Source organism: Pituophis catenifer, unplaced genomic scaffold (assembly GCF_029215685.1).
Source record: "Pituophis catenifer annectens isolate HBS135680 unplaced genomic scaffold, rPitCat1.0.hap2 SCAF_12, whole genome shotgun sequence".
NCBI lineage: Eukaryota > Metazoa > Chordata > Lepidosauria > Squamata > Colubridae > Pituophis > Pituophis catenifer.
The window spans coordinates 14,395,090-14,499,059 of record NW_027256892.1 but is presented as its reverse complement, the minus strand read 5'-3'; the positions used below and the strand labels follow the sequence as shown (position 1 = coordinate 14,499,059).

General features: G+C 42.5%; 1 protein-coding gene across 5 annotated transcripts; it reads right to left on the bottom strand.

Annotated features, from left to right (window-relative positions):
• Positions 1 to 4,393: 4,393 nt before the first annotated feature.
• ST3GAL4 (ST3 beta-galactoside alpha-2,3-sialyltransferase 4) lies at positions 4,394 to 84,920 on the bottom strand. 5 transcript variants are annotated; one of them, XM_070952609.1, is made up of 12 exons: positions 74,804 to 74,823; positions 72,043 to 72,138; positions 35,817 to 35,895; positions 26,758 to 26,827; positions 24,842 to 24,922; positions 24,095 to 24,192; positions 20,404 to 20,464; positions 16,599 to 16,694; positions 14,466 to 14,655; positions 11,724 to 11,867; positions 7,193 to 7,336; positions 4,394 to 6,431 (listed from the first exon to the last, which is right to left on the bottom strand). In XM_070952609.1, exons 2-12 carry the CDS (start codon positions 72,076 to 72,078, stop codon positions 6,345 to 6,347), a joined length of 1,086 nt encoding a protein of 361 aa, XP_070808710.1. In that variant the 5' UTR covers positions 72,079 to 72,138; positions 74,804 to 74,823; the 3' UTR covers positions 4,394 to 6,344. The 5 variants fall into 5 exon arrangements, with proteins under 5 accessions (XP_070808710.1, XP_070808711.1, XP_070808712.1 ...); XM_070952610.1 differs by lacking the exon at positions 74,804 to 74,823 and adding an exon at positions 74,422 to 74,601; XM_070952611.1 differs by lacking the exon at positions 74,804 to 74,823 and adding an exon at positions 73,724 to 73,764.
• Positions 84,921 to 103,970: the final 19,050 nt, after the last annotated feature.

Genomic DNA, 103,970 nt, shown 5'->3' with positions numbered 1-103,970 from the left:
AACAGATCTTGGAGCATGACTGTCCAACTGTGTCAACTCAGTTGTCAACCTGTGGACTTCAACTCCCAGAATTCCTCAGCCAGCCATGCTCCCAGAATTCCTCGATCAGAATGCTGGCTGGGGAATTCTGGGAGTTGAAGTCCACAGGGCTTAAAGTTGACATGGTTGAAAAACACTGCCGAGGGGTTTTATTTTTGTTGGCTGTGTAGTGGGTATCCAGGCTCTATTGACCAGGAATACTAACCATAGGTATCAACGATGCAAAGTGCTTCCAGCAGAACCAAAGTTACTCAGCCACAAGGCCCTTGAGAAACAGCTGTTTAAGCTTCGTCCCAAGATCTTTTAAAAATGCATTTTATGGTATTTATCCTTTAGTAGAAACCAGCAGTCTTTAATTAGGGGTGCCGGCTCATCACTAGTTGTTTTTTTTAAACAGTGAAGCAATATCATAAAAGTAATTGAAATAATCACCACCTCTGCTGAGTTTCAATTAAAAAAAAAACCTATTTGCGGATTAATTGAACCCACCCTCCATTTACAAGCAAAAGAACAAAAATGGAGAAAGGGGAAAAATCATGCTTTATAGCACCAAAAACCTCTTTTAAAAAGAGCATCAGTACCCTTGACTTAAATCTCCACAGCTCAGCTCCTGATATGCCATCAGCAATAATCACCTTTGCCTTCATCTGTTTTTTCTGTGTGAGTTTAAACCAGTGGTGGGATTCAGCCGGTTCGGGAGAAATTAGTTAAATTTCTGGCTGGCCCTGCTCCTTCCTGCCCCGCCCCTTGCAGGAGTCCCCACTTGCCCCATTTTGGCTCCCAGGTAAGTGCAGAGAGGCCACCTAGATCCAAAACAGGGCATGGGGGAGTAGAACATCTCCCCCCGTGGCATGGTTTTGCTCCCAGGGGGGTGCAGGAGGCCAAGTGCTGCCTGCCACACTCTCTGGCCATGCTCACCAAGCCACGCCCACAGAACCTTTTCTCAACATTCGCATTTATTTATTGGTTCGATTTATATGCTGCCCTTCTCCGGAGGCCAGGGCAGCTTACAATGCATTAAGCAATAGCCTTCACACTTTTGTATATACCTCTTAGTAGGGCTTTTGGTCCCCCCCTAAGCAGTGTTCTTTTTTATACAAAGTCAGCTTATTTCCCCCACAATCCAGGTCCTCATTTTACCTACCTCAGAAGGATGGAAGGCTGAGTCAACCTTGAGCCTGGTGAGATCTGAACTCGCAGTAATTGCAGGCAGCTGGCAGCTAAGTGCTACTTTAACAGCACTTTAGTCCACTGTGCCACCAAGGCCCCTTCCAAGGAATCTTTAAGATGGGTGGATTTCAAATCCTAGAATTGCCCAGCAACAAAGCTAGCTGGGGAATTCTGGGAGTTGAAGTCCACTTAGAGCTGGCAGGGGAAATTTGGGAATTGAAGTGCACCCATCTTAAATTTATGGAGGCTGAGAAATACTGGCTTTGCCTTTCTAAAAATGGATCCCATCCAAAAAGAGCAGCTTCGGAAGACACAAGAGAACAGACTGGCTATACGCCACGATGCTTTTCCCAAGAAGACTGAAAAGATATGAAGGAAGACACCGAACAACAACATCACAAGGACAGAATGTTTAAAAATGTGAATTGGCTTCAAGCAGCAAACAGTTTATAACTTTTTAGGCTGCAGTTATATGTAAAGTTGTCAAGTGAATATTCTAACAGATTCTCTGCATATTCAGCTTGTCTTGGCCAGTTGCTTACATGGCTCTCCCAAACTAGAGGCCAGGAAGTTTTTCAGCTGATCTCTTCGAAAGCTTCAAATGGATCCAATGAAGAATTTCCCTGTTTTAGTATCATAATGAGCAGATGTTGCTCCAGATGTTCTCCTTGCTTCTCTACAACTTTAACAAAGAAAAAAAATTGCTTCTTCCCTTGCTGGGATCTGAGTAAAATTTTCAGCCCCTCTAACCCAGGGGTCTCCAACCTTGGCAACTTTAAGACTTGTGGACTTCAGCTCCCAGAGCTCCTCAGCTGAGGAGCTCTGGGAGCTGAAGTCCACAAGTCTTAAAGTTGCCAAGGTTGGAGACCCCTGCTCTAACCGATGATCCAACTTCTCCATTAAACAGAGTGACACTGTCACAACTGAGCTGAGCCACAAGGAAAATTTCATAGGGCGATAAATATCTTATTTTGCATATATAAATAAATTAGAGAATTATTGTCAGCCCTTCAAGATAGACCAGGCTGGGAAACCATCTGCTAATACTACTTTTATTATAAGGTTATAGTAACAGAATCTTTCAAATCCAAATGTGCTTATCTTGTCAGATCTAGGGAGGGTCTTATCTGAGGCTTTTTCAGGTTAGGTTCCGATTCAAATTCAGTTTATCTGATTATCGTCTTCCTCCTGTTCATCCAGGCTATTCCTGTTGTCCATTACAACTGTATGCACGCTACCTTTTTCTCCTGAAGGAAAGACACAATAACAGTATTAACAGAGTTGGAATGGACATTGGAAGTCTTCTAGTCCAACCACTGCTCAAGCAGGAGACACTATACAGTAATAGCCAAAATTGTGGAAACCTTTTGGGAAAAGTGTATTTTTGAAGTTTGATGGCTAATAACACTTTTTTTTTTTTTTTTGAGTTTCAAGATAATCCTATTCCACTGCTGGAATGGCCTGGGAATAGCCCAGATCTTAACCCAATTGAAAATCTATGGAGCCAACTAAAGAAACTTGTTAGTCAGAAGCCACCCAGCAATAAAACCCAGTTAATAGAAGCCATCCTTCAATCTTGGCTTCACATTAGAACAGCTGCAGAACTAAAAGACTTGGTTCACTCCATGGGAAGACATTGTAACGCTGTAATTCATGCTAAAGTCTTGCTCTCATTATTTCTCGGTTGGATTAGTTTAGTTTAGTTTAGTTTAGTTGATTTGTATACCGCCCTACTCCCTAAGGACTCGGGGCGGTGAACAGCCAAACAATAAAATACATAGATACAAAAAATTTAAAAACCAGATAAAATCAAATTAAATCATTTTGGCCCAGACAGATTAAAACACCCCAATAATTTAAAAACAGATTAAAATTTACATATTAAAAAGAGGGAAGAGATTAGGCCAAGCCCGCCTGGTGGAATAAAAAGGTCTTCACAGCGCGGCGGAAGGTGCGCAGATCCGGGATCCTCCATATCTCCGGGGGGAGCTCATTCCAGATGGTAGGTGCCCCACAGAGAAGGCTCTCCCCCTAGGGGCCGCCAGTCGACACTGTTTGGCTGACGGTACCCAGAGGAGTCCCTCTCTATGAGAGCGTACTGGCCGGTGGGAGGCTATTGGTGGTAGTAGGCGTAGATAACCAGGTCCTAAGCCATGCAATGCCCTCTACATGGGGCTGCCCTTGGGGTGCACCCGGAGGCTCCAGCTGGTCCAGAATGCGGCCGCACAGGTTGTTACGGGAGCTTCCCGTTACTCCTGTGTAACACCTCTCCTGCGCAAGCTGCACTGGCTGCCGGTTGCCCTTCGGATCCGCTTCAAGATGCTGGTTCTTACCTATAAAGCCCTACATGGCATGGGCCCGGGGTACTTGCAGGACCACCTCCTACCGGCCTGTGCGGTCACATAGGGCTGCCCTCCTCCGGGTGCCATTGGCCAGACAATGTCGGCTGGTGGCCCCCAGGATGAGGGTGTTCTCAGTGGCCGCACCGACCCTCTGGAATGGGTTACTCATCAGGCTTCGGACGGCCCCCGACCTCCGGACAGCCTCCGCACTTTCCGCACCGACCTGAAGACATGGCTGTTTCAGCCATTTCCCTGATCTGCTACGAGATTTTATTCTGTTTGGGTTTTTATATTGGCTGTTTTTAGGATTTCTTATTGTTACATGTTTTTATTCTGTGCGCCACCCTGAGTCCTATGGGAGAAGGACGGCATATAAATTTAATAAAATAAATAAATAAATAAAGATTACTCAACTAAGTATTAACTGACATGGTAATCGTTTTTTTATATCTCGTTTTTTCTACATGATTCACTTTTCTTCTTTAAACTGTAACTGCTTTCCTAATAGCAAATCCTTCATAAAAGTTATTGTATTACATTCTTGATGAAATTATCTTTCCATTGATATATAATTTTACGGTACTGCTCAAAAAAAAAAAAAGTGCTGTTATTAGCTAGTTTTAGAAAATACACTTTTCCCAAAAGGTTTCCACAATTTTGGCCACTACTTTTCCGGGAAAAATGGCTGTCCAATCTCTTCTTTAAATCTTCCAATGATGGAGCACCCACAACTTCAGGAGACAAGCCATTGCAATGATTGATTGTTCTATCAGGAAATTTCTCCTGGAGAAATTTATCTCTAAGTTGGATCTCTTTGATAAGCTTCCATCCATTACCTCTTGTCCTGTCTTCAGGTGCTTTGGAGAATAGGTTAACCCCGTCGTCTCTGTGGTAACCCCTCAAATATTGGAAGACTGCTATCATGTCACCCCTAGTCCTATATAATATAAATGTAACAAATGAACACACTTCATAAAGGGCTGTTTTAAATTAAATTTATTAAATTACTTAACACTGCTGTATCACTTGGCCAGGAAAGACACTTCCAACACTCCCTTGCGGGATTCAACCCCTCCCCTTCCCCAGAATCGCCATTTAATAAGCAACCCTTCCTTCCTCCCGATTTTCAAGGAGGCATCTGGAAATCGATCTCAGCTATCAAGTCCACGGGCAGTCCTTCGGAGCAATCCATCTTCTTAACAATGGATCGGATGGCCTCAGCCGCTGGAGTTTGCATCGCCAGCAGGCCCCCTCAAAAGCCGGGCACTTGCGAAGATGGCTAAGGCACATTTGGCTGCACAAGTACACGGAGGTGGTATACGGCGAGTTGGTCTCGTGGTCTTGTACGTTTACATGGTCGGTTCCCTCTCGAGGGAGAAACAGAAGATTGCCAGGTTTCCAATATTCAATCGGACAAGTGCACTTAATATATCAGCTGTAAATAATACACTTTGACCCCACGTTGGAGATTTAAAGGGGAAGAAGAGAATACACCCAAATCCTAAGCAGACTGGCACATCTGAAATGCCTGGACCCCCTTGCCCTCCCCTGCCTCTATGAAAAGGCAAACTTACTTCAAAACGACCCTTTTAGGCCCCTGAGATTAGCCTTTGTCCTGAATGACAACTTTGTCCCCCTTCCTAACCATGGGACAGACAGGCAAAAGTGCTGTGCAGCTTCGGGTTTGTGCCCATTTCCTTTTCCGTACGGAAATACGGATCTTTTCTTCTCCTCTTACCTTTCTTGCCCTTCCTTTCCTGCTTAACTTTGGCCAGGATAGCTCTTTTTTTTTTTTTTTTTTTTTTTTTTGCCTTATCGGTCGATTCTGCTTGTCATCCCCACTTGATGGGAAGGAAATATATCTACTCCATACATTTAAGATCGGAGATGCGCTACTCGGGCACACGCGCATCCTTCACAGAAGGATTTCTTTTTCCACACTTTGCCCAGAAAAAAAATAAAAAATAAACATCCATTCAACTCTACTGTTTTAGGTATAAAAACTATCAGCAAATACTGTTGGGTATTCTCCTTTCCATCATAGTCTCTAAAACCAACCAATCAGATGGGAGAGGAATAAACTTCATTATCTCCTCTACCATCCTTAATCGTGTTCTCCTGGGCATCCTTAAAACAGGTGAATTGCCCAGGGACTTGAACCAACATACTTTGTCTCGTCTTCATCTAAACGGGGAAAATAGGGTGGCAGACAGCTAATAATCCTTCATTCAGTTGCCTCTTGCCCATTAGGTAACATCCAATACGATAAATAAAATAACAAATAGCCACCCATCTACTGGTTTGCAGGGGACAGGGAGAAATGATTAATGAAACCACTTTATGGGACGATTACTTTATCACCGTGGGAAACTGTGTTGGTATCTTCTTTGAGGCCCAACAACAGCAATCTTGCTTTGAACTTCCAAAGGTGCCTCTGGTGAACGCAGGAACCTCTCGGTTGGATGCCAAAGGAAATTCTGCAACCGCCCAAGCGAAGAAGATTCTGTAGAGGGCTGTGCCCCCATAAGGAAGAAAGACTCCTGCTTCCAACTGGTGGTGTCACACCCAGGTTCTCTACAGGACTGCTTCTACCCTTAGCTGCCAACATATTTAGAAGCGATACACTTCCATCCAGCCTGATCTCCATTTGCAGGGAACTGCGAAGGCCTCTGCACCAGTCAGCATTGGAATGGAAGAGCCGGTTATATGTTAGAAAGGGCCAGCCACCAAGGGCTTTGTCCTGCTGGCAAGAAGCCCAGCTCGACGTGAACATAAAGGCTGTCCCATCTTACATCAGAAGTAAGTGAGGTTCTTGACGAGTCCCAATTCAAGCATCTGTTTTATTGCTAATGCCTCGTGGGAGACATTGTGCCCTGAAGACTGTGGAGCAAGATAAGAGAAAACCTATTAGTAGAAGCAGCAGGCTGGGATGTTTCCCCCACTCCCCATGTGTCATGCTAACATATAAACCAGCACATCATCAATTAACTCTTTGAAATCCTATGGTTAACAAATTTCAAAAAAAGGCAGCCCACTGGATTGGTTTTTTTTTAAAAAAAATGGATTTACAATATTGGTACATTCTAAAGCTGCTACCTATAGTTTCTCTAATAGGGATATGGTGGCTCAGCAGCTAAGATGCTGAGCTTGTCAATCGAAAGGTCGGCAGTTCAGCAGTTCAAATCCCTAGTGCTGCTGCGTAACGGGGTGAGCTCCCATTACTTGTCCCAGCTTCTGCCAATCTAGCAGTTCGAAAGCCCGTAAAAAAAAAATGCAAGTAGAAAAATAGGGGCCAACTTTGGTGGGAAGGTAACAGCATTCCGTGCGCCTTTGGCATTGAGTCATGCCGGCAACATGACCACGGAGACGTCTTCGGACAGCACTGGCTCTTCAACTTTGAAATGGAGATGAGCACCACCCCCTAGAGTTGGGAACGACTAGCACATATGTGCGAGGGGAACCTTTACCTTTATAGTTTCTCTGTTCAGTTAAACTGGGATTGACACTGAGATGTTGATCATCTCAGGGAAAGGAGCTATGTATGTAGACTAATTGGCCCCCTGACCTATTAAACAGAGATATGAGACCTGAACTGTTTCGGTATGAATAGTTCCCTATCTTCATTTGATTTCATTACTCACAGCCATAGATTTCACCGTAATATGCTCGTAGTAGTGAATACTCTGCTTCTTGTCGTCTGAGCTGGGGTATCCAAAGCCGGCAATATCTACCACATCGCAAAAGTGCAAGGCAAGGGTGATAGCCACTAATCCTGTCGTTGGTTTCTAGAGTAAAAGACGTGTGATAATTGAGACTTCCATACATGGCAGTCTGGCTTCACTTAAGACTTTAGAACAAATGATCCACAGGTAGTCCTTGACTTACAACAGTTCATTTAGTTCAAAGTTACAATGGCACTGAAATAAGTGACTTACGTCTGTTTTTCACATTTATGACCAACTGTTGCAGCATTCCCATGGGCAAATGATCAAAATTCAGACGCTTGGCAACTGACTCATATTTATGACAGTTGCAGTGTCCCGGGGTCACGGGATCCTCTTTTACGACCTTCTGACAAGCAAAGCCCAATTCACCATGTTACTAACTTAACCACTGCAGTGATTCACTTAAGAACTGTACAACAAGAAATGTTATAGAATGGGGCAAAGCTCATTTAACAAATGTTCCACTTAGCAACAGAAATTTTAGACTCAATTATGGCTGTAAGTTGAGGAGTACCTGTATTAGCTCCACATGGTTCTATCAACAGATAGCAATAGCAATAGCACTTAGTCTTATATACCGCTTCACAGTGCTTTTATAGCCCTCTCTAAGCGGTTTACAGAGTCAACCTATTGCCCCCAACAATCTGGGTCCTCATTGTACCCACCTTGGAAGGATGGAAGGCTGAGTCAACCTTGAGCCTGGTGGGATTCGATCTGCCAAATTGCAGGCAGCCGGCAGTCAGCAGAAGTAGCCTGCAATACTGCACTCTAACCACTGCGCCACCATGGCTCATATAAGGCTCAGGTAGAAGCTTAGGTCAACAAGATTCATAAAAGAAAAATTCCACCTTGATCCAAAATTTACATTTTGTCTACAAAGATATGAATAATGCTACTGGAATGGAGTAGTTGTGGTAGTAACCCCAGTCAAATTGTCCAGCGAAGGGCAAAATTGAATATTTTTATTAGAAACATGCATAAAGCAGCCTTCAATTCATTAATTGTCCTTTTTCAAAGGGCAATGGTCAATATTTATAACAATATCTGGCTTTTTATTTTCAGATCAATCTTAGGAAGTAGCGTGAGAGACGGTGACTAATACAAGTTTGTCCAGTAAATATTGTGGCTAAGCAGAGACGTTAATCTCCCTGAATCTCTTTGGATAAAGAAAATCTGATCCTAGCAACCTAACCCAAATTAATTATTTGCTTAAGTTTAATATCATTTTGCTTCTGTTATTTATAGGAGAAATGACTAAGCATGGCATGAAAAGTCTACATTTCGGCCTTGAAATGTTTTTCTTAAGGCTTACTTTATTCTCAAAGAGATATTTCTCATTTTTAACCAGGAGTTCAAGAAGTAACTTCTATAGAAACATTACAGATGATTCATTTGTTTAAAAAAAATGAAATGAATAGATGGATTATCAAGATCTCTTTTCACAGCCTAGTTACAAAATCTTGAAGACAATGTACAGTAGTTATGTAACATCTGGCAGAAGAGCTCCTCGTAAACCTTTAAGCTTCAGTCATGGAAATTATCTGACAGGGGGTCACGTTCATGAAAAAATAAAAAATGACAAAGTGAGAGGAGGGAGCAATCGTAAGATTTTCAAGCAAGTGATAAAAGGGGAATAACCACAGCTTGGCAAACCTATCCGGAATAAAAGCCTTTGCAATCTAGAAGAAAAGAAAGAAAAAAACCAAAAACATTGTGCCCAAAAAGCCAAGGTTTTCTTTTCAAATAAGGATGAATCAAATCTGAAATTCTTTTTTTTAGGGAACGTGTGATGGTTATAAACTCCATGACCGACCTGGTTTCACAATCTTTTTTACAGCATCTGTTAAGCGAACGCTGCAGTCATTAAACAAAACACTTGTACGTTATTGGGCCGGTTTTGATGAAAACTGGAAGCAAATGCTGGTTTTTGGCAAAAACTTCATAAAATGCAGTCATTTGCTTCGAGAAACAGATGGGGACTTCCACAAATGAAAGCTTCTCTACAAAACAGCTCTTCATATCGAAGTACCAGCGATGAAGAACCCAAAGATGCTTTTTCAAAAGGTGATGGGACTTTGTTCTTTCCTTGAAGATGTTTCGCTCCTCATCCAAAAAGCTTCTTCAGTTCTACTGAAGAAGCTTCTTGGATGAGAAGCTAAACGTCTTCAAGGAAAAATAAAGTCCCATCGCCTTTTGAAAAACGGAGTTTCTCAGTCATCCAAGACATGAAAAGTGCTTTTTTCAAAAGGCAGAGGGACTTTGTTTTTCCTTGAAGATGTTTCCCTTCTCATCCAAGAAGCTTCCTCAGATCATTATTCAAAATACTGAGAACCTCCATAAACTTGGATGACTGAGAATCTCCATAGACATTAAACCAAAAGACTTCTTTGGCCAGCCAACTGTGTACACAGGTATCTGGTGGACTTTTCCTCCTCCTCAAAGCTTCTGTGGAGATGTAAAGTCTAGATATATGATGCACAGAGATAACCAAGGAGAATGAGCAGTTTATGGAAGAGAGTTCAATCCAAGCTAGCCACATACGTGTGGAAGGATTGCACATATACAGGGTGCTATTGCTATCTTGGTATCAATATCAGGGTGCCATTGCTATCTTGGGCTCCAAGATCACCGCAGATGGGGACTGCAGCCAAGAAATTAAAAGACACTTGCTCCTGGGGAGGAAAGCTATGGCAAATATAGACAGCAAACTAAAAAGCAGAGACATCACCCTGCCAACAAAAGTGTGTATAGTCAAGGCTATGGTTTTCCCAGTTGCAATGTATGGCTGTGAAAGTTGGACCACAAGAAAGGATGAGCGCCGAAGAATTGAGGCCTTTGAACTCTGGTGCTGGAGAAGCCTCCTGCGAGTCCCTTGGACTGCAAGACGATCAAACCGGTCAGTCCTAAAGGAGATCAACCCTGACTGCTCTTTAGAAGGCCAGATCCTGAAGATGAAACTCACCTAATGAGAAGGAAGGAAGGACTCACTGGAGAAGAGTCTAATGCTGGGAAAGATTGAGGGCAAAAGAAGAAAGGGATGACAGAGAACGAGGTGGCTGGATGGAGTCACTGAAGCAGTCGGCATCAGTTTAAATGGATTCCAGAGGATGGCAGAGGACAGGAAGGCCTAGAGGAACGTTGTCCATGGGGTCGCGATGGGTCGGACATGACTTTGCAACTAACAACAACAAATTGCTATCCTGAACTAATCTGCTCCTCCTTTTTACTACCAGTGTAAAGTTGTGAAGATCCTTGAAATTCAATCAAAAGTCATCCACGTCAGGAAGATATGTGAACCCAAGCTATCCAGATGATTTAAAAAATGCAATACAGGTCGTCCTTGCCTTACGCCTGGCTTCTTAATTGTTAATTGTTCAAAGTTACAACAGTCCGCCCCAGAGCTATTTACGACCTATTTTTAAAGTTATGTCAGTTGCACACACCCACACCGTGGTTGTGTGATTGGCAACTGGCTCATCTTTACAGCCATTTACAGTGTGCTAATCAAAATTTGCAATTAGTTCTTGTTACGATTACGGTGTTTACTTTTGGTTTCTGGCAAAAAAAAAAAACAACCCACACCCATCAGGGAAAATGGGTTCACTTAACCATAAAATTTGCTTTATGACTGCCACGTTTCCTTTAGCAGCAACAACAAAAATCCCTTGCTTTAACAACGGCCCCATAAAGAGAAATCTGGTTCCCGTTACATGATCACTCAATTTAGAACTGCCATGACTTATGACTATAAATCAGGGCTCAATTATGGTCATAAATCAAGGATTATCTGTAATTCCACAACTTTGATTTGAAGTGTCTATGGGGAAAAAAACAAAGTCTAGTTGCCCTTTGGGGGGAAAAAAGCACTTTTGGGATCCCAATTTTAAGAATATCCAAAAGCGAGAAAAAGACTGTTGGCTTCAAACCATCCCTTCGTTGCATACACAGTCTCTCTCTCTCTCTCTCTCTCTCTCTCTCTCTCTCTCTCTCCCTCCCTCTCTCTCTCTCCCTCCATCTCTCTCCCTCCCTCTCTCTCTCTCTCCCTCCCTCTCTCTCCCTCCCAATCTCCCCCTCCCTCTCTCTCCCTCCTTCCCTCTCTCTGCCTCCCTCTCTTCCTCCCTCCCTCTCCCTCCTTCCCCCTCCCTCTCTCTTCCTCCCTCTCTCCCTCCCTCTCTCTCTCTCCCTCCCTCTCTCTCCCTCCTTCCCTCTCTGCCTCCCTCTCTTCCTCCCTCCCTCCTTCTCCCTCCCTCTCTCCCTCTCCCTCTTTCCCCCTCCCTCTCTCTCCCCCCTCTCCCCCTCCCTCTCTCTGCCTCCCTCTCTTCCTCCTTCCCTCTCCCTCCCTCCTTCTCCCTCCCCCTCCCTCTCTCCCTCTCTTCCTCCCTCCCTCTCTCTCCCTCCCCCTTTTCTCTCTCCTACCCACACACGTACATATGCTTATCTCTCTTACCTCTCTAAGCTTCCACAAGTGTTTCATTGGAAGCTTAAGCACTTTAGCAGCTGCAACCTCCATAAAATACGGATTCAGAATTCGTACTTGCTTGGGATTTGCATTCCAAATTAAGGGAGGCTGTTTCCAGAAACCCTTCCGAATCTGGAGACAAAGCAGACACAGAGAAATTAGTCACACACACTTTATTTTCAAATGCAACATCAAAGCATAAAGAGTCTAACCTGGTTAAATAGAGAGAAAAAAGAAAAGACTGCAGGGAGTCCTCAATTTACGACCCCAATGGAGCTCAAAATTTATGTTGCTAAGTGAGACTCATTTGTTAAGCGAGTTTTGTCCTGTTTTACGACTTTTTTTGCCGCGTTGGTTAAGTGAATCACTGCAGCTCTTAAGTTAGTAACATGGTTGTTAAGTGAATCTGGCTTCCCCATTGACTTTGCTTGTCAGAAGGCTGCCAAAGGGGATCGCCTGGGCACACAGCTGTCATAAACGTGAGTCAGTTGCCAAGCATCCAAATGCAAATCACGTGACCATGGGTCGCTGCAACCGTCATAAATATGAACCAGTTGCCAAGCAACCTAATGTAAATCATGTGACCGGGGGGATGTTCTACTGACTGGTATTGTGATGTTGTGTTAACCAGGGGTGGGTTCTACTTACCTTTACTACCGGTTCGCAACGGGGCTGCACGCACGTTCGCTCGCGTGTGTGCTCTTCTGCGCATGCACAGAAGCGTTCTGATGACATCGGGGTCTGTGGGCGGAGCCTCCCGCCAGTTTTACGACTGGTTCTATAGAACTGGTGCGAACCAGGGGCAATCTACCACTGGTGTTAACCCTCCAAGGTGGACCAAACAAGAAACCCAAAAACACGCAAGCTAAAATTACTTGTATTATAAGTAAGGGGTGAAATGCTCCCGGTTCGAACCGAATCGCCTGATCTGGTAGCAATGGAGGCAGGTGGTTCGGAGAACCAGTAGCAAAAATCCCTGCCTCCCCCCCATTGCCCAGCTGAGCCACACAATCATCAGAGGCTTTTTTTTTAATTTTTAAAAGCATTTTTTCTACAACCTCTTTGGCCGAAAAAATGCTTTTAAAAGTTAAAAAAAAAAAAAGCCTCTGATGTTTGTGCGGCTCAGCTGGGATCATCAGAGGCTTTTAAAAGCATTTTTTCTCCAACCTCTTCAGCTGAAGAGGTTATAGAAAAAAGGTTTTTAAAAGGAAAAAAAGCCTCTGGCAATCAGACAAGTCAGCTGGGATCGTCAAAGGCTTAAAAAAAAAAAAGCTTCTGCCGATCAGGCAAGTCAGCTGGGATTGTCAGAGGCTTTAAAAGCATTTTAAAAAGCATTTTAGCATTTCAGCCGAAGAGGTTGTAGAAAAAATGGTTTTAAAAGTTAAAAAAAAAAAGTTGGCCACGCCCACTCAGTCATATTAATCCCACCACCACCAAGCCACGCCCACAGAAACAACAGTAACAAATTTTACATTTCACCACTGTTATAAGGTGATATAGCAACAGGATTTGCAACTTTGAATATACCTCTCTCCTACTTCTCTTTACTGGTAGTTCTCGACAAAGTCTGTCCATCACAGTCATAAATTGTGACGGTTATAAAACAGGTCATCCCATGGCCGACCTGGTTTTACCACCTTTCTTACAGCATCTGTTAAGTGAACATCGCAGTCATTAAGTGAGCCACTGGTTCGCTATGGGCAGAGGCAGGTTTCTCATAATTTTACCACTGGTTCGCCGCACACCGAAAATTGAGCGCACGTGCAAACCGGCTGAATACTACCTCTGGCTATGGGCCAGTTTTGCTGAAAATTGGAAGAAAATGCTAGTTATTTTTTTTTTTTTGACAAAAACTTCATAAAATGCAGTCATGTGACCGGAAGGCCCTGCAAAAAAGCAGTAAATATGGGCCAGCCTACAAGCGTCTGACATTCAGTCATGTAACCGTGAAGGGAGGGGCAGCTGCCGAAACTTCAGAACCAGGATGTAAGGAGCTCCAGGGAGCTCTCTTGTAACTTCAAATGGTCACTAAGCAACCAGTCGTAAATTGAGGACAACCTCTATCTTGATGAAAAGCAGGGTAGGTCTTAACTGAAAGCATTCTCTAATTTCCTTTCTGTCTTGGATTCGGATTTCTTTTATTTGACAATTATCTTTATTTGGCAGCTCTTCTTCCTATTCCTCGAGGTTATTCCTTCTGCCTTCTCCAATCGCACAAGGGCTTGGTGAAGCAATGTTGTTTCTACCATTCTAACAATGGATGGAGACTAACCAAGGAGAGAAGCAACCTGGAATTCAGGAGTCACTTCCTAACAGTGAGGACAATTAACCAGTGGAATAGAAGTTGCCTTCAGAGATTTTGGGTGCTTCATTACTGGAGGTTTTGAAGAAGAGGCTGGATAGTCACTTGTCTGAAATGGTATAGGGTCTCCAGCTTGAGCAGGGGGCTGGACTAGAAGACCTCCAAGGTCCCTTCCAGATTCTGATTCTGATCGATGAGCAAGGAAATTAGATAAAGAAAATAGATCTCGTCCACATCTAGCAAATTTGAGCTTGGTTACGCAAGACCAAAATCGGGGGTCCCACGTTCAACCCCACAAACAAATCAGTATTTGTAACATATCACTCTGCTTCAGTGGTTGGAAGAAAAGAGCTTCTGAATCAGCGTTTTCTTAGGCAAGTGGATCCTTTCCCACAATTAAACACAACAAAGAAAAGCTAACTGCTTACCCTCTTCTTGTCATGGAGAATTGTCTCCATCCACATAAAATCCATGGGTTTGAATGCCACTAACACCAGCAACGTGTTCGGATTGTTGTCGGTCTGTGGATTGAAGTGTGCTGATTCGGGGTAGAAAAGACGCATGGTGGTTTTGGTGCCCACGTCCCGCTCGTAACCGTGGACTGGCGCATTGTTCAGCCTGGAGAGAGAAAGAGAAAATGAGACACGTGATGACAGGGAAGCCACCATATGGGCATGGATTCATTTATGAGGGCACAGATTGTTGGGGGCAAGAGGCTGACTCTGTAAACCGCTTAGAGAATGATGTAAAGGGGTATATAAATCTAAGTGCTATTGCTATTGCTATTCCTTCCTTCCTTCCTTCCATCCATCCATCCATCCATTAATGGTGCACAGTGGATAGAATGCAGTATTGCAGGCTAACTCTGCTGACTGCCAGGAGTTCGATCCTGACTAGCTCAAGATTATTCAGCCTTCCATCCTTCTGAGGTGGGTAAAATGAGGGCCCAGATTGTTGGTGGAAAGAGGCTGCCTCTGTAAACCACTTAGAGAGGGCTGTAAAGCACTGTGAAGCAGTATATAAGCTTCAGTGCTATTGCTATTCCTTCCTTCCTTCCTTCCTTCCTTCCTTCCTTCCTTCCTTCCTTCCATCCATCCATCCATCCATCCATCCATGGTGCACAGTTGTTAGAATGCAGAATGCAGGCTAACTCTGCTGACTGGATCAAGATTATTCAGCCTTCCATCCTTCCAAGGTCAATAAAATGAGGGCCCAGATTGTTGAGGGCAAGAGGCTGACTCTGTAAACTGCTTAGAGAATGCTGTAAAGCACCGTAAAGTGGTATATAAGTCTAAGTGCTATTGCTACTAGGAAATATTCCAGCTATAGGAAACTGATGGCAGAACAGTGGCCACTGGTCAGCTGGGCGGGGCACATGGAACATGAGAACAGACCAAGTTTTTTCTTCAAGAACTGGTTCAGTAATATATTTTTTTAAAAAAAAATACAGTTAGCTCTCGACTTATGACCACAACTGAGCCCCAAGTTTCCACTGCTAAGCGAAACAGTTGTTAAATGAGTTTTGCCCCATTTTACGACCTTTCTTGACACAGTTATTAAGTGAGTCACTGCAGTTGATAAGTTAGTAACCCGGTTGTTAAGTGAATCTGGCTTCCCCATTGACATTCCTTGTCAGAAGGTCGCAAAAGGGGATCCCATGACCTTGGGACCCAGCAATGGTCATAAATGTGAAGCAATTGCCAAGCAGCCAAATTTTGATCACATGACAGGGATGGCTGCAACGGTTGTAAGTGTGAAAAACAGCCAAAAGTCACTTTTTTCAGTGCCGTTGTAACTTTGAACAGTCACTAAATGAACTGTTGTAAATCAAGAACTATCTGTACATGCCAATTGCCAAGGTCTGAATGTGGACCAAGTGACCCTGGGGATGCTGTAAGTCAAGGACTACCTGAATGTTGGCAGAAACAGCATCCCAGCATCAGGTATACCAACGTGGAAACCAAAGATATGCCCTAATATGGTCTGGCCTAAGTTTTTCCCCTGATGACTATTTTTTTTTTTTTTTGCTTTAATTTATATGTTGCCCTTCTCCGGAGACTCAGGGCGGCTTATAATGCGTTAAGCAATGGCCTTCATACTTTTGTATATTTATACAAAGTCAGCTTACTGCCCCCACAATCTGGGTCCTCATTTTACCCACCTTAGAAAGGATGGAAGGCTGAGTCAACCTTGAGCCTGGTGAGATTTGAACTTGCAGTAATTGCAAGCAGCAGATGTTAATCTATCAATAACAGTGCTTTAGTCCACTGTACTACAGGCTTGTAGCCCACTCTGATATACATGGAAATCATCTTCTTTTAATGACCCCATAATCCCTTGCAGGGTGGAGTTTGGGCAACTGAATGGAGCTGAGTGTTTACTGGCCGGATGCCCTTCCTGTTGCTAATGAGAAGTTATATTCAGCAGATATATTCTCATTGTGCTCAGAGAGAGAAATATCTGCCTCTACCTAGGATCGAACTCATCTAGGTCACCACCGCACCACTCTGATATACATGGAAATGTCCCAGACTGATTTCAGTCCCTCTGCTTCTCAGTACCTGATCACAATATCGTATTTGTTGATGACTTCTCCGATGGAGCTGTTTCTCAACCGATAACCGTTCCCAACTACTGCACACCGCCGGCACTTCAATCTGCAAGACAGGCAAAGAGGACTTTTAAGGCACCGCACAAAGACATCACGCTGTTACAACTCACAGCCTTCACTGCCCAGGGCTCTTCCACGCAGCGATGCAATCCTCTCAGAGAATATGGCTCTAGATACATAGTCCTCGGGTTATGACAGCAATTGGGACTGGGATGGCTGTCACTAAGCAGCGCAATCATAAAAAAACAATGTCACAGGTTCTTTTAGGCAGCCAGAGCTCCAGAGGGCCAAACATATCCTCTTGGCCCAGGGGTGAAATCCAGCAGGTTGTGACAGGTTCTGGAGAACCGGTAGCGGAAATTTTGAGCAGTTCGGAGAACCGGTAGCGGAAATTTTGAGCAGTTTGGAGAACCGGTAGCGGAAATTTTGAGCAGTTTGGAGAACTGGCAAATACTACCTCTGGCTGGCCTCAGAGTGGGGTGGGAATGGAGATTTTGCAATAGCTTTCCCCTAGGAGTGGGGTGGGAATGGGGATTTTGCAGTATTCTTTCCCCAGGAGTGGGGTGGGAATGGGGATTTTGCAGTATCCTTTCCCCAGGAGTGGGGTGGGAATGGGGATTTTGCAGTATCCTTCCCCCAGGAGTGGGGTGGGAATGGGGATTTTGCAGTATCCTTCCCCCAGGAGTGGGGTGGGAATGGGGATTTTGCAGTATTCTTTCCCCAGGAGTGGGGTGGGAATGGGGATTTTGCAGTATCCTTTCCTCAGGAGTGAGGTGGGAATGGGGATTTTGCAGTATCCTTCCCCCAGGAGTGGGGTGGGAATGGGGATTTTGCAGTATCCTTTCCTCATGAGTGGGGTGGGAATGGAGATTTTGCAGTATCCTTCCCCTGCCACACCCACAAGCCATGCCCACCAAGCCATGCCCACAGGACCAGTAGTGAAAAAAAATTGGATTTCACTACTGCCTTGGCCTTTAGGCAACCCACACCCAAGAACACAATGGGTGGTAGTCACAGTTCCTACACTCACACACACACACACACGATCCCCATAACTGCTATTATTTACTAGGTTACCACAATGTGTGAGCCCTACAGTTAAAGAACAGTATTTCTGTCTATTAGCCCTAGGCTGCTCTATTTCCACAAAGTAACGGAAGGCATCTCCTCTCTTACTCCTTGAACATCTTCAACACACCTTCAACACACCCCACACCCAAGTATCCCAAAGGTGCTTTTTTTTTTCAAGAGGCAACCGGACTTTCTGGTTTTTCTTCCCTTCCCAAGGTTTCGCTTCCCATCCAAGAAGCTTCTTCAGCTCTGACTGGATGGTGGGGAATGGAAGGCCCATCCAAGTCAGAGCTGAAGAAGCTTCTTGGATGAGAAGCGAAACCTCTTCAAAGAAAAACCAGAAAGTCCAATTGCCTCTTGAAAAAAATCACCTTTGGGAATATCGTGACCTGGATGATTGTGAATCTCCATAGACGCCACACCAAGTGTTTTTCTGCTCAGCTTTTTGTTGCTGCTGGTTGCTGGGCAGCTGGGACGGCCAGGGAGAGGTCTTAAATGGGGCAGGGCACTGTCAGCCCAGAACCTAATTAACTTTCAAGCAGCCTATCCTATTTTGTGCACGACCATATTGCTTAGCAATGATGACCCAAGCCATTGTCCTAATCTGAAGATGTGCAAATGGGGAAGTATTGAGAATTAATTAGTACTTTCTTTGGCTAAGTGTGATTAAACACACAAGAAGTTTTGTCCCCAGTGCAGAAACTCTACAGCGTACATGCAAAGCAACAGAATAACAGTAGTCATAATAATAACATGGAGCAAAGGATAATGGAGTGGAATGTGGTATAATATAATAATACAAGGAACACAATAAAGATAAAACTACATAACATAAGATAAGATAGGATAGGATAAATAGAAGGGCAAATAATAGTACTACAGCCATACTAAATGGGTTAAAGGCACATAGAGGTTTGACAGCATTGTGCAAATCCCAGGTGAGGAGCAAACAGGTGCCACGGGGAGGGGCAGCGGGAGGAAAGAGAATGGAGCTACAGGTTTCTTACAGGCAAACTCAGAGCCATGAGAAGCTCTTTTAACAAGTGGGTGAAGCCCAGCCATGCAAAAAGCAGAAGTGGCTGAAGAAAAACAGCAGAGAGGGGAAATTAAGCAAGAAGTAGAAGGGAATGGATAGAGGTAGTCCTCGAACTTACAACCATTCGTTTAGCGACCGATGTTTCCACGGCACCAAAAGAAGTGACTTAAAACTGGTCATCGCACCTAAGAACCCGCATGTGATCTGCACGTTCACATGATCAAAAATTCAGGCACTTGGCAACAGAAACGTATTTATAACGGCTGCAGCATCACGTGATTGCATGATTCCCAGGATCACATGATTCCCGGGATCACATGATCATGATTTGCAACCTTCCAGATTTGCTTCTGACAAGCAAACTCAACGGGGGAAGCCAGATTTGCTTAACGACCATGTGATGCACTTAACAACTGCAGTGGTTCGCTGAACCACCGTGGCGGAAAAGGGTCGTAAAATCCGGCGTGGCTCACTTAACAACCATGGTGCTTACTAACAGAATCTCTGCTCCCAGTTGTGGTTGTAAGTTGAGGACTACCTTCTTCTACCAAGCTGTAATTGAGAAGCCCTCTCGGAGGTCTTCTATGAAAATCAAATTTACCGATCCATTAAGGCTATTAGAATAGTTCATGTATTTGGGTCTGGCTAGTCTAGAGAAAGGAAGAATCAGGGGGGGACATGATAGCAGTATTCCAGTATTTGAGGGGCTCCCACAAAGAAGAGGGGCTCAAATTATTCTCCAAAGCACCAGAGGGTAGGACAAGAAACAATGGTTGGAAACTGATCAAAGAGAGAAGCAACCTGGAATTAAGGAGAAACTTCCTAACAGTGAGGACGATTTACCAGTGGAACAGAAGTTGCCTTACAGAAATTGCGGGCACATTGCTCCATCACTGGAGGTTCTAAGAAGAGACTAGACAGTCACTTGTCTGAAATGGTACAAGGCAGTGATGGCGAACCTTTCCAGCACCGAGTGCCCAAACCGGAACGTGCTTACGTGCATTCATGCGTGCATGCACTGGAGCCCCGGAAACTCGAATACCAGCTTGGTGTCTGTGCGCATGCGAGCCAGCTGGTCTTCACGTACGCCACAGCTCTGGAAACCTGAAGACCAGGTGGCCTGCACACACATGCTCACCAGCCAGCTGATCTTCAGGTTTCCGGGGCTGCGGCACATGCAAAGATCAGCTGGCTGGTGAACATGCGCGCACTGGAAACCAGAGCAGCTGGCGACGGTGTGCGTGCACAAAGAGAAGGCTCTGCATGCCACCTCTGGTGGCACGCGTGCCATAGGTTCGCCATCCCGGGTATAGGGTCTACTGCTTGAACAGGGGGCTGGACTAGAAGACCTCCAACGTCCTCCCAGCTCATTGTATTATTCTAAATTCTGAATTTTCAAAATGAAATTGGAAATTTCCAAAGTGCTTAAAACCTAAGAAAGAGAAAAATGGATGAACTGCAGTGGAGGGTTGCCCCCGGTTCCCACTGGTTCTATAGAACCGATAGTAAAACCGGCAGGACCGGTTTTACCGACCCCGACGTTATCAAAACGCTTCTGCGCTTGCGCAGAAGAGGGTGCGTGCGCGTGGCCTGACTGCGAACCAGTAGTAAAGGTAAGTAGAACCCACCCCTGGTGAACTGGTATTACCTTTGAAAGTTTTCGGGGAGAGAGTAACTTGTGATTGCTAGGAGACGAAGGAGAACATCCTCTGCAGACCAAACAAGAAAGGCAATCAAGAAAGCCATTTAAGTTAATGTTCACATTAGCAATAACAGAAAAGAACGGGGCAACTTGCCACAGGCCAAATCACTGCTGCCAATTCACCATGGCCAACTCGTCACGGGACAATTCGCCGTGGAAAAATTCAACCACTTTATTTAATTATTTAAAATACAGGTAGTCCTCGACCTTCAACAGTTCATTTAGTGACCGTTCAAAGTTACAACGGTACCAGAAAAAGTGAGTTATGACCGTTTTTCAGTCTTACAGCTTTTGCAGCATCCCCATGGTCACGTGATCCAAATTCAGACACTTGGCAACTCACTCATATTTATGACGGTTGCAGTGTCCCCGGGGTGTGGCAGGGTGCGTGAAAACCTTTTGTGACTTTCTCACAAGCAAAATCAATGGGGAAGCCAGACTCACTTAACAGCCTTTAAATTACTGACTGACTGTTAAGTGAACAGTGGTTCACTTAACCACGGTGGCAAGATAGGTCGCAAAATGGGACAAAACTCACTCAACGAAGGTCTCACGTTGCAACAGAAATGTTGGGCTCAATTTGGTTGTAAGTCGAGGACAATTTGTAATTAAAGTTTTATTTTAATTTTTGTCATTCACATTTCATTTTGTCCCTCCTTTTGAATCCTTTCTTTAATGATTTTATTTCACCATTTTTTTGATGTTATGTAACTTTGGTCCTGTGGCGAGTTGGCCGTGGCAAGTTAGCTGTGGTGAATTGGCCGTGATGAGTTGGCCTAGAAACAAAATAACTGAATTCACAAAGAGACAGCCTAAAAGAGCCAGAAAGTTCATAGACAGAGTTCATTGATCTAATTCCTTATCCCTGTCAGGATGCTGCCTCTGGATCTATTTTTATCGTGAAAGTACTTAAATTAATTAATCTGATAAGATTTATTGTCCAGAAACCTAATCTGCCTCTTTGTGAATAAAGTTATTTCTCCCACTAAATGTTCATACTCTAACGGCTCAACAATCGAGTCCAGATACACACAACATCAAGGTGGCTGGTTATTTAGATTTTAGATTTTCTTTTTTTCTCTTTTTGGAAGACGGAAAACACTTTTCTCTGTCCTGGTTTTGCAACTCTTGCCAATTTTCCCCAATTCTTTTCAAGAAATTTATTTGAACGCTGGTAAATTCATAGCCTTGGTGCTTTCATTGCAACAATATCTTCTTCTTTTGTAATCAATCTTCACACAGCTTATTTAAAACATATTTCCTATACATTTTCCTTCTCAAACTGAGTTCACCAAAAATAGATTTTGTAATGCAGCTATGTATTATTATTTTTAGATGCTTCTCATTTTCTTTACTTGTTTAATTATGTATTCATGGTTCTTTCAATGTAGGTTTATATAGGGTCTCCAATATAGCATTTCCTGCTTGAACAGGGGGTTGGACTAGAAGACGTCTAAGGTCCCTTACAACTTTGTTATTCTGTTATTCAATGTTTCCCTTCACCAAAATGCCCGTCAAACTGGAACTTCTTAAATATTTCTACTGAGAAAACAGTAATGAATATCTCCTTAAACACGTTGTAGTCGACTTTGCTAAAATACAAGTTGAATGTCTGAACATGCTTAGTTTCCCCTTTCTCTGAGTGGCATAAATCTCAAGGTATCCTTATCACTTCTGGTCAAAGGTTTGCATTTTACAATTAGGTTTTTCCTGGTAATCAAGCAGCCCAGGATAGCTGCTTCTATATTGTTCCTTTTCTTTAACTTCTGGAAAATGAAAATGCCATCAAGGTAATAAGAATAAATTACATGTCTTTTCTTAACATTTTTTTTTCTTTCCAAAGGTCTGGTATTTAATTCATTTAAAAAGAGATCTGTGCTACTAAATAATTTAATAAAACATTTTTAAAAGTTCAGCTTTTCAAAACACATTATGTGCAGTATTATTGTGAGAAAAATGCTATTTGCCTGTCATTAACAATTGCACTGGAAATTTAAGAGAAACACCAGATAATCCATAAAGCAATAAAGGTAAGACTCCACTGATTAATAAGTAGAATCCAACACATTTTGTAACACAATAGACCAGTGTTTCTCAACCTTGGTAGCTTGAAGATGGGTGGACTTCAACTCCCAGAATCCCCCAGCCAGCAGCGCTGGCTGGGGGATTCTGGGAGTTGAAGTCCACCCATCTTCAAGCTACCAAGCTTAAGAAACACTGCAATAGACTTTCCATTAAGTGGCTTTTGTATACAATGGCAGTACTGTCTTACACAAAGAGAAACAAAGATTAGGAAATATATACTGTTCCTCTTTTGTATACAAATCCTTGAACTATGTTTAGGTTTTCGAGTTCCTCTTCCTGGACAAATAATTAATTTAATGAATATCTGTCACTTTTGAGTAACCAACTCAGTGATGTAGCTTATATCTCAGACTGGGGAAGCTAGAGATAAAATAATTTCCTTTGTTTTGTTATCATGGTTGACATCCTAACCAAGAGCAACTTTATAATGGATCCATTCATGTGCAGCAAAAGTTTTATCTCGTGCATTACTATCAAGAGAGCCTTTTGTCTGTTGGAGCAAAAACCAATGACGTTAAAAGGGTCAGACAGTTGAAATAATTAATATGGAGATTTCTTTTAAATGGATGAACGTGATTGCACTGTAGATAAAAATGGAATCGTTAACACAATCATACAGTGGCAAATCACCAAGTTGTATAATTACTTGATTTCACTGAGGGCTGCATCAGGGTTGTTTTTAACCTGATTTTGGGGGGGGGGGGGGCAGCTTGATGTCACTCATATCAGGGTGCCTATGACAGCCCGAGCATTCTGCCAGCAAAAACGGGCTCCCGAGCTCCGTTTTTGGCTGCAATGGCCTCCTGCAAACCTCTGCCAGCGAAAACAGAGCTTGGGAGCCCGTTTTTGCTGGCAGAGGCACCACGGACCAGTCCTTTGCTGTTTCCAGGGTGACCCCATGGGCCAGATCTAAGCACCCCATAGGCCGGATCCGTCCCATGGGCCTTGAGTTTGGTACGCCTGCCCTACAGTGTTCTTGGTAAACTGTTGAAAGTGATTTGCCATTTCCTCCTTCCTAGGGTTGAGAGAGAGTGACTGGCCAAGGTCACCCAATGAGAGACACAGCACAAAGGACCGTAACTATCTTTTTCTTCCTCCACTTTTACCCTTCTTTTTCAACGCATAGCAAGTCTAATCTGATTGCAGTAACTGCTAATACCAAACGAACTTAGCTAGAGTAGGCAGTGGAGATGCCACTAAGTGATTTGATGAATGTCTTGAGTGTGCCATCTGAAAAGAAAGACGTCAAATGCAACTCCGTGGGGGGAAGCTGCATAATTCTGGATCTGCCTGGAGATCATCTGGAGATGATAGAGTGGATCGTGGAGAAATGTAGAGGAGGATAAAATTGCTAAAAAAATAACACATATTCTGCATCGGTTTCAGGCATGTCGGGCAAATGAAATTTAATAGGTTGGGCCATGATCCCAACAAAGCCATTAAGAAAGGAGGATGAAAATTGTCCGTCGAAACCAGACTCAAGATTCAATGAAAATAGAAGCTTTATGATAAGAAGGAGGGAGGAAGAGAAGGAAATATGTAGGTTGCTTACCTGTTCCTTTCGTGCCATAAGGTAGTTCATAAAGGGAGGGGGTCTTCACCCAGAAATAATCCTTCAGGTGTAAAAACAGTGGAGGTTCCCGTGTATAACTGAAGTTAAGGAAGAAAAGATGATGATATGAGTTAAGAGGCTATTGGTAGCTTCTCTACTTTATCTTTCCTTTCTTATTGAGCAATGCTTTCTTGCCCCACCACATTCCTCTCCCCTCTGAAGTCAAAGAAAATTAAATAGAAAAGACCTGCAGTCATCTCATTCTTCTACCAAACAATCAGCCCAGTGGTGGAATTCAAATTTTTTTTACTGCTGGTTCTGTGGGCATGACAGGGGAAGGATATTGCAAAATCCCCATTCCCTCCCCACTCCTAAAAGAAGAATATTGCAAAATCTCCATTCCCACCCCACTCTGGGACCAGCCAGAGGTGGTATTTGCCATTTTTTTTAATTATTATTATTATTATTTGATTTATATGCCGCCCTTCTCCGGAGACTCAGGGCGACTTACAATGCGTTAAGCAATAGCCTTCATACTTTTGTATATTTATACAAAGTCAGCTCATTGCCCCCACAAACTGGGTCCTCAATTTATCTACCTTAGAAAGGATGGAAGGCTGAGTCAACCTTGAGCCTTGAGTTTGGAGAACCTTGAGGTTCTCCGAACTACTCAAAATTTCTGCTACTGATTCTCCAGAACCTATCAGAACCTGCTGGATTCACCCCTGAATCAGTCCCGTTACTCACTTTGGTATCAATTGTGCAGCTTTCTTTTCTACTTCTTTGAAAGGACAAGTCATCTTTTCATCTTGGAAGTGGAAATCAAAACTGAAGACAAATGGCAAGGAGGAGGAAAGTAATATTATTGTTGTTGTTGTTGTTCTTAATCAGGAGTGCCAAACTCAAGGCCCGCGGGTCACATCCGGCCCACAGGACCACCCTGGAAACAGCGAAGGATTGGCCCATGGTGCTTCTGCCAGCAAAAACGAGCTGCCAATCTCTGTTTTCAGATGGGACAGCCTCCTGCAACCCTCTGCCAGTGAAAACAGACACTGGCCCCTGACACCAGTGACGTCAATCTGACCATGCCCACGAAGACACCCCCCCCTTGAGGTCAAACACAACCTTGATGCGGCCCTCAATGAAATCGAGTTTGACACCCCTGTTGTTAATGATCTGCAGTTAGATTCCCAGATTAAGGCTGGGGGAAATTTAATAATTCAAGTCTTATTATTATTAGCAGTACTAATAGTACTAATAATATTAATCTACACTCTAGTTTCATAATCTTAAAATTGGGGAAAACTAAATAATCCAAATCCTAACTGAGGACCTAAGAAGTATCAAGATAGTGCCTAACGATATAGGCCAGTGATGGCGAACCTTTTCGGCACCAAGTGCTGAAAATGGAGCGTGTGTGTGCGTGTCTGGGCCGCAACCCAGAAGAGGAACTGCCCAGGGCGCATGTGCACACTCGAAAATGAACTTCCGGTTTCAGCTACTGAACTTCCGGTTTCAGCTAGCAACTCTTCTGAGTTTCTGGCGCGCATGTGCACGTGATGATCAGCTGGCCGGCGCACATGTTCACACAGGAAAATGGAAGACCAGCTCTTCCAGTTTCCAGCACTGCCACATGCAAAAAGGCCAGCTGATCATCGCACGCGCCTGCACACCAGGAACCCGGAAGAGGAACAGGCGATGCCATGTGTACCAGGCAACATGGCTCCGCGCGCCACTTTGGGCGCGGGTGCCATAGGTTCGCCATCACGGATATAGGTAGTTCCAAACAAGGTTTTGGTAAAATTGATTTTTTAAAAAAATAGGGCATTCACTTATGACTATTTTCCTGCTTCAGTTAATAAGAAGCAATTACATGGCGCCAGTCCTCCAAGATAGATCAGCCTAGGAAAGCAAAGTCATGCAAGCTAGAATAACTTTTATCACAGAGTTACAGAACAAAATCCATAATGGGCTGTGTCCGATAAATAAAATATGATTCTACAGCAGGTATGTGAATAAGGATCTCAGAGTTAACCCTTTGTGGTTGTCTGGAACAAAGGCAGGGAGGGGCAAAGCACATTAAGACTTGCAAGTTTCTGTTATTGTAACCTCACAATAAATGTAGTATTAGTGTTGTAGTTCCCTGATTTAGACTTCTTCCAAGGCTGATATTTATTTTGCAAGTCTGAACACCATCAGCCTTGGAAGCTTCCTGGGTATGAATCTCCATGCTGGGCCAGCCACCTTCTCCCAGCCCAATCTACCTCATAGTGTCATTATTGGGGCATAGTAGAGGGAATGCTATATATTTTGCCTTGAGCCAATAAGTATTGTATATACAGATATAGTCCCCACTTTCATGCTGTATTAAAAATGGACCAATAAACAAGAGGAATTCAGAACAGAAATCTTGTTATACATCTCTCTCTTTCCCTCCCTCTCATTTCTCTCATTCTCTCTCTCCCTTCCTCCCTCCCTCCCTCCCTCCCTCTCTCTCTCTCTGTATGTATGTCTCAAATGGGCTCAAAAACTCTGAAAAGTGACTTCTAGTTAGTGTTGTCCATCTAATTAGCCTATCCTAGAAAGGAGACAGAGCAAAGAATAATGAAGTTCCTATAATCCAGTTTTTTTTTTTTAAGAAATACACTCACAGCGGTATATACCTTTCTTCTCGGGATATTGTATACCACACCATCAGCAAAAATACAGCCAATACTCCAAGTATCTTCCATCCTGAGCAAAGAAAAGAGTAGGCCAAGGGTTAAGCCCGGGTCCTTCAACAAAAGTGGAATCTTTCAACCGTAAAATACTCCCAAATGTGGAAGAAAGGAGAGTTAGTTTAATAAATTTGAATGAATGAATGAATGAATGAATGAATGAATGAATGAATGAATGGAGTAGGCAGTTTTTTTCAATATTCGGAACACTAATGCTTTCCATTAAAATAAAAACAAACAAACCACACCCCCACCCCCACCCCAAAAAAATAGGTATAGGGAAAGAAATCCATCATGGAATTTGTAAGGTTCTGCTAACTCTAAGTTTCTAGCATTAAAACAGAACAGAACAGAACAGAATAACAGAGTTGGAAGGGACCATGGAGGTCTTCTAGTCCAACCCCCTGCCCAGGCAGGAAACCCTATACCACTTCAGACAAATAGTTATCCAACATCTTCTTAAAAACTTCCAGTGTTGGAGCATTCACAACTTCTGGAGGCAAGTTGTTCCACTGGTTAATTGTTCTCGCTGTCAGGAAATTTCTCCTTAGTTCTAAATTGCTTCTCTCCTTGATCAGTTTTCACCCATTGCTTCTTTTCCTGCCCTCAGGGGCTTTGGAGAATAGCTTGACTCCTTCTTCTTTGTGGCAGCCCCTGAGATATTGGAACACAGCTATCATGTCTCCCCTAGTCCTTCTTTTCATTAAAGTACATTCATATGTACTTGCTACTCTCTCTGCACCTTTTAATGCAGTTACGTTTAAAATTGGGTAGCTCAAACCAGCAAAAGAAATCTTACTTCCAACTTGGCTTGTTGTAATCAAGGCCAAACGCAATGTAGATAGCAGGAGAAACAATGCAGGTAAAGAAAACAGCGTACAGGTAGTCTTTGACTTACAACAGTTCGCTTAGTGACCGTTTGAAAAAAGCCTTGAAAAAATGACTTTTTCATACTTACTACATTTGCAGTACCCACGGCTACGTCATCAAAATCCAGATGCTTGGCAACTGATTCATATTTATGACAGTTGCAGTGTCCCGGGGTCACGTGGTCTCCTTTTGTGACCAACTGACAAGCAAAGTCAATGGGGAAGCCAAATTCACTTAACAGTTATGTTACTCGCTTAACAACAGAGTGATTCATTTTAATGACCGTGGCAAGAAAGGTGATAAAATGGGGCAAAGCTCACTTAACAACTATGTCACTTAGCAGCAGAAATTTTGGGCTCAGTTGTGGTTGTAAGTCGAGGGCTAGCCGTATCGCATCCTTTCTGTGGTGTGCACAAAAGGACTAAAAAAGAAATGAGGGTGCCCGAACTGAAGTTATTTCTGCTTTGAGCTAGGCCTTTCTTTCCTTCAGTAAGAAGGGGAAGCAAAGTTTGGGGTATCGCTTGATATTCGGGGGGGTTGGGGGGAATCTGTAATGGGTTCCTCCTGGTTCGGCCCGGTTCCGCTGAGCCGGTAGTGGTGACGATATGACATCACCGAACCGGTTCTCTTTGTTCAGGAGCTGGGCCCTCCTGCTCCGCCCACGTTATTCTTATCTTTTATTTGGCCCCGCTCCCAATCTATTTGCTGCCTCCCAAGTCCCAGCTGATGGCTAGAAGGAAAAAAACTGTTTAAACTCTTGTCACGGTGCTTCAAAGGGCCGGTCAGCGGTAAAAGGCCATGTGGTGGTAGACCGGTGCCTCCAAAAACAAATGGGTAGACCGGGATGCTTGAAAAACAAATGGGTAGACCAGGACGCTCCAAGAACAAATGGGTAGACCGGTATAGCTCTGCAAGCAGTTAAAAGCCTGATAGACCAGTACCTCTGCTAAATCCTAAAGAATTGTCACATGACCATCAAGCCACGCCCACAAAATAAGCCACGCCCACAGAACCGGTAGTATAAATTTTAGAACCCACCCCTGGGGGGAATGGAAAATAAATCTAACACCTCGACAAAAACTCAAGTACTTTTCCATTGATATTTTTGAACCAATAAAATAAGTACATCTGTAAGCCAAAGAAAAGCCTGGCTTGATTTATAGCCTCTACGCTTCTTGCTCTCCCAGTTTTGAGCTACATTTTTTAAAGATGAAATTAAAAAACACATAGCTCCACTCTCATCTCTCAACAATGTCGAAAACAGAGAACCTAATTTTATTTAGACGACACCCACTCGCTGCGTATCTACTATTAATTCTATAAATCACAGGGCAGGAAAAGAAAACTGAACAGATGGTCAGAACTGAACTGGCTCAGGAGCTCCAGAAAGGCCGTTTAAGCAACCTATTTAAAAGAAGATTATGCAGGACCTAGCAAATTAACGCCTTTAAGTACTTCATCCTGGCAGAGTTTGCAGAACAGACTTAACTTGGTTAATCCTTTTTCTGGGTTTGAATAGTGGATCATTGAACCCTTAACTAACCTAATAGACTGGGTTCACAAATGCACCACGCAGAAAGTAAAAGAGAAAGAGAAAAATGTATAAAGTCAGCTTAGTTTGCTGTGCCAAGACCTTGTTAGTTACCAGCCTCTCTCACACTGAACTGTAATACAGGTAATCCTCAATTACCTGTATTACCTCAATACAACCACAACTGAGTCCAAAATTTTTGTTGTTAAGTGAGACATTTGTTAAATGCATTTTTGCCCTATTTTACAACCTTTCTCGACACAGCTGTTAAGTGAATCACTGAGATAGACACACAGAGAGAGAGAGAGAGAGAGAGAGAGAGAGAGAGAGAGATAATAGATAGATAGATAGATGATAGATAGTTGATAGATGATAGATGATACATAGATAGATGATAGATAGATAGACAGTTGATAGATAGATGATAGATAGATATAGATGATAGATAGATGATAGATAGATAAATAGACAGATGATAGACAGATGATAGATAATGATAGATAGATGATAGATAGATGATAGATAGATAGAGATAGATAGATAGAGATGATAGATAGATAGATAGATAGATAGATAGATGATCGATAGAGAGAGATAGATAGATAGATAGATAGATAGATAGATAGATAGATGATAGATAGATGATAGATAGATAGATAGATAGATAGATAGATAGATAGATTGATTAGCCTATAGGCCATATCAAAGCACAAGGTTCAAACACATATCACCAATAAAATCCTATACAAACCATTTAAAATAAGAGTAGGGTAATATACAATAGTTATAGGATAAGATACAATATAATTTAATACATAAATTTGTAAAATAGAATAAAATGACTTAAAATTATATTTCGGTGTCACCCTTACAATCTACCCCAATCAGTCCCACGTATGCAGATCTCAGCTGAACCATTTTGTTTAAGTCCTGTGCTGTGTTAAATGTTATTTTTAGGTTCTGGCCGCACATAAAGTAAGTTGTTTTGATATGGGGATCCCAATGGGTCCTTTGTTTGGTATATGGACCAAGGTACCTTCTCTCACCCCCTTATGCAAGCAACAGTCAACTAGGATGGGAGCCAGGTCTTCTACCTCTGTCGCTCAGCAAATGCAGAGACGCTCATTGTAGGGTATAGAATGCAATCTCCCATATCTGACCATTGTGCCGAGCTGTTCGAATCTCGCTCGCGTAAATATCTCCCTAAGACGTTTTGGCAGTTGTAACTTCAAATAGCTGTCTACTTGAAAAGTATGTTTGGATTTGCTCAGCCATTTCAAGTTACCCACCTTTAAGTTACCCTTATGCAGTTGATAAGTTAGTAACCTAGTTGTTGAGTGAATCTAGTTACCTACAGGCTCTGCTTCTCAGAAAGTTGCCAAAGGCAATCACATGACCATGGGACCCAGCAATGGTAAAAAAAAAAAAATGAGTCAGTTGCCCAAGCATATGAATTTTTGTGACATGACCATGGGGATGCTACAACGGTGATGTGAGTCACATGGTCGTTAAACGAATCCAGCACACCCAATCGGCGTTTTTGGCCATTTTCCCCTGGACAATGGCAGCAAGTGTTGTAAATCACAATCATGTAATCACAGTGACTCCCTTTACAATGGTTGTACAACTGTGACTCTCTTGCAAATTACACTCATGTTAACCATAGGATGTTGCAACGAGCCATAAATATGAGCCAGTTCCCAAGCACTCCCCCCCAAAAAACACCGACTGCAGTGAGGTGGGAACAGCAGTCATAAAGAGCATTTTTGAAGCCTTTTGTCATTTTGAGAAGTCATTGCGGACTCCCTGTAACTAAGTATTCCCTTTTGTCTCCCTCCCCAAAATTAAACTCAAATCATTCATCGTGACACAGGTAGGCAAACAGAAATAAACTGACAAGAGGTGAAACCACCTGGAGCTCTGTAGTTGGTTCCACTTCATGAAACTTCTCTCTGCCTCATTTTGCAGTTCCATGTGACCCCGTTCAAACAATAAATGACCCTGGCATCACCCTCGATTTTCTGGAAACACTTTTCAAGGGACGGAGAAGAAAAGCTGCTTTTCATTGTGCAACCTTTAGGTGCAACCCAACACTCCAAATTTCAGAGCACTGAAGCTACCACCCTGCTCTTGTGGGGAATTTTCCACACAAGTTGTAAATCTTTAAAATTTAAGCAGAGCTGAAGAAGCTTCTTGGATGAGAAGTGAAACGTCTTCAAAGGAAAAAAAAACAGAAAGTCCAGTTGCCTCCTGAAAAAGCATTTTTGGAATAAGCATGACCTGGATGACTGAGAATCTCTATAGATCTGGGATGGCGAACCGATGGCACATGTGCCAGGGGTGGCACGCAGAGCCCTTTCTGTGTGCACACACGCCGCTGCCAGCTACTCTTCTGGTTTCCAGTGCACGCGTGCTTGCCGGCCAGCTGATCTTCGTGTGTGCCGGAGCCCCGGAAACCTGAAAACCAGCTGGCCAGCATGCATGCGCACAGGCGCCAAGCTGGCCTTTGAGTTTCTGGGGCTCTGGTGTGTGTATGCCAGGGGTGGGTTCAATTTCTTTTACTAACGGTTCTGTGGGTGTGGCTTATTTTGTGGGCGTGGCTTGATGGTCATGTGACAATTCTTTAGGATTTATTTATTTATTTATTTATTTATTAAATTTCTATACCGCCCTTCTCCAAATAGGACTCAGGGCGGTGCACAGCCAAGATAAAAACAAAGCATACAAAATTTAAGAACAGTATTAAAATAATTAAATATTTTGGCCGAAATTAAGATAACCCAATTTAAAATCAATTTAAAATTTAACTCAGGCCAGCCCAGCTTGTTGAAATAAATAGGTTTTCAGGGCCCGACGAAAAATCCGGAGGTCTGTTATTATACGTAACTCTGGGGGAAGGTTGTTCCAGAGGGTGGGCGCCGTCACAGAGAAGGCTCTCCCCCTGGGGGTCGCCAGCCGACATTGTCTGGCGGACGGCACCCTGAGGAGGCCCACTCTGTGCGAGCGTACTGGCCGGTGGGAGGCTATTGGTGGCAGAAGGTGGTCTCGTAAATACCCCGGCCCTAAGCCATGGAGCGCTTTAAAGGTGGTCACCAACACCTTGAAGCGCACCCGGAAGACCACTGGGAGCCAGTGCAGCTCGCACAGGAGAGGTGTCACATGGGAGCGCCTCGTCGCCCCCATAATCCCCCGCGCGGCCGCGTTCTGGACCAGCTGGAGCCTCCGGGTGCACCCCAGGGGGAGCCCCATGTAGAGAGCGTTGCAGTAGTCCAGGCGGGAAATGACTAGTGCCTGAGTGACTGTGCGTAGAGAGTCCCGATCTAGAAAGGGGCGCAGCTGGCGTATCAGGCGAACCTGATAAAAAGCCCCCCTGGCCACGGCCGTCAAATGATCTTCTAAAGACAGCCGTGCGTCCAGGAGGACGCCCAAGTTGCGAGCCCTCTCCGTGGGGGCGAGTGATTCGCCCCCAATAGCCAGCGATGGCGTCAGCTGGCTATATCGGGACGCTGGAAGCCACAGCCACTCGGTCTTGGAGGGGTTGAGTCGGAGCCTGTTTCTCCCCATCCAGGCCCGCACGGCCTCCAGGCACTGGGACATCACTTCAAGGGCATCGTTGGGGTGGCCTGGGGTGGAGATGTACAGCTGGGTGTCATCAGCGTACTGATGGAACTCCACCCCAAGTTTAGCAAAGGTACTGGTCTACCAGGTTTTTAACTGCTTGCAGAGATGTACCGGTCTACTCATTTGTTTTTGGAGGCACCGCTTTACCAGCACACTGCCTTTTAACACTGATCAGCTGTAGGACGGCCCTTTGAACCCCGTGGCAAGAGTTTAAACAGTTTTTTTTCCCTTCTAGCCGATCAGCTGGGCCTCAGGAGGCAGCAATAGATTGGGGGTGGGGCCAAATAAAAGAGAAGAATAATGCGGGGGGCGGGGGGCAGAACCGGTTCAGTGACGTCATATCGTCACCGCTACTGGCTTGGCCGAACCGGGCCGAACCAGGAGGAACCCACCACTGGTGCATGAATGCATACGTGCACACGCAAAAGCGTTTTCCGATTTGGGCACTTGGTGCTGAAAAGGTTTGCCATCACTGCTATAGTTTTCTAGCTATGTACTTTTGGATGAACACCCTTCGAATGGTGTGGGAGTATGAACAGGTTTTCCGAAAAATTGCAGACTACATGAACCATTTGCTCTTCAGTTTGAGATGTAGACAATACAGACTCACCCTCAACAGTGAAGAGATACAGGGCAGAAAATGTCCTGCAGCAAGAAGTCTTCACACCCATTTGCACTACTCAGGTGACCCTGAGGACACAGATAAATCTCCAAGTGGCCTCAACGACTCTCTAAAACAGTGGTCACCAACTGGTGGTCCGTGGACCACTGGTGGTCTGTGAGAAAATGTTGGTGGTCCGCAGAAAAATTATTTGCATTTTATGTTGCACAAAATACTATTTATCTTTTTAAAAAATTCATATTAGTGGTCCGAAGGATTTAAAATTATGAATTTAGTGGTCCCTGAGGTCCAAAAGGTTGGTGACCCCTGCTCTAAAAGAATGCGAATGACCAGCTGTCTGCAAGGAGAATAAATCCTTCCGTTCCCCACCATCCAGTCAGAACTGAAGAAGCTTCTCGGATGAGAAGCAAAACATCTTCAAAGAAAACCCCAGAAAGTCCATTTGCTTCCTGAAAAAGCACCTTTGGGAAACTATGACCTGGATGACTGAGAATCTCCATAGACTTAAATCTTTAAAACCACTGATCTAACTGGTGACTGGGAATGCATTGCTATACCAATCAGTGTACAGTGTACTTCAGACAATAAAAGAAGCCAAGAAGAATCTTGATTTAAATCAATGATTTTAAATGATTTTAAAAAAACAAATATTTTTTTTTAGATGTCTTTTAAAAACCATCAGCCTGCCTCAGATAATGCAACTATGCAAAAGGTGCTCCACCAGTATTATCCTACTTTATGTAAAAGTCCAGAAATTTCCTTTGAAAGAGTGGCTGAATATTTACATAAACAGAATTTACTGAAGAAAATCAAGGACAAATTTTGTGAAATTATTGAAAAGTCTAAAACCGGAAAGGCACCTGGTGCCGATAATCTGACAACCTCTTATTATAAATGTTTTGAGGATAAACTTTTGCAACCTTTACAACAAATGATGAATATCACTTTATGGAATGAAAAATTCCTGACAGCCATAAAAAGGCTAATACACCATTACAAGTAGTCCTTGACTTATAACCATTCGTTTAGTGACTGTTCAAAGTTACTATGGTACTGAAAAAGAAGTGACACAAACATGCATCCCCGTGGTTATGCGACCAAAATTCGGACACTTGTCAACTGGCATGTATTTATGATTCACGTGATCAAAATTGCATGATCACCAACAAACAAATTCAATGGGGAAGACAGATTCCCTTAACAACCGTGTTATTAACTTTGCAACTACGACGATTCACTAAACAACTGTGGCAAGAAAAGTTGTAAAACGGGGCGAATCTCACTTAACAACTGTCTTATATGCAATGGAAATTTTTGGGCTCAATGGCGGTCGTAAATCGAATGCCTAAAACAAACCCTGATTTCCCTATTGAACAGGAAATTATTGACTAACATCTTCACTGAACAAAGGCTATAAATTGTTTACTACAATTTTGGCTGAAAATAATTTTGCCGATAAAAATTGGATTCAAATATATACACGAGTAGGATTTTAAACATGAATATTTTATTGGAGCCTGAACTTTTTCTTTTAGGAGTGGTGGATATACAGCTGGAAAAGAGCAACGGAAGGTGACTTCAGAATATGATTACTCTGTTTGCAAAGAGATGCACAGAGATTACCGTGCACACATGACATGATAGCAGTGTTCCATATCTAAGGGGCTGCAATAAAGAAGGGGGGAGGGGCATGACATATTCTCCGAAGCACCTGAAGGCAGGACTAGGAAATCTCCAAGTCCCTTCCAACGTCAATGATTCTGTTATTCACACACAGATGGCAAGATTTGACATTGTTCATTGCTGAGATGAACAAATCAACTTGTTTGATTAGAGGAAACACACATTCATCAATGATAGGAAGCCCATGTTTGCATAATAAAGATTTTACATAATAAGATTGAAATAATGGATTATAGAAAGAAGGAACACATGAAGCCATCTTAGAGACAAAAGTTTGATTATAATTGTGTATATAAAACTGCTGAGAAGAAGACTGGAAGCATTTTATTTTTATTTTATTTTGCAATTATTTTCTGTGCTTTTTTTCCTTTCTTTTCCCAATCTTCTTTGTCCTTTTCTTTCCTCTTTTTCACATTTACTATTTGTCTTCAAATGTCTTTTTATTATCCACGTTGAACCCTTTGACTAAAAACTATTTAGAAAAACAACAACCGGACTCTTGCAAATTGCTGCGCAAGTATTATTTTTGTGCTTTCGTTAGGGACACTGAAGAGTCAAGATTGCTACTGTTGTTTCTTCCGTTTCCCCTTTTACCCTGTCAATTGGACAATATTTTATTTTTGGATCAGCAAGAGGGTACACAAGGCAGAAAGAAAAAGTCAGCGAGGGTGGACTTACGAGACTTGTTGATCATTTTTATCAGCAGATATGGAAAGGTCTTGCAACTGAGGCTCTCATGGCGAACATCAGGAGTTACCTGGAAAAGGAAGACGTTTGTTAAAAATCTCATCGCACCCAGGAGGAAACCCGAAGAGTTGGGACATATCCTTCCCATGTAGGTCACTGAACTCACAACAGATGGATTGCAACAGCATGTGATTAAGCTACTACAGATTCTAGGGGTGGGAATGGGGGGAGAGATATTGAATATATAAAATGTACTGTGTTAGAACAGAAATGCGATAAAATTGTGCATACTATTTTACTATCATTTTCTTCCTTGATCAAAATGTAAACACATCTCGGATACATTGAAAAGATTCAAAATGCCATATATATACCAGTATATATAATAATAATAACTTTATTGTCATTGCACGTGTATACACAGTATACCCATACAACGAAATTCACTTAACGCCCAAAGACCAGGTCCAACACACACAACAATCCCCAAACACACTCCCACCCACCACAATTCCCCACCCTTAAACCACCCAAACATCCATACAACAGACCAAGTATATAAAATAGCATGTCACTTTTTCTGTTCATCTTTTTGAAATTGTTAATTTCTAATGTTAATTATTGTTTGTAGCCATCGGCAAAACATTAAGTACATTATTACAATTGCTTTTTTTTGGGGGGGGGGGCATGTCAGGGGCTTTTTCTTCCTTTCCTCTTGGTCAGAATTATAAGTTCTCCAAACAGTTCATATTTCAAGCATATTGCTCTTTCTGTTATTTTTTGACATTTTTAACCTTTATTTACCATCATTATCCTTGATCAAAATTTAAACACTTTCCAGATACAGTGAAAAGATTCAAACGCTGTCTCTCTCTCTATATATATATAAATATATAAATGTGTATATATGCTACACACACAAACACATGTACACACACAAATATTCAAATCTTTTCAATGTATCTGGAATGTGTTTAAATTTTGTTCAAGGATGAAAATGATGGTAAATAGATGCACAATTGTAAATATTCTTGTAAAATAATCAATATTCACTCAGTTTCATTTACTGAACTCAAAATGAGCACATCTGAAGATTTAACAACAAATGGTCAACAAATACATTTAATAGCCTTTTTGCACATTATTTACACTCCAATATACATTTATGCCTTTTCAGCTTGGATCATGCAACTATATATGTTTGCATTTGATAAAAACTGACATCTGTATTACGTTATATATGGATATATATCCATTCAGCAAAGAAACCAAAAGATATTTCCTATTCTCCCTGCATTTTCAGACAGAAAATACTGTTCGTCTAAAATTTAACCATGGGAAAACTTTAGCTTCCATCCCTTGCCTCTAAATTTACTGAGAAACATTTTCTTTTTGCAGAGAGAGAGAAAAATAAGAACCGTACAAAGAAGTGCATTCTAATTTTTCACATTCAACAAATTTTAAAGGAAGATCTCAACCATAATAATAATTAAAAAAAAACATTTAGCTGAACGTTCGCAAAAATGAATCACAAAACAACAGGTGTGTTTACACTGCAGATTGCATACAATCCACCTTTTCCTTTCATTTCATTAATCAGGTTGAGAAGGAAGAAGTAATAAAACTTTTCTATTGGCCGCCTTCTCCATCCATGAATAAAGTTGCCCCAATCCACATCTCTTCTGACAGAGCAGAACTTACCGCTTCCATGATTCCCTGCAAATTTCAGCACCCTGGTCTTGCACATCTCCCAAAATAGAAAAGGGAGCTTTCCTGCCCGTTTCACTGTTTACTCGCAAACACACCTATGCTTGAAGTCAACTTTCATGCCCAGGCTGTGCCATGCAAGCTGACAAATGTGAATAAGAGATGAAACAACGGTTTGGAAAAACATGTTCCCCGGTTCTGATGAACTGTGCAAAAACTCCTGTCCAGTTTTAATCACTTCAGCCTTGATTTTATTATTTATTTTTTTAAAAAAGAGAGCCTGCCCCAAATCATAAAATCTCTCCATTCTATTCTAGCTACCCAATGCAGAAAAGATCCACTTTAATCCCTCTGAAGAACAGCAGCTTGGAAAGTGTGATTATGTAGCAGGAAATAGCATCTTCCTTCCCCCTCACTGTTCAACACCTTCTTTACAAACACAGGGACTTATGACCAGTTCTTGCACTTACAACTGTTGCCGCATCCAAGAATCACATGATCCAAATTCGGTGGCTTGGCCATTGGCATGTATTTATGACGGTTGCATTTTTCCAGGGTCATGTGATCCACCACTTGTGACCTTCTCAATTGTCTTTTGACAAGTCAAGAGGGAAGTCTGATTCCCTTTAATGTCCAATCGTTGTGGACGTTAAGGGGAATCAGACTTCCCTCTTGACTTGTCAAAAGCCAATTGGGAAGGTCACAAGTGGTGGATAACAACCGTGACCAAAAAATGATTGTAAAATTTATTTATTTATTTATTATTAATTTATTTATTAGTCATATTTCTATGCTGTCCACTCTCCGAGGACTCTGGGCAGCTTACACCAAAGACAGTATACTAAATAGCATATTGCCCCCAACAATCTGGGTCCTCATTTTACCCACCTCAGGATGGAAGGCTGAGTCAACTTTGAGCCGGTGAGATTTGATCTGCTGATCTGCTGAACTAGCAGTCAGCTGAAGTAGCTGCAGTACTACACTCTAACCACTGTGCCACCTTGGCTCATTAAATGGGTGTGACTACTTAACAACCCCCTTGCAACATAAATTCTGGCCCTAATTGTGACTGTAAGTGAAGGATTACTTGTAAGCTCTCCCAAATCAATCATTTTAAGGCATATTTCATATTTTGTTTACACAACACTGCAGACAAAGGGCTCATTCCCACAACATGCTAAATCATGAATTATCCAGTTCCATTTTCCAATCTAACCTAACTTGTTGAGGACACTCAGCCAATAGCATAATCGGGGTCACAATGACACACAGTCAAGGAAACAAGTAAAAACAAAAATTGTGGGCAAATGGTAATTATTTCCTGAAGGCTATCCCCGAGAACGGGATCATTGAACTTGAGGCACAAATATCCTGTTTCAGACACATTGTGCAAAGACCTAGTTTTCTGGACAAGGCTTTTAGGACAGGAAAGTGAGACAGAAAGAGGAGATAATTATCAGCAGAATTACAGATGATGGAGGAACCATTGGAAGTCCAGAAGGACCAGGTTAGGGATAGAATATCATGGGAAAAAATCTTACAGATTAACAGAGTTGGAAGGGACGTTGTAAGTCATCTAGTCCAGCGGTCACCAACTGGTGGTCCGTGGACCACTGGTGGTCCGTGAGAAAATTTTGGTGGACCGCAGAAAAATTATTTGCATTTTTTATATTGCACTAAATCGGGTCCTCAAACTACGGCCCCTGGGCCGGATATGTGCAATGAACGTTTGTGTTGCTGCAGAGAGTCTCCCCCTTCGGGTCTTTTTGTGTGGGTCAGAGGGGGACAGAAATTCCGACTTAGGGTCTGCTTCAGCCTCCTGGTGTGGGGCTCTGGGAGAAGGCTGGAGGGAAGCACCATTGGTGGCTAACAGCCAGAGGGCCTCATTCCAGTGGGACTGCATCATGGCCTGGAACTGGCTGACATCTCAGCCTGCTGAGCCTGCAGGTGCCGGTACCTGGCCTTGAACTCCCACAGGTCTTCCCTCTGCTTGGAAAGCCTATGCTCATAGTCCTCAGTGAGATGCTTCTGCTGAGGTTCCTTCTTGGCCAGATCCAATTTGAACTAAGTCAGCTGTTTTGCCAACTCTTTCTTGTGGTGGCTGCTTAGCTCCAACAAGTGCTTCCTGTTAGGGCCCTAAGGAGCCTGGGCAGGCAGGTGAGGAGTAGCTGGGAGAGGAGAGGTGAGTAGAGGCCAGCGAGATGCCCCTCGACACAAGTGACACCGAGTTGGCCATGCCCACCCAGTTACATGACCATCTAGCCATGCTCATCCAGCCGGTCATTAGGCAGACCATATTAGTGATCCACGGGATTTAAAATTATGAATTTAGTAATCCCTAAGATCCAAAAGGTTGATGGCCCTGATCTAGTCCAACCCCCCACCCAAGCAGAAGACTCTACACCATTTCTGACAAATGGCAGTCCAGTCTCTTCTTGAAAGTCTCCAGTGGTGAAGCTCCCACAACTTTCAAAGGCAACTTCTGTTCCATTGGTTGATTGTTCTCACTGTCAGAAAATTTCTCCTTATTTCTAGGTTGAATCTTTCCTTGATCAATTTCAATTCATTATTCCTTATCTGGCCTTCAGGTGCCTTGGAAAATAGCTTGACCCCCTTCTCTCTGTGGCAGCCCTTCAAATATTGGAAAACAGCTATCATGTCTCCCCTGGTCCTTCTCTTCAAATTGATGTATGGATGCTAAGAGGTGCCACTGACTTGATGGCTCTTCATCAATCCATCAATCACTGAGAAAGGAGCCTTCTTCTAAAAGCTAGTCATTTGTCCTTGCAAAGTAGACATCATAAAACCAAACCTTGTAGAGATTTTCAGATTTCTCAAACCCAAACAAAACACAACAATCTGTGTCCCATCACCTGCTTTTACACCACTTTCAACCTTCAGTGATATATATCCTTGGCATGGGAAACCCCTGCCTCCCTGTGTTTCTGATGTACAATTCCCAACACCTCGGGCACAGGTATGCAAGTCTTGGTGTATTCGGGTCTTTACCCATGTAAGATTGAGAGTATCTTGGTGATGTTTCGACGAGGTCCCACTCGTCATCTTCAGGCTGGTGTCTTCAGCTTCATGCATGTGCGAGCAAAGCATGATCGGAGATGCTGTCTCTCTATAAATACTGGTGGGGAGGTGTGGAGTGCTGGCTTTGTTGTTGTAAGCGGGTTGGTTGGCTGTGTTGTTACATCTTGATTAGTTGATGGAGTTGATGTTTGCAGATTAGTCAGCTGTTTCGTAACATCCTGTGTGGGCGAGGTCCTAGCTGTGTGCCCATTAGGCTTTTGTGTTTTAACAACCTGGGTAATGGGCCGTGTGGCAGCATCCTGAGCTCCAGTGTTGTGACATCCTGAGTCCTGAGCTGCAACATCCTGGGTAGTTGGCTGTGTTGTAACATCCTGAGCTTTAGTGTTGTGATGTCCTGAGTTCTGTGATGTATTGTCTTGAGCAGATGGCTGTGACGCAACATCCCGGGCTTTGGTTTGGCTCCGAGTCTGAGGTCTTGTCATGTGCTCATGGCGTGTGTTAGTTTGCTTTGTGTGTGGATCAGAGGGGGGCTCAGCAGCTGGCAATGCCGCCGCAATCCGGCTCCTGGATGGTGGCTGCATTTCGTCTATGGGATGGGATTGGGTTTGAATCTGGTGAGGATGATTGGTGGTGGTGTCATGTGTTATCCTGGGTCTGGTGTCAATGTTTGTGGCTGGGGCTCGTTTGTTGACTAGGGCTAGTTTCCAGATGTCTAGTAGGCGGGAGGTATTGTCACGTTTATTCATGTTATGGGGGTGTTTCTCTATTTTGATGGCTTCCATAATTATTCTCTTGTTGAAGTGTTCAGTTTTGGAGATTAATTTGGTTCCTTCAAAATCAATTATAGAGAGACAGCGTCTCCGATCACGCTTTGCTCGCATATGCACGAAGCTGAAGACACCAGTCTGAAGATGACGAGTGGGACCTCATCGAAATGTCGCCAAGATACTATCAATCTTACACGGGAAAAGACCCGAATACACACACACACACACACACACACACACACACACACACACACACATATTGTTTAAAATCTCCCGCTTCAAATATGGCAAATAGCAACAGCCTAAGAGGCAGTCAACTCATAGCCGAGCAAACTATAACTTGCTTTTCATGTGATGTGAATAGGTTGCAAAAAAAAAAAAGGGGGGGGGAGAGGGAAACAATTATTAAAATAGTTCCATAAACAAATGAGAAAAGTTTGAGCGCAAACATAAATAACTGGTTGGTGCAGTACATAGCAACCCGAAATCCGTGTATCTTTTAAAAGTATACTTAGGAAATGTACTAATTGCTTTGTTTTCCCACCAGAATCCCATTACAGATTCCACTTATTCTTCTTCTCGTAAAACACTCAGCAATTTCAGTCCATTACCCAATTTTGGTAGAAATCAGCCATTTCATTTATAGACCCACCCCTTCCTTCCTTTTGAAGAATGACTATCAGCCCAGAAAACAAACAATATCAATAAATTTCCAAATAATCATGTTAAAACTCTCTGGGTTTTATACAGGCCATTCGGTTTATATATTCTCATCAAAAATCTACTAAATTGTGATTGTAATAGTCTGTTTAAAGTGTCATAATGAATGAAAACAGGGAGGGAGGGAAGAAAGGAAGGAAGGATTTGATGCCTTATAATTAAAACGTTCTCTTGTTTTAAACCCTGAACACATCTGATAATTTATGGGGCATTGTTGGACTTGGGTTCAAATTAAGATAGATAAATTATTAACTAATAATATCAGAGCCACCCTCTTTTTAATTATAATTATGCAGTCTTCAGTGTATTACCTACCTTGCTCCCTGAAACTGGGAAGGGCGACACCTTACTCATTTCAACTGAACTGTGTTAAGTGATGAGCTAAAACAGATTGGAAAGGGAGGAGAAAAAGCCAGGAACTCAAAGGAAAAAGCGAAATAATTGAATCGGCAAACTTCTAGGCAAACAGAAGAACAAAACCTGGATTGCAATAATGGCATTAGGGCCAAATGCAAAACTTTAAAAATAACTCCTCCCCCCCCCAGCTTATTTTTTTTAACACAAAAAGGCTGGAGCGTGCAAAGCTAGAAGGAAATACAGCTATGAAAAAAAATGTTTTTAATCCTTGATCTCTAGCTGTAGATCAGGAGGGATAGAATGAAGGATGGAAGCACTTTCCAAAAACTTTCAACTAGTCCTAAGAAAAGAAAGGCCCCAATTACTCTCTCTTGTGGACTGATAAGATTCTCTTTCTTTTGGAAGCTTAGTTCCACCTTCCAGCTCCCTAGGACAAGAAAAGAATTGCAGGAGCAAAATGACTTTGCTGCTTATTTTGGAAGATGCCCTTTTTTCATGCCTTCTATCTGCTGCAAGAGTGAAAAGAGGGAGAACTAAAGCATAGGGCTTAAGTATCTACCAACAAGGCTTTGTACGCAGATTAAAAAAATATATATGCAAAAATTAGAAAACACTTCCAAAACCAGGCCTTTAATTGGATCAGACCTTGTTAGATTTGCAAAACTCTCTCTCCACCCTCCCTTTTTCTCTCCCTCTCCTTCCCTCTTTCTCTTTCTCTTTCTCTCTCCCTCCCTCCCTCTCCCTCTCTCTCCCTTTTTCTCTCCCTCTCCTTCCCTTTTTCTCTCCCTCTATCTCTTCCTTCCTCCCTCTATCTCCCTTTTTTTCTCCCTCTCTTCCTCTCCCTCTCCCTCTCTTTCTCTCTCTCCCTCCCTCTCTCTCTCCCTCCCTCTTTCTCTTCCTCTCATTCTCTTTCTCTCCCTCTCTCCCCCGCCACATTTGTGTAAAATATGCAGGTGCCATGGAATCATTAATGACACATTTAATTTTCTCAATCCATCTTTGTTTTCAAGTAGTCACTTTCTACTCCAGTTGTCCCAGAAGAGGCCTGCTCCAGTGCATTCTTGCTTGCTAGAGGCTAATTTGGTTTCCAGGAAGTAGAGAACCAAACAGCCATCCTATTAGGACGGCCTCTGCAGCCATCTTGTTGCAACGTTTCTCCATTTTCTCTTATCTGTTGAATGTAACAACAGGCCAATGTAGGGCTCAGGAATCCACTTGACTATTTTATCAGTGTAAAACACACTATTAAAATCGCAAGTTGGTTATCTTTGCTAGCCAAGACCAAACAACAATTTGTACATTCATGAAATAATACACTATAAAATTAGCCACACCAGAGTTTATATTATATGGGGAGAAGACAGCTTCTAAGAGCCAGAAACAAGAAATGCAGATAGTCCTCGCTTAACGATGGCAATAAATTTCCAAAATGTCTTTCTGATGGGACTAAGGTGCCCAGCATTGTGTTTGTTAGCCTATTTGAGGTCCTTTTGTTATGTTTTGTACTATAATGCACAGTTTTGCCCAGTTAAAGGTTACAGAAACATGAATTTTAGTATATAGATTTGGTAGAGCATAAAAGTACAATAGCTAATTCATAAACATGTATATGTTTGTTTTGTCTTGTTAATGCACTTTTTTGGGGGGGAGCAATGTTGCTTAGCTGTGTTTTGTTTTTGTATTATTATTATTTTTTAATTTGTATATTAATGTTTCGAATAAAATAATAAAATTGAACTAAAAAGAAGTGCAGTAGCTAAGATAAAATGCAAGAAAGCATCTTCGAATGCCTTGATTCCTGATCCTTAGCGCTTACATTCTGGTAAAGTTTTGCCCAAGGTTACGAGTTTGTATTTCTGAAACAGAAAAGCGGCAATAGCATTTAAACTCATATACCGCCTTTTAGCGTTTTACAGCACTCTCTGGGCAGTTTAAGAGTCAGTCCCAAAGGTGGTTTTTCAAGAGGCAACTGGACTTTCTCTTTTTTTCTTTGAAAACGTTTCGCATCTCATCCAAGAAGCTTCTTCAGCTCTGATTGGATGGTGGGGAATGGAAGGATTTGTATTCCTTGCAGACAGATGGTCATTTGCATCCTTTTAGAGCAGGGGTGTCAAACTTGCTGCCTGCGGGCCAGATGCGTCACATGCTGGCCCCGCCCCCACCCAGTTTAGCAAAGGGGGGGAAAGTCCCGATATGTCACGTGACACCACCGTGATGACGCGAGTTTGACACCCCTGTTTTAGAGAGCCCTTGAGGCCATCTGTATCCTCAGGGTCACCTGAGTGGTGCAAATGTGCATGGAGCCTTCTTGGCTGCAGGATATTTTCTGTCATGTGTCCATTCACTGTTGAAGACAGATGCAGGCTGTTGGGGATGAATCTCAAACTGAAGCGCAAATGGTTCTCGTAGACTGCAATTTTTCTGGAAATCTGTCCATACTCCCACACCATTCAAAGGGTGTTCATCCCAAAGGGCTCCAGATTGACTCAGCCCTCCATCCTTCCAAGGTTGGTAAAATGAGGACCCAGATTGTTGAGGGCAAAAATATTGATTCTTAAATGTCTATGGAGATTCTCAGTCATCCTGGTCATGATTGTCCCAAGGTGCTTTTTCAGGAGGCAACTGGACTTTCTTGGTTTTTTTGAAGACGTTTCGCTTCTCCAGTGGTGGGTTTCAAAAATGTTTACTACTGGTTCTATGGGTGTGGCTTGGTGGGCATGGCAGGGGAAGGATACTGTAAAATGTCCATTCCCTCCCTGATTCAGGGGAAGGTTACTGCAAAATCCCCATTTCCTCCCGATCAGCTGGGACTTGGGAGGCAGAAAATAGATGGGGGTGGGGCCAGTCAGAATTTTTACTACCAGTTCTCTGAACTACTCAAAATTTCCACTACCGGTTCTCCAGAACTGGTCAGAACCTGCTGCAACCCACCTCTGCGCTTCTCATCCAAGAATCATCTTCAATGAAAAAACAAGAAAGTCCTGGGGACTCCTGAAAAAGCATCTTTGGGGACTCCTGAAAAAGCACCTTTGAGACACCATGACCTGGATGACTGAGTATCTCCGTAGACATTTAAGAATCAATATTTTTGCCCTCAACAATCTGGGTCCTCATTTTACTGACCTTGGAAGGATGGAGGGCTGAGTTAACCTGGAGCTCTGTCAGGATCGAACTCCAGGTTGTGGGCAGAGTTCGTCTGAAACTTTAACCACTGCACCCCAAGATGCAAAATGCTGCCTCAGTTGACTCCTTAAGGATTAATTGTACTCATTCAACAAGATGGGATGGACTTGGGAGGCCTCCCCTAAGGCTTGTTTTAGCCAAAAATGGAGATGGCATAGTCTCAGATGAATCCCCAAGGTGATGCAACTTAATTCTAACCGTATATATTTGACCTTATAAAATCTAATTGCTGCTGGAATGCAGCTACGAGCATTAGAGCTTGCATACTTAATTAATAGCAATGTCCTACATGATTTTGTATTAAGCTCACACACATTTCGTTACACCAGCCATTGGAAGATTGAAAACGGATGGTTTACTGCAGATAAACAGCTGAAGAAGAAAAAAAAATGTGGCTTAAAAAATTACATCAAGGCAAGCTAAGAGGAAAAAAAATGCTCATGCAATTTGGCATACAAAACACCCTGAAAGTAGGGGGGGGGGGAAAAGGACTATAAAAGTGAATTGTCGGATAACTATTTAGAGTTGAAGTCCACACATCGTCCAGCGGCCAAGGTTGAGAAACACTGATTTAGAAGATTGAAGAATTTAACCATCAAACAACCAAGATATAAAAACCCCTGAAAATTAAGGGGACAAAAATTTGTTGCAGAACTCAGAACGCCTGCTTTATCCCACAGTTACATAAAAAAAAAATTGCACTCATATTTAAATGCCTCTCCTGACAAACATTTTAAATTATCTTGGACAGATTATTTCTGTTACTGTTTATTTATTTATTTATTAAATTTCTATGCCGTGACTCTGGATAGTTTACAGCATCATAATAAAACCATATATTTTCTTTATATTGAAAATCATGCCATTTTTGAATTCACTCAAAATTCAGCATGTTGTTCTCAAATTTAAGCAAACAGGGAAAACAGATAGAAAGAGACAGACAGACAGAGACAGAGAGAGAAACAGAGAGAGAGAGAGAGAAAGAGAAAGAGAGACATAGAGAGAGACAGAGACAGACAGACAGGCAGACAGACCGAAACAGAGACAGACAGACAGACAGACAGACAGACAGACACACAGAGAGAGACACAGAGAGAGAGAGACAGAGAGGGAGACAGAGACAGAGAGAAAGAGATAGACAGTAGGCAGACAGACAGACACACACACACACACACAGAGAGAGAGAGAGACAGACAGACAGACAGGCAGACACAGAGAGACAGACACACAGAGAGAGAGAGAGACAGACAGACAGACAGGCAGACACAGAGAGACAGACACACAGAGAGAGAGAGAGAGAGATGGAGGTAAAGTTGTCATATTTAAAAACCTACCTATCGCTTGTTTATTTGCAGACATTTTGTTATCAGACCAGGTGTTGCCTGGTGTGGTAATGAAACATTTGCAAGCAAGCAACCTAGCCAATAGTATAGCAAGGATTCCACAGTTCAAGCCTGAATTACACATACCCTCTTCTTTTGCTATGTGCCTCTTTCTGTCACTGTTTTTCTTTCACTGGTATCTGAAGACCGGCTGCCTCCCACTTGGCCATAACACTGAGTCTTCAAAGACCAACAGCTCTTGATAGACTTGTCTTTCATGAATATAACCAATCTCCTTTTTTTTATAGCCAACCATATTAATAATGACAGTTTGACTAGTGGTTTAGACATCAGGCTAGAAAGCAGGAGATCATGAGTTCTAGTCCTAGTTTTCTTTCTCTCTGCATCTCTCTCTTTCCCTCTCCCACTTTCTCCCTCCTTCTTTCATTCTCTCTCCCTCTCTCTTTCATTCTCTCTCTCTCTCTCTCTCTCTCTCCCTCCCTCCTTCCCTCCCTCCCAAGTTATCACCATGTCTTTCTTTCATGAATTCTAGAAAAATGTGCTTTTAAATATGTAAATCTTCTTCCAATCAGCTTCATTGGACGGTCCTGAACCTACTGTTATAATAAAACAATGATTAGTTGCCAAGACTATAAAAATACTGTAATTTTGAGCAGCTGCCAAGGCACACAGGAAAAAACCTGTTATGAGTTTATGAGATTGTCAGGTATCACAGCAAAATCCTAACAACAAACTTTCCCCTTCTGTAAATAAATGAAAATTGATTGTAACTCAATGATCAGCATTCATGTTCCAGATTACATGTCTATCAAATTAATATTAATGTTCCTTTTCCTTTCAGATAAAAATTTAATGGCAGAGCTCACGCCCTGGTTTTCGTAGGTAAAATGAACAGCAGCAGAGATTAAAGAAATCTTTGCTGTTCATATCCCCAGGAGAGATTCTTGAATCCCAGGCTAATTGGACACAAAACTCCAGTAGCAGAAAATGGTAGAAACACCAAACGTTTCTTGGCATAAACACCATAGAGTCACGATGTAAACACAACCTTAGATTTAAAGGGTGTGCTCCACAATCTCTCTAGTAATTTGGAGCAATTTAAAGGAATTAAGCATTCTGTTTAGAGCAAGGGTCCCCAAACTTGGCAGCTTTAAGACTTGTGGATTTCAACTCCCAGAATTCTCCAGCCAGCGTAGATTAGAGAGAGAAATTATTTAAACTAGAAAAAATCACCAGCTGGCTTTCTCTGCTAAATGAAGAGATCTCCAGGGAGAAGAATATCTTGTGTTGCCCCAAATTTTGATTGAAAGTTTTCTTTCTCGTACATACAGTCCAAGCCTAGATCCCTGATGCGCTAACAAGTTAAGAGGAAGAATGACCCTCTACAAGGAATTTATCCATTGCTCAAGGATTATGTTGGCCTATTTAAATATATATATATACATATATATATATAAACTTTTGCTTTCCATCAACCTGCTCAAAAGATTAGCATCATGATGCAACTAGATGCTTTTTATTTTAAGTAATAAAAAGACTGTGCTAATCCAAATGAAGAATTGTTAACCCAATACGGTATAAGGTATTCATTCATGCATTCATGCATTCATTCAATATAACCACCCATCTCAAACAAATGGTTCTTTATAATACAGCACAAAAATAAACAGAGATGTCTACCAGAGCCAAGTCAAACTTAGGTGGTTGGCTTGGAGCACTTTCAACTAAAGGTATCAGCAAATTCATTTTCTAAGATAAATTGGGGCTGGGCTTAGTAAACTTCAACAACTTTCAATGAAATAGAAATTCAAGATCCCAAAAGAATATTATTAAAGCTAAGAGTAAATAGCAAGTCAAGAAAAGAGCATACATAATGTACATGGGTGTAGATGGTATGTTTTTGTGTTTGGCTATGAATGTGACAAAATGGGTGTAGATGGTATGTGTTTGTGCATGGCTGTGAATGTGACACTATGGGCAACAATGAATACAAGAGAAAGGTGTAGATATATGTGCAAAACCAGGTCGTTCAGAGGCCATGATTTCTAGCTGCAGTTACTAAATGCCAGTTCATCCCAAAGGTTCTTTTTCAAAAGGCAACTGGATTTCTGTTTTTCCTTGAAGACGTTTCACTCAAGAAGCTTCTTCAGAATGCCTTTTGAAAAAGCACCTTTGGGACAACCATGATCTGGATAACTGAGAATCTCCGTAGACATAAACCCCAGGTCAGTCTATAACAGGGATGTCAAACTCAAAGCCCGAGGCCCAAATCCGGCCCATGGGGTGCTTAGATCTGGCCCACAGGGCTATCCTGGAAACAGCAAAGGACCGGCCTGCGGCACCACTGTGTTCTGTCCCCCTTCCTCACACAGGCAAACGTAATACCAAGCACGCCTACCAATATTTTATTAAGTAAACAGATTAGAATTCTTGGCAGACCAAGGTTTTGGCGGCAAACTGCCTAATACCTGCCAAGACCGTTTTCACTCCCATAAAGCAGAAGAGGATTTATCTTCAGTCCGTACCAGGAGCAACAAATTATCCACGAGACAAGAGTTTAGTCAATGTTCAGTCCAAAATATATCCAAGCCAAATTTCAGAGATCACGATGTGACTTTCAGGGTTTAACTTCGTCCGTCACAAAGCCTGAAGAGCAATCCCACCCACTTTTATTCCTGGTGAGGCGTGGATCCGTGACTCAGCTCAATCTCTGGCCCTCCCACACCTCTTCCGTTGCTGTGCACGCTTCTCCCTCCGACATTGCCTGGGGTCAAGCCAGGATTCATCATCCTCGCTCCCTATCAATTGGTGCTCTGATATGTCTTCCTCCTGGCACATCCCAGGCTGTTCCTCCTGGCCTTCGGATGGAACTTGAGGCATTGCCAGAAAGGAGGGTCCTGGAGAGGGAGGCCTTGTCAGTTCCTCCCCATCACCTTCTGAGTCCTCTTCCTCTGTTAGGACAGGCTCGGGAGTCGGGGTCACAACACACTGCCAGTGAAAACAGTGCTCGGGAAGGCCACATGCGGCCCTCCTGAGCTCCGTTTTTGCTGGCAGAGGGTTGCAGGAGGCTCAGGAGAGCCCGTTTTCTCTGGCAGAGCGCTCAGGCCACCATAGGCACCCCCGACATGAGTGATGGTGAGCTAGTTACGCCCAGTCTGGCCACGCCCCCCCCCGACCCTCCCGAGATCAAACACAACGCTGATGCGGCCCTCAATGAAATTGAGTTTGACACCCCGGGTCTATAATAAAGCTTTCCTCATTTGTGATTTAATTGAACATTTCAGAGTCCATTATATTAAAGAGATAGCATCCTAGATGGGTTGCAATTGGTTCTTCGTGCCATGCAATCATATTGCCACAAACGCACTGTAAGCCGCCCTGAGTCTCCGGAGAAGGGCGGCATATAAATCAAATAAAAATAAAAATAAAATAAATAAAAGACTATTAAATAGATACATTTGGAAAAAATGGGAAGCTGATGGCTCGAGCAATGGATCCAGACCTCAACCAAACAGGATCTGAATGCACCTTGTACATCTTCTACTCAAGGAGATTAACCAGCGGTGATATCCAGTTGGTTCTATCCGGCTCGTGCGAACTGGTAGCACTGGTGTCGGATGACTCCACCCATCCACCAGGACGTCATTATGTCCCGCTTTTGACCCTTTGTGCATGCGCAGAAGAGGCACGCGTGCTCATACTCCCGAACCGGTAGTGAAGGTAAGTGCATTTCAAATGAGTGTGCAGTTTTCAGGATTCTTGCAGGAACTGTATATTTTGTGTTGACACCTTTTGATGAATCCTGTCATAATGTTTTTAAAGGATGTGGTAGATACTCCAACACCAGGCCCCATAGAGCAATTATCTTGTATCTTCCTCTCATTCCAACCATCTCATTAAAAGATAATATTCACACTGAAGATTTTGAAAATTTACCCTCAAGGCAGATTTCCATGAAAAGGTATTTCTTTTCATGGAAATGGACAGTATCTCATAATGTCTTAGAACAGGGTAAAATACCAGATTTCATTGAGATTAGCAAACATACAGCTGTGTGTTGTTTTCCCTGTAAATGAGCCAGAAAGTCAGCAAGTGATCATGATAAACCTGGATTTTGAACACAGGGGACAAACTGGGTTTCTTCAGATGCTCAGGGTTATCACTCCCAAACCTTTAGACATTAATGACAGCTGCAACTCATGAGGATAGTATGAAATCTTCAGGATGATGGGCAACACATTATAAGTTTTATGCTACTGATATTATTTTCAGTTGTTTTTGAGAGGTTTTTTTTTTTTACTATTTTATTTATCGCAATTTAAAACATTTTTATCCCCATTTTCAATGAAATATCCAATGTCAGGCCCAAACCCAAGAATGATTCATCTGAGTTCTTTATTGGTTCTCACCTATAGAAGAAAAAAAAAAAGCTTGCAGATTGGGGACTCTATTATCTGCATCTATGATACACTCTGGGAACTATTAAGGAGAGGCTGTCTTCACCCTCTTTCTCTCACACATAACACACAAATTGAGTAGCCTTCTGGAATGCATCCCCACCTCTTGGGGATCCACCTCCTGACTACATTCCATCACACCCAAGGAGCTCCTTAGCCTGTAGCAACTGAGCCAGTGAGACCCGAACTGCCAAACTGCTGGCAGCCAGTGATCAGCAGAAATAGCCTGCAGTACTGCATTCTTTATTTTTTTTGGATAATTTTTTTTTTTAATATACAAAAATTCAATTTTCAATTAAGCAGTGTGTTGTCCGAGTACCAATAATTTTGAAAAATAAACATAGTATTTACAATGATGTTCATTACATTGGGATAGATGAAATTAAATATTTCATCTATCATTGTAAACACTATATCAGATATGCGACAAGGAGCAAACTCCCCAGAGAGGTACATGTGAGGTTTACCAAGAAAGCAATAAGAGCGGAGATATTACAAAGTGTAAGAGAAGATGACCCATTGAAATATAAAGGGAGAGAAATAGTAGTCCTAAAACAGATCCCCAGAAGAGTAAGCGATATAAGAAAACAATACAAATTTTTGACAACACAACTAATTAAGCATGGAGTAAACTTCAGATGGCTGATACCGGAGGGAATACTGGTGACTTAGATCAGGGATGGGCTCTACTTATCTTTACTACCAATTCGCAACAGGGCCGCACGCACATGCACAGAAACGTTCTGATGATGTCGGGATTGGTGGGTGGAGCCTCCCTCTGGTTTTACTACCGGTTCTATAGAACCGGTCCAAACTGGGGGCAACCCACCACTGACTTGGAACATAGACTGGATTCTATAGAAAAAGCAGAGAAATTTTATGACCACATTTTGCAGTACTGCATTCTAACCACTGCGCCACTGTGGCTCTCCACTGCTCCTGGAATTGCCTTCCTTCGACTTAGCTACTGACATTGGCTTTGGTACACGAAGCACCCCGAAGCATATCACATGAGGTTTTGCAAACCCAGCTGATTGAGAAATACATTGCTTCATTTGAATGACAGAAACACTGGCAAGATCAGTTGGCTCGAAAAGATGATAAAGCAGCACACTGATTTAAAACCAGAAACATTTTTGTTGGGGATTTTACCTGAAACTTATTGTAAAAGAACACATATTTAATTATCCATGTATTAACTACAGCTAGAATTGCATTTGCACAAAATTGGAAAAGTGAAGAGACCTTTACTGATGAGAATGTGATTAGGAAACTATTAGAATGTGCAGAAATGAACAGGTTAACATTTGCAATTAAGAAGAATGAACAAACGGAATATTATATGATATGGTGGAACAGAGTGACTGATCGTTAACTCTGGGGGCAAATTGTACTTAGTACAATCCAAAGGATAACTTCAAGAGGGCAAATACTAGAAATAATCAAAACAGATAGTGCTTGATCTACAACCATTCATTTAGTGATGGTCCAAAGTTACAACATCACTGAGAAAAGCAACTTACAACTGGTCCTCACACTAATGACCTTCACAGCATCACATGATCAAAATTTGGCAAACCAATATGTGTTTATGATGGTTGCCACATCCTGGGGTGTCATTTGCCAAAGTCAATGGGGGAAGCTGAATTCACTTAATGACTACATGAGTCATTTAACAGCTAGAGTGATTTGATGGCAATCGGCTGTCACTCACTTGTCAACTGCTTTGCTTAGCAACGGAAATTCCACACATTTTCATAGTTATACTTTTTATTTACTATAGCAAAATCTGAAGCATGCTGTGCATTTATATAGCAGTGAATTATTTCCCCATTGCACTATTTGTTCAGAAAATAATTTCTCAACCTATGGGGTCATATGCCAAATTTACGTTGTATGTTCTGCGTGAGCACTGATCTTTCAAGCTGGTGCCACGTATCACCTGTTGCTGTGAAATATAACTCTCCCCAAGCGTGCTTAAGTCCTAACTGATGTGTGTTTTACACATCACACTCAATAGTAATGCACTAAAGATGCAAAACAGCATTTTCGTGTTATTCACATTCCATTCATCTATGCATAATGGTTTAATCCATCAATGAAATGCTCTCTTAGCCTTCAAATAAACATAAGATGTAAGTTAACCTTGAAAAAAAAGGCAGCAAATTTGCCTTGAGTTTAGATTTCATTTTGATGCAGATGCTTTGTAACATTACATTCCTATACATTACAGGAATTCAAAGAGATGGGGGCAGATGGCAGCAGTATATTTAGAACTTTTAGCGCAAAACTATCTTTATACTTGTTTTAATCCAAGTGAGCTATAAAGACAAAATTAAGTGTTTTGGAACTGACTTACCATAGCAATAGCAATAACACTTAAGACTTATATATAGCTTCACAGTGCTTTACAGGCCCCTCTAAGTGGTTTACAGAGTCAGCCTATTGTCCCCAACAATCTGGGTCCTCATTTTACCCACCTCAGAAGGATGGAAGGCTGAGTCAACCTTGAGCCTGGTGAGAATCAAACTGTTGGCAGTCGGCAGAATTAGCCTGCAATACTGCCTTCTAACCTCTGCGCCACCATTCCTTGTTGACATCCCATTTAAATAAAGACAAACCCAATAATAATGACAAAAGAAGGCAAAGGTCATATATTTGCATTGGTATGCAACCCCATGGTGCAACCCCAAAATAATTGGGGTTTGGGAGTTGCACCCATCATCGGAATTAACAAATTCACCATCAGCTGAAGGCAACTTTATTCAGAACAGTTTACCTATAACATCATCAAACATCCACCTCTTCTGTCTATCCCAGGTCCTTGGAAGGGCTCCATAGAGAGACAAAAATGCCAACTCCATACTGAACATCTGGCTGACAGCGCAACAAACCTGTTCTGCCCCAGCTCCGGATTCCCAAGGATTGTGACACACACCAACGGTCCTTATCAAAGTTATAACATACCAAGAATAAACAAAGTCCGGCAAAGGTTGGCAACCAGCCCAGAAAACAAGATATGATAAGACACTCACTCTTCAAAAATGCTCTGTAATAATTACACGTTTTTTCCAGCAAGAAATTACTAACTTCGTGCGACTTAAATAGGCTGAGGGAGTGGCCAATTATCCTCAAACCTTACTCTCGAGGAGACCTCCTCCTCCTGAGTATCCACTCCTGCCTTTTGGCAGCCCTGTGTGCTTGAGCATTGAGGAGCGGCTCCTCCACTTCGCTCTCTCCACTTGAAGGAGTCTCTGGAGGTTCTGAAGGCCCAGGCTGAGTCTCTGCCTCTGGCACCACATCCTCTTCAGCCTCCTCGCTGTCCGACGCGAGTGCCAGCTGCGCAGGCTGCTGGCACAACCCCACACCAGCCTCCTCATTGTCGGGATCAGCCACGATCCGCGCAGGCCACTGGCGGGCCACAACAGAACCACAAGAATCCTACAGTGAGTCACCCCTTCCTTTTTCCTCCCTCCACCGGCCTGCTCTGGCCATCCAGCTAACATCCGAAACCATGATCTACCCTGCATATCTATATTTCAAGTTGTAGCCCTTCCAGGATCACAGATTCTAAAAGCATAAATTAAGCCTTCTTCTTTAATCTCAAACATTTTACTGCTCCAGGATAAACCTTGAAAAGCAAAGCGAATAAACAATTGAGGCAGCCAAGTTTTCTAGAAACGCAGAAGGAAAAAAAAAATATTACTGCACCCAACTGCCAGAGGCACTCAATAGTGTACTTTCAGCCACCCACAAATTAGCAATAATTAACTAGTGTTTTGTTAAAAGCTGTTCTTTGCCACTATACATAAAAGAGCGGCCTACTGCTTTTATATAATTCGTGTGGCAGTTTCTCGGTATTGATAATAGTAGGAGCATTCAACAGCATCTCCATTTAAAGTAATTCCTGCACACAGATTCAATATTTATACTGAATATCTTCTAAATTACTTCAATATTATTGTCCGTCTCACACTCAACGTTGAACGACAATAGTTTGTCCATGATTGCTTAATGCCACACATTAACGGAAATGCGCCAGTTTCTTTTTGGCTTTCTTTCGGTCAAGTGATGTATAATATCAGTCAAGTTTTTTAAAAATATAATATCGGTCGCTTTTATAATGAATAAAATGCAGTTGCATGCAGCTCTCATCTATGACCTCTTTGCCATTTCTTTCCCAAAAGAGTTGTTTTTAGATGGAAATAGAGATTACAGGTAGTCCTTGATTTATGACCACAATTGAGCCTGAAATCTCTCTTGCAAAGTGAGTCATTTGTTAAATGAATTTTGCCCCATTTTACGACTTTTTTTGCCATAGTTGTTAAGTGAATCACAGCAGTTAAGTTAGTAACACAGTTGTTAGTGGATCTGGCTTCCCCATGGACTTTGCTTGTCAGAAGGTCACAAGAGGAGACCAGGGGTGAAATGCTCCCGGATCGGACTGGATCGCTCCGGAAATAACAGTAAAAATAAATGATTTAAGAAGAAGATGATGTGCTGGGCTAAATAATTAAAGATAAATATGTTGGGATTATTGGTTAAATTAAGATGATTATATTGAGATAAATAATAATGAAGATGATTTGTTGCGAGTAATTATTAAGATACTGTTTAAGATAATAGTAAAAATGAAAAGATATTGAGTTAGAATTTAAAGATTTAAGTAACGGGTTTTAGGATAATGTGATTATAAAATAGATAGAATTTAGGGAAACAATTGTTTAAAATATCAAGTTGTGTTATTTGGAAATTAAGATTTGAGGTGAAAAATAGAAAGGTAGTTATTTTTGAGTGAATTGTGAGTGGGTTTTTCTCTGTTTTACTTTTTTTATTATGATTATTCTTACAAGATGATAATTAGCGGAGATGAAATATTGTTAAAGATGAATTATTGGTTGTACCAATTTATAACCGGATCAACGCTTCGTTCTAAAAGATGTATTTTATGTTTATGTTTTTTTTTTATAAAAAAAAACTTTTATCAAAAAAAAAAAAAAAAAAAAAGAGGGGACCAGGGGTGAAATGCTCCCGGATCGGACTGGATCGCTCGGTCTGGTAGCGATCTTGGCCGGTGGTTCGGCGATCCGGTAGTGATGGCGGAGCGAATGCAGGTTTTGCAGGTTTTGAACATGCGCAGAAGGTCTGCGCGGCACGTGCGCTTCCAAACCGATAAGGAAGGTAAGTAGATTTCACCCCTGCTTGGGACACGGCAACCGTCATAAATATGAGTCAGTTGACAAGCATCTGAATTTTGATCACCTGACCATGGGGATGCTGCAACGATCATAAGTGTGAAAAATGGTCATAAGTTACTTATTTAAGTGCTCTGCATTGGTTCTCCTGCAGAAGAACTTTCCATTGGAATTATAAAATATAAAAAAGATCATCATATCCTTTTAGATACCTATCCATTCTCTGCCTTATAAATCAGACAAAGTAGAAGTATTTTGTAAGGCAAAGAATCAACACAATTTAGCCTGTATGAAGCACAGCATGTGAAACAGAGATAAGCAGTTTGATGGCCCTTCTAAATCAGAGGTCTTCAAACTTGGCAGCTTTAAGACTTGTGGACTTCAACTCCCAGAATTCTCCAGCAGCTGGCTGGAGAATTCTGGGAGCTGAAGTCCACAAGTCTTAAAGCTGCCAAGTTTGAAGACCTCTGTTCTCAATGTTTCAGATTACAATTTTCATAATCCCCTGGCAATACCCATGCTGGCTAGTATTGACTGAAACTCAAAATATCTGTCAAATGCCAAGCTGCCCCCCCCCCCCAACCCGGCCAACCTCCCCAATGCAACAATAAATAATTTAATTTAATTTAATTTAATTTCCAATTTATATACTGCCCTTCTCCCTGAGGACTCAGGGCGGTGTACAGCCAAGATAAGAACATAGAATACAAATATTAAAAACAATATTAAATAAAATGGGGATTTTTAACTAGGGAAGGAAAGAAGTCTCATGAGAGCAAAAGTAAAAAATTCCAATATTTCAAAAGGCTAGCTTGGCAGGGGAGCAGAATGCAGAAATGAAGCTGGTTGCATAGGGCAACTTAAGAACAAAATCTCCATTAAAGAATAATTATTCTACTGTATGCATCTTGTTTCACAGTATATCATTTTCTCGTGCAATTCTTTTCCCATTTGGTATTTTACAAAGTTCAATTTCCCACATGCTGTTCCAGGCTGAAGGAAAAGCACCATTAATGCCTCTTTGGCCTTTAAGGGGGGCTACAGACTTTTACAATTCTATTCTCATTTAGAGACATTGCTGGTGTCTGAAGATTTCTCTTAAAGTCCGTGAATAGTGTCTGATAAAGAAGCTGTCAGGTAATTAAAAAGAGAGCCAGTTTGGTCTGGTGGTTAAGGGAACGGCTAGAAACCAAAAGATTGTAAGTTCTAGGGTTGCCTTAAATAAGTAATCCGACTGAGTGACTTTGGACCAATCATCAGGAGATGGTGAGTTCTAGTCCTGCCTTAGGCATGACAGCCACTTTAGATCAATCACCAGGAGATAGTGAGTTCTAGGCATAAAAGCTAGCTGGGTAACTTTGGGCAAGTAGTCCCTCCTTCTCGGCCCAACCCAACCTTGTAGGATTGTTGTTGTGGGAAAAATAGGAGGACGACAACGTATTAGGTATGTCTACCTTGAGTTATTTATAAAAATAACAAAGGTGGAATTAAAAAACTTATAAAAAGCTTTCCATGTATGGTGGACCTGTCCCAGGGTAATTGAATTTTGGAAACTTATTCAGAGGTGGTTGTTAGAAATTACTGGATACAAATTACAACTGAAACCTGAATTTTACTTATTAAACATTAGGCCAGATAAAATAGGCACTAACAAATGGTATCTGATTGTCTATATTACAACTACAGCAAGAATATGTCTCGCCCAAAATTGGAAGGGTAAAGACCTACTGTCTGAAGATATGATTTTAGGGGAAATTATGGAATGTGCAGAAGCCGATAGGCTAACAAAAATGTTAAGAGATCAAAAAGATTCCGCACATTTCCAATGTTGGGACCTATGGTACGTTTGGTTAAATAATAGAATAAAAAGAGGACAATGTTAGCTTAGTTTTTATCTCTCATTTGTATATTTGGACTGAATGTAATGTATTGTGTAAGGTGCTCACCGCAATCTATTTATTGATAAACTTTTTGTTTGTATTTTTTTACCGAAATAAAATTTATTTAAAAAAATAAAAAATAAAAAACTTATAAAAAGATAAATAATTAAAACCAGAATCGAGCAGGTAGCCTTTGATGGGATTAGCACTGTTAAATGGGCCAATTTTTGGGTTGAATGTCATGAAAGAGCAACGAACTGCTGGCTGTTTGGCTTACGGTTGTTCTTTGTTTGCTTCTGATGGATTTTCTTAATCAGTTCCAAAGTTCAGGGCAAACTAGATTTGCGGAAAGGCACAACTGATCTTGCAAAAGACAACTTCAGAAATAAGGTCCCCATTAAACAATTAATTCTGCTACTGTATTGTGTGTATCTTGATTCACAAACAATCATTTTCTTTTATGATTCTTTCTCCATTTGGTATTTTACAAAGCTCAATGTCTTACATGCTGGGTCAGTTTAGATTCCAGGCTGAAGGAAAAAACACCACTAATGTCTTTTTGTCTTTGAGAGGCTACAGCTTTTTCCACTCACTAGGAAACATTGCCGGTGCCTGAAGATTTATCTTAAGTGCATGAAAGGAGTCTGATCAGGAAACATCTACACCAGGGGTCTCCAACCTTGGCAACTTTAAGACTTGTGGACCTCAACTCCCAGAGTTCTTCAGTCTTAAAGTTGCCAAGGTTGGAGACCCCTGGTCTACACCACTGCAAACTTTTGGTGAAAAACTAAGCTGGGAGACAGTCAAATAAGGCCGTTCAATGAGGCATTGTGGAATCAGACAATGGATTAACCTCCTGCTTATTGTAGAAATTTGGATTAAAGCTTCCCAGACAGATTAGCCCATCCCCATTTTCATTCCATGGTTGAGCTCTTCTGATTGTTAGGCCATTTTTGCAAACCTTCAATCATCCTTTTTACCGTCATGAAGTACCAATGGTTATATAACTTCAAAAATCAACCAAGGAGCTGGGTTTCTAAGTGTTCCTCTGTTCTCCAGTTGCATCTTTATCCAGGATCGCAAAAACGTTCTCCAGGGCTGCAGCACAATCTCAGACAAAGATTTGAACCAAGGGATTAAAAAAGGGCTAGCTGAGAACTCTAAAGGTAAAGGTAAAGGTTCCCCTCATATATATGTACTAGTCTTTCCCGACTCTAGAGGGCGGTGCTCATCTCCATTTCAAAAGCTGAAGAGCCAGCGCTGTCCGAAGATGTCTCCGTGGTCATGTGGTCGGCATGACTAAACGCCAAAGGCGGGTTGGGGGGTGGGTGGGCAGCTTGGCATTTGACAGATATTTTGAGTTTCAGTCAATACTAGCCAGCATGGGTATTGCCAGGGGATTATGAAAATTGTAATCTGAAACATTGAGAACAGAGGTCTTCAAACTTGGCAGCTTTAAGACTTGTGGACTTCAACTCACCCCATTACGCAGCACTAGGGATTCGAACCACTGAACTGCCGACCTTTCGATCGACAAGTTCAGCATCTTAACCACCGCATCCCTTCTGACTGAGAACTCTATGTGTGCTAAAAGATCGTTTGAATTGGAAGGACTGCACAGTTTTATTCAATTGTGCTGGACAACTAACACAAGATCGCAATTTACATTTATTTATTTATTTATTTATTTATTTATTTATTTATTTATTTATTTATTTATTTATTTATGTAATTTATGTAATTTATATGCCGCCCTTCTCCTGAAGGACTCAGGGCGGCTTACAAAGAAAACATTCAACAAATTCGAAAATTACATAAAAATTAAAATCCAATTAAAAATTAATTAAAATTATTTCAATGTAAAAATCCCCCAACAGGTCAGCCCATTTGATGAAAGAGCCACGTCTTCAGTTCGCGGCGGAAGGAGAGGAGGTCAGGGGCTGTCCTAAGACGGGTGGGCAACCCGTTCCAGAGGATTGGCACTCCCACAGAGAACGCTGTCCCCCTGGGGGCCACCAGCCAACATTGTCTGGCTGATGGCACCCTGAGGAGGCCCGCTCTGTGGGAGCGCACAGGATGATGGGAGGATGGCAGGAGAAGATCTTGCAAGTACCCCGGGCCTAAGTTATGTAGGGCTTTATAGGTGAGCATCAGCACCTTGAAACGGACCCGAAGGACCACCGGCAGCCAGTGCAGCTCGTGCAGGAGAGGTGTCACACGGGAGTAGCGAGAAGCCCCCGTAACAACCCGCGCGGCCACATTCTGGGCTAGCTGTAGCCTCCGGGTGCATCCCAAGGGCAGCCCCATGTAGAGGGTGTTACAATAGTCCAACCGAGAAGTTGCATCTTATTGCATTTAAAGTAAAAGATGACTCGTTATCCTCCATATTTAAAACTTCCCACGGTTGGATATCAATAATTGCTTCTAAAGTATTGTACAATTTCAGTGTCCCGATGGAAAAGCATCTGTCAACGATGGGTCTAACTCGCCCCATTGGTTCTAGCGGAAAGGGTCTACTTTGGATCCTGTCAGCAAAAAGATTTCGGCTAGTGGGGTTCAGGAGAACAGCTTTTCCTGCTGAGGCCCCCATCCTCTGGAATATTCTCCCGTCAGAGATGAGATCGGCCCCCACACTCCAGGCCTTTCAGAAGAGGCTAAAAACATCCTGGTGCCCACAGAACACTGTGAGAGGCTGATGGGATAGAAAAAATGCTCACACCCAGGCTGCCCGTCATGTTGGTCTTTAATTTTTTAACTTTTCTACTCAATTTTTCTAATTTTAATTATTATTTTTTTAGCACTTCCTTATATGATAAACTTCCCAGAGTGGCTATATTGGTGAGAAAGGCAGCTTTAAAAAATTAATAAATAAACAGCATAATGCATGCTCTCTATATAGCAGAGGTAACTATCAGGAAAAAAGGCGCAGGGTCCTACCGCAAGTCCGTGTTTTCTACCCTGAAGCTGGAAACAGAACAACTGATTGTAATGGGTTGCGAGAGTAACCTTAACATACAGAAGGAAATATTGCCTCTTAGATAAAGGGCTGATAACCAAAATCTGAACCCACAGCAGGCATCTAATCTGAGTAAAGATATCGTAGTTGACTCTCCCTATTTCTCTGGAACAAGAAAGGCAGGGCTGGGAGTGGTACATTCAGGCTTGCCAGATTCTGTGACTGAAACCCTACAATAAAAATAGATTTATACTCATAATTTTGGTTTTCTGGACTGAACTACCTCAAAAGGCTGACACCTATTCAATTAAAGGTGAATCACTGTATTCTGTTAATGCAGTGTTTCTCAACCTTGGAAGCTTGAAGATGGGTGGACTTCAACTCCCAGAATCCCCCAGCCAGCGCTGCTGGCTGGGGGATTCTGGGAGTTGAAGTCCACCCATCTTCAAGCTTCCAAGGTTGAGAAACACTGTGTTAGTGCATGATGTCCAGCTGGGTCCAAAAGACTTAATGGCGACATTCAATGAGGAAAAAGGAAAAACAGACAATATTCCGATGCATGTTACACACATACAGGCAGTCCTTGACTTACGACCACACTTGAGTCCAAAAATTCTGTCACAGAGACATTTTGTTAAGTGGGTTTTACCCCACTTTACGACCTTTCTTGCCACGGTTGCTAAGTGAATCACTGCAGTTGTTAATTAGTAACACATTTGTGAAATGAAGCTGGCTTCCCCACTTCGGACTTTGCTGGTCCGAAGGTTGCAAAAGGGGATCACATGACCCCGGGAAACTGTATCGGTCATAAATATGAGTCAGTTGCTAAGCGTCTGAATTTTGAACACATGAACATCGGGATGATGCAGTGGCTGTGTGAAAAATGTTCTTAAGTCACTTTTTTCAGAGTGGTTGTAACTTTGAACGGTCACTAAACGAACAGTTCAGTAGTGGGATTCAGCTGGTTCTGTCCAGATCACATGAACCGGTAGCGTTGACTGTGGGAGGCTCCGCCCACCCACCCGGACGTAATGCGCAACTACTGTGTGTATGCTCACATTTGCGAACCGGTAGGGAAGATAAGTGAATCCCACATCTGGAACAGTTGTAAATCAAGGACTACTCATATAAGTTCTGCCATGTCCAACAGAACTTCAAGTCCATAGGTCTTAAAGTTGCCAACTTTGGGCGGGCATCTCGTCTGTCTCGACTTTGATGTCCAGAGAAGGCTGCAGTTTGGTTCCGACTGGGCTGCTGATTCCTGGAGGTCCCTGGATGAAGGCAAGTTCTGCCCCGCTCTGGGTCACCTGGAGCAGGCTCTCTTCAGATAGTCCGCCCTCTGCCAGGTGTCGGGGTGCGAATGGAGAGTCTGGGGCTCAGGAATCTCAGTCGTTTTCATTAGTTTTGAGAGAGTTGGCTTGTTTGGTCAGTGCTGACATGACGCCTCTAATAAATAAATATTTCTTTTGAAGCTTGGTTTGAGGCTCATGATTTAATTAGGGCATCCGTCAGAACCCTGACAGCAAGCCAACTCTCGAGAGCAAGTCAGGAATGCTTCGCAAGTTGACAACTGCAACCTTTGAGTGAAAAACTGAGAAAAAGCCAAACGAGGCAGCTTAATGAGGTAGTTGGGAATTAAACGTGGAAAGGATTAATTTCCTGCTTAGTTTAGGAATCCGGATTAAAGCTTCCCAGACAAGATGGCTTCCGCCTCAACACTTCTAGTACAGGTTGTCCTTGACTTACAGCCATTCATTTAGTGACCATTTGACATTACAACAGCACTGAAAAAAGTGACGTACAACCTTTTATTCACGCTTACAACCATTGCTGCATCCCTAGGGTCACGTGAACAAAATTTGGATGCTTGCCAACTGGTTCATATTTATGACCATTGCAGTGTCCGGGGGTCATGTGATCGCCTTTTGCATCCTTCTGACGAGCAAAGTCATCGGGCAAGCCAGATTCCGTTAACAACCGTGTTACTAACTTATGGACGGGAGTGATTCACTTTAACCACTGTGTCAAGAAAGGTTGTAAAATGGGGCAAAATTCAGTTAACAACTGTCTTGCTTAACAACAGAAATTTTGGGCTCAATTGTGGTCGTGTTGTGGCCCGTCAGCGGCCTGTGCAGATTGTAGCTGACTCTGACAGTGAGGAGGTTGGTGTGGTGTTGCACCAGCAGCCTGTGCAGCTGGCGCTCGAGTCGGACAATGAGGAGGCTGGAGAAGATATGGTGCCAGAGCGGGGATTCAGCCAGGGCCTTCAGAACCTCCAGAAGCTCCTTTAAGTGAAGAGGACGAAGAGGAGGAGCCTCTTCTCAATGCATGGGCGCGCAGAGCGGCCAAAAGGCAGGAGTGGCTCCTCAGGAGGAGGTCTCCTCAAGAGTAAGGTTTGGGGCTAATTGGCCACTCCCTTAGCCTATTTAAGGAGGAATGCCGACTGAAGCAATTTGTAGGGAACAATTTTAATTCACTCTACTTCGCGTCTGGATTCTCCTCAAATTGCTTCTGGGCTTTCTGCCAACCTTAGTAAGATTGTGATTACTTTATCTTTGGTTTCTTGTAGGCTGTTAAGAAAGTTTATTAACAGCCTTTGTTTTGAAAAAGGCTTAGTTATTTTAGTAAATTAAGTTTTGTACAAACTTTGTGTGTGCTGTATTCTTTGGGGTCCGTAGCTGGGGCAGAACAGGTCGTAAGTCTAGCTGTAACTGGGAGACACCACCATTCTAGTTCCACAGTTAGTTCCTCTTATTTTTTAGGATTTTTTATGTAATGTTCTACAAGCATATTCTTTCATAACCACTGTCAGCTATGCAACTTCAGAAATCAAGTTAGGAGATCAGTTTATAAATGTTCTCAACTCTCCAGTACAGAAACACCAGGGGCATCTTTGCCCAGCCTCACACAGCCATCCTTCAGATCGCAACACAATTCCAGAAGAAGCTACGTCTCGGCTTGTCGTTCGTTCAGAACTGCGATAGGAAATAATCACCAGTAACACACAGAGAATCAGGGTTTACTTTGGCAATGATAAGCTTGCAGTCAAAAGTAAAGTACAAGTCGGTGTTTTGGTTCAAAGTCAGCGCTGGGTGTAATCACACCACAGCGCTATTTAACAAAAACTCAGCCCCTTAAACATACATCCGGTGATTATCAATCAAGCACCCCCCACTCCCTTAACAGTAACAGCTGCGAGCAGCGAGGACAGCAGAATCGGAGAGGCCCAGCAACGTCATCAATCATTGCCCTGAATGCTGCTATCCAGGAACTGTTTGTGTGTTCTCTGCGGCTGCTTATCTCCACTCCTTCGTCTCCCACACCCCCCATCAATGGCGAGCTCCGGCAGGACTCGACACTACGTTTGAAACAAGGAATTGCAGACAAGGAATTCTGGAAATTGAGATGCTTATACAATTGCAGTCCGAGAAGGTGAAAATATTTAGCAGAAAATTAAACGATCATGCCTTATTGAACATGTACAGCTTTTTTTTTCTTTACTAGAGGATCTTTTATGAGATAAAAAATCAGAGAAAAATTCTACGTCAAGTGGCTGACCTGTGTGCATCTTGTACATAAGGTCTCTACTCTACGAGTTTTCCGCTGTGCTCTTAAGGCCCTGCTCTTCCAACAGGCAGGGCTAGCTTCGTAAATTGAGTTTTAAATTTGGAATTCTTAAATTTTTGGGTTTTTTAGTTAATTGGCCTTAAATGTAATACTTTTAATAATTTTTAAATTTAAATTGTGATATTTGTATTGTGTTTTTACCTGGCTGTACACCGCCCCGAGTCCTTCAGGAGAAGGGCGGTATAGAAATAAAATTATCCTTATCCTTAATTATCCTTACTCACAGTTTTGTGTGTGTTCACAGTTTTGTGAACCCTTGTAATGTTATTCAGAAGTTCATATTATTAGTCTTCTGGGTGAGTTTATTTGTATTTGGAGGGAAGTTTTGCACTGTTAATTTGTCAGAACTTTCAGAAACGGGGTGTACACAAATAAGCTAAGTAGATAATACACTTGTATTTACCTCCATGTTCCAATGGTTTAGAAAACTATTTCCCACTTGCTGCCTTTAATAAGTCTGCAGCAAACTGAAAAAGCAAACACAGATGACTGTGCAATGTGATCTGAGAAAGTGAAAAGTTATTTAACAGAAAATTAAGTGGCTATCCCTTGTTGAACACATACAACTTTTTTCACTAGAGGAGTAAGTGGCAAGATTTTTTTTTTCCCCAGAGTGGACAATCTTTCCAAGAAAAAAATTCAACATCAAGTAGTTAACTCAGAAAAGACTTCCACTTGTGACATCAATTTTAAGATACCGACTTTCTGAGAGTAAACATGTTACTGGGAATTAAGTCAGACTTGATACCGAGATAGCATTCATTCCAGTGTATCAGAGGAAGTTAAATGTTTGCTCTCGGTTATAACTCACTGTTCTGGTGTATCTGTCTGCTGCAATGCATACAATAAATCCCCAAATAATCGCTTTAAGCAAGTCTATGGGAGCTAATAAAGATAAAGGTTCCCATCGCACATATGTGCTAGTCGTTCCCGACTCTAGGGGGCGGTGCTCATCTCCGTTTTAACGCCAAAGAGCCAGTGCTGTCCGATGATGTCTCCGTGGTCATGTGGCCGGCATGACTAAATGCTAAAGGCACACGGAACGCTGTTACCTTCCCAAAGGTGGTCCCTATTTTTCTACTTGCATTTTTACATGCTTTCGAACTGCTAGGTTGGCAGAAGCTGGGACAAGTAATAGGAACTCACCCCGTTACCCGGCACTAGGGATTCGAACTGCTGAATTGCCAACCTTTCGATTGACAAGCTCAGTGTCTTAGCCACTGAGCCACCGCATCCCTTTTAATAAAGTAAAATAATAATAAAATAATAAAAGCTAATAAAAAGGCACCAATAATTGACATTACAATATATTCTTAATATCAGTGGTCCCCAACCTTTCCAGCTTGGTAGACCGGCAGGGTGGGATGGGGAGAGGGAATGGTTCTGTTGAGTGGCAGGCACACATGAATATGCACAACTCCATTTGCGCAAGTTGCACATACACACACTCGCTGCTTGTGTGGACCAGTTGCAAATGGGCTGCAGTTTGGTAGTGGACCGCAGCCCAGGATTGGGGACCTCCCTGCTTTATATGCTTTATAACAAACAATACATTAATATTTCCCCTCTTTGATTAATAACATTAAGGTTTTTTTCTCATCTGTAAAATGAACTCTGTATAGAAACTAACTTTTGCAATTAGATAGCATGACATTCCTACGCTTAAAATGTGCAGGCACCTTATACTTCCTTTTAACTACGTTACACTAATTAGTTGTTCATCAACTAATAAATTTATTGTCTGAGATGTGGTAACTAAGAAACACCCCAGGGTCATATGGAAATAATGTGAAGAATCACATTATTTGGGTCATGCAAAATGTTTTGAAGAAAAAACTTCAGTTTTCTCCACAATTGTTTTTACTGGGTATAGTTAAGGGTTTTACATTGGGTGAAACAAAGCTGATATTGTATATGCTGACAGCAGCGAGATTATTGATAGGTCAATATTGGAAAAATGAAGCTATGCCCACTGTTGAAGAATGGACTTTGAAAATGGCCAGTTTTGCAGAGATGGCGAAGATTTCAGCATATTTAAAAGACCGAACTCAAGAGTCTTATGTATGGGAGTGGAAAAAGTGGATAGATTATGTGCAGAATAAATATCAAACTAGGAAATATCAGATAGCTTTTAACTGAATGTATTATATAGCGATAGAATAATTGAATTTTGTGAAGATTTGAATAATACACAGGGGATGGAGGGTTTCAAGTTTTATATTGATAAGATTTTGATTTGAATTATATTTTGTGGAAGTCCTGGGGGGAGGGGAGGGTTAGGGGGGTTAGGGAGGGTTGGGGGGGATAGGGAGGGCGGGGGGGAACTGGGGAGAAAATGTATGTGTAAAACTTTTTCAATTAAAAAAAAAAAAAGAAAGAAACACCCCAGGGTCATATGGAAATAATGTGAAGAATCATAGACAGAATATATGTAGAATATTCACATATACAGAAGATCCCAGAATCAACCACCACTATTTTCAATTAAAAATAAATAAATAAATAAGCATCAGGAAGTAGAGATTGGAAAATCCTGCCCATCAACTCTTCGTGCCTCTGATAACCTCATCCCTGACAAGGTGTATGACTATTAAGTCCACAATGTTCCTCAACTATGAATTGTTCAGCCACATTTCCTTGAACAAATCATAATCAGATGGGTGCACACAGAATACAAAGAGGTAGTTTATAACCTTAATGACTGATTCATAAACACTAAGCAAAGCTTATTAAAACCCACAATTGCTGAGAAAGAAGGCATGCAAAAGGTTACAAATAAATGGAAGTCTTCTAAATATGTTGTCATTAACATAGTAAAGATATCAATAGAAAAGAATATTTGTAACTCAGGGTTGAACTCTGGAGTCCTTGGTGCTCTCCAAAGTTTGGTTGCTTTCTTGCAAATATTTCATTACCCAACTAGGTAATATCTTCAGTGCTTACACCGGTTTGTAAATGTGAGCACGCATTCACACGCTCACTTTGTTTGCACACGCTTCCTCTGCACATGCGCACATCCTTCTGTGCATGCGCAGTTATCGCGCATTACGTCCAGGTGGGTGGGCGGAGCCTCCCACAGTTGCCACTACCTGTTCGCCCAATCCGGAGAAACCAACTGAATCCCACCACTGGCTTACACACAGTGCCTTAGTTGGGTAATGAAACATCTGCAAGAAAACAATCAAACTCAGAGAGCATCAAGGATTCCACATACTAAATGCCTCTCCTCCTCTCCTCTCCTCTCCTCTCCTCTCCTCTCCTCTCCTCTCCTCTCCTCTCCTCTCCTCTCCTCTCCTCTCCTCTCCTCTCCCCTCCCCTCCCCTCCCCTCCTCTCCTCCTTGAAGTTAGTCCAAAGATAGGGAGAAAATGATTGTTTCCTAGTATGATGTGATTGCTTATTTGTACCCTATGACTATCATTAAGTATTGTACCTTATGATTCTTGACGAATGTATCTTGTCTTTTTATGTACACTGAGAGCATATGCACCAAAGACAATTTCTTGTGTGTCCAATCACACTTGGCCAATAAAAAAATATATTCTATTCTAAATACACATTTATCATAAACAATAAGTCACCATATTAAAATGTTTGTACTTTTTTCAGTTCTACATAAGGGTCATGTTACACAATACTTATTTTTTACAAAATAATCCTGATAGCATTCATTTATTATGTGGCTACAATAAAACATGGTCTCGCCATGGCTGCCCACAATTCTCAAAAATATTCCTTTGGAAGATGGGATGTGGTTCCTTTCTTTTCAGGAAAATATATGTGTGTGTATGTAGAATTAAATTAAATTATATTTAATTACCGAAATAAACAAATATAAACAAATTTGTTCTAAACAGAAAGGGCAAAAGAGTTCTGCCAGTGACCTGAAAGTTCAAACCCTTCAAAAAATCATCATACCCGCATACCCAACCTTAAACTTCCAGAATTGTTAACAACAGATGTAACAGCCAAGGTGTTCTGGAAATTGAAGGGCACACATCTGGAGGAAGTTCATATCAGCGAAGGATGCTCTGTACAGAATTCAGTTCCAGAATATTGTAATTGTCTAATATTATACTCCCCTTAGAAATTCCCCTTTAATACTTTCCAATATACAATAGAGCAAAACCTCCTGTTCTTTAGTTATTACTGATATGGCTAAACCAGAAAGAATGGTTAATGGAGATTCCTAGGAGAACATAAAAGTACGTTAGTCCTTTCTATAAAATAAAATAAAAAAAACAACAGTAATACATTAAAAAGCAAGAGCAAAGAGCAGCAAAAATAAAACGCCAGTCAACCTAACTTCACAGCATGAGAACTGAGCAACATTTCAACCTGTGGAAAAATAACAAAATACTTTTCATTAGCTCTAAAGGGAAAGCCACAGGTGGCTACAGATATTCTCTCTCCAGTGGCCACTTTGGTTCAATTCAATGTATTTATTTTGCTGTAATATCAGATTATGCCAAAAGAAGAATCCCGTTATGAAAAGAAGAAAAAGGACACGGGCACAACACACACACATCCAGAGAGAGATGAGAGAGAAACAGAGAGAGAGAGGGGGGGGGGAGGGAGGGAGGGAGGGAGGGAGGGAGGGAAGGAGAGAGAGAGAGAGAGAGAGAGAGAGAAGGAGGGATGATGGATGGATGGATGATAGATGATGGATGGATGGATAGATAGATAGATAGATAGATAGATAGATAGATAGATAGATAAGATAGATAGAGATAGATAGATACAGACCAGACTAGACTAGACAGTAAAGTCAAGCAAGTAAGAAAGGAAGGACGGACGGACAGACAGACAGACAGACAGACAAGGGTATTGATACTTTAGATAAGTTTATTGCCAATCATCCTTTTAAACTCTTTGATTTACTACAAGGGACATTTTGGTTTGAAAATGGTGATATATTAAAACAAAACACTTGATATTTGTTCATTTGTTACATTTGGCCCCAAATGTATGGTATGGATCAGATGCACTAGCAACATGTAACACCTCGACTTATTATTATTAAGTATTAGAGCATCGTTCTGGTTCTAAACTTAGTATTTTTAATAAACAATTGAAAAGGTTCACTAAGACAGCTACTGTATATGTACAAGAATCCTAGAATAAAGTGTTACGATATTCATAGCTATAAATCAATAAATAATTAATGGTAGGCATGTTTTTATGACCTTATGTTAAGAATAAGATTTGTCATCAAGGTAAGTGATGTATTTTAAACTTAGGTTCACACTTAAAGTCACATAATATATTTTTGTAGTCATTTTTTTTTCCTTTCTGCATTTTTCTTTCCAATTTTCCCCCTCTGTCCTTTTGTTATTCCCCCCCACCTTTTCTCACCTGTGTATATATACACAAATACACAAATACGTAGATAATTCTTTGTGTTTACATAGAAACATTAGTCACAATCACTAGATAGCAGCAAAAACTTTGAGTTTTCAATACCCCTTCTTGCATCTATTGCTTGTCCTAGATGCAGCTAATTTTCAGGTCTTGTCATAATATTGTGACAGTCTGATAAAGGTCTTTGGGACATTGTGACTCAAGATTTGCCAAATAGAAATTTTTAGAAAAAAAGAAGACAAAAAGCAAGTAAAGAAATCTAGAATCTTTGATTAAAGAGGGTAAACGCAGATTTTCCCTAGCTGGGGAAGGTAGATCAGCACTTCTAAGAAAGGAAACACCATTTTGCAATCTTATTTCAAAGGATATGTTGCCAACAAGGATTTTCTGATATCCATTATTGGGTTGTATTTTGCTTATATATCATTCTTCCTGCTTCTTAGTCTAGAATCTACAGCAGGGGTGTCAAACTCAATTTCATTGAGGACTGCATCGGGGTTGTGTTTGACCTCGAGGTGGAGGCAGGGGGGCGTGGCCAGGGGAACGTGGTCAGCTTGACATCACTCGTATCGGGGCGCCTGTGGCGGCCCGAGCGCTCTGCCAGCGAAAACGGGTTCTCAAAGTTCATTTTTGGCTGCGACGGCTTCTTGCCAACCCTCTGCCAGCAAAAACGGAGCTCGGGAGAGCCGCCTGCGGCCCACACAAGCTCTTCTTTCGCTTGCAGAGGTACTGTGGGCCAGTCCTTTGTTGTTTCTAGGGCGGCCCCATAGGCCAGATCTAAGCACCGCACAGGCTGAATCTGGCCCCCAGGCCTTGAGTTTTACACCTCTGTTCTACAGTCTAGATTCCCTTGCTGAAGACTGGCTAGTTGGCTAGTTTGAGTTTCATCTATTAATACTAGTTCCTAAAGCTGTGATGGCAAACCTATGGCACGGGTATCAAACCTAGGGCACGCACGCCATCACCAGCTGCTCTTCTGGTTTCCAGTGTGCACATGCATGCTGGCCAGCATATCTTCACACGCTCCGGAGCCCAGGAAATCTGGTCTTATGATTTCCAGGGCTCCGGCACACACGAACACCAGCTGGCCATCCTGCATGTGCGTGCCGGAAATCTGAAGACCAAGTGGCTGGTGTGCATGTGCACGCTGGCCAGCTGATCTTTGGGTTTCCGGGGCTCCGGTGTGCGCGAAGACCAGCTGGCAGAAGACCAGGTGGCCAGCGCATGCATGTGCACTGCCCAGTTGGTCTTTTGAGTTTCCGGGGCTCCGGCGTGCACAAACACCAGCTGGCTGGCCTGCATGTGTACGCCGGAAACCAGAAGGCCAAGTAGCCGGTGCGCATGCGCACCAGCCAGCTGGTCTTTGATTTCCGGGGCTCCAGCATGCGCACACATTCCAGTTTGGGCACTTGGTGCCAAAAAGGTTTGCCATTACTGGGTATCCATGATACTTAAAAAGCAGTTATCTAGTTAGAGATAGAAATAGAGCAAGGCAGACCCAATAGCAGGCGGAAAATGAAAAATAAAATAAGATTGGTCCTATAGCAGCTTCACCCATATGTTAAAGTGTACTGACCTCCTCTCTTGAACACAACACAACCTCCTGAAGAGGTAGGCAGCATCTTACCTCCAAAGTACTGTGTTTTTCTTCTGCCTCTTCCATGCTTTCAAATGATCCCCTCGGATTTTAAATTATAGCAGCAGAATGTCAAGGTGGCAGCTCCTGTTTTGATTAATTAGGCTTTTTAATTATTTTTTTTTTTTTAAAAGAAACACCATCCCTCAAAGACTTTCCCACTATAAAATTGATGCTGTAGACCAGGAAAACTAGGATGAGATTCCCACAGAAAGGAAAGCTAGCCTTCCAGAGAATCCTGGAATAAGCTCTATGGAGAAACACTAGGGCATGTTTACTCCAACTTTTCCCCCCTTCACTTTCAATAAATTTACATGAATTATCTTTTTAACCAAATTAGGTATCTGTCTTGTTGCTCCTAAAAAAATGTAAACCCCAAAAATAAACTTTGATTGTTGGCTTATGCTTATAAGGATGCAATATCCTTGATACCCTGTTTCCCCCAAAATAAGACATCCTCTCATAATAAGCCCAATCGGGCTTTTGAGCGCATAGCAATAAGGCCAAGCGCTTATTTCAGGGTTCAAAAAATATAAGACAGGGTCTTATTTTCAGGGAAACACGGTGCTCACATGGGAGCAGTCAAGCAGGAACTATCACTAAAAGGAACAGCAAAGGAACTTCCATTAATGGAAGAGGCCAAATAGGAACCAGTGAGTAAAATACATCAACTGATTCTTATAAAGTCAGAAATCTTTTGGCTTACAATTCTTTATCGCCATGACCCACATTAAATCATAATTATGGCATAATATCCGACACCGTTTTTCATTTCAAGGGGGGAAAAAGATGCACTTGTCTTGGTTTTTAACATTTTCTTCTTAAGAATTGGGACTAGAAGAATCCACATTGGAGCATGATTGGGAACTATAGTCAGATCAAGGTTAAAATTTTCCTACTCTCCAAAATGAGGGTGCTAGTCTGGGGTGCCATCTTCCACTAGCTATTTATAGAAACATAGGGCTGGAAGGGACTTTGGAGGTCCTCTAGTCCAACCTCCAGCCCAAAGTAAGGGACCTTATTCCATGTAAGTATTGACTTTTACAAATATCTTAGAACTGCCTGTATTAAAACTGGAACTCAGTATTACAATCATCCAGGCTAATAAGTCATTTTTTTTTTAATGGAAAGCATCTGAATTCTTGAAATGTAGCAAGGCTGGATCTAATTCTGCAGCAAAGAAAATTTAATTTATTTGGTAACTCACCATGTAAAGTTTGTCATTTTATTCTGGAGCAATCCCCAAAAAGCAATCCCCAAAAATCCTCAACTAATCCGTTTGGGGGTACACTGTCATAATTTTAAACTGTTTTAATACGGTTGCTGATTTTAATTTTATTTCATTGTGATTTGTATTGGAATTTGTCATTTTGTAAGCCGCCTTGAGTCCCCAGGGAGAAAGGCGGCATATAAATCGCAAAAAATAAATAAATAAATAAATAAATAAATAAATAAATAAATAAATAAATAAATAAATAAAAAAGGATGCCGTTTCAAAATAAGAGTAATAAATTAAACTAGTATTCTGCCCAATTCTCCATAAACTCTAGGCAGCTCACAACCACCAAACAACAATGAAATCAATAAAATAAAAAATAAAGTAAAAACATAAGCCAGCAGCAACTTCAAAAATCGTGCCCTCCGGTTCCATTTTATAGAAACTTCCACCAACCTCAGTTTACATCGGAGCCTGGCTGCATCGCCTGGAGAAACTGTCTCCAGAATAACTGGAGAGCAACAAACCAGAAGAAAACCTGATGGGAATGTTTGATACTTAAAGTTCAAATCAATCATTCCACAGAGAAGAGCTTTAACACTGCACTAATGCTGCCCTATTTCATATCAGCTCATATTGCAATCCACATTTATACCCCCTTGTCTCCCATTAGTAGCTTGCGACATTCAAGTTACTGTTCTCTGAACTGGGGATTTTCCTCTCTGAAATCATTTGGCCCTAGGCCAGTATAGCCGTACCTTCTACAGGGTACAAAGAATCATAGGGCTGAAAGGGACCTTGGAGGTCTTCTAGTCCAACCCAAGGCAAGGAGCCCTTACTACAGATTCATAAACCATGAGAAGCGACTGTCTACAATGGTGCAATTGGTCCCACAGGCTCTTTTGCATTGGGCAGAACAACAAGTTGACTTACCCCTGCACTTTAAATGTGTTTTGAAAAATATACCTACAAGCTCTTCTTCCTCTGCTACTCAGAAAGGAAGAATAATCAAGTAATAAAGATATAGACACAGATCTTGGGATTTCTTCTGCTTCTCAAAGTCAGAACAACAACAACAACAACAACAACAAAAGGTTGTAAAAAATAATCCTCAATCTGCAATCTTCAATGTCAAGTAATGGTTTCAGATGTACCTGAAATCCACGCAAAGTCTATTTCGCTCTCCCACGGAAAACATTGCCATGTTCGTTTGTTTTTAATTTTAGACACGATTCAAAAGCAAGGGGTAGTAGGATGGGGATGTAATCTTTTCAAGCTCCAGGTAACCAAACGAATCCCCACATCATCTCATTGCCTGTTACAGCTCATCTGTCTGGAACCCACACTGCATATCGGACATTAATACAATTGAGCGAGTCCAGAGATATTTCACGAGAAGAGTCCTCCACTCCTCTGCTCGCAACAAAATACCTTATGCCACCAGGCTTGAAATTTTGGGCTTAGACAACTTAGAACTACGCCATCTTAGGTCTGACCTAAGTGTAGTACATAAAATTATCTGCTACAACGTCCTACCTGTCAATGACTACTTCAGCTTCAGCCGCAACAATACACGAGCACACAATAGATACAAACTTAAGGTAAACCGCTCCAAACTCAATTGCAGGAAATATGACTTCAGCAACAGAGTGGTCAATGCCTGGAATGCACTTCCCCAAACTCCCATATCTTTCACCTTAGACTTTCTACTGTTGACCTAACCCCATTCCTAAGAGGTCTGAAAGGGGCGTGCATAAGCGCACCAGCGCACCAGTGTGCCTATCGTCCCTGTCCTAATGTCCCCATTTTATTCGTATCCATTTCGTGCATTCATAATCATGTTTATACTGATATCTGTTATCTTATACACCCTTGACAAAAATAAATAAATAAAATAACATTTTAAAAAATCCAGGGCTTTTGCAGAGAAAGTGACTTACACTTTTAGTTGCGATGGCTTATTTGCCTCTCAAAAAAAAAAAAAAAAAAAAAAAAATTAGAGCAGAAGACCTCCAGATCATGATTTCAAGAAAAGACAGGTCATCTTCTACTTTTTCTACAGGCTTGTTACCCAGGACAGTAAAACTAATATCTGCTCTCCTTAAAAAGTACAAATACCTTGTCTTCATCACTGGGATTCCTGCTTACTAAAATAGCCTACAATAAGCCTTGCACACAATCGCCACCACCATTCATGGTATATCTCTTAAACATCTCTACGGGCTACCTGCATGGTTTTTTAAAAAGGGGGGGAGGGGGAGAGAAGGAAACCAGCCTTACCTGAATTTTCTTAGCTGCGTGAATCTACCTGTCAATTATTTTCCACGCCTGCCCAGATACTTGCAACCTCACTGTTTTGTTTTGGTTTTTTTCCCCTTATGTTTTTTTTTCCATGGTTGCCTTGTTTGCAGCAGTAGGTTTGCACAGGGAATTATTGCACTGGGGAGAAAGCCACAGCCGAGGGATTCACAACACCACACAAAGCGCAGCCATCCAAAGACACTATTCAGTTCCAGTCACAGGCAACCGGAGATTTGCCACAGCAAAACGATAGGCTCACGCCGGTAGCATCTGGTCATCAGCGTGAAGATACAGGAAAGCCAAGGTGGGAAAGTTAATTTGGTAGCAGTGAAAAAGCAACGGATCAAAGGTGATCTCGGAGATTAAAATCAGCAGGGTTGGCCGTAAACAAGAACTGGCTTTCTTTCTGCCTCCAAGAAGGAAATTTCTGCCAAATTGAATGAACCTCAGTTGACATTCTAGCTATGCAAGATATACTGGCTCCCCTCCGAATTAAAAGCAAGATCCAGAAATTTCCTCAACAAGACCTGATTGTTTCCCCACCCCTAAATAGGATTTATGGCTTATGCAACTGTTAGTATGGTAATACAATTCCTCTTCCTTTTTAGTCCATTATTGCTGAAAATATTGTGGTTATCATTAAGACTTGTCCCACCCGGACAAGGAAGTTTACTCGCCTCTGTTCTAATTCATACACAAATACTGAGTATTGTCTGACCTTTTTCAAGATTTACATCGTAGAATTTGAAAAAAGAAAACAAGCTCCTTTTCTTTTTACAGGGAAGCTTATGTTCTTTACAATATTTGGGTGTTTGTGTTCTCCAATTTGATTATTTTAAAAGGGGGGGGCACATTTTAACCCCAATATTATATAACCTGTAAAGATTTTGTACAGCTAGCCCTCAATTTACGTCCATTTGCTTAGCGGCTGTTCAAAGTTTAGGACAGCACTAAAAAATAGAACACTTATGACTGATCCTCACACTTATGACTGTAGTAATGGTCACATCATCATGATCCAGGCACTTGGCAATTGGCTGGTATTTATGTTAGCCAGAGTTTCTCGGGACCATGTGATTTCTCAGCTGCTTCCAACAATTAGTGGGGAAGGGGAAATTGCAAAGCACGATCATGTGATGCCTCGCTTAATGACTGCACCATTTAACAGAGAATTTTCTGGTACAATGGTGGTCATAAGGGGTCCTTGGTGCTCACCTCTGAGCATGCTTGTTTTCTACGAGACGTTCATTACCCAAACTAGATAACATCATCAGTGCTAGAAGGGAGTGAAGATTGTGGAGTGGAGAAGGAGGGGGAGGGGGGAGGAGGAGGAAGCCAAGTGTGAGGTTCTTGGTGCTCTCTGAGCTTGTTTTCTTGCAGATATTTCATTATCCAAACTAGGTAACATCATCAGTGCTAGTACAAGCAAGCACAGCGAGCACCAAGGACTCCTCATGTCAACCTGAGCTACAAATATTCTCCTTTATTAACTGGGGTGACAATTTGAGGACTGATTGTAATCTGATCCACTACTGTATCATCTTTCAGTTGGTAGTCTAGAGAAAAGAAGGACTAGGGGCGACATCATAGCAGTATTCCAGTATCTGAGGGGCTGCCACAAAGAAGAGGGGGTCAATATACTTTCCAAAGCACCAAAAGGCAAGACAAGAAACAATGGATGGAAACTAATCAAGGAGAGAAGCAACCTGGAATTACAGAGAAACTTCCTGACAGTGAGAACAATTAACCAGTGGAACAGCTGGCCTCCAGAAATTGTGGGTGCTCCACAGAGGTGGGTTCTAAATTTTTTTACTACTGGTTCTGTGGGCATGGCTTATTTTGTGGGCGTGGTTTAATGGTCATGTGACAAACAATTCTTTAGGATTTAGCAGAGGTACTGGTCTACCAGGCTTTTAACTGCTTGCAGAGCAATACCGGTCTACCCATTTGTTTTTGGAGTGCACTGGTCTACCACCACACTGCCTTTTACCGCTGATCAGCTGTAGGGCGGCCCTTTGAAGCACCGTGGCAAGAGTTTAAACAGTTTTTTGCCGCTCTGCCACCACCGAGAGCATCGGAAACCGCTTTCAGGCAGCTTGGCCTCAATTGCCAATCTACCACCACCGAGCGGTTTACAAGGAGCGGATCGGTTCTAGCCGATCAGTTGGGAGGCTTCTTGGCTTCTCAATTTAAAGCTAAGGTGTCTTGTTTTTTTTTTTTTCCCCTCTTCTTTTTCAAGTGAGCCCTGATTTTTTCCTTCTAGCCGATCAGCTGGGACTTGGGAGGCAGCAAATAGATTGGGGGTGGGGCCAGGCAGAGGTGGTATTTACTGGTTCTCCGAACTACTCAAAATTTCCACTACCGGTTTGAAAGAACCGGGTGAACAGGTAGCAACCCACCACTGGTACTCCATCACTGGAGGTTAAGAAAGTACTGGACAGCCACTTGTCTAAAGTGGTATGTGATTTGCTTGAGCAGATGAGAAGACCTCCAAAGTCCTTTCCAGCTCTATTCTGATTGATTGATTGATTGATTGATTGATTGATTGATTGACTTCTGAATGTTTCTGGTTGGCCACTGGGCTCTTACATTCTGATATATTAAAGCTTATCTTATTTCACTTTTGTCCCCAATGGCTATTTGGGTTTTTCACCTGACATTCATGTCTTTGGTGAACTTTTGTTTCATTCCCACATTATTTAACTTAAATTAAACATTATTTAACCTAACAGGCAATATTTTCCATGCAATATCACATGAACTGAAAATGGACATGCAAATATTTGTAGCAGGCTATGGACGAAAGCCAAGGCTCCTGTCAAGGACAAATTTGAGAACATTCCTGAACAGGGCTTAGTACATTACAAATAATGCTCTTGACAGGTAACTATGGAAGGTATCCAAAGCCATGCAGGCATTCAGAGTTTTTCTAGACTTTGAGTAAATCTCTTCTAGAAACAAGAGTTACGTTTAGACTTATTCAGCTGCCACAGTGACCTGAATGACGCATTGGGCTATTTTCCTCCAAGCATTTGATAACCCCACCCAATGTAATTTTCCCTACAATTAAAAACCCAAGAACTGCTTTCTTTGAATGGAGTCCAAGTCTGGAACATGATATCATCTCAGAAGGAAATACAGACTTTATTTTTATTTTTTCAAAAGGCCTCTGCAACCCAACTGCAGGTAAGGTAAAGGTAAAGGTTTCCCTGCACATGCGTGCTAGTCGTTTTTGGCTCTAGGGGGCAGAGCTCATCTCCGTTTCAAAGCCAAAGAACCAGCGCTGTCCGAAGACGTCTCCGTGGTCATGTGGCTGGCATGACTAAACGCCAAAGGTGCACGGAATGCTGTTACCTTCCCACCAAAGGTGGTCCCTATTTTTCTACTTGCATTTTTTACACGCTTTCGAACTGCTAGGTTGGCAGAAGTTGGGACAAGTTATGGGAGCTCACCCCGTTACGCGGCCTAGGGATTCGAACCCTGAACTGCCGACCTTTTGATTGACAAGCTCAACATCTTAGCCACTGAGCCACCGCATCCATATATAGATATATAGATAGATATACATACATACACACATACACACACACACATACATACATTCATATATGTATATTATATATTATATATTATATATTATATATTATATATTATATATTATATATTATATATTATATATTATATATTATATATTATATTACTGTGTTTCCCCGAAAATAAGACCCTGTCTTATATTTTTTTGAACCCTGAAATAAGCGCTTGGCCTTATTGCCATGCACTCAAAAGCCTGATTGGGCTTATTATCAGGGGATGTCTTATTTTGGTGGAAACAGGGTACAAGTGCACGTAGACACTCTTAAAAGGTGGACAACTTAAGGCCACCACTTTTGAGGCCTTTGCAATACAGATAGTCCTCGACTTATGACAGAAAAATTTACGTTGCTAAGTGAGACCCTTGTTGAGTGTTGCCCCATTTTATGACCTTTCTTGCCACAGTTGTTAAGTGAATCACTGAAGCTGTTGAGTTAGTCACACGGTTGTGAAGTGAATCAGGCTTCCCCATTTAATTTGCTCATCAGAAGGTTGCAAGAGGGGATCACGTGACCCCAGGACTCTGTACCCGTCATAAATATGAGCCAGTTGCCAAGTGTCCAAATTTTTGGGGATCCTGCAATGGTCCTAAGTGTGAAAAATGGTGGTAAGTCACCTTTTTTTTCAATGCCATTGTAACTTTGAACGGTCACTAAACGCACTGTTGTAAGTCAAGGACTACCTACACACTCACCCCCTTCCCATAGGAAGCTCCAATGTCCTCATGGCTTCTTGAGGGAGGGGAGAGAAGATTGTATCAAGCAAAATGAGAAAAGGCAGAATATCATGGGAAGAATTCATCCTAGTAGCAATAGAAAACTGAGGACCCAGCCATCAATTTCACTCTTCAATGTTGTAGATGAAGGCAATCCATGATGTTCTTCAGATCTAACAACTTAAAATGCTGACAGCATGGAGTGGCAATCACTAGTCTTAGCCTGAAATCAGCTCAGCATCCCGATAGACTCAGAAAATCTATCGAGATTCTTAGTCATCCTGGTCATAATTGCCCCAAAGATCCTTTTTTCAAGAGGCAACTGGACTTTCTTGTTACTCTTTGAAGACATTTTGCTTCTCATCCAAGAAGCTTCTTCACTTCTGGCCCAACTATGAAAGATGATCAGCTCACTGCTCAGAATGAATCAAGAGGTAGAGTGCAGATTACTACGTTTTTACAAGGTTGAACAGAAAGAACCAACAACTACTAACCCCTCCTGTTCTTCATATAGAGTAAGGAAATCTAACGCCATTTATCTTCAGAGAACGCATTAAACTGTTCAATTCCTGCACTAAACTGTTTAGCTAAAAGCTCTTAAGAAGAAACTGAATTGACCTGAATCATATGCTGAACCAAGTGGCATCCAAAAGCATGCGATAAGAAAGTGTAATTAAACCAACACAACACTGAAAATATGTAGACAAGAATTAAATACATCATATCTACACTTAGTTCAGTCATAAAGCCAACAATTTATAATGATGTGCTGGAAAATTCTAATTAAGCACCCCAGATATTAGCCTGGTTCATTTCATGCAACAGTCATCTCCAAAATAAGCAATGAGCTTGAGAATATGCTCCAAACTCAAATAATCTCTTTATTCCTTGCTTGTATGCATTCCATTCTCCATACCAAACTATAGTACAACATTATCTAAACTGATTTTAGCAGTGTAGCTCTTATTAATGCTCCCAGACAATTTCAAACTTTGATGTCCACTCCTGAATTATAAACTCAATCATTGTCATTACTGGAGTATTTTCCTTGTCATGCTTAATTTGGGGACAGAATACACAGCTCACTCTTATTCCATAACTTTTGGACATTTCTATTTAATATTGTATAAACACCTTGCTGAACTCAGCTTGAGCATACCTGGCTTCCTTGAAAGGTAGGAAGCTTAAAAATGCATGTTTAATTTCTTCTTTGAATTCTTTTTTTTTTTAAAGTAGTCTAAGTGGCATTTTATTCGGAAGCACTGAAAAGCAAGTGACATTGGTCCTGAATTTTAGATACACTGTATGTGTAAACACTAGGATCTATAGTGAAAAGTCTTTACAAAAGATGGAATTAGTAAAAAAAATAAGAGGGCTGGATGGTCAGGAATTCCTGGTTCAAAGTTAGGAGGCAGGTCTGTCTGACAAGAGGCCATTAGAGAACAGCAAAAGGTTAGCTAGTCTGAATTTAAAAATAATAAAAAATAAATGAACAAAGCTTCTCAGCGGCTGCAAGAAAACCACATGGTTAGACTCGACTAGCAGAATTTTAGGTAGCCTTAAATTATAGACTAAGCATCCATTTTTACTCTGAAGGCTATGTTGGGTGCCAGATCCAGCCATACACAGGTTCACATATATTCATCTCCATGTAAAGTTTCCCCTTTCTAGTCATGCCCGTCTCTAAGAGGCGGAACTCATTTCCATTTCCTAGCTGAGGGAACCAGGGTTGTCCAAAGACACTTCTGTGATCATGTGGCCAGCATGACTATTTGCCGAGGTACACAGAACGCTGTTACCTTCCCACCAAAGTGGTACCCATTGATCTACTCGCATTTGCATGCTTTCGAACTGCTAGGTGGGCAAGAGCTGGGGCAAGGATGGGAGCTCACCCTGTCGCGTGGCACTCGGGTCTCAAACCCAGGCTGTCTGCTTTCCAACTGACAAGCACAATGTCTTTTAACCGCAGAACCATTGCGCCTCTCCATCTCTGTATAGATGTCTCCTACATATATTCTAGCATACTCACATCTCCCTCTTTCTCTCTCTCTTTCTCTCTCGTGTCCTGTTCTCTTTCACTAAGCTGTTGAAGACCAGTTCTCAGTACCATCCGCTGCAGAAATCCGTCATTTAATTTCCTCCAACCATCTGTTCAAAGTGACTATTTATCTGGTGGAGATCCACTGGCATGGTTTCACATCATAACTGACAGTAGAAGGCAATGATCTATCCCATGCTTGATCACTGCCAGCTAGAAAAAAGCAAGGAGGGCACTTGTAGGTGGAAAGTTTGCCAAGCAAAATGTTATCTCTCCTCCAGCCTCAGTCTGTGATATGATGTAATATGAGAGACTCTGCGACAGTTCACCTATGTCATCAGAGCTGTTATTATTACAAACAGCTGCTTATGCCAGGAAGAAAAAAAGAAAAAAAAAAATCCAGGCCAGGAATTTTTCCAGTGCTGGAAGGCACGGTAGGTTGATCTTGTCATTCACTGAATGAAATCTGCCACCGGATCTCATCAGTGGCGGGATTCAGTCAGTTCGCACCACTTCAGGAGAACCGGTTGTTAACTTTCTGAGCAATTTGGCAAACTGATTGTTGGAAGAAATCATTAGGGCAGAGAACCGGTTGTTAAATTACTTGAATCCCACCACTGGATCTCATATATGCGTCATGTGGACACCATAAATGTACGCGCGTCAGGGGTGGGTTCTACAAATTTTTACTACCGGTTCTGTGGGCGTGGTTTATTTTGTGGGCGTGGCTTGGGGGTAATGTGACTGAGTGGACGTGGCCAACTTTTTTTTTTTACTTTTTTTTTTTTAATTTGATTTATATGCCGCCCTTCTCCGGAGACTCAGGGCGGCTTACAATGTGCTCAGCAATAGCCTTCATCTTTTTGTATATTTATACAAAGTCAGCTTATTGCCCCCACAACTGGGTTCTCAATTTACCTACCTTAGAAAGGATGGAAGGCTGAGTCAACCTTGAGCCTTGGCAAGATTCGAACCTGCAGTAATTGCAGGCAGCTGGTCATAACCAGTTTAATAACAGGGTGCCTTAGACCACTGTACTACCAAGGCTCTTTTAAAAGCATTATTTCTACAACCTTAAGAGGCTGCAGAAAAAAAATGCTTTTAGAAGCCTCTGACGATCAGGCAAGTCAGCTGGGATCACCACAGGCTTTTAAAGGGATTTTTTTTCCTACAACCTCTTCGGCTGAAGGGATTGCAGAAAAAATGTTTTCAGAAGCCTCTGACGATCCCAGCTGAGCTGCGCGATCATCAGAGGATTTTTTTTTAACTTTTAAAAGCATTTTTTCAGCCGAAGAGGTTGTAGAAAAAATGCTTTTAAAAGTTTTTTTTTTTTTTAAAAAGCCTCTGATGTGATGGGCGGGGTAAGTGAGGGGTGACCGGGCCGGGGACCGATTCGGGGGCGTGGCCAGCCAATGTTATTACTGATTCTCCAAACTACTAAAAAAATTTTACTACCGGTTCAACCCACCACTATCGCGCGCACAAACTACTGTTTTAAACGGCAAGCGTGCCTGGCCTGAAACATGGGCGGTGCTGACATCACATCGAAGGAAGAATATTCATTATGTACTTTCTCTCTCCGGCAAGATCGATGAAGAGCTTTCTCAAGAAAGAGCCCAAGATTTTAGAAAAGTATAATAGGCTTTCGACATATAAAGCAGGAGTGGGAAACTATGGCCCTTTTTATGACCTGTGGACTTCAGACACCATCCCACCCCAAAATATTGGGAATTGAATCCGCAAGTTATAAAAGGGCCAAAGATACCCACCTCTGTTCTAAAGTAATCTCCCTTGGAAGCTAATGAGAATCTCTTCTATTTTTTAAAAAAAAAAAAAATTCAAAAACACAAATGGATCAGAGCCGGGGTCTCCAACCTTGGCAACTTTAAGACTTGTGGACTTCAACTCCCAAAGTTCCTCAGCCAGCAAAGCAAAGCTGGCTGAGGAACTCTGGGAGTTGAGGTCCACAAGTCTTAAAGTTGCCAAGGTTGGGGACCCCTGGATCAGAGTAAATTTTTGACTAATGCAAACTTCTACATGAAACCTGGAAGACGATCCTGACGCAGAAAGGAAGTAGCAAATTATCACCCCACGCCTTCTGAATCTAATACTGGTAGTTCTCAACTTATGACCAGAATTGGGGCCAGAATTTTCATGATCTAAGCAAGTGGTTGTTAAGTGAGCTGTGTCTAATTTTGCGATCTTTTTTGTTGTTGTTGTTGCCACGGTTGTTAAGTGAATCGTTGCTGCCATTGAATCCTGCAGTCCTTATGCAAATCTGGCTCCCCCCCCCCGCTGCCCCAATGACTTGGCTTGTCGGAAGCTCGCCAATGGTGATGATCGCATGACCCTGGGATGCTGCATCTGTCATAAGTACATGCCAGTTGCCAAGTGCCCAAATTTCAATCATGTGATCAAGGCAGGGGTGGGCTGCTGGGGGTTCACAGGGGTCCCTCTAGCTAAGAGTCTGTGCAGTTTGAAGAACCCCCAAATCCCACTCCTGGCTGGCCCCGCCCACCCTGCCCCGCCACTCCCAGGAGTCCCCACATGGCCTGTTTTGGATGCAGGTAAGTGCAGGACGCACACGGAGGCTCAGGGAGGGCAAAGAAAGGGCATACCGGAAGTTCAGGAAGGCCCACTTCTGGCCTCCAGAGGGCCTCTGGAGCCTGGGGAGGCCATTTTTGCCCTCCTGGAAGCTCATGGAAAGCCTCCGAAGCCTGGGGAGGGCAAAAACACCCCACCACCACCACCTGCACCAGGTGCAGGAGGCCAACTAGGCCACGCCCACCATGGCCACTCCCACCCGGCAACTATTTCACTGGCAGGAACCTACTGCAGAAGATAAAAAGAACTTTACAAGCAAAAATGTCCTCCCCACCGTCGCGTCTCCTCCGCCTTATCTCCATCCTTGCCATATTGCATTATACAACTCAAAAGGTTAGTTACTTACAGTCGTCTCCTTTCCGTCCTGCAACCAAGATAGCAACGCATCCAGAAGATCGAGATCTACAATCCCATTTGCTTTCTACAAACAAAGAAATGAATGACAAAACACATTAACCAGATTAACCGCTAAAATAAATGAAAAGGGCACTTGCGCTGTTCCCATAGTATAACTCATCGAAGCTGAAAACTCACAAGCTTTTCATGCTGGTGGGCCCCTTCTTCAAAGTTGCACCAAAAAGAGGTGTGTTTTTTGGTGTGTGTTTTTTAAAGAATTTTTAAAAAAGAATCCTAAAGCAAACAGGTGAGCGAGAAAAATACTTCATTCTCTGTTTCATTCAGACAACATTCCTAAAAAGAATGCTCCAGATGTTAGGACTGTGGATACAGCACAACACACAATTGGTGCAGTGGCCTAGAGCTGGAGCTGTCGCCTCACAATCAGGAGGCTGTGAGTCTGATCCTAGGCAGAGGCAGATATTTCTCTCTCTGGACACGTTGAGAATATATCTGCTGAATATAACTCCGCATTGGCGACAGGAAGGGCATCTGGCCAGTAAACACTCAGCTCCATTCAGTTGCCCAGACTCCACCCTGCAAGGGATTCTGGGAGCATTAAAAGAAAATGATACAGCACAATACACATCTCTTCATAAGCAAAAGGAGAATGTGGATCTGTTTGTCGTGGACTGTACTGGGACATACAGAAAATTAAGAGCACATTACAGGTGGTCCTCGACATACGACCAGCGAGATATTTGTTAAGTGAATTCTGCCCTATTTTACATTCTTCCTTGCCTCAGGTTGTTAAGTGAATGACTGCAGTCGATAAGTTAGTAACACAGTTGATAAGTGAATCTGGTTTCCCCATTGAAGGTTGCCAAAAGGTATCCCTTGATCCTGGGACATTGCAACTGTCATAAATATGAGTCAGTTGCCAAGCGTCTGAATTTTGATCAGGTGACCATGAGGGTGCTTGCAACGGTTGTAAGTGTGAAAAATGATCATAAGTCACTTTTTTCAGTGTCTTTTTTTTTTTTAATTTGATTTATATGCCGCCCTTCTCCGGAGACTCAGGGCGGCTTACAATGCTTTAAGCAATAGCCTTCATCCTTTTGTATATTTATACAAAGTCAGCTTATTGCCCCCACAAACTGGGTCCTCAATTTACCTACCTTTGAAAGGATGGAAGGCTGAGTCAACCTTGAGCCTGGCGAGATTTGAACCTGCAGTAATTGCAGGCAGCTGGTCTTAATAACAGGGTGCTTTAGACCACTGTACTACCAAGGCTCTTTTGGTTCTTCAAACCGACTTTTCAAGATGGTTTGAAGACAGCTCTTCAAACCGTCACTAAATAAACTGTCGCAATTTGGGGACTCTCTGTAGCGCACGGAGCCATTTCTGTGGGCATGCGAACCGTCACCTTAGGTCAGCTCCACCGCGCATGCGCGCACACCTCCCACTGGCCAGCAGATTTTCGGGTCTCTGTTGCACATGCGGGAGACATGCGTGCATGCCTATGCTGCCCCTCCCCTCCCAGGAGTCTCCACGCAGCCCGTTTTGGATGCCACGTTAAGTATAGGGCTGGCGCGGAGGCTCTGGCAGGGGGAAAAATGGGCCTCCCGGAAGTCTGAAAACGGATTATTTCCGGCCTTTGGAGACTTCAGGGAGGCCTGCTAGCCCAAAACAGGGCATGGGGGGGGTCACATGTGCCTGCGTGGGGGGGCAGGGCAGTGCAGGAGGCTTGCATGCGCATGCATAGGGGGCAGGGCATGTGGGGGGGCATTGCATTATGGCTGTGGGCACACGCATGCACATGCTATTACACGCGCATGCGCTCTTGGCACCCAAGGAAAAAGAGGTTAGCCATCACTAATATAGGATAAGCTCCTTAGAGAAGAATCACAAATGATGTCATTTCTCAGAAAGTTTCAAACTGAGTAAAGCGGGATGCTGTGTTCTTTTGCCACCTTGTTTGCCACCTTCCAAAGCAGAGCATCAAAAACAGGACGTGATGACGTCCGGGAAGGTGGGTGGAGCCTCCCGCAGCCGGCGCTATCGATTTGCCCGAACCAGATAGAGCTGGATGAATACCACCAGTGGTGTGCATGCTGGAGCGCTGGAAACCCGAAGACCAGCTGTCCAGTGTGCTGGTCTTTGGGTTTCCGATGCCCTGGCGTGTGCGAAGACCAGCTGGAAACCCGAAGAGCAGCTGGCGACAGTGCATGTGCCCACAGAGAGGGCTCTGATTGCCACGCGTGCCATAGGTTCGCCATCACAGCCCTATATCATTTCAGACAAATGATTGTCCAATCACTTCTTAAAAACTTTCAGTGTTGGAGCACCCACAACTTCTGGAGGCAAGTCGTTCTACTGATGAACTGTTCTCATTGTCAGGAAATTTCTCTTTAGTTCTAGGTTGCTTCTCTCCTTGATTAGTTTCCATCCATTGTCTTGCCTTCTGGAGTTTTGGAGCATGGTTCAACCCCCTCTTCTTTGTGGCAGCTGCTTAGATATTGTTGTAGCCCACCAGCGGCCTGCGCGGATTGTGGCTGATCCCATCAACGAGGAGGCTGGTGTGGGATAGTGCCAGCAGCCGGCGCAGCCGGCGCTCGCGTCGGACAGCGAGGAGGCTGAAGAGGATGTGATGCCAGAGGCAGAGATTCAGTTTGGGCCTTCAGAACCTCCAGAGGCTCCTTCAAGTGGAGAGAGCGAAGCAGAGGAGCCTCTCCTCAATGCTCGAGCACGCAGGGCTGCCAAAAGGCAGGAGTGGCTACTCAGGAGGAGGAGGTCTCCTCGAGAGTAAGGTTTGAGGATAATTGGCCACTCCCTTAGCCTATTTAAGTCGCACGCAGTTAGTAATTTCTTGCTGGAAACAACGTGTAATTATTACAGAGCATTTTTGAAGAGTGAGTGTCTTATCGTATCTTGTTTTCTGGGCTGGTTGCCAACCTTTGCTGGACTTTGTTTATTCTTGGTACGTTATAATTTTGATAAGGTCCGTTGGTGTGTGTCACAATCCTTGGGAATCCGGAGCTGGGGCAGAACAGATATTGGGAGACAGCTATCCTGTCTCCTCTAGTCCTTCTTTTCACTAGATTAGACATCCCCAACTGCTGCCAACGGTTCTTCATATCTTTTAGCCTCCAGTCCCCTAATCAGAGGCAATCTGACAACTGGACCCATAACATATCCATTGTGTTGAATCATGTGGGGTGGGCGGTTGAAATCAAGACTTAAATTCAGATAACCTAGGGAGAAATACTGTTCCATTTCGATAACCGCTCTTCTGCTTACCAGTTATGCAGCACAGCAATGAAGAGGTGCTAGAGGGCTCCCAGGTTCTCTTTCCAATTGGACCAGTGAGATGCTTTGGATGGTAGCATTATTCTCTCTATACCTCAGGACTGCCATCTCTAAAACAGAAACAATACAATAAACTTCAGAGCGAGGCTGAAATTAACTTCCATGTTCATTCAAAGTAGGCTGTTCCCCCACCCCACCCCCCCAAGATTCAGATGGCAACAGGTAATCCTCGACTTATAACCACAACTGGGACTCAAGACTTCCCTCACTAAGCCATGTGGTCGTTAAATGAGCCAGGCTCAATTTTACAACTTTTGCAATGGTCGTTAAGCAAATCGCACTGTTGTTAAGCGGATCCAACTTCTCCACTTCCCCACGGACTTTGCTTGTCAGAAACATACGAGGAATTGGCGAGTACATGACCCCAGGATGCTGCGTGGGTGCTGCGGTGGTCATAAATGTGAAGACAGGTCAAAAGTCCCTTTTTTTAGCACTGCCATAACTTCAATTTGGTCATTAAAAGAATGGTCGCAAGTCAAGAACTACCTGCATTCTAATCAGTGAAGATTTTGGTAATTCTTCTCAAGGAATTGCGCTGCTCACCAGGACGTCTACATGTCCCCTATGAGATGTATGACAAGCTCCTGCCCCATCGTATTTAATTTCATTTGTTTTCAATTAAAAGGAATGTGGACTCTGCACTTAGACCGATTCTGATGTGCTCTTTAGGAACAGTGAGGCTTTAAAACACAGAGGGAAATTGGGATTTACTAATAGGCCTTTGATGATTTGGAGTAGATAACAGCTCCTGTTTCCCAACTATCAGACAACTGAAAAAAAAAAAACCATTACATATGATTTTGTGGTTATGTGTTGCATAGTTTGTTTTGGTTCTCTTGCACGGCCTGGTGATATTTTGACAGGCAGTGTTTTTAAAAATGACTAAATGAAGACAACAAATACTAGCAAATATATAAATTACGCTTCCCTTGCTTGTACAGCTGAAATTTAAAACCACAAGTTCTATGCCTTTAGGTCCCTGGTTTGTTTCCTTAACAAAAGCTGAGAGCTTCAGTTCAATTATTGATTTAAAAACTTCTTAGGCTCGCCATGTGTGCAGAGTCGCTTGTTCTTACAGGTTAAATAGATGCATTTTGCGTCTGGCTGGAATTCACCAAAGAAACAACATATTGATCACTCAGAAGGTGCCTATGTCTGATCAGATGAATTCCACACTATAGCTAAGGGACAAGCCATAACCTCGGTAAGATAAAAGACAAAGCTATTTATCTCCAGCCGTAGCATTCAACCCTTGCCTTGAATCTTTTCATGCTCTGCATAAATATCATCCCTTTCCTTTTAGCCTTTTCTCAGCCATCTTTCTCTGCTAACCTTGCTTTGACCACTGTGGGGCTCTGGACAGCTTCTTGTCTCTCATTTTCTCTTTCTCTAATGAGCCAGGAGGCCATATCACCTATCATCTGCTAACGGAAAGAAAGTTAAGCAGCAGAAAACAAAAACAAAAACAAAAAGAACTTTACGGCTCCCCTACTGAAAGTCAACTTCTGATTTGTCCTTCTCCAGTAGAGGTCACTAATGCATAGAAGACTCACAAACCATTTGTTTGTCTAAAGCACATCCCGGAATTAAGCCTTGCTAAACTCTCCTTCACGCTGCCAACTCCTCTAACTGATAAAAAGTTTAACTTTCATAATTGAAATCACTTGCTTTTCTGGTGAGCAGTCTGGCATAGGAAGGAAGCAACGGTGTGGGAAGCAAAATGCCTCGACACTCTCGATCTTCTTCCTGCTCCCTGCAGTCCAGTCCCCCACAAATTCTGCCTGGTAGCACATTGGAGAAGACATCAATGGCGAGGTGTAAGTAAGGGTGAATGCAGCCTGAATGCATTGGCGAGAACTTACTGGTGTGTTACGTGACAGACGAATGCCAACCCGTCTTAAAACTAAGATTTACAAGACAACCATCTGTCCCGCTGCACTGAATGGCACTGAATGCTCAGCAGCAACAACAGGGACCGAAAGCTATCTCTGTGCCATGGAAATGCAAATGCTCCATTAGATAGCGGGCATCTCCCTTCTTGACCACATCACAAATGACATCATTCGACAACATTTTGGTGTGGTACCAATTATAGAGAAGATGAGGGAAGGCCGGCTCCGCTGGTAGGGACGTGTCCTGAGACCAGCACTTTCCACCATTGCCAAGACTGCCTACCAAGTAGAAGTCAATGACCGATGACCTCGTGGGTGCCCAGAACAGAGATGGCAAGACACCATCAACGAAGATATGCAAGCTGCGGTCATGCAGCTGACCATGCAATGTGGCACTCAATGATCCAAAAAGCAGACCCTACACTTGTGGGAATATGCTAGGAAGAAGGAGGGGGGGGGGGGGAGAGGGAGGAGGAGGAGGAGGAGGAGGAGGAGGAGGAGAAGAAGAAGAAGAAGAAGAAGAAGAAGAAGAAGAAGAAGAAGAAGAAGAAGAAGAAGAAGAAGAAGAAGAAGAAGAAGAAGAAGAAGAAGAAGAAGAAGAAGAAGAAGAAGAAGATGATGATGATGATGATGTTTGGAAAAGACAACCAAGTGGTGCAAAGCTTTTCACCTGGAAATTCTACAAGAGAGGAAACTTTGCAAATGAACACAGCCAAAACAAGAAACTAGTTTCAGCAACCCTCCCCACCCTTCTCCCTGTTAAGGAAGACATCATGGTATGGAATTGGAATACAGGAAGTCCTCGACTTACGACTACAATTGAGCCCAAAATGTCCATTGCTCAGCTAGTCAGTGGTTGAGTTGTGTCCCATTTTATGACCTTTGTGCCACAGGCAATAAGCAAAGCCCTGCAGTTGTTAAATGAATCATGCAGTCATTGGGCAGATCTGGCTTCCCCAATCCCCCCATTGATTTTGCTTGCTGGAAGCCAGCTGGAAAGATCACAAAGGACAATCACATAATCCCCCATCCTTTAGGACAGGGGTCTCCAACCTTGGCAACTGTAAGCCTGGAGGACTTCAACTCCCAGAATTCCCCAGCCAGCTTTGCTGGCTGGGGAATTCTGGGAGTTGAAGTCCTCCAGGCTTACAGTTGCCAAAGTTGAAGACCCCTACTCTAGGACAGCGAACTCTCATAAATACATATCAATTGCCAAGTGTCCAAATTTTAATCATGTGACCAGGAGGAGGATGCAATGGTTGTGTGAGAACTCATCATAAGTAACTTTTTAAAGTGCCATTGTGACTATCTGTATATATTCCACTAAGTATGCAACTGTTGAAAAACGACAACATCACTGAATGCTAAGCCTGAACAACTGTTTAGACAAGAATCCAAATTAGGCTGTTTCAAACCAAAGCATTTTTTTTTTAAAAAAAAGCAAATGTTTAGATACTCTTCAATGTTAGCAACAACTCTTAATAAACAGAAAAGCAAGCCTAAAGGAGATTAAAGTGATGTATTACCCAGAATAGATAATGCCGGTCAAATATTCTTAAATCCCTCTTTCAACCTTTGAAGCCACGACATAAACCAGAAAATCTAATCTGATACTTGAAATTACCACAGGTTGGATTTAGAAATATCATTGCTGGGACACCGAGTCCATCAACAGTGTCCTCCTAACACTGAAGATGTTACCTAGTCTGGTAATAAAATGTCTACAAACAACCACTCTCAGAGAGCACCAAAGACTCCAAGGTTCAGCCCTGAGCTGAATATACTGTATATTCATGTCCATTGTTTTACTTAAGACTCAACATTTACTATAATCAATGAATACAATAACGGTAATTGCTGCGTATTAAAAAGTGAGGCTTTTAACCAGGGGTGGGCTGCTGGGGGTTCGCAGGGGTTCAGGAGAACCTCTAGCTAAGATTCTGTGCAGTTCGGAAAACCCCCAAATCCCACTCCTGGCTGGCCCCGCCCACCCCACCTTGCCCCTCCCAGGAATCCCCACACAGCCCGTTGTGTATGTAGGTAAGTGCAGGGCACACGCAGAGGCTCAGGGAGCAGAGGTGGGTGGGTTTAAGCATGTTCTGACCAGTTCTGGAGAACTGGTAGCGGCAATTTTGAGTAGTTCGGAGAACCAGTAGTGAAAGTTCTGACTGGCCCTGCCCCCATCTACAGTATTCTCTGCCTCCCAAGTCCTAGCTGATCAGGAGGGAATGGAGATTTTACAGTATCCTTCCCCTGGAGTAGGGTCAGAATGGAGATTTTACAGTATCCTTCCCCTGCCACGCTCACCAAGCCATGCCCACAGAACCGGTAGTAAAAAAAATTGAAACCAACTATTGTCGGGGAGGGTGAAAAATGGGCCTACCAGAAGTTCGGGAAGGCCAGAACCGGGCCCATTTCCAGCCTCCAGAGGGCCTCCGGAGCCTGGGGAGGCTGCTTTCACCCTCCCGGAGGCTCAAGAAGAGCCTCTGGAGCCGGGGGAGGGCAAAAACGTGCTCCCTCACCGACTAGGAGGCCGACTAGGCCATGCCCACCATGGCCAAACCCATCCAGCAACTAGGCAGAGAACCCCTTGGTAAAATTTTTGAAGCCCACCCCTGCTTTTAATGTCTGTCACCATGGTACCAAGGTTCTTGGACAGCATAATTGGTAGATTGTAAATTATAGAAGGATGGCACCACAGCAACTGAACCACACAGAACAGTTTGTAATACATCATAATGAATGGGTGCACATATCTGTTGTGCCATCAAACGGTTTACAATGGAAAGATCTATTTTCCTGGCGAAAGAGAAGGGTTGGTTTCGACCTGGCTGACTTTTGCATACCAGACACAAGTCTGAGTGAGCCACAATCCAATTACTTTTCAATCAAACATGTCGTATAAACCCAGCCCTCGTTTTAGTTCATGAACCAGTGTGTCACAGGAACCTAAAAATATCTGGGTTGGGTAAGCAATGGTTGACTTAACAAGGGGTATGTGTGACATGCAAAGTATTCTTCTACAGAATGCATTTTGTCAACTGAACCAAACTTTTGCTGGAGTTCAGCATTCATTTTCAAAGATTCCATCCACCTTCCAGATTTTTACATCTCTAGTTTGCTGTATTTCAAAACAGAATCTTGCAGCCCTGGGGAAAATGCAAACAAATAAATACATAAATAAATAAAAATAAAATGGTTAATAATACTGAGAACTAAAGGAATTGCTAACAACATAATTGTCCCTCCTCCCTCAAGGAAAATATTAGGAACATAACCAAGCTGTGAGAGATTATCTGCAGGGAAGGCTGGGAGGATTTCCAAACAAACAGAACAGAACAGAAAAATCCAGATGGGTGGGAGAGAAAATGAAAAGAACAGCAGTGAGAGAGAAGAATTCCATGCAGAAGGAATACTGGAAAAGTGATTTTTCAGCCATGCACTCAATTCAAATGCACCCAATGCATTGTTCCAATAGAAATGCTATACAGACAGTCCTTAACCTATGACAGTAGTGACTGTTCAAAGTTACAACGGCACTGAAAAAAGTGATTTATGACCGTTTTCGCACTTGAGACCATTGCAACATCCCCCTGGTCACGTGATCAAAATTCAGATGCTTGGCAACTGACTCATATTTATGACGGTTGCAGTGTCCCGGGGGTCATGTGATTTCCTTTTACGACCTCCTGACGAGCAAAGTCAATGGGGAAGCCAGATTCACTTAATAACGGTAGCAAAAAAGGTCGCAAAATGGGGCACTTCACAAATGTCTCGCTTAGCAACAGAAATGTTGGGCTCAATGGTGGTCGTAAGCTGAGAACTACCCATCGTGCTAAAATTCTGACTGTTAAGACTCGTAATGAGCAACATAAAAATAGCCGATCAATCATTGTTGACTCCTCACCACTGCCTGGACTAGTTCCTGCAGTTTTCTTGGAAAGATATCGGAAGTGGTTTGCCATTGCCTTCTCCCTAGGGCTGAAAAAGTGTGACTGGCCTAAGAAGGGACTAGAACAGAGGTGAAATCCAGAAGGTTCTGATAGGTTCTGGAGAACCGGTAGCGGAAATTTTGAGTAGTTCAGAGAACCGGCAAATGCCACCTCTGGCTGGCCCCAGAGTGGGGAGGGAATGGGGATTTTGCAGTATCCTTCCCCTGCCACACCCACCAAGCCACACCCACCAAGCCATACCACGCCCACCAAGCCACGCCCACAGAACTGGTAGTAAAAAAATTTGGATTTCACCACTGGACTAGAACCCACAATCTGCTGGTTTCTAGCCCATCGTTTTCCCGTCACTGCTCCCTTTTGAAAGGCTATAACCTCTGATGCAATGAACAGTGCTGTAAAACGTCACTGAAACATCTTCGCAGATGGTTTTCTAATAGTTCTTGCTGATCTCCAAGCTGTGAAATGCTCTCCTTCCCTCTTCCCTTCCTTGGTTCAAAATTCACTGCCGTTCTAATTTGTTTGCGCGACAGCCGATGCCGCGTTCTTTTGATATCTAATCCCCGTGTGCTTGCAATTCAAGATAGAGAATTTTAGGGAGATTACGGATTAACATTTTACAGTAGCAGCCTGAATTCTTCTCGTTAATGCAACCCAACCACATTGTCATGGGTTGAAAAGCGCAGCTTGCTTTTCGCAGTTATGCATGATGTTCTCCAAGGTATATTCAGAATTTTTGCCTGTTGCAAATTTTTTTTTTTGCCTGTGGACAAAGAAGAAAAGCGGGTTTCCAGAGAAGCACAAAACCGACCCTTACTAAAAGCCTCACAAAATCAAAGAAAAAATGCTCTCCAGGCCACCGTGGAAAGTTTCACTTAACAACAGTTTGACAAATTTAACAACAATGGTGATTTACTGAATGACTGTGGCAAGGAAGGTCATAAAATGCTGCAAGCTCATTTAACACACAAACAAACTGATTTAACAAATGTTTCACTCAGCAACAGAAATTTTGGGGCTCAATTATGGTCGTAATTTGAGGACCGCCTGTACATCATGCAAGGGGACATGTATTGTCAACATAGCATATGGTTGTGTCATGGGATGCAAGCTCACACGTGTCATTCTTGGTGGATATATTAATTTACCACATTTAGCTATCTGGGAAAATAACCTCACCAGCTCAGATCCTCAGTCAGCCGAAGAACCCCAATGCTGTGTAAATTACATTATCCCATGATTGATTGTTTCAAATTGCTTTTGATTTTCTGGGCAGCTGCACAAGCAAAGATGCCCTCCAGAAGCAAAACCTGTGCCCTTGAAGGAACAGCGTGCATTTTAAAAATGGAGGAAGGAAGCAAAAAAAAAAAAAAAAAAAAACCCGAACAAATGAGCTAAGTGATTCCAATTAAAGAGAGAAATAAAAAATACAACTTGCAACCACAATGGAGCCCAAAATTTAGGTTGCTGAGTGAAATATTTGTAAAGAGAGTTTTGCCCCATTTTTAACTACCTTTCTTGCCACGGTTGTTAAGGGAGTCAGTACAGTTGTTAAGTTGTTAAGTGAATCTGGCATCTTCGCCATTGACGTTGCTTGTCAGAAGGTCACAAAAAGTGATCACATGACTCCAAGACAATGCGGCCGTCATAAATGTGAACCAGTCGTGAGCCAGGCATACGAATTTTGATCGTGTGACTGCGGGGATGCTGCAACAGTCGTAAGTGTGAAAAATCATCATAAGTCACTTTTTTCAGTGTCGTTGTACCTTTGAATGGTCACTAGACATTGTAAGTGGAGGACTACCCATATTAAGAAGTCCTAAACCTGATGCCACCGTAATTTTTCCTGCATTGTACTCTGAGTTTTGATTGGTAGATTGGAGCTTCAAGGATCTAGACCAGTGGACTTCAGGTGGCACCACAGGCATTGATGGCTGCTCCCTTTGGAGCGCTAGTCCCACGATATCGTCAAAGCGAGCATGCATGTGTGGTGGGAGGAGCACTGGAAACCGGAAGAGCAGCTCCCCGGCACACACGCGTGGGAACGCCGGAAACCGGAAGAGCAGTTTCTGGGTTCCAGTGAATGCATGTACACCAGTCACCTGGTTTCCAGAAAGACCAGCTGGCCGGCGCACATATGCGCATCAGAAACTGGAAGCTCATCTTCCCGGCGAGTGCATGTGCACCAGGGAACTGCTCTTCCAGTTTCCAGTGCTCCTGTAGCGCACGAGGACCAGCTAGCCAGCGTGTATGCACACTGGACTCTGGAAGAGCAACAGGTGACAGCAGGCCTGCCCGGAGAAATGGCTCTACATGCCACTTCCGGCACGTGTGCCATAGGTTTGCCATCATGGATCTAGATGTTTTGATTTGTATTTTTCTTGCGCTTTTAACAGATTTAACAGATTAACAGAGTTGGAAGGGACCTTGTAGGTCTTCTAGTCCAATCCCCGGTTCAAGGAGGACACCCTACACCATTTCTGACAAATGGCAGTCCAATCTCTTCTTGAAAGCCTCCAGTGATGAAGCTCCCACAACTTCTGAAGGCAATTTCTGTTCCATTGGTTGATGTTTTCAATGTCAGAAAATGTCTCCATATTTCCAGGGGCTTTTGTTTGGTTTTTTTTTTTTAATTTGATTTATATGCCGCCCTTCTCCGGAGACTCAGGGCGGCTTACAATGCGTTAAGCAATAGCCTTCATACTTTTTTGTATATTTTATACAAAGTCAGCTTATTGCCCCCACAAACTGGGTCCTCATTTTACCTACCTTAGAAAGGATGGAAGGCTGAGTCAACCTTGAGCCTGGTGAGATTCGAACTTACAGTAATTGCAGACAGCTGGTGTTCATCACAATGCTATCAGTCTGCTGAGCCACCAGGCCCTGTTGAATCTCTCCTTATTAAGTTTCCACTCATTATTCCTTGTTAGGCCTTCGGGTGCTTTGGAAAACAGCTTAATCCCCTCCTCTCTGTGGCAGCCCCTCAAATATTGGAACCCTGCTTATCCTGTCTCCCCTGGTCCTTCTCTTCACTAGACTAGCCAGGCCCAGTTCCTGCAACCATAGCCTCCAGTCCCCTAATCCTCTATGTTGCTCTTCTCTGCACTTTACCTAGAGTCTTGTTTTGCTGATTTGTTTAGAATATGAATTTGGAAATAGATAATGGCTGCCAAAGCTCAAGGATTTTGTGCCAGGATTCACATACCATTGTAAACCGCACTGTGGCTTGTTTGGTTTGGGGCGTACATGTTGTTCGAACTGACCCTTGTGGTTTATTTACTGTCCTAAAGCATATTTGAATAGCAATAGCACTTACATACCACTTCACAGTGCTTTACAGCTCTCTCTAAGTGGTTTACAGAATCAACACATTGCCTCCAACAATCTGGGTCATTTTATCAACCTTGGAAAGATGGAAGGCTGAGACAACCTCGAGCCGGTGAGGATTGAACTGCTGGAAGTGGGCAGAGTTAGCCTGCAGTACTGTATTCTAGGTTAACAAACAAGGATTAGTATGATTAGAATAGAATAGAATAGAATAGAATAGAATAGAATAGAATAGAATAGAATAGAATAGAATAGAATAGAATAGAATAGAATAGAATAGAATTTTTTATTGGCCAAGTGTGATTGGACACACAAGGAATTTGTCTTGGTGCATATGCACCAAGAAAAGATACATTCATCAAGAATCATAAGGTACAACACTTAATGATAGTCATAGGGTACAAATAAGCAATCAAATCATACTAGGAAACAATCAATAGAAATCGTAAGGATACAAGCAACAAAGATACAGTCATACAGTCATAAGTGGAATGAGATGGGTGATGGAAATAATGAGAAGATTAATAGTAATGCAGACTTAGTAACTAGTTTGACAGTGTTAAGGGAATTATTTGTTTAGCAGAGTGATGGCGTTCGGGAAAAAACTGTTATTGTGTCTAGTTGTTCTGATATGCAGTGTTCTATAGCGTCGTTGTGACCCAACCTATGTACAGGTAGTTTTCCACTTACAACTATTTGTTTAGTGACCATTTGAAGTTACAACAGCAGTGAAAAAAGTGATTTATGACTGTGGCAGCATCCCCAAAGGTCATATAATCAAAATTCGGACACTTGTATTTATGACGGTTGCAGAGTCCTACGATTCAGTGATCAGCTTTTGCGACTCTGTGACAAGCAAAGTCAATGGGGAAGCCAGATTCACCCAACACTCCTGTGACTAACTTAACCATGGCAATGATCCACGTAACAACTGTGGCAAGCAAGGTCGTAAAATGGAGCAAAACTCCCATAAAAACATTCTTGCTTAGCAATATGGAACAGTTGGGCTCAATTGTGGTCATAAATCAAGGACTACCTGTACACCGTTCCCATGCTCTGTAATGTGCCCAACTGTGGACCTCTATCACCCCACTGGGGAAAATACGGCTGTCTACTGCTATTTTTCAGCAGCTGTTTTAATTAACTTTTAATTGCAGGCTTTCTGCCCTGCAATCTGTCCTGAGACTTAAAGGAACAGAACGGAGTTTTTGATTAAGCAAACAGTAGGCATTGCAGCATGTATCCCCCCAAAACTAAATCACCCCAAGGGAGTTACAGTCATTACAGTAATTGAAGATAAATTAACTCATTAAAAAACACCATGCAAATGTATCTCCACTTCACTTCGAGACAAGCCTTTAGCATTAAAGCATATAAACAGCGGGGCGAGGAGGGGGCAGCTGATCCATTCGGTGCTTAAAGCATCAGCTGATCCAAGGAAACAAAAAGGCCCCTTCCCTCAAGCAACAACCAACCAGGATGTGGTCAAGTTAATCCTGCCCCCAATGCAAGGTCAACCTCAATCAAAGTAAGCGGCAACAAAGAAGTCCTTTTGATTATTATATTTAAAACCCAGGAATTACAGGATTTCTTAAGAAGAGTAATGCTCTCCCTGGAGTTCGTAATGGGATGTTGACATATTCAGCAAAATAAAGGCCACTTTTATAACAAAAAAATGTGCACAGTGAAACTCATGACCCAGCTTGAAAGGAAGCAAATCAGCAAAAGGAACGGAGCATTAATGGTTGAGGGAAGGATATGCACCTCTACAAATGTCCCAGATTTCAGTTACATTTTCTCGTATTAATTACAGGCAGTCTTTGACTTGCAACAGTTCATTTAGTGACTGTTCGAAGTTACAACGGCACTGGAAAAAGTGACTGAGGAGCAGTTGTCACACTTACAAGTGTTGTAGCATCCCCGTGGTCACCTGATCAAATTCAGATGCTCTGGCAATTGATTCATATTTATGACAGTTGTGGTGTTCCAGGGTCATGTGATCGCCTTTTGCAACCTTCTGACAAGCAAAGTCAATGGGGAACCCAGATTCGCTTACTTAACAACAGTTTGAGTAATTTAACAACTACAGTGATTCTCTTAACAACTTTGGCAAGAAAGGTCATAAAATGTATATTCACTTAACAATGTTGTGGCCTGTCAGCTGCCGGCCCCTCCAGCAGCCAAATCAGAGGAGGAGGAGAAGGAGGAGGTGTGGGAGTCAGGGTCAGCATCAAGGCAAACTGAGAGCTCTGAGGGGGAAGAGGGAATGGAGCTGGCAGAGAGAGACAGAGGCGGAGACTGGACCGTCTGTCAGCCCTCAGATGGAGAGTCAACAGCCCCCAGGTCTGGAGGTGCCTGATGAGGAAGAGGAGGAACAGCTGGGTCCAGTGCCTGACAAGCGGATGCGCAGAAGGCAGAGGAGAGGAGAGCAGTGGAAATCTATGGGCCGATCCTTGGGACAGAAGAGCCACCGTTGCTAGTGAAGCCCACCCTAGCTCTGGGGATAAAAGGCAGGGGGCGGAGATGAATAGGTGTGACAGACAACTATTCATCTTCCGGCGGGATAGACTTGTTAGCCTGCGAGGTAAACTTTTTGTCAGGGCTGCTGCCGCTCCTAATAAAGGAATCTTTTGAGTTCACGTCAGAGGGTTTGTCGTGTTTGGGGAGCTGGGTCAGAACAAACAAACGTTTCATTTGGCAACATAAAATGTTGGGCTCAATTGCGGTCGTAAGTTGAGGACTACCTATATATTTACATTTGCTCTTGGGATATCCATGCCCCCCTCCAGGAAGTAGAAAAAGCATGCTTTCTCTTAATTTTCCCGTAACAACTACTTTGTCTGTTGGGTTGAGGGAGAAACTACTTAATGTGCTTCCATAGCCAATGTGGCTCTCAGGCTCCCCAGTTCTCAGCCAGTAACTAAGCCATTACATTGTTTATTTGTTTATCAAACAAAAATTACAAATTTGAACCAGTGGTGGGTTTCAATTTTTTTTTACTACCGGTTCTGTGGGTGTGGCTTAGTGGGCGTGGCAGGGGAAGGATACTGTAAAATCTCCATTCCCACCCCACTTCAGGGGAAGGTTACTGCAAAATCCCCATTTCCTCCCAATCAGCTGAGACTCGGGAGGCAGGGAATAGATGGGGGCGGGGCCAGTCAGAATTTTTACTACCGGTTCTCCTAACTACTCAAAATTTCCGCTACCGATTCTCCAGAACTGGTCAGAACCTGCTGAAACCCACCTCTGATTTGAACAAACAAAATGAAAAAAAGGCATGTTAAATAGGCATGTTAGTGCACTCACCCATGCCCCCCTTAGGAACCTGTTAAATATAAGATGAGGTTCACAGAAGTTAAGTTGGAATTAAAACTGTGGAAGTTAGTAGCTGAGACAGCTGAATCAGGTAAGAATTCCAGCCTTGGATAACTTTGGTTACAAAACTGAGTTTTTTTACAATCAAGTTTAAAGCGGTTTACATTAAGTTTGAAGCGGTTGTTACATTATGATTAAAACTAAAGAATCATTTACAGTTTAGACTGATTTGTACTGGTTAAATGATAAAATAAGCCACAACGGCTGGAGTCCCAATGTGCTACATTCCGTAATTTATAAAGTCCATATGGATTCACTCAACATGCTAAGCTACACCAAGCTATGCTGGAGCTGCTCTTCCCTTACACAATCAAGCAAGGAATCAGCAGTCAAGAAAACAGAAAGTGAAGCAAAAAGTTAGGCATCGAGAAGATAAGAGAACAAAACCAGAGACATAAGAACTATGTAAGAATGTAGTTTTAGCACTAATGTCTGGCTAACTCAGCTAACAAAACAAATGAGCTAAGAAACCTTTAAACAGATGGAATCTAAAGAACATCCCCACCTGGTTCAAAGACAGAAAATTTCCCATAAATGTGAGATGCACAGGAAAAACTATCCTCTGCACATTTTCCGAGAATTAAATTTGGCCTGGGCTGCATTAACATCATCTCATAAAAACTGCCTTTAGAAACAAGTATCTTGGCCCAAAGCTGTCAGGTTCTAAGTCTCAACTGCTACAATATCAAAAAAGATATTGTGCTATCCACTTCCATTATCAAACAGCAGCTATTCAAGGTGTTTGGTTGTAAGCAATGTTCTGAGAATGTCTCCAGCATTGTCTTTAAAAGGATTGGATAATAATAATAATAGCTAGTAACCAGTGGTGAAATCCCAATTTTTTTACTACTGGTTCTTTGGGCGTGGCTTGGTGGGCATGGCAGGAGAAGGATACTGCAAAATCTCCATTCTCTCCCCACTCCAGGGGAAGGATACTGCAAAATCCCCATTCCCTCCCCACTCCAGGGGGAAGGATACGGCAAAATCTCCATTTCCACCCCACTCCAGGGGGAAGGATACTGCAAAATCCCCATTCCCTCCCCACTCCAGGGGAAAGGATACTGCAAAATCCCCATTCCCTCCCCACTCCAGGGGGAAGGATACGGCAAAATCTCCATTCCCTCCCCACTCTGGGGCCAGACAGAGGTGGTATTTGCCAATTCTCCGAACTACTCAAAATTTCCGCTACCGATTCTCCAGAGCCTGTCAGAACCTGCTGAATTTCACCCCTGCTAGTAACATAATGAGGCTGTTAAAACTAGGGTCCTGAAAGAATAAAAATGTGGGCTACCAACTCAAAAGTGCTTTTTCAACAGGCATTTGGAGTGGGTTTTTTTCCTTGAGGAAGTCCAACTGCTTTTTGAGACCATCATGACCTGGATGACCAATGTCTCCATAGACATTGAGCTACCAGATGCATTCTCAAAATAAAGGCTGATAATGAATCCAAAACTTGCAGTGATCACACAACATATGGGGCATTTTCTGCAATTTTGGGGACTTCCACAATCAAGGGAAAAGGTGCTGTTTTGGTTACTGAGAAAGCAACCATACGTGTTGAAGGGAAACAATAATAAGGATATAATAAATAATACTAGAATATGATATACTGGTATACTAGATTCTGTAACCATTAGATTCCTGTAATACACATATGCCTTTGTATTTGTATCACATATATTATGCCTTTATATTTGTATCTCCTGTAACAAACATATTCTGTTATTAGGCCTGTAATGTATCTGGTATTTGTCAAACGTATGTCCCTGCCATTTGATCTGCACCCATATCAATCTTCTCCCTGTTTTTTTCTTGTGCCATCTAAGAGCATGGTACCTATCTCAGTCTTAATTTATGTTGGTCTGGATAGACTCCTACTTTCCAGGGCCAGGGGGCCTAAGTGGCCAATTGAGTAAACAAAGAAATGCTCAAGATGACTAATTGGGAAGTTTTTATTCCCCCTTGCAGGGCAACAAGGAATGCACGGGCCTGGATTGGGAGGCCAGAGTTGGGTATTAAGCTGACGTCTCTGAGGGTATAAAAAGACGCCATACCTTCCCCAAGGTGTGGCTATCTCCTCGCATGCATTGTATCTGTATGTTCCGGATATAGTTCCACCCAGTATTTTGTTTTTGGCCATAAATAAAATCTGTTTTTTTTTGCAAGCCTCGTCTTGAGTCTCTCTCTTTGGCATTCTGGTGACTCAAGTGTATTTTGGGACCTTACAGTGTAAATATACAGCTACAAGGAGAACAGGTGATGAGATACATCGTGATCAAGAGTAAGGCGACTTCTGCTTCGGTGTGACATTATCAATCATTTCAAGAGAATTCTTGATCTTGTCAAGGAGTTTTTATCTGTTTCAATCTTGTCTATTTACTCAAGAACAAGCTGGCATTAGCAATAGTACAAAGCTTCAATTTCTGTCTCAGCTGGATAGTTCTTTCATGCTGATGATTGACATAAGTAAGGCCAAAAGGAGAAGGGATTGCAAATCAATAATGTTGCAAGAGAAGGCAACGGCTAAATGACTAGGTTAAATGCAGCAGTGGGAAAGCTGAATGCTATAAGGTGATAATATTAAGTAAGTTTGGATTTGTGAGTACTACTACTGTATCTGTAACTGACCTGATCACCACTGAGCCCTGGTGGGGCTCCTGGAGGAGGAGGAGGAGGAGGAGGAGGGGGAGGGAGGAGAGGGGGAGGAGGAGGAGGAGAAGAAGAAGAAAAAGAAAAAGAGGAGGAGGAGGAGGAGGAGGAGGAGGAGGAGAATAAGAAGAAGAGGAGGAGGAGGAGGAGGAGGAGAAGGAGAAGAGGAGGAGGAGGAGAAGGAAAAGAAGAAGAGGAGGAGGAGGAGGAAGAGAAGAGGAAGAGGAGGAGAAGAAGAGGAGGAGGAGGAGGAGAAGAGCAGGAGGAGAAGGAGAAGGGGAAGAAGAGGAGGAGGAGGAGGAGGAGGAGGAGGAGGAGGAGTAATAGTAGTAGTAGTAGTAGTAGTAGTAGTAGTAGTAGTAGTAGTAGTTTCTTGGATGAGAAGTGAAATGCTTTCAAAGAAAAAAAAACTAAGGAAGTCCAGTTACTTTTTGGAAAAGCACCTTTGGGACAGGCAATTATTGTATTACTACAAAGTTATTCGCTGCCACCAAATTTGGAAGACAATGCAAAGGAAACTGCCATTGTTGGTTAAATAATTGAAGCCGCAAACTAT

What these genes read in the sequence shown, in the direction of transcription:
- ST3GAL4 (XM_070952608.1), bottom strand. Translation starts at nt 35,973, where the DNA reads ATGGGAAGGATATGTCCCAACTCTTCGGGTTTCCTCCTGGGTGCGATG. An exon ending in TTCTCCATGACAAGAAGAGG is followed by an intron (nt 11,868 to 14,465) that starts GTAAGCAGTTAG and finishes CTTTGTCTCCAG; the next exon opens with ATTCGGAAGGGTTTCTGGAA. An exon ending in TTACGGTGAAATCTATGGCT is followed by an intron (nt 6,432 to 7,192) that starts GTGAGTAATGAA and finishes CTTGCTCCACAG; the next exon opens with TCTTCAGGGCACAATGTCTC.